At 44.0% G+C, this 142,397-nt stretch overlaps 5 protein-coding genes across 6 annotated transcripts in view; 3 read left to right on the top strand and 2 right to left on the bottom strand.

Moving 5' to 3' along the window:
• ubtd2 (ubiquitin domain containing 2) overlaps positions 1-10,749 on the top strand; it is a 55,712-nt gene extending 44,963 nt beyond the window's left edge. Inside the window, exon 3 of the mRNA XM_084177527.1 lies at positions 8,674-10,749. Coding sequence (XP_084033653.1) covers positions 8,674-9,137 — 464 coding nt within the window. The 3' untranslated portion in view covers positions 9,138-10,749. The remainder of the gene's footprint in view (positions 1-8,673) is intronic.
• Positions 10,750-18,408: 7,659 nt separating this feature from the next.
• On the top strand, positions 18,409-20,595 carry LOC311142602 (interleukin-12 subunit beta-like; the record flags this gene model as incomplete). Its single annotated transcript, XM_084178270.1, has 7 exons — positions 18,409-18,505; positions 18,702-18,986; positions 19,175-19,280; positions 19,533-19,711; positions 19,918-20,069; positions 20,301-20,425; positions 20,559-20,595. The coding sequence occupies 7 exons, from the start codon at positions 18,409-18,411 to the stop codon at positions 20,593-20,595; spliced, it is 981 nt and encodes a 326-aa protein (XP_084034396.1).
• Positions 20,596-21,935: 1,340 nt separating this feature from the next.
• LOC311142248 (ubiquitin-like domain-containing CTD phosphatase 1) lies at positions 21,936-27,449 on the bottom strand. Its single transcript, XM_084177864.1, has 11 exons — positions 27,352-27,449; positions 26,701-26,878; positions 26,413-26,504; positions 26,127-26,212; positions 25,844-25,959; positions 25,539-25,637; positions 25,422-25,459; positions 25,078-25,176; positions 24,853-24,969; positions 23,868-23,995; positions 21,936-23,732 (listed from the first exon to the last, which is right to left on the bottom strand). Exons 2-11 carry the CDS (start codon positions 26,852-26,854, stop codon positions 23,705-23,707), a joined length of 957 nt encoding a protein of 318 aa, XP_084033990.1. The 5' UTR covers positions 26,855-26,878; positions 27,352-27,449; the 3' UTR covers positions 21,936-23,704.
• A 7,318-nt stretch (positions 27,450-34,767) lies between these two features.
• On the top strand, positions 34,768-75,666 carry LOC311142352 (RING finger protein 145-like). 2 transcript variants are annotated; one of them, XM_084177986.1, is made up of 12 exons: positions 34,790-34,934; positions 36,577-36,793; positions 55,721-55,829; positions 56,101-56,192; positions 66,201-66,436; positions 66,662-66,837; positions 67,434-67,574; positions 67,753-67,935; positions 68,056-68,097; positions 68,208-68,355; positions 72,320-72,676; positions 73,015-75,666. In XM_084177986.1, exons 2-12 carry the CDS (start codon positions 36,610-36,612, stop codon positions 73,552-73,554), a joined length of 2,208 nt encoding a protein of 735 aa, XP_084034112.1. In that variant the 5' UTR covers positions 34,790-34,934; positions 36,577-36,609; the 3' UTR covers positions 73,555-75,666. The 2 variants fall into 2 exon arrangements, with proteins under 2 accessions (XP_084034113.1, XP_084034112.1); XM_084177987.1 differs by lacking the exon at positions 68,056-68,097 and having other exon boundaries at positions 34,768-34,934.
• On the bottom strand, positions 73,596-92,483 carry LOC311142603 (uncharacterized protein; the record flags this gene model as incomplete). Its single annotated transcript, XM_084178271.1, has 5 exons — positions 92,035-92,483; positions 91,593-91,749; positions 74,754-74,847; positions 73,910-74,069; positions 73,596-73,609 (listed from the first exon to the last, which is right to left on the bottom strand). The coding sequence occupies exons 1-5, from the start codon at positions 92,438-92,440 to the stop codon at positions 73,596-73,598; spliced, it is 831 nt and encodes a 276-aa protein (XP_084034397.1). The 5' UTR covers positions 92,441-92,483.
• Positions 92,484-142,397: the final 49,914 nt, after the last annotated feature.

Here is a 142,397-nt window from a genome sequence, read left to right on the forward strand (position 1 = left end):
ACAGACAGACACACAGTGTGACAGACGGACTGACAGACAGACAGCTTAGTGGCATGTATGTTCCCAGGTTCAGGCTGTGGCTCAGTATTTTCTGATGACTGCAGTCGGTGTGAACCAGGAAGAGCCCTGCTGTCATGCTCTCTGACGCCCCCTGGAGGAATGGATGAGCAGAACACTACGCTTCATCTCAAGAGAGCTATGGGGGCTCTGGGGCTGGGCCCGAAGCTCTGACTCAGTCAAGTTTCATGTTTTAATGTGATGTGCACTAGTACAGTGAAATGCCTTTCTTGCAAGCTCTAAACCCAACAATGTAGTAATCAAAATCAATGTAGTACTAAAAATAACATGGCCTAAATCCCCTCACCTGTAACATTTAATATCAAATCATTCAGAATACAAATAGTGTTTTTTATTGAGTCATGCAGAGTAGTGGTGGAGGTTGTGAGGTGGTCTGGCGGCTGCTAGAATTTCCCCCTGGTCAGGCAGTCGGTGTGAGATCCGAATGTGAGAGTAGAGCACAGCCCCTGTTGAGGGCAGCCTCGTGGAGGGCAGCCTCTCCTCTTTCATGTGTGTCCCCTGTGGCCGGCGGGTGTGTATGTGTCTGTGTGTGTGTGTGTGTGTGTGTGTGTGTGTGTGTGTGTGTGTGTGTGTATTTATAGCAGCGATACAAACTTCTAGCTGAAAGGTTAAATCTCTCCCGGGTTCCACTTCTAAGTGTCAGCAGCACAGGTGGGTCAAAGATCACCTCGCCACTACCGCTAAATATAGGACCCTGCTGAGAGGCCACAACACTGCCTGATTAGAAACAGTCCTCTACTGCACCCTGTATTCACACTGTAGCAGTCCTCCACTGCACCCTGTAATCACACTGTAGAAGATCTCTACTGCACCCTGTATTCACACTGTAGAAGATCTCTACTGCACCCTGTATTCACACTGTAGAAGATCTCTACTGCACCCTGTATTCACACTGTAGCAGATCTCTACTGCACCCTGTATTCACACTGTAGCAGATTCCTACTGCACCCTGTATTCACACTGTAGCAGATCTCTACTGCACCCTGTATTCACACTGTAGCAGATCTCTACTGCACCCTGTAATCACACTGTAGCAGATCTCTACTGCACCCTGTAATCACACTGTAGAAGATCTCTACTGCACCCTGTAATCACACTGTAGCAGATCTCTACTGCACCCTGTATTCACACTGTAGCAGATCTCTACTGCACCCTGTATTCACACTGTAGCAGATCTCTACTGCACCCTGTATTCACACTGTAGCAGATATCTACTGCACCCTGTATTCACACTGTAGGCCTATATAGCAGTCCCCCACTACACTGAGCATTACACTGCAGTAAACCCTACAGCACCAGAAACAGTCCCCTCACTACAGCACCAGAAACAGTCCCCTCACTACAGCACCAGAAACAGTCCCCTCACTACAGCACCAGAAACAGTCCCCTCACTACAGCACCAGAAACAGTCCCCTCACTACAGCACCAGAAACAGTCCCCTCACTACAGCACCAGAAACAGTCCCCTCACTACAGCACCAGAAACAGTCCCCTCACTACAGCACCAGAAACAGTCCCCTCACTGCAGCACCAGAAACAGTCCCCTCACTACAGCACCATGTCACGCCCTGACTCAAGGGACTTGTATTTGTTGAGTCAGGGTGTGTATTTTCTGTGTTGTGTTTGGCTATGTTGATTGTCTGTTAGATTCTAGTGTGTCTAGATCTATGTTGGCCTGTGTGGTTCCCAATCAGAGGCAGCTGTCGCTCGTTGTCTCTGATTGGGGACCATACTTAGGCAGCCTTTTGGCACCTGTTAGTTGTGGGATCTTGTTCCATAAAGGTATGTTGTTTGTATGCTACCTTGGACTTCACGTTTCGTTTGTTGTTTTGTCGTGTGTTCAGTACGTAAATAAATATGAATGCATATCACGCTGCGCCTTGGTCCTTCTCGTTCATGAACAATCGTGACAGAAGATCCCACCAAAATAGGACCAAGCAGCGTGTCCAGGAGCAGTCAGCCTGGACCTGGGAGGAGATCCTGGACGGGAAGGGGTCCTGGACTTGGGAGGAGATTCAGGCCGGGATGGATCGCCGTCCTTGGGAGGAGACAGTGGAGGCGCGATATAGAGAGGAGCAGCGGCAACACGAACGGCGCCAACAGTGCCGACGACGGAGACCCGAGAGGCAACCCCAAGAAACATTTTGGGGGGGGCACACGGTGTGGACGACGAGGCAGCAGGAGGCAGCGACAGGGCGATTCTGCAGGTTAGGAGAGGAGGCCACCAGGTTACGGGGGCTATTGGTCCAGAGGGAGCAGGAGTTATTTGGTCAGAGGGAGGAGCTACAGGAGGCTATAAGGGAGAAGGAGAGTGTAGAGGCACAGCGAGAGGAGCTGGTTAGGCAGCAGAAGGAGCGGGGGTTTATAAGGGAACCCAGTCACGCTCCTCGCACCAAGCAAGTGGTGCGTGTCGCCAGTCCGGTCCGGCCCGTTCCTGATCCCCGCACTAAGCCAGTGGTGCGTGTTCCCAGTACGGCCCGACCCATTCCTGCTTCCCGCACAAGGCCAGTGGTGTGTGTTCCCAGTACGGTCCGGCCCGTTCCTGCTCCCCGCACTAAGCCAGTGGTGCGTGTTCCCAGTACGGCCCGACCCGTTCCTGCTCCCCGCACTAAGCCAGCGGTGTGTGTTCCCAGTACGGTCCGGCCCGTTCCTGCTCCCCGCACTAAGCCAGTGGTGTGCGTCGCCAGCCCGGTCCGGCCTGTTCCTGTCCCTCGCACCAAGCCAGTGGTGCGCGTCGCCAGCCCGGTCCGGTCTGTTCCTGTCCCTCGCACCAAGCCAGTGGTGCGCGTCGCCAGCCCGGTCCGGCCTGTTCCTGTCCCTCGCACCAAGCCAGTGGTGCGCGTCGCCAGCCCGGTCCGGCCTGTTCCTGCCCCTCGCACCAAGCCAGTGGTGCGCGTCGCCAGCCCGGTCCGGCCTGTTCCTGTCCCTCGCACCAAGCCAGTGGTGCGCGTCGCCAGCCCGGTCCGGCCTGTTCCTGCCCCTCGCACCAAGCCAGTGGTGCGCGTCGCCAGCCCGGTCCGGCCTGTTCCTGTCCCTCGCACCAAACCAGTGGTGCGCGTCGCCAGCCCGGCCCGGCCTGTTCCTGCTCCCCGCACCAGGCCAGTGGTGCGCGTCGCCAGTCCGGTACGGCCCGTTCCTGCTCCCCGCACCAAGCCAGTGGTGCGCGTCGTCAGCCCGGTCCGGCCCGTTCTTGCTCCCCGCACCAAGCCAGTGGTGCGTGTGTCCAGTCCGGCACGGCCCGTGCCTGTTCCACCGGTGCCTGGTCCGGCACCGGTCAGCTGCTCCACTCCGGAGCCAGAGCAATCCGCTCCACCGGGGTCTAGTCCAGCTCCGGTCAGACGCTCCACTCCGGAGCCAGAGCAGTCCGCTCCACCGGTGTCTGATCCAGCTCCGGTCAGCGGTTCCACTCCGGAGCCAGAGCAGTTCGATCCACCGTCGTCGGGTCCAGCTCCAGTCAGCGGTTCCAGTCCAGACCCAGACGTCAGCCCCTCTCCAGGTTCGGGGTCTCCCACACCAGGGTCCAGACAGGGCTTGGTACGTCGTGGGAGGAAGGAGAGGGGAAGCAGCGCGCCGAGGTCCAGACCAGACCAGGATCCGCCTCCGAGGCGGAATGCCCACCCGGCCCGGCAAATGTTGCGATTTGACTTGTGATTTAGAGCAGAACGCTTGGGTGAACTCTTGGAATCATGGAAATAGAATGATTATTCTAATTCTATAGTTAGAAGATAATAGTGGGCACTTTGAATACAGTGTCTGACATGACAACGAATGAAAATGCCAGGGAGGAGTTATTGAATGTTGTCTCTTAGCTACTTCATGTAGCTAACATATTCATGCTTTGCGTATTCCTCTTTGATTTAGAAGATACCGTTGCAAAAACAACATGCTGATTTACAGTTGAAGTCGGATGTTTACCTACGCCTTAGCCAAATACATTTAAACTCAGTTTTTCACAATTCCTGACATTTAATCCTAGTAAAAATTCCCTGTTTTAGGTCAGTTAGGATCACCACTTTATTTTAAGAAGGTGAAATGTCAGAATAATAGTAGAGAGAATTATTTCTTTCAGCTTTTATTTATTTCATCACATTCCCAGTGGGTCAGAAGTTTACATACACTGAATTAGTATTTGGTAGCATTGCCTTTAAATTGTTTATCTTGGGTCAAACGTTTCGGGTAGCCTTCCACAAGCTTCCCACAATAAGTTGGGTGAATTTTGGCCCATTCCTCTTGACAGAGCTGGTGTAACTGAGTCAGGTTTGTAGGCCTCCTTGCTCGCACACGCTTTTTCAGTTCTGCCCACACATTTTCTATAGGATTGAGGTCAGGGCTTTGTGATGGCCACTCCAATACCTTGACTTTGTTGTATTTAAGCCTTTTTGCCACAACTTCGGAAGTATGCTTGGGGTCATTGTCCATTTGGAAGACCCATTTTTGACCAAGCTTTAACTTCCTGACTGATGTCTTGAGATGTTGCTTCAATATATCCACATAATTTTCCTTCCTCATGATGCCATCTATTTTGTGAAGTGCACCAGTCTCTCCTGCAGCAAAGCACCCCCACAGCATGATGCTGCCACCCCCGTGCTTCACGGTTGGGATGGTGTTCTTCGGCTTGCAAGCGACCCCCTTTTTCCTCCAAACATAACGATGTTCATTATGGCCAAACAGTTCTATTTTTGTTTCATCAGACCAGAGGACATTTCTCCAAAAAGTACGATCTTTGTCCCCACGTGCAGTTGCAAACCGTGGTCTGGCTTTTTTATGGCGTTTTGGAGTAGTGGCTTCTTCCTTGCTGAGCGGCCTTTCAGGTTATGTAGATATAGAACTCGTTTTACTGTGGATATAGATACTTTTGTACCTGTTTCCTCCAGCATCTTCACAAGGTCCTTTGCTGTTGTTCTGGGATTGATTTGCACTTTTCGCACCAAAGTACGTTCATCTCTAGGAGACAGAACACGTCTCCTTCCTGAGCAGTATGACGGCTGCGTGGTCCCATGGTGTTTATACTTGCGTACTATTGTTTGTACAGATGAACGTGGTACCTTCAGGCATTTGGAAATTGCTCCCAAGGATGAACCAGACTTGTGGAGGTCTACCATTTTTTTTCTGAGGTCTTGGCTGATTTCTTTTGATTTTCCCATGATGTCAAGCAAAGAGGCAGTGAGTTTGAAGGTAGGCCTTGAAATACATCCACAGGTACACCTCCAATTGACTAAAATGATGTCAATTAGCCTATCAGAAGCTTCTAAAGCCATGACATCATTTTCTGGAATTTTCCAAGCTGTTTAAAGGCACAGTCAACTTAGTGTATGTAAACATCTGACCCACTGGAATTGTGATACAGTGAATTATAAGTGAAATAATCTGTCTGTAAACAATTGTTGGAAAAGTTACTTGTGTCATGCACAAAGTAGATGTCCTAACCGACTTGCCAAAAGTGTATGTAAACTTCCGACTTCAACTGTAGCTCTGTGTTGTTGTTTGTTTAGTGTTTTCCAATTTTCCCAGTAGTGGTTAGAGTCTATGGATTCTTCAATTACATTGAGCTGATTTCTGACATGCTGTTCCTTCTTTTTCCGTAGTGTATTTCTGTATTGTTTTAGTGATTCACCATAGTGAAGGCGTAGGCTCAGGTTTTCTGGGTCTCTATGTTTTTGGTTGGATAGGTTTCTCAATTTCTTTCTTAGGTTTTTGCATTCTTCATCAAACCATTTATCACTGTTATTACTTTTCTTTGGTTTTCTGTTAGAGATTTTTAGATTTGATAGGGAAGCTGAGAGGTCAAATATACTGTTTAGGTTTTCTACTGCCAAGTTTACACCTTCACTGTTACAGTGGAACGTTATGTCCAGGAAGTTGTCTAAAAGGGATTGAATTTGTTATTGCCTAATTGTTTTTTGGTAGGTTTCGACACTACTTTCCTTCCATCTATAGCATTTCTTAATATTATTCAGTTCCTTTGGCTTTGATGCCTCATGATTGAGTATTGCTCTGTTCAAGTAGACTGTGATTTTGCTGTGGTCTGATAGGGGTGTCAGTGGGCTGACTGTGAACGCTCTGAGAGACTCTGGGTTGAGGTCAGTGATAAAGTAGTCTACAGTACTACTGCCAAGAGATGAGCTATAGGTGTATCTACCATAGGAGTCCCCTCGAAGCCTACCATTGGCTATGTACATACCCAGTGTGCAACAGGGCTGCAGAAGTTGTGACCCGTTTTTGTTGGTTATGTTGTCGTAATTGTGCCTAGGAGGGCATATGGGGGAGGGATTGCTGTCACCTCCAGGTAGGTGTTTGTCCCCCTGTGTGCTGAGGGTGTCAGGTTCTTGTCCAGTTCTGGCATTTAGGTCGCCACAGACTAGTACATGTCCCTGGGTCTGGAAATGATTGATTTCCCCCTCCTGGTTGTTGACATTTATGGGCCTGGACACGTACAGGACTGGCCTTTATGACTGGGACACGTACAGGACTGGCCTTTATGACTGGGACACGTACAGGACTGGCCTTTATGACTGGGACACGTACAGGACTGGCCTTTATGACTGGGACACGTACAGTACCAGTCAAAAGTTTGGGCACACCTACTCATTCAAGGATTTGTATTTATTTTTACTATTTTCTACATTGTAGAATAATAGTGAAGACATCAAAACTATGAAATAACACATATGGAATCATGTAGTAACCAAAAAGTGTTAAACAAATCTAAATATATTTTAGATTTTAGATTCTTCAAAGTAGCCACCCTTTGCCTTGATAACAGCTTGGCATTCTCTCAACCAGCTTCACCTGGAATGCTTTTCCATTAGTCTTGAAGGAGTTCCCACATATGCTGAGCACTTGTTGGCTGCTTTTCCTTCACTCTGCGGTCCAACTCATCCCAAACCATCTCAATTGGGTTGAGGTCGGGTGATTGTGGAGGCCAGGTCATTTGATGCAGCACTCCATCGCTCTCCTTCTTGGTCAAATAGCCCTTACACAGCCTGGAGGTGTGTTTTGGGTCATTGTCCTGTTGAAAAACAAATGATAGTCCCACTAAGCGCAAACTAGATGGGATGGTGTATCGCTGCAGAATGCTGTGGTAGCCATGCTGGTTAAGTGTGCCTTGAATTCTAAATAAATCAATGACAGTGTCACCAGCAAAGCACCCCCACACCATAACACCTCCTCCTCCATGCTTTATGGTGGGAAATACACATGGGGAGATCATCCGTTCACCTACTCTGCGTCTCACAAAGACACTGCGGTTGGAACCAAAAATCTCAAATTTGGACTCATCAGACCAAAGGACAGATTTCCACAGGTCTAATGTCCATTGCTCGTGTTTCTTGGCCCAAGCAAGTCTCTTCTTATTATTGGTGTCCTTTAGTAGTGGTTTCTTTGCAGCAATTTGACAATGAAGGCCTGATTCACACAGTCTCCTCTGAACAGTTGATGTTGAGATGTGTCTGTTACTTCAACTCTATAAAGCATTTATTTGGGCTGCAATCTGAGGCTGGTAACGCTAATGAACTTATCCTCTGCAGCAGAGGTAACTCTGGGTCTTCCATTCCTGTGGCGGTCCTCATGAGAGCCAGTTTCATCATAGCGCTTGATGGTTTTTGCGACTGCACTTGAAGAAACTTTCAAAAGTTCCACACATTAACTGTCTGTGTCAACGTCAGACAGACAGTGAAACCACAGAGTCGTTGTGTTGTGGTGAAACAGATGTGTGTGACAAACACACAGTATGAGAGAGAGAGAGAGAGAGAGAGAGAGTGAGAGAGTGAGCTATGCAATCATTCTTCCTGAATTCCACAGAAATAAAAAGTAGAGATGAGTCAATGACAAGTCTGTCATAGGTCAGTGAAACATCCTCCTTCATGTTCTACTATCTCTCTCTCTCTCCTCTCTCTCTCTCTCTCTCTCCTCTCTCTCTCTCTCTCTCTCTCTCTCTCTCTATCTCTCTCCTCTCTATATTCTATCTCTCCTTATCTCTCTCTATTCTATCTCTCATTCTCTCTATATTATATCTCTCCTTCTCTCTCTCTCTATTCTATCTCTCCTTCTCTCTATATATTCTCCCTCTTCTACTCTCTCTCTCCACTGTGGTTTCCCATGACAGGCCATTCACAAGGAGGAGCAGCCCCAGTGTCATTCACTACACCAGCTGACTGAGGGGAGGCTGCCTGTCTGTTTAGACTGTATACTCTTCCACTGGTTCACTCTGTCACATTCATCCACCTGGCCAACGTTCCATCAAGATGAACATATAAAACACCAATATGGCAGGATGTATCTAGAAATAAGAGCAGAGAGAGAGATTGAGAGTCAGAGCAAAGTCATTTCACTAGAAATGCAATCACTAGAAAGTCATCAAGCAGAGTTGATGTGAAGACCTCATTCACAGACCGGAATATTGGGGAATGATTTTGAACTGACTAGAAGGTCAGACTGAGTGAATAACCAGACGTCATTGGTCTGCCTTGTTTAGTGACTGACTTTGCCCCTCTGTTCCTCTGTCCCCCTGTCCGTCCCCCTGTCCGTCCCCCTGTCCGTCCCCCTGTCCGTCCCCCTGTCCATCCCCCTGTCCATCCCTCTGTGTGTGTCCCTGCAGGCGCGCTGACGGAGTGCTATGACGAGCTGGGGAACCGCTACCAGCTGCCAGTCTACTGCCTGTCCCCACCCGTCAACATGATCGAGGAGAAGAGTGACCTGGAGAGCCTGGAGGTCAGCGAGCCGCCCCCCAGCGAGGGTCAGGAGTGTCAGCTGCGCCTACGCCTGTCCACGGGTCGGGACCTGCGCCTGGCGGTGAGGACCACGGACACGGTGCGGCACATGAAGCGGCGGCTGCAGGTGGTGGAGGGCGTGGCGGCGGCCACCCAGCGCTGGTTCTTCTCGGGCCGGCCACTCACAGACAAGATGAAGCTGGAGGAGCTGAAGATCTCCAGGGACTACGTGGTGCAGGTGATCATCAGCCAGCCGCCTGCCCCCCTGCCCACCCAGGCACCACCCGCCCCTACACCAATCACACCCGCGCCCGCCACGCTGCCCCAGGACCCCACGCCCGTAGAGAACTAGCGCCTGGCACTCGGAGAGGGCACGCATGCAGGAGACTAGAGACCACCAAGGGAGGACCAGCTTGTGACAAATGGAGATTTTGGGGGGAGGTGTTGAGGGAGATGGTTTGCGAGGCAGACACGTGTGTGTGAAGCAGATCTGAGCAGATGAAGGAGCAGGTCTGTGGAGCAGGTCTGGAGAACCAAGGCAAGCCGAACTGGATGGTCATTTAAAGTGTTTGTTTAGAGTTGTGTGAGGGTTTGTTAAGCTGTGTGCCTCCATCTTTCTTCCCCTCCCTCCTCGACGGAACAGGGAGGTGTTTCTGCAAGGCATGCTGGGATAGCAGCAGGGGCGTGTCTGTGTCTCAGCCGGAGCAGGAGGGCTCCGCCTCCGCGACTGAAGACAACCAACCAGGAGCAGGAAGAGACTCCACCACAGGACAGGACCACCTGCTAACCTGGCTTTTAACAAATCAACCTTTTACAAAAACTATTTTAAAAAACTTGTCTTGTTTTTAGTGGAAACTGAACCACAAAAAAATAAGATCTGAGGAAACTATAAGAATATACAGTAACGACTTGTTCATTTTGTGATGTTTCTGCTCTTGTTTTGATTTCACTGCTGTTACTTTGAGTCCTTGTCTCTCTTTGTCAAGGAGGATTCTGTTGATTGCGAGGACTGGGCCCATGTTCCAGAACCCCCCTACCTGCCTGCCTGCTCTCCATCTCCTCTGTAGCTTCTAGTCATCCAGCTGTCAGTCCTTCTATTGCTTTGTTTGTTATGCACCCTACCTGTAGCAGACATTCCATGTAGCTCCGCCAGTCAACTCGTCCTAAAGAGAGCAGGTCTGACATGAAGATGAATCCTCTGGACCTTTTAGTTCTGATCTTGGTTTGCGAAGTTAGTAGGCCGTCACTGCGTCGGATTAGTTCCCTTCTCATTCCCCAGTAAACATCCCATCATGTAAACGTGACACTCTCACTCTCCTGTTGTCTGTCCGTACCTGATATTAGCTTGAGATGAAATACAGGAGGTTTCCACTTATTACCGGTGCAGAACTTAAAAAACTACAATGTTGTACAAACTGAATATGCTGGGATGAAGTGTCATTGCAAAGTTTTTAATGGCACTGTGTTTAGAAATTCTGCTTCACTGTACTTTAAGATACTTATCAGAGCAATGTATTTAGCATTGCGTAATCATTTGTGTGTGTGCGCGCTTGTGAGAGAGAGAGCGAGAGAGAGAGAGAGAGAGAGACAGAGAGTGAGAGAGAGACAGAGAGAGAGAGAGAGACAGTGTAATGCATGTTTGAGAGGGTGTAGAGAGAAAGAGTGTTCATGTGTACAATATCTTCTGGTGACAAGAGTCAGACCTTACTTACTTAGAAGGGATTACAACCTTAGCCGGTCTCTAGGGGTTGTACTGTGGACAGACTAAGTCACACCAGACGTCTTGTCCTTTACTCCAGTAGCTGTTCGGACTGAGTTCATTCTTCTGCCTCTCTTTGTGTGTATGAGTGTGTTTTTAAGTCACATCAAGACGTATTCATGAAAAATGAATTTCAGAAACCCAGTTGCATATTTTGATGAAATATAATGTTTTTTAATTAAATTGACCAACATTTGTACTCCGCAATTTCTGTGTCTCTCTCATTTAATTGGATCAGTTCTTGGGAGTAGAAGGGCCGCTGGGGTTTCAATTAGAAGGTAAAAGCAGAACTAAATGGAATGACTGATGTTTGACATACCCAACTAGACTACTTGGGAAACAGAATTCTAGCTTCCCTATGATATGACCTATCCAATACAGAGGTTACTGTACACTTTTCAAAACACGTTGATTACCATAGAAGTTGGGAAGTAGTTTGGTGATGCTGTAAACAAATATTTTTCACGCGCTGGCGCTGTAGACAGATATATCCGCTAATACAGGACTATTAAAGGCCCAGTGCACTGCTTTTGTAAAAAAAAAAAAAATCTATATATCTGTATATTTTTTGAAATAATATACTGTATCTTTTTTTATTGTGATTTTTCAGAGGGTTCTGCAGCACCCCTACTTCCTGTGAATATAGCTATAGATTCTATACCACATAGGTGTGAAGAACAACAGGGTCATGCTCAGAAGGCACCTCCTGTTTTGTACCTACTGATCACGACCCTGATTGAGGTTCAGAGTCAGAGCACACTGGCATTGTGTTGTTGTGGGTTTACAGGATGTTGACCCTAGTCTGCAGCTGTGGAGGAAGACATGTGCTCTCCACTTCCTTCGTGGGGTTTCCACCCTTTGGAAAGACAATGAAAAACAGGGAAGCAGCTTTGTGAGCGTAGTTCCATATTTCCTTTCATCTGCTGACGGAGAGAGTAAATCACTTTATTGCATCACCGTAGAGAGAGATGGACCTTTTGTCCATGTTGGGAAGACTAAATATTCTGCATGTTTACGCATTAGCCTGGACACCCTTGGCACGCAAGCCACCAGCCACTCTCCTGTTCATGAGTCTGCCTGTGGACCTACAGTCCATTCAGAAAGTATTCAAACCCCTTTTTCCACATTTTGTTACGTTACAGCCTTATTCTAAAATGGATTTTTTTTTTAATCCTCATTAATCTACACACAGTGCCCCATAATGACAAAGTGAAAACAGGTTTTTAGAAATGTTTGCAAATGTATAAAAATTAAATAAAAATTCAGACCCTTAGCTATGAGACTCTAAATTGACCTCAGGTCCATCCTGTTTCCATTGATCATCCTTAAGATGTTTCTACAACTTGATTGGTGTCCACCTGTGGTCAATTAAATTGATTGGACATGATTTGGAAAGGCACACACCTGTTTATATAAGGTCCCACAGTCGACAGTGCATGTCAGAGCAAAAACCAAGCCATGAGGTCGAAGGAATTGTCCGTAGAGCTCCGAGACAGGATTCTGTCGAGGGGAAGGGTACCAACATTTTACATTTTAGTGATCCAATTGACATTTTAGTCATTTAGCAGAAGCTCTTATCCAGAGTGACATACAATTAGTGAGTGCATACATTTTTCATACTGGCCCCCCGTGGGAAACAAACCCACAACCCTTGCGTTGCAAGCGCCGTGCTCTACCAAGAACACAGTGGCCTCCATCATTCTTAAACTGAAGAAGTTTGGAACCACCAAGACTCTTCCTAGAGCTGGCCCGGCCAAACTGAGCAATCGGGGGAGAAGGGCCTTGGTCAGGGAGGTGAGCAAGAACCCGATGGTCACTCTGACAGAGCTCCAGAGTTCCTTTGTGGAGATGGGAGAACCTTCCAGAAGGACAACCATCTCTGCAGCACTCCACCAATCAGGCCTTTATGGTAGAGTGGCCAGACGGAAGCCACTCCTCAGTAAAAGGCACATGACAGCCTGCTTGGAGTTTGCCAAAAGGCAGCTAAAGGACTCTCAGACCATGAGAAACAAGATTCTCTGGTCTGATGAAACCAAGATTGAACTCTTTGGCCTGAATGCCAAGCGTCATGTCTGGAGGAAACCTGGCACCATCTCTATGGTGAAGCATGGTGGTGGCAGCATCATGCTGTGGGGATGTTTTTCAGCGGTAGGGACTGGGAGACTAGTCAGGTTTGATGAACAGAGCGAAGTACAGAGAGATCCTTGATGAAAACCTGCTCCAGAGCGCTCAGGACCTCAGACTGGGGTGAAGGTTCACCTTCCAACAGGACAACGACCCTAAGCACACAGCCAAGACAACGTAGGAGTGGCTTTGGAACAAGTCTCTGAATGTCCTTGAGTGGCCCTGCCAGAACCCAGACTTGAACCTGATCTAACATCTCTGGAGAGACCTGAAAATAGCTGTGCAGCGACGCTCCCCATCCAACCTGACAGAGTTTGAGAGGATCTGCAGAGAAGAATGGGAGTAACTCCCCAAATACAGGTGTGCCAAGGTTGTAGCATCATACCCAAGAATACACGAGGCTGTAATCTCTTCCAAAGGTGCTTTAACAAAGTACTGAGTAAAGGGTCTGAATACTTACGTAAATGTGATATTTCCGTTTATTTTTTATTTATTTTTGGCAAAATGTTCACAAAACCTGTTTTTACTTTGTCATTATGGGTTATTATGTGTAGATTGATGAGGGGGGGGGGGGACTATTTAATCAATTTCAGAATAAGGCTGTAGCGTAACAAATTGTGGAAAAAGTCAAGGGGTCTGAATACTTTCCGAATGCACTGTAATCCTGGTTTTAAAAGAGGTTTAAACAGGAGACTACACCAAACTGTTTACAAATCTAACTGGCTTATCTTTGACCATTTACAGTAATAAGGTCAGTAATTTCATGCAAGAGGAACTCTGCTGTGAGCCATAAATGATCAGTTGTTTAACTTGTGAACCCCTGCCCTCTTAATATTTTCATACTTTAAATACATCCTATTATTTATCAGATGAAAAGCATCAGGAATTTCCCCTGCCCATGTGAAAGCCTGGTATGATGTATTGGTGGAGGGAAAACCAGAGAAGATGCTCTGATATTACATTTACATTTTAGTAATTTAACTCTTATCCAGAGCTACTGAGTGCATTCACCTTAAGATAGCTAGGTGGGACATAGTAAGTAAATTTTTCCTCAATAAAGTAGCTATCAGCAAAGTCAGTGCTAGTAGGGGAAAAAGTGTGAGTGTTAGTTCATGAAATGCAAGGATGTTACTTATTAAAATATTTTTAAAGTTATTGTTGGAAGTTTGTTCTCATCAATGATTTTTTTTTTCTCACATTGTACTGGTACGTACCAATGATGTGCTATAAATAAACCCTGGATTGCTGATGCTATGTATTGGCCATTGAGAGGCTTTGAAGCCACTGGTCGGCCATATTGGCAATCCCCAGTAGGAGCAGTCCCCCATAGGAATGAATGTAATTCTACAGTATTTCAATTAAATGTCTCAAGGAAAAAATGACATGTATTTAAGTATTTTTTGTTGTTGTGGTGGGAACAGTAGCATTAGAACTTTCGATTTAAGGAAAAAAATATATACACTTTAAAAAATGCATTTCTATAGCTTCCAGGGGAGTGCCAAGATGGAGGCGTGGTGGCTTCAAAACAGCGCCCCCTGTTAGTCATTTAGTGTATATATAAATTATTGGTACGTACTTACACTGAGTGCACAAAACATTAGGATCACCTGCTCCTTCCATGACATAAACTGACCAGGTGAATCCAGGTTAAATCCACTTCAATCGGTGTAGATGAAGGGGAGGAGACAGGTTAAAGAAGGATTTTTAAGCCTTGAGACAATTGAGACATGGATTGTGTATGTGTGACATTCAGAGGGTGAATGGGCAAGTCAAAAGATGTAAGTGCCGTTGAACAGGATATGGTACACAGGAGGTTGGTGGCACCTTAATTAGGGAGGACGGGCTCATGGTAATGGCTGGAGCGGAATAGGTGGAATGGTATCAGATACAACAAACACATGGTTTCCATGGTTTCCAGGTGTTTGATGTCATTCCATTCGCTCCGTTCCAGCTATTATTATGAGCCGTCCCTCCCCTCAGCAGCCTCCACTGGTATGGTAGTAGGTGCCAGAGGCACCGGGTTGAATGTGTCAAGAACTGCAACACAGCTCAGTTTTTCATGCTCAACAGTTTCCCGTGTGTAATTGGAGTGTATGACATTGAGAGAGGCACTCCGACAGCTACAGCGACACCTCAGAGGAAGTCATTGGGAAAGACTATAATGCTCTCAGCTCGCCTCTCCCTTGCAATTAGTCTGATGGCATAATCCGTTCCTCTGTAAACGGATGCCATATCTAATCAACATGCTAAAACAAGGCTAATTAGTAGGCCATCTCATCTGGGGGAGGATGCTGCTGCTGCTACTGATCTCTACCCTGCATCCGAATGGTTCCTAATGGAGCCAAAATGGAGGAGTCAAAGAAAGCACAGAGTGAGATTAATTCCCCAGCTTGTTTTATAAAACAATCACGATTTGATTTGTCAGGGGTCTTTACTGTAAAAACATAAACTCTGATTATGTTAATTAGACTCTAAATGGGTGACTGAATGTCTCTGGATAAGATATTCAAAAAAATAAATCACACAAAAGAGTGTTTAAATTGAAGAAAACCTTGAATTAACATCTTTTAGATATTATCAGTGTGGATGTGGAATATTTTCTAACCAGTGTCCCGTGCTGAGGTAACCTACAGTGAGGGAAAAAAGTATTTGATCCCCTGCTGATTTTGTACGTTTGTCCACTGACAAAGAAATGATCAGTCTATCATTTGAATGGTAGGTTTATTTGAACAGTGAGCGACAGAATAACAACAAAAAAATCCAGAAAAACGAGTGTCAAAAATGTTATAAATTGATTTACATTTTAATGAGGGAAATAAGTATTTGACACCCTCTCAATCAGAAAGATTTCTGGCTCCCAGGTGTCTTTTATACAGGTAACGAGCTGATATTAGGAGCACACTCTTAAAGGGAGTGCTCCTAATCACTGCTTGTTATATGTATAAAAGACATCTGTCCACAGAAGCAATCAATCAATCAGATTCCAAACTCTCCACCATGGCCAAGACCAAAGAGCTCTCCAAGGATGTCAGGGACAAGATTGTAGACCTACACAAGGCTGGAATGGGCTACAAGACCATCGCCAAGCAGCTTGGTGAGAAGGTGACAACAGTTGGTGCGATCATTCGCAAATGGAAGAAACACAAAAGAACTGTCAATCTCCCTCGGCCTGGGGCTCCATGCAAGATCTCACCTCGTGGAGTTGCAATGATCATGAGAACGGTGAGGAATCAGCCCAGAACTACACGGGAGGATCTTGTCAATGATCTCAAGGCAGCTGTGACCATAGTCACCAAGAAAACAATTGGTAACACACTACGACGTGAAGGACTGAAATCCTGCAAAAGAAAGCACATATACAGGGCCATCTGAAGTTTGCCAATGAACATCTGAATGATTCAGAGGAGAACTGGGTGAAAGTGTTGTGGTCAGATGAGACCAAAATCGAGCTCTTTGGCATCAACTCAACTCGCCGTGTTTGGAGGAGGAGGAATGCTGCCTATGACCCCAAGAACACCATCCCCACCGTCAAACATGGACGTGGAAACATTATGCTTTGGGGGTGTTTTTCTGCTAAGGGGACAGGACGGGGCCATGTACCGTCAAATCTTGGGTGAGAACCTCCTTCCCTCAGCCAGGGCATTGAAAATAGGTCGTAGATGGGTATTCCAGCATGACAATGACCCAAAACAAACGACCAAGGCAACAAAGGAGTGGCTCAAGAAGAAGCACATTAAGGTCCTGGAGTGGCCTAGCCAGTCTCCAGACCTTAATCCCATAGAAAATCTGTGGAGGGAGCTGAAGGTTCGAGTTGCCAAACGTCAGCCTCGAAACCTTAATGACTTGGAGAAGATCTGCAAAGAGGAGTGGAACAAAATCCCTCCTGAGATGTGTGCAAACCTGGTGGCCAACTTCAAGAAACGTCTGACCTCTGTGATTGCCAACAAGGATTTTGTTTTGCAGAGGGGTCAAATACTTATTTCCCTCATTAAAATGCAAATCAATTTATAACATTTTTGAAATGCGTTTTTCTTGATTTTTTTGTTGTTATTCTGTCTCTCACTGTTCAAATAAACCTACCATTAAAATTATAGACTGATCATGTGTTTGTCAGTGGGCAAACGTACAAAATCAGCAGGGGATCAAATACTTTTTTCCCCTCACTGTATGTGAGAGCTGTTTGACTAAAGAGTTTGATAGATGAGGGGGAACTGAAGTGGAACTGTGTGGTAATGTGGATTTGATTCCTGCTCCATCAAGCATGTGGCTAAATATATTAAAGGCCAATTCATTTTGTGGAAATCCCTGAAAATAGTACTGATGGTTTCCACTTGTGGTACAGTAAAACCCCTGAAGGGCAATCTACTTTCACACTCCTTCTCAAACTGGAGTGTTCACTATGCAGCTGATCGACTGTTTAGTCTCTTTACCTCACAATCTATGGATTCTTACCTGTGTGTATACTTACAAATGGACTATGTATAGCTATTAAAAAACACATCTAGGAACCCCCTACACAAAGACAAAGTTCCCTATTGCAGGCGACACGACTCAAGCGTAGGTAGATACTAGGTAGGCACATGACTCTCACCTCAACCCACCCATTTCCAGTTTCCCTTAGTCTCTTTGTCCTCTTTAGTCTCAGTGTTCTACGTCCTGAGTTGCTGTCCTAACCTCAATTCACACAAATGTTCTCTTAAGTCTGGGTGCAAACCTGACTTGTTGTGTGATGTAGCACAGCTAGGATGTAGCCCATGGATGTAGCCCATGGATGTAGCCCATGGATGTAGCCTATGGATGTAGCCCATGGATGTAGCCCATGGATGTAGCCCATGGATGTAGCCCATGGATGTAGCCTATGGATGTAGCCCATGGATGTAGCCCATGGATGTAGCCCATGGATGTAGCCTATGGATGTAGCCCATGGATGTAGCCCACAGTAAGAACCAAGTCATGCCCCTTCAGAAAGAGAAACTTGTGTGGGATCTTGGGATGATTTATTCACACTACAGTACTGTATAGCAGAGCAGAGGTCAATAGAGTTTTGTATGTGCTGACAAAGCACATTTCCCTCAAGAAATATTTTTTTCATCATAAGGAAGGACAGCTCATGCAATCATGCATAAATAAAAAAGCACATGCTTCCTGAATCCTGCTCTAGTGAACTTTATTTAGGGGATTTGAGAGTACACACGCGTTTCCTACTGAAGAACCATATGGAACCCAAACCACACATCACAATGCTCTCCTGTCCAACTTAGACCAAAGTGGGAATGAGTTAACCCATACCGCTGCTGCCACAGGACTTGTGACCAGGTCACTGGCTGATGACTGGATTGCTCTTAGGTAGTGACATCAGTCACCAAACCACAGAAATCCCAAAAATAAGGCCTTCCATTCAGCAGTCTAGTTCTTACCTTAACTGACCACACATTCTCAAACCCTGAATGTCATTTATAAACACTGATAGGTGATCAGTTCCTCTAACCTGGCAGGCTTCACTTCTGTTCCGCTGAGATATAAATACTGGCTGGGTCGACATGACAATACTACAATCCAGCCAGGAGCACACTCCGCTCATATCTCATTATCAAGGTAAGATATGACATACTACTACAGTATGGCCTATTGATTGAAGCATATTTAACTTTGTCTGGTTCAGGAGAACATCATTAACATTTAGATACAATACATATCAATAGACATTAACTTAAAGTACTCTTGTTTTTCTGTCTGCCAGATGAACATGTTACTATACAACGTCCTGTATCTCATCCTTCATGTGGCGTCAAGCAGCCAACATGGGACGGAGACCATTGAGACTCTCATGCCAAATGGTGACTGTTTCAGCCTATTTATCTCTCATCTTTACCCGTCTACTCCTCCTGACATATACACTCTCTACTTCTGATTGAATAACTTACACTGTCATAATATTAATATGTTGGAGACTAATGAAATTCAAACATTTGTATAAAACAAACTTTCATCATGAAGGCTGTACTAAAACATTGGTGGCCATGTGGTTCCCAGTGCTCGTGGTGAAGGTGGATCTGAGGGTCTTCACTGAGACGCAGGTCCCTCTTCTCTGTGGGGACTCCTATCAGGACACAGAGGTGATCTGGAGGAAGGGCAGTGAGCGTGTAGGACAAGGGAACCAGATCAAGGTGAAAGTGGTGGAGATGATTGGAGGGAACTACAGCTGTCACAACGCTGCTGGAGACTACCTCAACCACACCCTGGTGCTGGTGCAGGACATCCAATCACCCAACAGACGGAGACGCGTCCTGGAGAAGTCACATGACACAGATGAGGATGGTGTGTGTTTGTGTGTGTATATGTATGTGTGTGTGTGTGTGTGAGAGAGAGAGAGAGAGAGAGAGAGAGAGAGAGAGAGAGAGAGAGAGAGAGAGAGAGAGAGAGAGAGAGAGAGAGATAGAAAGAAAGAGAGAATAATAATTTCTCCATTTCCCTCCCTCTCTCATTTTGTTTCTCTTTTTACCCAGAGTACATAAGATGTTTGGCAAAAAATTACAATGGAACATTTCATTGCTATTGGAAGAAGACTGAGCATCGGATGTCAGCAGTTGTTGTTCTGGTCCAAGTAGGACAGTAAGTCTTCAAACATACAGTAGATTAATTTTGTATGACCAATGGGCTGCTCTCATGTACTGATGGTTACATCATTTGATCTTGTCACATGAATGATGCTATTCGAAGTGAATACTACAACAGTGCAAACGCTCTCTCCACTGACACTGACTCTCTGTGAAGAGCTTTTGATTTGTTATGTTTGAACATCAGGCTTCTTTCAGAGAGTGAGAAGTCCCAAGGCTAACCAGGAGATTTGTGTCCCTCATTCAGGCTCTCTGGCAGCAACTTCTCCTGCTCTGTACACGGTGATGGTGCAGGTTTGACCTGTGACGATCTGGACAGCTGTTCCTTTGCTGAGGAGGTGTCCCGTATCGACCTGACCGTCTACTTCAGGACCAACTACCTCCTAGAGGACTACACCGTTACACCCTTCTACATACGAGAAATAGGTACAGTAAGGCCAAGGCAAACATGTCCTCCGCACTCATTCACTGGAAATAGCATTGTCACATCATCCAGGTATAACTTAATATACAGTACATCTCATTCCATCCTTGTTTTAGGTAGACATGCTTTCTGTTGTATATCATAAGATTCACATGGCCACCACTTCAGTAATATAGGTTCTGTCTGGTCTCCTTCTCTCCCTCATCAGTGAAGACAGACAAGATCCACATCACCAAGGTGGAGGGGAACACCTTTGAGTGGGGGTACCCTGCGACGTGGAGCCTCCCCCATTCTTACTACCCCCTCACATTCCAGGTCAAAGTGGTCCACCTCGGGGCAAGCTGTGACTCTGAAAAACAGGTAGAAGCCCATTTTTATGCAACAATTTTGTCCTTGAAATTCTCAATATCGTGATGTGTCTTGATTGACACTTTAATCTGGTCTGTGATACTTGGCCAATCTTTACAATCATTACTTTTACAATATGGTACTCTATAATTGAAACTTCATACATTAATTAATGTGTAGAAGAACATTGGCACCAGGGATTAAATTCTAAGGTGAAGGTACATTCTCTCCTCTTCGATATAGGTGTTTCTGATGGAAACCAAAGAAACAAAGTTTACCCTCAATCACAGCCCCAAGAAGTATCGTTTCTGCCTCCGGGCGAAGGATAAACTGGTTGACTGCCCCTGGTGTCAGTGGACCCATCATGAGTGAGTAGAGTCTTTTTCACTGTCCTCTAGCTCCAATACACAACTTCATGAGAAGTTTAGGAATGTCAAACTTTCAACAGTGCTGAACTGTGCCTAGACGAAAGGGTTGTGACTGTCTGTCTTTGTACAACAGGGTGAAGCATAAACACAAGAGAAATCGACAGGTATAGATGGCTCAACCTCTTAACATTTTAATAGTAAGTTATTTCAACATCATATTTCGGTTCATGTGAAGTTTGAAGAAAAATATCTAATTTCTGTCTCTTTACAGTAAAAAGGAAAGCAAACCCAGATGAAGACAGACAACATGACATCACGCAGCTTCAACCATCACAACCAAATATGGAATTGTCTTGGCACTGAACAGATATATATATATTTTTAAACATTATACTTTAGAGAATAAGTTATGCAATGTCGTATACTATGATTGTTGTAATTTGAATGTAAGGCAAGTATATATTTATTAATTTATAATAGTTCTGAAATGTAACCACACCATGATTTATGTTATTTATCTCTTACGTTTTTTCATTACTGTTGCATGAAGATTTGTCTAAATGATGAAATAGACGCAAAAATAAAAGGTCCTACACTCGGATACTGATGTGTATTTTTAATGGACTATGAGATAAAACTGGGGTAATCACAAACATAGTTAGAATTCTTTGTTACTGGGCCAGGAATTTAATTGGGTCATTTCACTGTGTGTGTGGGGGGTAAAGAGGCAATCTGACCTAGGGTCAAATTGCTCGCTCTTACTTAAATCCATGACTGTCTTATCTCACCAGAGACTGAAACTAGCTTGTGGCCTTTTGTTTCTCTCTTCAAACACAGTGAAAGGAGCGGCACCAGGGTTGAATGGAGTTTGGGCTAGACCTTTGTCTCTCCTTGGCTATCTTCTTGATTGATTACAGCATGATGGGGTGGGGTTGGTGTATGTTTCAAGGATTTAGGGACCTGTTATGTCCAACAATCGGTCTTCAGGTTAATCCCGGGAGAGCCGGGGTTGAACAGAGTTTAAACTAAACATGAGTGTTTTTGCAAGACAGGGGAGAGATTGATTGTAGTACTATGTGATTCTGAACATAATGAAAGTCGATTTTAGCCGCCCTCAGAGACAAAGGAAGTGGGCGGAGTGATAAAGAGCGGGAAACTGAAGAGGGAGGGATTTTGAGCTGGAAGAGAGGTGGATGGGCTATATAACTGGGGGAGAGAGAGAAAAAGGGGGGCTACTCTGCAGACTGGCCTGGCTTTGTTGAAACTCTAATAAAGTAATTTTTGTTGCAACAAAAACTCTGGAAGTACTTAGATTTTTTATAAAGTATAGTGATTAATTTCCACAACAATACATGCCCCTGTTCACTTGTTAGCCATGCATCTGAATCAGCAAATCGTAATTTGCATACTTTTTGGGATGATTACTTGTCAAGGCACTATAATTAGTTTTTACAATGCTTACACTAATGAAACTGACTGTGTATAAAAATCGACTGGAAAAGCAGCTTTTGTAAAAAATATTTTATTTACAGTCGGGATATGCTCACAACAGGAATCCGGTGCCCACTTGTTAAAACATGTTCATGTTGTCTGACATGCAACAGTCTGCAAATTAAATATCACAGGATACAACAAATGTGACGGTTTCCTCATCTTTTACAAATCAAGTTATTGTGAAGAAAACTTAACTGAGGTAACAAATATGACAAGCTGACAACTAAACCAATAATAGTTTGAGTCTGCTAGATGACTGAATGTCATGTAAATGTTGAGTGGCTTCACTGCAGGTAGATTGTATGATTTAATATTCAATAATACAAAATAAATATCAATAGATTTTTCATTGTTTGAAAAGTGCTGCTTCAGCGACAGACATGATGTACTATTGTCAGTCATCCAGGTGTGTATTCAGTGCCTGGGATGCGTGGGTAAGGACACACAGCTTGTTAAATGATAGTGCCTTCATTTGACAACTGAAATGCTTATTTACACATTTTCCTTTGACATCCAACATGAAGGTAGCAAAACATTCTTTACTAGAAATCAAAGTAGTAAGGAAGTCTGTGTAAAATAAATATTTGACAATCTAAAACAGAAATAACAAGAGTTGAAAATATTCTGTAAACCCTGACATTGATTAATTTCCTCTGATAGCAGTCACTCTTTAGATTATTGCATAACTTCGCAGGATGACGTGAGAGAATTGACGCTCTAGTGTTACAGCCAATGGATAAAGCAAATGTTAGCAAATATTTCATTACTGTCAAATATTTGCCTTTTAAAGAGAAAACTAGTAACGGATAAAAAAAGGTGTGACTCAATGCTCTGAACCATATCCCTTTTTTCCAACTGAAAATATTAAATACTATTTACAAATAAACCTCATACAAAATCAGAGAAGTCTGATCTGAGTTTAGTGTCTAGTGCTTGGGCTGAGCCTGCCAAACAACACAATGCCTTTAATTGTCCAAAAACAATGTAAGTGCCTTTTTCCCCCAGTTATTTTCAATCATTCTACTACAACAAGTATTGTTTGGTTTAGTGGACCTAACAATTGCCTGAGAATATGAAAAAGAAGGTGTTTCAGTTCAAATCAAAGTTAGGTCAAATGCATATTTTTAAAAAATACTGTCTAACCACGTGCAGAGATATATTTGGTTTCCAGGCAGGCATAGCTGATGTCAGCAGACAATGACAATCTAAAACTGCCTGATGGACAACGTCATCCGTCTCCTTCAGAAACGACCTCTGTGACAAGCAGCAGTATATGGAGGTCACCATCCTAATAGAGGCCTAATCCACCTCAGTGATTAGTTAAGTAACCTGTCACACAACTTTACCTCAGTGTACTCGGTAACACTCAGTTACTGTACCAGCTTTGCTCTATCTACTTGGTATGGTGTTGCCATAGGGGAGAGAGCCAGGGGGAGTGGAGAGAGAGAATACATAACAGTATCAGTACAGAACAAACTCATGTTCGTATAACTGAGTTTAAGTGTCATAGCTACAGATGACAGAGTCACTGCTGTGAAAGAGCGACTGGGTGAAACCTAACAAAATCCATTGCATGTAAACTGAGTACTGAGATTTTGTATAGTATTTACCGTGTCTCCCGGACTGAAGTCAACAGAGAAAGACAGAGATGAGGGGGAAGAACAGAAGTAAATAAAACACGCCATACAATGGGAAACAGCAGCAGTAGTTTGGTGAGGGCTTGAGTGTCCTGCCCTGTTCCTGGTTGAGGAATGATGATCCCTTCACACATCCACAACAACGCTCTCACTGGCTCGGTTTCTTTGCGCGATACCTGCGGACATACACAACACAACAATGATCACAAAGCAATTATCATCTAGTTTAAAACAAAAGTCAGTAATGAAGCAGCAAAAAAAAGGTGTGCTAAGACAGAGTCAGTAGCAGAATCATATTTCCGTAACCTTACCTCTCCCAATGCTTATGGTTGAGACAAGAGAAGTCCTCCAGTTTGGCAATCTCCTTAAGATACTGAGACAGTTTGAAGAGCTCTTTGTCTTTTTCACGGTTTAAGTGCGCTTTCATGAATGGACGAATCTAAAGGAGGGGGAAAAAAACATTGAAAATGTGTTGTATCAAAATTCACACCATAATGACAGCTGACACCTGGAAGACTCAAGGAGGCTTTGGTAGGGTTACTTATTGAAAACGGACATTAAAATGCACAGTCCAAATGCACGCTAGTTTGCTATTGTCCAAACGCACGCTAGTTTGCAATTGACCTGTTAAAGCCGTCGCACTTCTATTTTCAAACCCTAGCGCCAGGATTGGTAATGTACCTCTCTTATATGAGCTCGCTTACGCTGAGGTGGGAGGGGTGGCAATATGTGAGGTGTGTTCTTAAAATCATGCTCCAAAGTGCCAATTTCAGGCAGCACTGGTGGGGATATTTAAGACCAACCAGAAGCTGGTCTTAGCGGTAACGATGGGCGGACCTATAGCGCTGCCATACCATTGCGTTAGATTTGTTCAAATAGAGCCCAGAGTCTCAAACAAACGGTGGTCTCTTATAATGGCCGGCCATCTCATTTTAGTAAATATACCCCAGCCTCTAATTAGTGTCGGGGGTCCAAAGAAGTGTAATTACACGCGCATGCATTTTACTGGTCTGCTCTGGTGGATTTACAGCACCTCTACCTCTGTCAAAACGCAAGTCTGTCCATGTAACCAGTGAGGAGAACTGATTAGTTCACCCCTTTGGTAACACTTGCAACGCGTTATAATGCAATAAGTGCTATAAATATCAAACTGTACTGATGGATGACAATGTCTGTTTTGATCAAACTGTAGAGTTAGAAACCCTAATTATAACGTGGGTGAGCTGGGCTTTCCACACCTCCAATGGTAAGCAAAGAAACGCCCGGTCTAGTAATGGAAGTTCTACCATAACTTACCTTCAGTCCGTTCTGTGGGTTCATAAGGAAATTTCTGCCAATGTCGTCGAACATGATAGTGTTCCTCTTGCTGTAGAACTCACTGTACTTTCCCCATATCACCCCTAGAGGCTTCACCTGAAACACGCCCACCACAACACTGACTTGAGGCAGTTCCATAAGGCGACTGGGACATGAATCAGTGGGATTTATGAGGGTTGTATGCTCCAGTGTAGGCCCACTCACCTCCACTACACCCCTCTTAGGCGTGTGCACGGTGATCATGGCTGCACTGTCCAGCATGAAGGTGATCTTGTAGTTGGGGTTGTCCGTCACTCCCAGCTCCTGAGAAACCAGAGGGCACGGCGAGACGGTCACATACACCACAACAGGAAGGCAACATCTGATCTGACGCTCGACACTACAGGTCAATCCCGCATATTAAATCACTGCTACTCAATATGCATGTGTTTAGCGCTCAATGGAGGTTGTGAAAACTCTTCTGGGGAAACTGCCCCTTTCTGGCCATGAAGAGCCAACAAATGAATTGAGACTGATACAAAATCAACATATCAAAAGGGAATACTTACTTTCATTTTAGCATCAATCCACTTCATACTCGTGGCAGCTAGAACAAATTAAACACAAATTACTGCGAGTTACCTTGAACGTTCCATTTACATCAAAACAAGCAGTTTGGTACTTACACCAGATGACGATGTCATAGTCCTCGTACGCCGAGGTCAGGAACTCATGGAGAAAAGGCCTCATGAGCTCTTGTCCCGTCTCTGCACATGACTTGTGATCTGGAATGAAACAAATCACAGAGAAACATGCTCAAACGTTTGAAAAAAAACAAACAGCATAAGGACAATGGTATAAAATCATTCAATAACATTCTACATTCTTAAAATCTCAAATGTGTTTCATATTTAGAAATGGTGTAATTATGAATGACTTCATCAGGCAAACAGCAGGTGCCCAGGGCAGTTTTGATGTTCTTCCTACTCACCAAACAACGTGTAGTCCACATCTAGTACTAGCAGCCTCTTTCCTGCCCTGGGTGGGTTCATCCCCTCCACTTTGTAGTCTTTGACACGGCGGGCTATCTTGGCCAAGTTCTCCTCTCTAAAGAAAACAAAAGGGCATTAAGTTAAAACAAGACATTGGACTGACTACGCCATCTTAGAAAACATACCGTAGAGTGCCAAGCGAAGTTTGAGCAAAATCAATTCATTACTTGCATGACTGAAGCTACAGTATAAATTAGTTGTATCTGCAAAGTCCTACTGCACCTGTTCTGTACTTCAATCACCTCTTCTTCAATGTCAAAGTCATTGACAACGTCATCATTCTCTGGGGGAGGTGCTAAAACTTCTTCCTTCACAAAACAAAACGAAGCGATTGAGTGTTATGAGGCCTAGGTCTTAGACATGCTAAAGTTAGGAAAATAAACTCTCTACAAGTCAGTCCTTGTCTTGACATTGCTTCTGGTAAACAGCTGGAAGCAGGCTTCACCAATCACAGTCCCGGGTGTGGAATGGTTCACCATACAGTTTAGTGGAAGGAAGAGGAACCCACCAGACTCTCCTCCCTGCTGCCCATCATCATGATCTTGGTATTGGGCTTCAGCTTCAGTGAACCCAGCTTCACTTGGTCCTCTGCTGGTTTACCTGGGAGAGAGACTGAACCATTAAGATGTGATGACTCCAGACAGCTCAGAAAAAAGCAGAAATCCACAATGGTGTGAAGCATGTGAAGGAAAATACTTCCATACGATCTGTGCTGCACATGTCAATTAGCTCTCAAACACAGTAAAACAGTTATTGGTATTGGCCTTTACACCTGCAATCCACAGATGGGTCTTACCTTTTACCTTTAATCCTAGGAGTTTCTGCCTCTCTGGGAGAACTCCTGTCAGGGACTTGATGGACTGCTTGAGGTCCAGCACAGTGTCCTCTTCGGAGAGTGTACTGATGGAGTACTCCTGCCCTCCCCATTTAATGATCACAGATACAGACATGCTGGTGCAAACCTCCTGCAACACCTGTAAGAGATCACAATGGCAACAATCAGATAGCTAGCTACACATCCAGAAACCACGACAGGATAGCAATCTTATTGGAGATTCATGTCTTCCAGTACTTTGCAATGAAAACAAGTTCTAAATTAAGTTTAATCTGGCTACCATATAGTATGTTAGCTAGCTACCTAGGTTAGGGATTGCTTGTAGTATCTTTGTAGATAGATTCAGCCCACGCCATTCAGTAAGTTAGCTAGCTAACGTTAGCTGGATAGCTAGGTAGCTAGTTATTAGCCGCAATTTATCAATCACTCAGATGCAATCTGATCAAATAATGATTGCAAAAATGTACATAATGCCTGGCATTACTAACAAAAAAAACTTGCGTGTCTCTCATTCATCCAACTCGAGCAAGCTAATTCAAGGGCCTGCCAGCCATGCATGGACTGTTATTTTTAGAAGAACAAAGTCAAAGGCAATCAGATGCGCATTCATACCTAAAAATTGCGCTGTGCCACAAATCCTTTCGTGTCTGTGGTGTGCAGGAACGCGTACTACGACGTGTAATAAATGTATAAAGTAAGTGATTTCTTAAAACTCAGTTTCATTCAGTGTTGTTTAATCAGCAGTTATTCCTGTCGCCCGGTTTGTTCCCAAGCGCGCTTCGTTTGCAACTTCCTGTGGGTGGTGTACTACTAGAATACCGACAGATGGAGACAAATAGCAAGGGATAAAAGTTCAATAGGCTGCGCTTGCAAATGCATTGATTTATCCAGTTTTTAACTACAAAATCACAGAATAATATACTTTAAGTTATATTGATTCACCCAAATGTCGGCTTTGTGCTGTAGTATGTAATTTGCTTTTGTCTAAAAAGTTACATTTATTTTCAACTCTATCGAAATATTTTAGAGTGAGTAACGTTATCTGATTGTTTATTAGCCCTTGATCATGATTCTCAGTTCCATTACACTACACATAAAAGTCATTGGACCGAAGGCGTCTTCTCACCGCCGGCCCTCTCATTAGGCAGGATTAAGCGGCCGCCTATGGAGGCAGATTGATGAGGGCAACATTTTCTGAGCTAAACGGACCAAAACGCACCTCCAACAACAACAACACATAAAACCTCACATAATTCTGTCCAAAAACAATGACAGTTTCTCTCAACCAGTGGCATATCGGCTTTTTAGTTTAGCTCTGATGCCGCCCTGTGATAAGCAGTGCCCACTTTGTCAAAGGCGAAAAAATATTTTGTTTGTCAATTCCCAGCGCGCCTCTCAGGTGTGTTGTTGGAGAGACTCATCGCTGCAGCGCTCCACCAACATCCGTCAACAACAACAAAAACTGGACCGGTCAAAGAGAAATGGACAATATGGAATGGACAACTGTTGTCTAGGAGTTTCACCCCATTGTCATGATCAGTGGTTTCAAGTTTGTATCCATACATTTTTGACAAGCTGATCATTGCGAAAAAATAAAATACTTATGCATTTCCCGCTGTGTAAACACATTGCAAAAAGGACCACGATAACTTCTGATAAAGTTGGGTAGCTGATATTCAGAGTTTAAATAGCCAAATTGATTAGTCACAGGAATCAGGACTAATAATGCCAATGCAATGCCTGTTTAACAAATGGTGGGCCTACCACATGGATGGGCATTCATAAAATGTCATTGTGGGCCGACATGTAGGCTACACCCCAGTAAACATGAGCCGACGTATTTTGGACTTCTTTTTTTGGTCCTGTCTAGACCGGAGGTATTTTTTGGTTTGTAGTATCGAGTCAATGCTGGTAATTATTGCTGTGAAACAAAGGAGTCCGCTCATACTGAACCTTGATCATAAGTTTTATTCATATCACAAGATTTCAGCATGAGTTTACAGGTGTCAAGATCACCCGGAGAACGGGGTCCCAGATTGCAATGGCCGCTCTAACCTCTTCTTCCTTTTTACCCAGTATATATAATCTTCCCAAGATATGGGTGGCTCCCTCTACTGTCCAATCCCCTGTCTACAACACACACTTCCTGTATTTTGTATGTGGCGTCACACTAAAACCGGCTCTCTTTCTGCCAAATAAACCTCCTCTCAGATTCCACTTAAAAACATTAACAAAGTCATAATGTTCATATACGACAGGTGTTTTACAAAAGGTAGGCTTACCACATAGAGGCTACACCTCAGTAAGCATGGACCGACGCAAACGCCTTTTGGACGTCTTTTTTTGGTGCAGCATGGACCAGCCTTGATTTCCACATCCATGGACATTGGTTTTTGGTCCGGTGAGGACCAAATCTGAAGCAATCATAGACCTCTAAGTTTGGTTCAGATTTTGTCCAGTCTGAATCAGCCTTGATTTGGCCCAAACATAGACATCTATAAATGATGTATTTTCAAATTTAATTCAGAACCAAAAATTAGCCTGATTTCAACATCTGGAAAATATGTATTTTCACCTTTCATTCAGAATCTAAATTGAACCTAACTTCAATTATATTCTAGGGTGAGCAGCATTTTACATTTACGTCATTTAGCAGACGCTCTTATCCAGAGCGACTTACAGTTAGTGCATACATTATTCTTTTTTTTTTTTTCTTCATACTGGCCCCCCGTGGGAATCGAACCCACAACCCTGGCGTTGCAAACGCCATGCTCTACCAACTGAGCTACCTCCCTGCCGGCCATTCCCTCCCCTACCCTGGACGACGCTGGGCCAATTGTGCGCCGCCCCATTGGTCTCCCGGTTGCGGCCGGCTACAGCAGAGCCTGGATTCGAACCAGGATCTCTAGTGGCACAGCTAGCACTGCGATGCAGTGCCTTAGACCACTGTTTTGTTCTCGTTTATGGTGGCAGAACACGAAGGACCAGCCTGCGTCTTCTGTAAGGGGAGTTTTGTTAAGAGCCTGACGATTAGTCTGCACATTGACACCCATCGCTTGCTGTACCTTATCTTTAATATCAGCAAGAAAAACCCCCACAAAAAAACAAGGTTAAATTGCTACACCTTTATAGGGTTAGTGTTTCCACAAAGCCATATCCACATGTTGTGGAAGACAGAGGGAACACCTGTGCTAATTAGCTATCTATACTGAACAAAAATATAAACGCAACAATTTCAAAGATTTTGCTGAGTTACAGTTCATATAAGGAAATCAGTCAATTGAAATAAATAAATTAGGCCCTAATCTATGGATTTCACATGACTGGGCAGGGGCACAGTCATCGGGGGGCCTGGGAGGGCATAGGCCCTCCCCCTCTGACGATCCCGCAGGTGAAGAAACTGGATGTGGAGGGCTGCCGTGGTTACACGTAGTCTGCGGTTGTGAGGCCGGTTGGACGTACTGCCAAATTCTCTAAAATGATGTTGGAGGCGGCTTATGGTAGAGAAATGAACATTAAATTATCTGACAACAGCTCTGGTGGACATTCCTGCAGTCAGCATGCCAATTGCACGCTCCCTCAAAACTTGAAACATCTGTGGCATTGTGTTGTGTGACAAAACTGGACATCTTAGAGTGGCATTTTATTGTCCCCGGCACAAGGTGCACCTGTGTAATGAGCATGCTGTTTAATCAACTTCTTGATATGACACACCTGTCAGGTGGATGGATTATCTTGACAAAGGATCAAACGCTCACTAACAGGGATGTAAACAAATTTGTGCACAAAATTTGAGAGCAATAAGCTTTTTGTGCATATGGAAAATGTATGGGATCTTTTATTTCAGCACTTTACATGTTGCGTTTATATTTGTGTTCAGTGTAGCATGCTCATAATGGAAGAAGGCCGCCAGAAACGTGTTGTCACTGAAAAAGACTGTTGGCTGCAACTGTGATAAAGCCATTAAAACAGTATAAGGTAAGTGTATATTTTGCATTTGTGAAATTCTGTCAATTATTTTAATGTGATATGAAAGTAAAGGGCTTTATGTTTCTAGAACCTAATTGCAATTGAGAATCAATTCATGTTTACATGGAGTATTTGGCTGACACAGCCAGTCTACCTCTGTAAATGACAAGGTCCTTGAAGTAAAGGTACTAGGGCTAATTGTTTATATACTCACATGTGTACATCAAACAAACAGTGAGGAATATGTGAAATACCATGTTTAAAGCTGCAATAAGTAACTTTTTAGTCGACCCGGACAAAATTCACATAGAAAAATGAGTTATAGATCTGTAATTCTCAATGAAAGCAAGTCTAAGAAGCAGTAGATATGTTCTATGTATGCTATTCCTATTTACATTTTAGTCATTTAGCAGACGCTCTTATCTAGAGCGACTTACAGTTAGTGCATACATTTTCGTACTGGTCCCCCGTGGGAATTGAACCCACAACCCTGGCGTTGCAAGCGCCATGCTCTACCAACTGAGCTACACCGGACTACTTCCCTGTCGTTTTTGCGTCTTTTACTTTCGATTTTGTACACCAGCTTCAAATAGCTGAATATACAATATTTGTGGTTATTGGAAAGATATTCCACAATGATTTAGATCAGGGGTGTCAAACTCATTTTAGCTCAGGGGCCACATGGAGGAAAATCTATTCCCAAGTGGGCCGGACCGGAAAAATCATGGTATATATATAACTTAAAAACAACAACTTCAGATTGTTTTCTTTGTTTTAATACGATCAACATAAAACATAGAGCTGGAGCCTGAGGACAGTGTGTCCAAAATAGTACAAGCACATCACTATTAATCATAAAACACGTCAAGTTTATTTGAAAATTCTAAAGAAAAAGAACACACAAACACACAATGCCTCAGTGATTAACAGAACTGTTTCACAGATCACAGAACTATATCAGGGTGTCACTTCTCAGGCAGAAATGTAGATAAAAATAATGAAATCCTGTTCCCCAAACAAGTGCAAGAACCACAGAGTCAATAATAGGTTAAATATACAAATAAAATAAAAACAATTAAAAACAATAGCACATCAACATAAAAACATATAAACATAAAGCTGGAGCCTGAGGACAGTGTCCAAAAGCACAACATCGCTATTAATCATAAAACACCTCAAGTTATTTGAAAGTTCTGAGGACAAAGAACACACAAACACACAATGCCTCAGTGATTAACAGAACTGTTTCACAGATCACAGAACTATATCAGGGTGTCATTTCTCAGGCAGAAATGTAGATAAAAATAATGAAATCCTGTTCCCCAAACAAGTGCAAGAACCAGAGTCAAGAATAGGTTAAATATACAAATAAAATAAAAACAATTAAAAACAATAGCACATCAACATAAAAACATATAAACATAAAGCTGGAGCCTGAGGACAGTGTCCAAAAGCACAACATCACTATTAATCATAAAACACCTCAAGTTATTTGAAAGTTCTGAGGACAAAGAACACACAAACACACAATGCCTCAGTGATTCACAGAAGTATATCACAGATCACAGAACTATATCAGGGTGTCATTTCTCAGGCAGAAATGTAGATAAAAATAATGAAATCCTGTTCCCCAAACAAGTGCAAGAACCACAGAGTCAAGAATAGGTTAAATATACAAATAAAATAAAATCAATTAAAAACAATAGCACATCAACATAAAAACATATAAACATAAAGCTGGAGCCTGAGGACAGTGTCCAAAAGCACAACATCACTATTAATCATAAAACACCTCAAGTTATTTGAAAGTTCTGAGGACAAAGAACACACAAACACACAATGCCTCAGTGATTCACAGAAGTATATCACAGATCACAGAACTATATCAGGGTGTCATTTCTCAGGCAGAAATGTAGATAAAAATAATGAAATCCTGTTCCCCAAACAAGTGCAAGAACCACAGAGTCAAGAATAGGTTAAATATACAAATAAAATAAAATCAATTAAAAACAATAGCACATCAACATAAAAACATATAAACATAAATCTGAAAGCGTTGCTCAAACTCCCGTAACAGTCCCGTTATTTTATCTTTGAACCGCTTCATGTCTGCCACATGTTGGGTCGCGCACACATTTTTCAGACAGGGGAAGTGAGCTGCATCACCACCGGCAAGTTGCGTCTCCCACAATGACAGCTTCAACTTGAAAGAACGTATGCTGTCATAATATTGCGTGACAACTTTGTTGCGCCCTTGCAGCTGTTTGTTCAAGTTATTCAGGTGCTCTGTAACATCCACCATAAATGCAAGGTCCTGCATCCATTCTGCGGAATGAAATTCTAACACTGGTTTGCCCTTTTCTTCCATGAACTGTTCAATTTCTTCTCGTAAATCAAAGAAACGCCTCAGCACAGCACCTCGGCTTAACCATCTTACCTCAGTGTGGTATGGCAGGCCATAGATGTGGTCTTTCTCTCTGAGAAGGCTGTCAAACTGACGGTGATTCAGGCTTCTGGATCGGATGAAATTAACAGTTTGGATGACCACCTTCATGACGTTATCCATCTTTAATGACTTGCAACACAAAGCCTCCTGGTGCAAAATACAGTAAAAAGTCAAAAAATCACGTCCTCCATTTGCAGATTGCACTTTCTCTCTGAACTTTGTCACAACGCCTGCTTTTTTCCCGATCATTGAGGGCGCACCATCTGTAGCCAGGCTGACAGCGCGGGACCAGTCCACTCCGACCCTGTCCAGCGCGCCGACGAGTGCGGTAAAAATATCAGCTGCTGTCGTTGTATCTGTCATCGGCACCAACTCCACGAACTCCTCGGTGACGGTCAATGTGTCATCAACTCCGCGGATGAAAATGGCCAGTTGTGCAACATCTGTAATGTCCGTGCTTTCATCAATTGCAACCGAAAACGCAATAAATGACTTTACTTTTTGCTTCAACTGGCTGTCCAAATCCACTGAAAGATCGGAAATCCTGTCTGCAACTGTGTTTCTTGTCAGGCTGATATTTGCAAAAGCCTGCCGCTTTTCAGGGCACACAATCTCCGCTGCCTTCATCATGCATGTTTTTACAAATTCACCCTCACTAAATGGTTTTGAAGCCACTGCGATTTCATTAGCAATGAGGTAGCTAGCTTTCACTGCAGCGTCACTGATGTCTCGGCTGTGAGTAAACACAGACTGCTGTTTCTTCAGACCCGCCAACAGTTCATTCACCTTCTCTCATCTCCGCTGTCCTTGAAAGTTGTCATATTTGTCGGCATGAAGACTCACATAGTGGCGACGAAGGTTATATTCTTTCAGCACTGCAACATGCTCTGAACACACCAAACATACAGCTTTCCCATTCAATTCAGTGAATAAATAGGATGACCATTTTTCTTGGAAAACTCTGCACTCTGCGTCCACTTTTCTCTTTTTTGACAGAGACATATTGGGGCAATGAGGGTGCCAAAGCACATAATGTTAAAAGTAGAAGCCGTAATAAATATCGCGGGCAAAACAAAGTAGCTCATTGACTGCACGTGCTTGACCTACTTGCTCTGCCCCGGTATAAACAGTTTGCTTGCTTAACACAATTGCTATTGCGCCATCCAGTGGACGCAATTGGAACAGCAGTTTATTTTATTGAAAAATTGCAGCGCATTTTTATACTTTACAAAATTATTAATATATATATATATATATATATATATTTTTTTTTCAAAACCCGGATTAAACCCGTTTGCGGGCCTGATCCGGCCCGCGGGCCGGACGTTTGACACCCCTGATTTAGATGGTACAATGATTCTCACAAACTGAAATTAGGCGAATTACTAGAATTTTACTAACATTAAATGGCGGAGTGATTTTTGCATATTCCACCTTTGATTACCTGATTCCAGAGGTCTCAAATAGTATTTTCTGTTGTGCATTTCAAACGTAACGAATACATTTGGCAGCTGTTGACAATAAAAATAACCACAAAATACAGCATCTCTCTGACTAGCAAGGAGTTCAGTTCTAATTAAGAGCTGCTGCGCATGCTCAATAGACACTTCTTCATTATGAAGCCGCTACCTAGCTGGGTGAGATGTGTGGAGAGCTGACGATTCGAGCCACGGTGGAAATACCATCATTTGAACCGTTAATTCGGGAGACGCCTAGTTAAAATGGTTGATATTCGACCGGAGAAACATCCTCAAACTGAGTTTAACGTCGTTCTCGCAATGTAGGTTATTTGATTTTCCGTGGGACAACGTTGATAACGCGACAGCAAGCTAAGTTAGCTAGCTACACGTCGTCACATGCAGTGCGTGATAAGGCGTAGCTAGCAATGTTTCTGCTAGCCACAACTGTTACTAACTTAGATTAATTTGAATCGTGAGCAGCTGTTGAGTTACGTTTTTAGTTAGCTAACTAGCTATGCATGGTGGTAGTTTCCATTTCAAACATCTGGTATTGCTAACGTTAACTAGCTAGTTAGGATGTTTAGCAGCTAGCTAACGGTAGCCATTGACGTAACTAGCTGCCATCCAGTACAGTTTTCCTCCTACATCTGACTTTTAGCATCTTGTCTGATTTTACGACCCGCCAAAATCACATAATTGTAGATCGCTACATAACATAATTGAAGATGAGATTACAATAAAGATGTGATTATTCAACACCCTTCTTGCGGGGCACAACTGGTTTCGGTTAACTAGCCGTGGCTAACGTTAGGCGAGGTTACTAAAGTTAATGTCATAACGCTCGGAGCCAAGCCACAGCAAGCCATTCATGTAGCCTAGCTAGCTAGATGCCGAGCTAGATTTGAATAGCTGTAATAACGTCACCCTCATTAGAACGTGATCCGGTAACTGGTGGTGGTATAACCGTATTTCATTTCGGTTATGTAATCATAATGAGAAGTGGTCTTATTAGCTAATGTGACGTTTCCGGACAGTCAATCATGGCTGATAAATGTGAATTCCAAAGTGATGTAGCTAACGTTAGCTAGCCAATTTACTCTTAAGTACGGTGTTAAGCTATTGTTGACTCAGTTCTTTATGTAATTATATGGATGGGATATACCCTCCATCAGTGTCTCTTATTAGCATGTTTTTCACATGATGGGTTAATAACCAACCTGTATTACAGATCATGTGAAAGGGCAAAGGAATCAGCATCATGATCATACGCCTTACTAACTTTCCACTATGGAATGAATGTTTACAGTATTTCAGGCCAGTGTAGGGACCAGTTGGGATGCTTGGCTGTGTTGCAAATGGATAACATTTCATTTTCATTCACATTGATCCTGCTCAACAAAGCATGTAGGATTCTTGGGGAAATAGGCCACAATGTAGACCCATAGTGAGAGGTGACAATAAATGAAATGCATAAATTTGTCAGCAAATTACTTTTACTACGTCTACTCTTTATTTTATTTTTTATTTTATTGTGAAAGCGATATCCAGCCCCTTGTTACCTAATATGGTGTCATTGCCTGTACTTCAGGCTTGACTTGTCGAATTACAACACTTTCTGTGCAGGCATTTTGAGTGTATGTAGTTCCTTCCTGCCTCGTTAGACTTGATTTGTCTGAACATGCAGGCAGAGGTTTGAAGCGTTAACAGTTCTTCTTGGTCAAATACAACTCTGTTTATCTATCCTGTACAGCAACTTGTGCATGCCCACCTGGGAATGGGTTTATGAAACACCACATAACATGGAATTGGAGCTCTGTAAAAACAGAATTTTGCTGCTGTTGAATAAAAACAAGTATTTAGCCTTTAAAAAAAAAAAAGGATGTTTAGCCTACATGTTGTTATAGCACTTAAGACTAATCACCTTTTGCTCTCTTCTCCCTAATCCTTGTCCCCCCCGTCCAGTCTTAGTAGGTTGTAGCGTGCTGTGTCGGGGCCATGGCGGTGAAGGACAAGCTGGAAGCGGTGCTGAACGTGGGTCTGCGGGTCCCCAGCATCATGCTGCTGGAGGTACTCTACCGCTGGGACGTCAGCTCCTTCTTCCAGAAGATCCAGAGGAGCAGCCTCAACAACAACCCTCTCTTCCAGTACAAGTACCTGGCTCTCTACCTGCACTATGTAGGTCAGTACCCCACACACACTCCTCACCTCGTTCAGTGCTACTGCAATTGGTCAGTACCCCACACACACACTCCTCACCTCGTTCAGTGCTACTGCAATTGGTCATGCCACTTCTGCTGCCCTTTTAAGTTCTCATTTATAGCACCCTTGTACATTTTTAAACAGCACATTTTGACAAATGCACCCATACACTTACAATACACTTACAATACATTTCTAGTGGTCCATCTTATGATAAATGTATTTTAAATAGGTTTTCCCCCAAGTAAATTGTAAAGTTACATGCTTACTAATTAATTTAATGAATGTCAGATTAGTTGTGAATTTTCTCAGCCATTACAAAAGTTTGCACTTTCCTTTTTTGAGTGGCAAAGAAAATTTGCATGAACTGTTAAAGGGACAGTGCAGTTAATGTGATTTTTCCTTAAAAATAAATAAATATATATTTCCACAGTGAGGTCGAAATAACACTGAAATTGTGGAAATGATGATAATTCCCATTTTGTGTAAGAGCTATTTGAAGAAGAAAATAAATGCTTGGAATTTCAGCATGTAAAGATGGGATGGAGTTTTTTGCCCAGATCACGATGTCACAATCGGATCTTATTATAATAGACCGATGATCGTTCAGGGGTGGGCTCTAAACCATCCTATCAGCCAATCAGGGCTGTAAATATCTTCACATTTGTTCTTCTAACACCCACACGATCAGACAGCATTTCAAGGGCCAAAGGAGGCTCGGGGAAATGAATGATAGAAAATATATTTTGAAATTATTTTCATTCAATAAACAGTGATTTATTAGACATACAGTGGTGATTTAAAAAGACTGCATGGGGGCTTTAACTTTTGCTTTGCACCTCAGGGTAGATTAACTCTCCAGTGACATTGTGAAGAATAAATAAAAATTCATAACGAACACTGTACACCACGATGATATCCAAATTACCAAATGGGGACAAACAGGCTTGCTGTGTTAGCCAGTAGTTCAGCACTTCAGGCAAAATAATGTATCGCTAATGTTCCCTCACCTGGAAAATTACTGCAGTTGTAGCCTATAACTAGGACCCAGTTTTTCATGCTTGGGCCTCATGCATATTCATGTAATTTATGGGATACATTAGTATGATTTAAGTTCAACTTAGCAGTTTTCAACATACTCAGTCTTGAATTGTCTTGCTTTACGTTTTTTAAATGCTTCTAGGTTATTCAAAGCTAAGACGGGGAAAAAAATCAATGACACAAAGGATAAGGACTGACATTGTTTGTACTCAGCGTTTGCTTCATGACTGTAGATGTCTATGATTCATGTTGTGAGCATCTCCTCTCTGCAATTTATATGGGTGAAATGTTGTATTCATAATGGCACATTAATATGGACACACACAGTACTGCTACTGATCCAGTATGGATATGCTCTGCTTGAGTGGGCCTGGCCTTTACTAAAACCTCAGTGGAGGTAGGGCTCCAAATCTCATATCACTTGTCAGGGGCAAGTAAAATGAAAAATGTTGGACAAGCATAATATAGATTTTTAAATCACAATATCAAACAATTTACTCAGATCATAATTGGATCAGTGTCCTCCAGATGCGATGTGTTGCTCACTTTTCTTCCAATTTCTGCAGCGTGCATTGGAGCAGAATTGTATTGCGTTGATGGGCGGTCTTTCAATCGTGTGTAGCCACGTGTGCACGTGTTGATATTCCTTGCTAGTTAGTAAGTTATTTGACCAGTTATAGGTTATTTTTTGTCAGAAAACTGAGTTCGTACCGTCTTGAAAATCCTGGAAAAGTCATGGTGTGTGTGAATCTGCGTACAGTGCCATCATTTACATTTTAGTCATTTAGCAGACGCTCTTATCCAGAGCGACTTACAGTTAGTGAGTGCATACATTTTGATACTGGCCCCCCGTGGGAAATGAACCCACAACCCTGGCGTTGCAAGCGCCATGCTCTACCAACTGAGCTACAGGGGACATCAGAAAGTTTTCATACCCCTTGACTTATTCCATAATTTGTTACAGCGTGAATTCTAAATGGATCTTCTCACCCATATACACACATTACCCCATGACAGTGAAAACAATATTTTTAGACATTTTTGCAAATGTATTGAAAATGAAATACGGCGATCTCATTTACTTAACTATTCACACCCCTGAGTCAATACATGTTAGAATCACCTTTGGCAGCGACTACTGCCGAGTGTCTTTCTGGGCAAGTCTAAGCTTTGCACACCTGGATTGTACAATACTTGCACATTAGTCTTTTTATTTATTTTCTATTCTTCAAGCTCTGACAAGTTGGTTGTTGATCATTGATAGACAGCCATTTTCAAGTCTTGCCATAGATTTTCAAGTAGATTTAAGTCAACTGTAACTAGGCCACTCAGGAACATTCAATGTCGTCTTGGTAAGCAACTCCAGTGTATATTTGGCCTTGTATATTTGGCCTCCAGTGTATATTCAGCCTTGGTCCTGCTGAAAGGTGAATTTGTCTCCCAGTGTCTGTTAGAAAGCAGACTGACCCAGGTTTTCCTCTAGGATTTTGCCTGTGCTTAGCTCTATTCCGTTAATTTTTATCCTAAATAACTCCCCAGTCCTTGCCGATGACAAGCATACTAATAACATGATGCAGCCACCACCATGCTTGAAAATATGAAGAGTGGTACTCCGTGATGTGTTGTGTTGGATTTGCCCCAAACATAACACTTTGTATTCAGGACATAAAGTTCATTTCTTTGCCACATTTTTTTGCAGGTTTACTTCACTTTGTCATTTAGGTTAGTATTGTGGATTAACTACAATGTTGTTGATCCATCCTCAGTTTTCTCCTATCACATCCATTAAACTCTTTAACTGTTTTAAAGTCACCATTGGCCCCATGGTGAAATCTCTGAGCGGTTTCCTTACACTCCGGCAACTGAGTTAGGAAGGACGCCTGTATCTTTGTAGTGACTGAGTGTGTTGATACAGCATCCAAAGTGTAATTAATAACTTCACCATGCTCAAAGGGATATTCAATGTCTGCTGTTTTATTACGAAACTCAGCATAAAAAGAAACGTCCTCTCACTGTCAGCTACGTTTATTTTCAGCAAACTAAACATGTGTAAATATTTGTTTGAACATAACAAGATTCAACAACTGAGACATAAACTGAACAAGTTCCACAGACGTGACTAACAGAAATTGGATAATGTGTCCCTGAACAAAGGGGGGGTCAAAACCAAAAGTATCAGTCAGTATCTGGTGTGGTCACCAGCTGCATTAAGTACTGCAGTGCATCTCCTCCTCATGGACTGCACCAGATTTGCCTGTTCTTGCTGTGAGATGTTACCCCACTCTTCCACCAAGGCACCTGCAAGTTCCCTGACATTTCTGGGGGGAATGGCCCTAGCCCTCACCCTCCGATCCAACAGGTCCCAGTCTTGCTCAATGGGATTGAGATCCGGGCTCTTCGCTGGCCATGGCAGGACACTGACATTCCTGTCTTGCAGGAAATCACGCACAGAACGAGCAGTATGGCTGGTGGCATTGTCATGCTGGAGGTTCATGTCAGGATGAGCCTGCAGGAAGGGCACAGCATTGAGATTGCCTGCAATGACAACAAGCTCAGTCCGATGATGCTGTGACACACCGCCCCAGACCATGACGGACCCTACACCTCCAAATCGATCCCGCTCCAGAGTACAGGCCTCAGTGTAACGCTCATTCGTTCAATGATAAATGCGAATCCGACCATCACCCCTGGTGAAACAAAACCGCGACTCGTCAATGAAGAGCACTTTTTGCCAGTCCTGTCTGGTCCAGCGACGGTGGGTTTGTGCCCATAGGCGACGTTGTTGCCGGTGATGTCTGGTGAGGACCTGCCTTACAACGGGCTTGAATATGCAAAAAAGCCAATAGGCAGAGGGTAGCCTATATTTTTCGTCTGATTCTCTGTTAATATATGATAATTAATTGTGAAGTGGTTCCTTGCATCAGACAACCCAATTTTCAGTTAACCTTTTGGCCCATGCATAGTGTTAGACTTTAAAAAAAGTATTTTTGTTGTTGAGGCAAGTGACTTGAGCTTTCAGACAAACAAAATCAGTCCTTGGCTGATGCTTGTGTTTCAGACCAGAACAGAAGGGCATGAGGTCAATAGGATGATAATTAAACAATGCCGTAATTAAAGCATGACCTTAGGCAGCTGTCTACAGACGCTTGTCATTTTTTATTTTTTTTACTTTGTCAACATGGTGACACGTTGGCGCGGTCACATTTTCCTCTCCATCATTTGCCTTAGCTTTTCCCCACCATCCAAGACACAAGTATTTTAATGGAACTTTCCGTGATGCTTGGCGGGAAATAAGTCATTCTTGTCACCGCACTTCTGGGCTATTCCAGTCGTTTATATTTTACTTTGAAATGTGCACAGAGGACATAACCAATACAATGGATGCATTTGATAGTGTTTTGTGGTTTGGCACGGTTATGTATACTGTGCTAGGCGTGGAGGGTCCCATTATCAGCTGGTCAGACTGCTGGATAATTGTGTAGTAGACAGACCGTGAGCTATGGGGAAAATTTGGCAGCAGGGTTGGGTATGTGACTCGTTTAGGCAGGCTAAAGGCTGTCGCCTCACTGTGCTGGGAGAGCACAATGTGCTCTGTGTGTGGGCCTAGCCCATGCATGGAGTAGGACCGAGGTGAAGAGAAGAAGCCTTTTCCTTCCCAGGGGAGAGGAGTGGAGGAGGCACAGGCCATGATAACCAACTTACAGGCCATTAACACACCATTTACTACAGTCACTAGAAAGGCTAATCATCAATTGGAATGACTTTTTTTCACTAACTTTGTGTGTTCGTGCACACTTTCTATGAGTTTGGTGTCTTTGCTGAAGATGGGTCTGGTATATGAAAAATAAAAAATGTATGCACTCACTAACTGTATGTCGCTCTGGATAAGAGCGTCTGCTAAATGACAAATGTAAATGTATTTGCTGATGAACACACTTGGCAGCAGAGCACAGTTGACTGAACTGAACCTGCATGTGTGTGTGCTGTTGCCTCTCTTGGAAAGAGACTGAGTGAGAGAGCAGGACTTTCTTCTGTGTTTCTAGGTTTCACCTAATATTTTGAATCTGAGGACTTTTGGCACATGCTGTAGCAGCCTGTCTCTAACTCTTTTGCTTATGGTTCTATCACATCGGTCAACTCTTTGTCCTGTCTGCATGACTTTGCATAGCAAATGGCTCTGAATCCATGGCTGTGGATTAACTGCTCTGTTTTATTGCCGTCTCTGCTGTTAAACAGTTAAACACAGGGATTTTCTGCCATTGATATCCTTGTGCGGGCCACCTAAGCATGCATAAAAGGAAAAATAAAATGTTTATTCAAAAATAAAATACAATCAGGATGGAAAAAGGCTTTGTATAAACCCAAATGCCTAAACCAGATAGTGTGTGTGTGTGTATATACAGTGGGGAAAAAAAGTATTTAGTCAGCCACCAATTGTGCAAGTTCTCCCACTTAAAAAGATGAGGCCTGTAATTTTTATCATAAGTACACGTCAACTATGACAGACAAATTGAGGGAAAAAAATAGCAGAAAATCACATTGTAGGATTTTAAATACATTTATTTGCAAATTATGGTGGAAAATAAGTATTTGGTCAATAACAAAAGTTTCTCAATACTTTGTTATATACCCTTTGTTGGCAATGACACAGGTCAAACGTTTTCTGTAAGTCTTCACAAGGTTTTCACACACTGTTGCTGGTATTTTGGCCCATTCCTCCATGCAGATCTTCTCTAGAGCAGGCATGTTTTGGGGCTGTCGCTGGGCAACACGGACTTTCAACTCCCTCCAAAGATTTTCTATGGGATTGAGATCTGGAGACTGGCTAGGCCACTCCAGGACTTTGAAATGCTTCTTACGAAGCCACTCCTTCGTTGCCCAGGCGGTGTGTTTGGGATCATTGTCATGCTGAAAGACCCAGCCACGGTTCATCTTCAATGCCCTTGCTGATGGAAGGAGGTTTTCACTCAAAATCTCACGATACATGGCCCCATTCATTCTTTCCTTTACACGGATCAGTCGTCCTGGTCCCTTTGCAGAAAAAAAGCCCCAAAGCATGATGTTTCCACCCCCATGCTTCACAGTAGGTATGGTGTTCTTTAGATGCAACTCAGCATTCTTTGTCCTCCAAACATGACGAGTTGAGTTTTTACAAAAAAGTTATATTTTGGTTTCATCTGACCATATGACGTTCTCCCAATCCTTTTCTGGATCATCACATGTACTGGCTTAAGCAGGGGGACACGTCTGGCACTGCAGGATTTGAGTCCCTGGCGGCGTAGTGTGTTACTGATGGTAGGCTTTGTTACTTTGGTCCCAGCTCTCTGCAGGTCATTCACTAGGTCCCCCCGTGTGGTTCTGGGATTTTTGCTCACCGTTCTTGTGATCATTTTGACCCCACGGGGTGAGATCTTGCGTGGAGCCCCAGATCGAGGGAGATTATCAGTGGTCTTGTCTGTCTTCCATTTCCTAATAATTGCTCCCACAGTTGATTTATTCAATCCAAGCTGCTTACCTATTGCAGATTCAGTCTTCCCAGCCTGGTGCAGGTCTACAATTTTGTTTCTGGTGTCCTTTGACAGCTCTTTGGTCTTGGCCATAGTGGAGTTTGGAGTGTGACTGTTTGAGGTTGTGGACAGGTGTCTTTTTTTATACTGATAACAAGTTCAAACAGGTGCCATTAATACAGGTAACGAGTGGAGGACAGAGGAGCCTCTTAAAGAAGAAGTTACAGGTCTGTGAGAGCCAGAAATCTTGCTTGTTTGTAGGTGACCAAATACTTATTTTCCACCATAATTTGCAAATAAATTCATTAAAAATCCTACAATGTGATTTTCTGGATTTTTTTCTTCTCAATTTGTCTGTCATAGTTGACGTGTACCTATGATGAAAATTACAGGCTTCTCTCATCTTTTTAAGTGGGAGAACTTGCACAATTAGTGGCTGACTAAATACTTTTTTTCCCCACTGTATAGATATTATGTTTTTATTTATTTTATTTTTTAACTAACAATCACCCAAATAAAAGCTAGACGGTATAGAAAATACCCCAAACAGTGAATTTAGCAGTATAGATTTGATGGTCGAGCAAAAGAACACCACATTAGCCATGACAGAATGTATATAGTTGCAGGAAGTTTTCTCAGCTCCATGACAGAATGTTGAATCGCAGGATAAAAAATAAAAAGCTATATTTTCTCAAAGCTCCATGGATAATTTTTTTTGAATTGCAGGAAGTTGGCGTAAAATGCAAAATATTCTCTACACCGCAAAGATGGGGAGGGGGCCTCTAGAATTGTCTCTAGAACTTTGCTGCACCTACAGGCAGACTGCCCCCCCCCACCCCCCGAAACAAATTATTCTAGCCCGTGTTGTTGGCTTACCTAATGTAATACAGACTAAAGAACAGGATGTGATCTGTTCATAACATACATGGCTGCTCCTGACCAATGGCTGGAAGGCTTTTCTTCTATGTGCACAATTCAGATACTCAGTCCCATCCCCGCTCCTCATGAGGCTAGTTATATCACGAGGACGGCTATATTAGTTTTATTTGAAATAATGTGAAATATCCCCCTCCCCAAGGCACAGGATAGAAAAATGAGCTTTCTTTTATAGTCCCAGTTTATCATTCCTCTATCTACTCTTCACAGGGTTCTCCCCAAAGAACCTTGTGGACTGGTTGTGCCTTCAGAAAGTATTCATACCCCTCGACTTATTCCACATTTTGTGTTACAGCCTGAATTGTAAATGGATTCAATAGATTTTTTTCCACTCACCCATCTACACACAATACCCCATAATGACGAAGTGAAAACGTTTTTAGACATTTTTGCAAATTTTGTATTGAAAAAAATAAAAACAGGAAAATCTGATTTACATAAGTATTCACACCCCTGAGTCAATACTTTGTAGAAGCACCTTTGGCAGCGATTTACAGCTGTACATATTTCTGGTTAAGTCTTTAAAAGCTTTAAACACCTGAATTGTGCAACATTTGCCCATTTTTATTATTTTTCAAAATTCTTCAAGCTCTGTCAAATTGGTTGTTGATCATTGCTAGACAACCATTTGCAGGTGTTGCCGTAGATTTGTCAAAACTGTAACTCAACTCGTGTGGATTTGGCTTTGTTTTAGATTCTTGTCCTGCTGAAAGTTGAATTTATCTCCCAGTGTCTGGTGGAAAGCAGACTGAACTAGAGGGAAACCTGAGATTTTGCTTGTGCTTAGCTCCATTCAGTTTTTTTATTTTTTATCCTAAATAACTCCCCAGTCCTTAACGATTACAGGCATACCCATAACATGATGCAGTCACCACTATACTTGAAAATATACTCCGTAATGTGTTGTATTGGATTTGCCCCAAACATAACACTTTGTATTCAGAACAAAAAGTTAATTGCTTTGCCACATTTTTTACATATTGGTCTGCTTTCCCTGTAATCAGTCTATGGACAAGGTATGACAGCAATCCATGCATTGGTTTTGTTTACCTGGCCACTGGTTCAAATGCTGACTTTGTAGCATTTGGCACAAATGTAATGCAAGTCAATGGTACCTATATTTAGGGCTGGCACAATCATTGTATATAACTGTGTAACCAAGTATGGACCATTAACAAAAGAGAAATCATAATGCTTTTTTATATTTCAGAGGGTCTAATTTTATATTAATCTATGGATTTCACATGACTGGAAATACAGATATGCATCTGTTGGTCAGATAGGTAGGGGTGTGAATAGATGACTAAGTCGCTTTGGATAAAAGCGTCTGCTAAATGGCTTATTATTATTATTATTATTATTATTATTATTATTATTATTATTAATAAAGTCAGTTTCTGGTGTGACCACCATTTGCCTCATTCAATGCGTCACTTCTCTTTCGCATAGAGTTGATCAGGCGGTTGGTTGTTGCCTATGGAATGTTGTCCCACTCCTCTTCAATGGCTGTGTGAAGTTGCTGAATATTGTCGGAAACTGGAACAAGCCTCATAGCAAAGGGTCTGAATACTTATGTAAAGGTATTTCTAAATTTGCTAAAATGTCTAAACCTGTTGCTTTGTCAGTATAGGGTATTGTGTGTAGATTGATGGGGGGGGGGAACAATTTTAATCCATTTTAGAATAAGGCTGTAACTTAACAAAATGTGGAAAAAGTCAAGGGGTTTGAATACGTTCTGAATTCACTGTGTATGTATGTACAGTGGGGAGAACAAGTATTTGATACACTGCCGATTTTGCAGGTTTTCCTACTTACAAAGCATGTAGAGGTCTGTAATTTTTATCATAGGTACACTTCAACTGTGAGAGACGGAATCTAAAACAAAAATCCAGAAAATCACATTGTATGATATTTAAGTAATTAATTTGCATTTTATTGCATGACATAAGTATTTGATCACCTACCAACCAGTAAAAATTCCGGCTCTCACAGACCTGTTAGTTTTTCTTTAAGAAGACCTCCTGTTCTCCACTCACTACCTGTATTAACTGCACCTGTTTGAACTCGTTACCTGTATAAAAGACACCTGTCCACACACTCCATCAAACAGACTCCAACCTCTCCACAATGGCCAAGACCAGAGAGCTGTGTAAGGACATCAGGGATAAAATTGTAGACCTGCACAAGGCTGGGATGGGCTACAGGACAATAGGCAAGCAGCTTGGTGAGAAGGCAACAACTGTTGGCGCAATTATTAGAAAATGGAAGAAGTTCAAGATGACGGTCAATCACCATCGGTCTGGGGCTCCATCATGGGGCATCAATGATCATGAGGAAGGTGAGGGATCAGCCCAGAACTACACGGCAGGACCTGGTCAATGACCTGAAGAGAGCTGGGACCACAGTCTCAAAGAACCATTAGTAACACACTACGCCATCATGGATTATAATCCTGCAGCGCACGCAAGGTCCCCCTGCTCATGCCAGGGCATGTCCAGGCCCGTCTGAAGTTTGCCAATGACCATCTGGATGATCCAGAGGAGGAATGGGAGAAGGCCATGTGGTCTGATGAGACAAAAATAGAGCTTTTTGGTCTAAACTCCACTCGCCATGTTTGGAGGAAGAAGGAGGTTGAGTACAACCCCAAGAACACCATCCCAACCGTGAAGCATGGAGGTGGAAACATCATTCTTTGGGGATGCTTTTTTGTAAAGGGGACAGGACGACTGCACCGTATTGAGGGGAGGATGGATGGGGCCATGTATCGCAAGAGATCTTGGCCAACAACCTCCTTCCCTCAGTAAGAGCATTAAAGATGGGTCGTGGCTTGGTCTTCCAGCATGACAACGACCCGAAACACACAGCCAGGGCAACTAAGGAGTGGCTCCGTAAGAAGCATCTCAAGGTCCTGGAGTGGCCTAGCCAGTCTCCAGACCTGAACCCAATAGAAAATCTTTGGAGGGAGCTGAAAGTCTGTATTGCCCAGAGACAGCCCTGAAACCTGAAGGATCTGGAGAAGGTCTGTATGGAGGAGTGGGCCAAAATCCCTGCTGCAGTGTGTGCAAACCTGGTCAAGACCTACAGGAAACGTATGATCTCTGTAATTGCAAACAAAGGTTTCTCTACCAAATATTAAGTTCTGCTTTTCTGATGTATCAAATACTTATGTCATGCAATAAAATGCAAATTAATTACTTAAAAATCATACAATGTGATTTTCTGGATTTTTGTTTTAGATTCCGTCTCTCACAGTTGAAGTGTACCTATGATAAAAATTACAGACCTCTACATGCTTTGTAAGTAGGAAAACCTGCTAAATCGGCAGTGTATCAAATACTTGTTCTCCCCACTACATGTGGGTAGAGTTAAAGTGACTATGCATAAATAATTAACAGAGTAGCAGCAGTTTAAAAAGATGGGGTGGGGGGCAGTGCATATATTGTGTGTGTATGTATATTTTACCGATATTGCAATATTGTTTTGGCGCTAGTTGGCTGTAACTCCAGTATTTGTCCTTCATAGCTTGTTCTCCTCTTCTGTTTTAAATAGGGAGCTAATTTGTTTCATGTTCATGACTGATCAAAACTTGTTTTCTCAGCAGACATGTACAGTGAGGGGAAAAAAAGTATTTGATCCCCTGCTGATTTTTTACATTTGCCCACAGACTAAGACATGATCAGTCTATAATTTTAATGGTAGGTTTATTTGAACAGTGAAAGACAGAATAACAACAAAAAAATCCAGAAAAACGCATGTCAAAAATGTTATAAATTGATTTGCATTTTAATGAGGGAAATAAGTGTTTGACCCCCTTTCAATCAGAAAGATTTCTGGCTCCCAGGTGTCTTTTATACAGGTAACGAACTGAGATTAGGAGCACACTCTTAAAGGGAGTGATCCTAATCTCAGCTTGTTACCTGTATAAAAGACACCTGTCCACAGAAGCAATCAATCAATCAGATTCCAAACTCTCCACCATGGCCAAGACCAAAGAGCTCTCCAAGGATGTCAGGGACAAGATTGTAGACCTACACAAGGCTGGAATGGGCTACAAGACCATCGCCAAGCAGCTTGGTGAGAAGGTGACAACAGTTGGTGCGATTATTCGCAAAATGGAAGAAACACGAACTGTCAATCTCCCTCGGCCTGGGGCTCCATGCAAGATCTCACCTCGTGGAGTTGCAATGATCATGAGAACGGTGAGGAATCAGCCCAGAACTACACGGGAGGATCTTGTCAATGATCTCAAGGCAGCTGTGACCATAGTCACCAAGAAAACAATTGGTAACACACTACGCCGTGAAGGACTGAAATCCTGCAGCGCCCGCAAGGTCCCACTGAACAAGAATGCACATATACAGGCCCGTCTGAAGTTTGCCAATGAACATCTGAATGATTCAGAGGAGAACTGGGTGAAAGTGTTGTGGTCAGATGAGACCAAAATGGAGCTCTTTGCCATCAACTCAACTCGCTGTGTTTGGAGGAGGAGGAATGCTGCCTATGACCCAAAGAACACCATCCCCACCGTCAAACATGGAGGTGGAAACATTATGCTTTGGGGGTGTTTTTCTGCTAAGGGGACAGGACAACTTCACCGCATCAAAGGGACGATGGACATGGGCCATGTACCGTCAAATCTTGGGTGAGAACCTCCTTCCCTCAGCCAAGGCATTGAAAATGGGTCCTGGATGGGTATTCCAGCATGACAATGACCAAAAACACACGACCAAGGCAACAAAGGAGTGGCTCAAGAAGAAGCACATTAAAGTCCTGGAGTGGCCTAGCCAGTCTCCAGACCTTAATCCCATAGAAAATCTGTGGAGGGAGCTGAAGGTTCGAGTTGCCAAATGTCACCCTCAAAACCTTAATGACTTGGAGAAGATCTGCAAAGAGGAGTGGGGCAAAATCCCTCCTGAGATGTGTGCAAACCTGGTGGCCAACTACAAGAAACGTCTGACCTCTGTGATTGCCAACAAGGGTTTTGCCACCAAATAGTAAGTCATGTTTTGCAGAGGGGTCAAATACTTATTTCCCTCATTAAAATGCAAATCAATTTATAAATTTTTTTACATGCATTTTTCTGGATTTTGTTGTTGTTATTCTGTCTCTCACTGTTCAAATAAACCTACCATTAAAATGATAGACTGCTCATGTCTTTGTCAGTGGGCAAACGTACAAAATCAGCAGGGGATCAAATACTTTTTTCCCCTCACTGTATATGGTGAGCAAAATGTTTGGATCATCGAAACACAATAAAATTGCAGTACCGAATCGCAATGCGTATCGGCACCTAAGTATCGTGATCATATTGTGAGGTCCCTGGTTATTCATAGCCCTACTGTTCTACTACTGCATATCTGAGCCAAGAGCAGGAGCCTCTCCAACCAAAGCCCCCACACAATGTAAACACTGACTCATATTCATCACTGAAGGAAGGCACCACTAACCAAACACAGGCTCTGTAAAGCAAAAGCTTGTGCTCTTTAAGATACGGTGTGGACTGTCTTCCAATGAAGGTGTTATTTGGTTTATAAGGCATTACGTCAACAGTGCTTACACTCTCCTGTTGTCCCTCCACATGTCTCTGTTTTGTGCTCTGTGACGGTTGTGACTGAGCAGCCAGAGCAGAGGCAGGTAAGCCTATTGACAGCAGTGACTTGACTGGTTGGGCTGGCCGGCAGAATATAACTCTATCTCCTCTCCGGATTATATAAGCGGGATCCGCTCACGGCTACAGTCTGAGGGGGAGAAGGGAGGGAGGGAGGGTTAAGCTGCCCCCCTCTAATCTCCAGTCCCTGTAACCCTGGCTTTCACAGTGAGGCTGGCTCATCCTGACTGACCGGGTCAGTCGCACACTGCTGGCTGGGTTCACCTACAAACATTGACTCCAGTCAGGGCCCTTAGCGCTCCGAGAGAGGATAACAATCATTTTGGTTTTCATGGGAGGTAGAATCATATACAGTGAGCTCAAAGTATTGGATCGGTTTTGTTGTTTTGGCTCTGTACTCCAGCACTTGATACAATTACTGAGGTTAAAGTGCAGACTGTCAGCTTTAATTTAAGGGTATTTTCATCCATATTGTGTGAACTGTTTAGAAATTACATCACTTTTTGTACAGTCACTCCATTTTAGGGGACCACAAATATTTTGACCAATTCACTTGTATTAATTTACATTTTAGTCATTTAGCAGACGCTCTTATCCAGAGCGACTTACAGTTAGGGTGCATATCTTTTTCATACTAATTAATGTAGTGAAAAGTTAAGCTTTTGGTCCCATATTCATACCAGGCAATGACTACATAAAGCTTGTGACTACAAACTTGTTGGATGCATTTGCTGTTTCTTTGGTTTCAGATTTTGTGCACAATAGAAAATATTGGTAAATAATGTATTGTGTCATTTTTCTTCTTGTAAATAAGAATAGAATATGTTTCTAAACACTTCTACATTCATGTGGATGCTACCATGATTATGGATAATCCTGAATGAGTGAGAAAGTTAGAAGCACAAATATCATAGTCCCAAGACATGCTAACTTTTCACCATGACAATAACAGGGGAGGGTCGCATTTATGGGGGGTATGATATTAGTGTGTCTTTCTGTCTAGTTTTTGTCTGGCCAGAATGACTCCCTCCACTGACCATTCTTCAAGCCTCGATGGCTAACTAACTAGCCTCCTATCTTCCCCTGTGTTTGTCATGCTCTCTTTTCTCTAATGAATGTTTGATCAGGTTTAGTTGCACGTTTTGACTCACACACTTACTCAAGCTCTCTCACGCACCGGATGATGGAGAGGGCTGTGGTGGCGTGTTAGCTGTTTGCTAATAGAATCCCCAGGGTGAATTGGCAGATGTATTGCTGGGTCCTGGTCGGCCAGTGAGTCCCTGGTGTATTAGTGCCTGGTGATTTGTCTATGACTGTTCCCGCTGACTCCACTACACCAGGCAGGCTGCGCTCAACCAAGATGGAGGAGGGAGGGCAGGATAATTGGTTTCACTGTCCTCACTACTCCTCTGTCTGTATTTCTGAGAGGATTGGAATAACAGTTGCAGGATTCTATGTGAAGTGAAGGCCATTCAGACCGTAGTGGATGCCTGTGTTAAATCTATCCCTTTAATGTGTTAGACAGCAGTTGACTATCTTTTTGTCCCTTTTTAAAAAATCTGGTATGTATGGGAGGTGGGGAAAAAAAGTATTTAGTCAGCCACCAATTGTGGAAGTTCTCCCACTTAAAAAGATGAGAGAAGCCTGTAATTTTCATCATAGGTACACGTCAACTATGACAGACAAAATGAGATGAAAAAAAATCCAGAATATCACATTGTAGGATTTTTTATGAATGTATTTGCAAATTATGGTGGAAAATAAGTATTTGGTCAATAACAAAAGTTTCTCAATACTTTGTTATATACCCTGTGTTGGCAATGACACAGGTCAAACGTTTTCTGTAAGTCTTCACAAGGTTTTCACACACTGTTGCTGGTATTTTGGCCCATTCCTCCATGCAGATCTTCTCTAGAGCAGTGATGTTTTGGGGCTGTCGCTGGGCAACACGGACTTTCAACTCCCTCCAAAGATTTTCTATGGGGTTGAGATCTGGAGACTGGCTAGGCCACTCCAGGACCTTGAAATGCTTCTTACGAAGCTACTCCTTCGTTGCCCGGGCGGTGTGTTTGGGATCATTGTCATGCTGAAAAACCCAGCCACGTTTCATCTTCAATGCCCTTGCTGATGGAAGGAGGTTTTCACTCAAAATCTCACGATACATGGCCCCATTCATTCTTTCTTTTACACGGATCAGTCGTCCTGGTCCCTTTGCAGAAAAACAGCCCCAAAGCATGATGTTTCCACCCCCATGCTTCACAGTAGGTATGGTGTTCTTTGGATGCAACTCAGCATTCTTTGTCCTCCAAACACGACGAGTTGAGTTTTTACCATCTGACCATATGATATTCTCCCAATCCTCTTCTGGATCATCCAAATGCACTCTAGCAAACTTCAGACGGGCCTGGACATGTACTGGCTTAAGCAGGGGGACACGTCTGGCACTGCAGGATTTGAGTCCCTGGCGGCGTAGTGTGTTACTGATGGTAGGCGTTGTTACTTTGGTCCCAGCTCTCTGCAGGTTATTCACTAGGTGGGGACCTAGTGAATTCTGGGATTTTTGCTCACCGTTCTTGTGATCATTTTGACCCCACGGGGTGAGATCTTGCGTGGAGCCCCAGATTGAGGGAGATTATCAGTGGTCTTGTATGTCTTCCATTTCCTAATAATTGCTCCCACAGTTGATTTCTTCAAACCAAGCTGCTTACCTATTGCAGATTCAGTCTTCCCAGCCTGGTGCAGGTCTACAATTTTGTTTCTGGTGTCCTTTGACAGCTCTTTGGTCTTGGCCATAGTGGAGTTTGGAGTGTGACTGTTTGAGGTTGTGGACAGGTGTCTTTTATACTGATAACAAGTTCAAACAGGTGCCATTAATACAGGTAACGAGTGGAGGACAGAGGAGCCTCTTAAAGAAGAAGTTACAGGTCTGTCAGAGCCAGAAATCTTGCTTGTTTGTAGGTGACCAAATACTTATTTTCCACCATAATTTGCAGATAAATTCATAAAAAATCCTACAATGTGATTTTCTAGATTCCTTTTCCTCAATTTGTCTGTCATAGTTGATGTGTACCTATGATGATAAATTACAGGCCTCTCATCTTTTTAAGTGGGAGAACTTGCACAATTGGTGGCTGACTAAATACTTTTTTTCCCCACTGTGTATGTATGTATGTATGTATGGGAGGTGAAAGTATCTCAATAACAGACGGACCAAACTTTTATGAACAAGTAAACGCCATAAAGTACCAGAGGATGAATTTGGACACACCTACACTGGTGTTGGCTGGGCTTGGTGCTCTGAAACGGGCAAGGGACTTTCTCTCCAAGGACAACCTCCACACCATTTACCAAACAATGAAAACTCACGTGGACTACTGTGCCACAGTATGGCTCCCACCCGACATCAGTGCAATAAGACATGTCTTAACCAGCTCCAGCTTCCCACCCGACATCAGTGCAATAAGACATGTCTTAACCAGCTCCAGCTTCCCACCCTACATCAGTGCAATAAGACATGTCTTAACCAGCTCCAGCTTCCCACCCTACATCAGTGCAATAAAACAGGTTTTAACCAGCTCCAGTGAATCATCAACAAGGCTGCTCGTATCATGAATGGTCATTCACGAAGGGAACACAAAAAGACATTTGAAACACTGGTGGACAGGATCCGATTCAACACCCTGGTGACTGTTTTCAAGGCAACACAACAGAAAATGCCTAATTTATGTCAGACCTGTTCAGCAGTCTCCACCAATCCTCTGAGGACTAGAGCAGCTGCCAAAGCCTATGAACAATGGGACCCCCACCTACTGGCTCATCCACCAACTAAACACATGGCCTTCCAAAGCAGTCTGTGGTTCTTTTGGATCACTGCTGTGGAACAAGCTGGACTGACCCACACGACCGCTAGCTAGCATTTCCGCATTCAAAAGAGCTGTACAAATCAGATAAAAGACTGATGTAATGTGAGTGTGCTCTTGTATGTATGTATGTATGTATGTATGTATGTATGTATGTATGTATGTATTTATTTATTTATGTATGCTACTGTGTGCTGTACTTGCAGCTGTCTTGTTTGTATGCTACAGTGTATGTACAGTACATTCGGAAAGTATTCAGACCCCTTGACTTTTTCCACATTTTGTTACGTTACAGCCTTTTTCTAAAATTGATTGGGGGGGAAAGAACAATTTAATCTACACACAATACTCCATAATGACAAAGCAACAACAGATTTTGTAGAAATTCTAGCTAATTTATTAAAAATAAATGGAAATATGACATTTGCATAAGAATTCAGACCCTTTACTCAGTACTTCGAAGCACGTTTGACAGCGATTACAGCCTCAAGCCTTCTTGGGTATGATGCTGTAAGCTTGGCACACCTGTATTTGGGGAGTTTCTCCCATTCTTCTCTGCAGATCCTCTCAAGCTCTGTCAGGTTGGATGGGGAGCGTTGCTGCACAACTATTTTCAGGTCTCTCCAGAGATGTCCGATCGGGTTCAAGTCCGGGCTCTGGCTGGACCACTCAAGGACATTCAGAGACTTGTCCTGAAGCCACTCCTGCATTGTCTTGGCTGTGTGCTTAGGGTCATTGTCCTGTTGGAAGGTGAACCTTCGCCCCAGTCTGAGGTCCTGAGCGCTCTGGAGCAGGTTTTCATCAAGGATATCTCTGTACTTTGCTCCGTTCATCTTTGCCTCGATCCTGACTAGTCTCCCAGTCCCTGCCACTGAAAAACATCCCCACAGCATAATGCTGCCACATCATGCTTAACCGTATGGATGGTGCCAGGTTTCCTCCAGACGTGATGCTTGGCATTCAGTCCAAAGAGTTCAATCTTGGTTTCATCAGACAAGAGAATCTTGTTTCTCATGGTCTGAGAGTCTTTAGGTGCCTTTTGGCAAACTCCAAGCGGGCTGTCATGTGCCTTTTTTACTGGAGTAACTTCCGTCTGGCCACTCTACCATAAAGGCCTGATTGGTGGAGTGCTGCAGAGATTGTTGTCCTTCTCCCCGACCAAGGCCCTTCTCACCCGATTGCTCCATTTGGCCGTGCGGCCAGCTCTAGGAAGAGTCTTGGTGGTTCCAAACATCTTACATCTAAGAATGATGGAGGCCACTGTTCTTGGGGACCTTCAATGCTGCAGAAATGTTTTGGTACCCTTCCCCAGATCTGTGCCTCGACACAATCCTGTCTTGGAGCTCTACGAATAATTCCTTCGACCTCATGGCTTGGTTTTTGCTCTGACATGCACTGTCAACTGTGGGACCTTATGTAGACAGGTGTGTGTGTGTGTGCCTTTTCCAAATCATGTTCAATCAATTGAGTTGACCACAGGTGGACTCCAATCAAGTTGTAGAAACGTCTCAAGGATGATCAATGGAAATAGGATTCACCTGAGCTCAATTTCGAGTCTCAAAGCAAAGGGTCTGAATACTTATGGAAATAACGTACTTCTGTTTTTATTTTTTAAATGTGCAAAAATGTCTAAACCTGTGTTCGCTTTCTCATTATGGGGTGTTGTGTGTAGATTGCTGAGGAAAAAAATTAATTGAATCCATTTTAAGGCTATAATGTAACAAGGGGTCTGAATACTTTCTGAAGACAGCTTTTGTGTGTTTTTATTGACTATTGAACCCAGGACTCCCTGGAAAACAGTGTTACAGGGCTATCCTGCCTAAATGAATAAATAAATGAAATGAATGTGTGTTTCACGTCTTCATGGTGGTGTGCTGTGCTGTACAGGCACCTCTCCGTCCTCCCTCCATGATTCACTGTGTCCTGACTGCGTCTCCCTTTTCTCTGTGTATCAGGTTACATCCTCAGCCTGGTGCTCCTGACTCTGCCTCGTCAGCACCTGGTGAAGCTCTACCTGTACGTGCTCACTGCCCTACTGCTCTTCGCTGGACACCAGGTCTCCAGGTGAGACGTTCAGTTGTTAGCGAGGAGTGAGCTGTATTCGGAAGGTCATTTTAAAAGCCATTGCGTGCTGTGTTTGTTAACCATTTTCAAATTGCTCCATAAAACAGTTAGGGGTAATAGTATTGAGTGAATCAAGCTTCTACTGGCCCTGTGTGTGTGTGTGTAACTGTTGAATTCTCTGAGGGATGTTTTTGTATCTAACCAGTGAGGACAGAGGACCGCCGGTGTGACTGCAGGAGGTGAACTGAGCTCTGGGTTGTCTTGTTTTTAGGGATTATGTCCGCAGTGAGCTGGACTCTGGGTACGAGGGACCACTCTACCTGGAGCCGCTGTCCATGAACCGCTTCTCCACCGCCCTCCTAGGTAACTAACTAAACACATTGCCGCCTTCACCATAGGTAACTACACTGAACAAAAATATAAACGCAACATGAAAAGTGCTGGTCCCATGTTGCTTGAGCTGAAATAAAACATCCCAGAAATGTTCCATAAGCACAAAAAGCTTATTTCTCTCAAATGTTGTGCACATAGTTGTTTTCATCCCTGTTAGTGAGAATTCCTCCTTTGCCAAAATAATATGGCATATCAAGAAGCTAATAAAACAGCATGATCATTACACAGGTGCACCTTGTGCTGGGGACAATAAATGGCAACTGTAAAATGTGCAGTTTTGTCACACAACACAATGCCACAGTTTTGAGGGAGCCTGCAATAGGCATGCTTACTACAGGAATGTCCACCAGCGCTGTTGCCAGATAATTTCATGTTCATTTCTCTACTGTTAGCCGCCTCCAACGTCGTTTTAGAGAATTTGGCCTCAACCGTAGCCCAGGACCTCTACATCCGACTTCTTCACCTGCGGAATTGTCTGACACCAGCCACCCGGACAGCTGATGAAACTGTGGGTTTGCACAACCGAATAATTTCTGCACAAACTGTCAGAAACCGTCTCAGGGAAGCTCATCTGGGTGCTCATTGTCCTCACCAGGGTCTTGACCTGGCTGCAGTTCGGCGTCGTAATCGACTTCACTGGGCAAATGCTCACCTTCGATGGCCACTGGCACGCTGGAGAAGTGTGCTCTACACAGATGAATCCCGGCGTCGTGTGGGTGAGCGGTTTGCTGATGTCAACGTTGTGAACAGAGTGCCCCATGGTGGGGTTATGGTATGGAAAAGGCATAAGCTATGGACAACAAACACAATTGCATTTTATCGATGGCAATTTGAATGCACAGAGACTGACGAGATCCTGAGGCCCATTGTCGTGCCATTCATCCGCCACCATCACCTCATGTTTCAGCATGATAATGCACAGACCCATGTCGCAAGGATCTGTACACAATTCCTGGAAGCTGAAAATGTCCCAGTTCTTCCATGGCCTGCATACTCACCAGACATGTCACCCATTGACCATGTTTGGGATGCTCTGGATCGACGTGTGCGACAGCGTGTTCCAGTTCCCGCCAATATCCAGCAACTTCGCACAGCCATTGAAGAGGAGTGGGACAACATTCCACAGGCCACAATCAACAGCCTGATCAACTCTATGCAAAGGAGATGTCGTGCTGCATGAGGCAAATGGTGGTCATACCAGATACTGGCTGGTTTTCTGATCCACACCCCCACAAGGTATTGTATCTGTTACCAACAGATGCATATCTGTAATCCCAGTCATGTGAAATCCATAGATGAGGGCCTAATTAATTTATTTCAATGGACTGATTTCCATATGAACTGTAACTCAGTAAAGTCTTTTGAAATTGATGCATGTTGCGTTTTATTTTTGTTCAGAGTAACTAAACACAGTCCCACCCTAATTACATTTGAGTCATTTTAGCAGATGCTCATATCCAGAGAAACTTACAGTAGTAAATTTTTCATACTGGTCCCCTGTGTGAATTGAACCCGCAACCCTGGCGATGCAAGCGCCACGCTCTACCAACTGAGCCATAGGTAACCAACTAAACACAGACCCACCTTCACCACCACTACCACCCTCATAGGTAACCAACTAAACACAGTCCCACCTTCACCACCACCACCCTCATAGGTAACCAACTAAACACAGTCCCACCTTCAGCAATACAAGGTTATAACATTTATGGAAATGCCAATGGTGGTGTTGCTGTTTATATTCAGAACCACATTCCTGTGAAGATTAGACAAGATCTCATGTTAAATACTGTTGAAGTAATATGGCTACAGGTTAATCCTGCCTCCCCTAATGCCAATTCTGGTTGGAAGCTGCAATAGACGACCAAGTGCTAACAGTCAGTTTCTGGATAACATGTGTGAAATGCTTGATAATGTATGTGATATCAATAGAGGTATACTTTCTTGGTGATTTAAATATTTACTGGCTTTCATTAGGCTGCTCACTCAAGAGAAGGCTTCAAACTGTAACCAGTGCCTGCAACCTGGTTCAGGTTATCAGTCAACCTACCAGGGTGGTTACAAACAATACAGGAATTAAATCATCAACATGTATGAATCATATCTTTACTAATGCTGCAGAGATTTGTTTGAAAGCAGTATCCAAATCCATCGGATGTACTGAACACAATATGGTTGCCACATCTAGGAAAACCAAAGTTCCAAAGGCTGGGCCTAATATTGTGTATGATGTCATACAATAAGTTCTGTAGTGATTCCTATGTTATTGATGTGAAGAATATTTGTAGTTCTGTGGTGAGTAATGACGAGTAACCAGACGCTGCACTTGACACATTTATGAAATTGCTTATCCCAGTTACTAATAAGCATGCACCCATCAAGAAAATGACTGTAAAAACTGTTAAATCCCCGTGGATTGATGAGGAATTGAAAAATTGTATGGTTGAGAGGGATGAGGCAAAAGGAAAGCCAAATAAGTCTGGCTGCACAACCGATTGGCAAACATACTGCAAATTGAGAAATCATGTGCCTAAACTGAATAAAAAGAAGAAACAACAACACTATGAAACAAAATTAAATGACATAAAGAATGATAGTAAAAAGCTTTGGAGCACCTTAAATGAAATTTGGGGGAAAAGGGCAAACTCGGCTCCATCAATCAGATGGCTCATTCATCACAAAACCAACTGATAATAGCAACTACTTTTAATAATTTTTTCATTGGCAAGATTGGCAAACTTAGGCATGACATGCCAGCAACAATTGCTGACACTACACATCCAAGTATATCTGACCTAATTATTATTAGCATTGTAATTTTGAATTCTGTAAAGTGAGTGTGGAAGAGGTGAACAAATTGTTGTCTATTACCAATGACAAGCCACCAGGGTCTGACAACTTGGATGAAAAATTGCTGAGGATAATAGCGGACGATATTGCCACTCCTATTTGCCATATTTTCAATTTAAGCCTACTAGAAAGTGTGTGCCCCAGGCTTGGAGGGAAGCTAAAGTCATTCTGCTACTTAAGAATAGCCCCCTTTACTGGCTCAAACAGCCAACCAATCAGCCTGTTACCAACCCTTAGTAAACTATTGGAAAAAATTGTTTGACCAGATACAATGCTATTTTACTGTAAACAAATTGACAACAAACTTTCAGCATGCTTATAGAGAAGGACATTCAACAAGCACAGCACTTACACAAATGACTGATTGGCTGAGAGAAATTGATGATAAAAAGATTGTGGGAGCGGTTTTGTTTGACTTCAGTGCAGCTTTTGACATTATTGATCATAGTCTGCTGCTGGAAAAACTTGTGTCATGGCTTTACACCCCCTGCTATAATATGGATAAAGAGTTACTTGTCTAACAGAACACAGAGGGTGTCCTTTAATAGAAGCCTCTCAAACATAATCCAGGTAGAATCAGGAATTCCCCAGGGCAGCTGTCCATGCCCCTTGCTTTTTTCCATCTTTACTAATGACATGCCACTGGCCTTGAGTAAAGCCAGTGTGTCTATGTATGCGGATGACTCAACATTATACACGTCAGCTACTACAGCAACTGAAATAACTGCAACACTTAAAGAGTTGCAGTTACTTTTGGAATGGGTGGCAAGGAATAAATTAGTCCTGAATATTTCCAAAACTAAAAGCATTGTATTTGGGTCAAATCATTCACTAAACCCTCAACCTCAACTACACCTCGTAATGAATAATGTGGAAATTGAGCAAGTTGAGGTGACTAAACTGCTTGGAGTAACCCTGGATTGTAGACTGTCATGGTCAAAGCATATTGATACAATAGTAGCTAAGATGGGGAGAAGTATGTCCATAATTAAGCACCGCTCTGCCTTTTTAACAACACTATCAACAAGGCAGGTCCTACAGGCCCTAGTTTTGTCGCACCTAGACTACTATTCAGTAGTGTGGTCAGGTGCCACAAAGAGGGACTTGGGAAAATTGCAGTTGGTTCAGAACAGGGCAGCACGGTTAGCCCTTAAAAGTACATAGAGAGCTAACATTGATGACATGCATGTCAGTCTCTCCTGGCTCAGAGTGGAAGAGATTAACTTCATCAGTGCTTGTTTTTGTGAGGTGTCGACACCCATGTATACCCCACAAGACATGCCACCAGAGGTCTCTTCACAGTCCCCAAGTCCAGAACGGACTATGGGAGGCGCACAGTACAACATGAAACTATTCCACCTCAGGTAACTGATCCAAGCAGTAGAATCAGAATTAAAAAACAGTAAAAAATACACCTTGTGGAACAGCGAGGACTGTGAAGAGACATGCACACATACATATAGACACTCACTCTACACACACGTACACATGGATGTTGTATTGTAAATATGTGATAGTGGAGGAGTGGCCTGAGGGAACACACTAAATGTATTGTAAATATAATGTCATGTAATATTTTAAATTGTATATAACTGCCTTAATGTTGCAGGACCCCAGGAAGAGTAGCTGCTGCCTTGGCAACAGCTAATGTGGATCCTTAATAAATACAAATACTAAATACAGTCCTACCTTCACCACCACCCTCATAAGTAGCCAACTAAACACAGACCCACCTTCACCACCACCACTACCACCCTCATAGGTAACTCATCACAACCCTCATAGGTAACCAACTAAACACAGTCCAAACTTCACCACCACCCTCATAAGTAGCCAACTAAACACAGACCCACCTTCACCACCACTACCACCCTCATAGGTAACCAACTAAACACAGTCCCACCTTCACCACTACCACCCTCATAGGTAACCAACTAAACACAGTCCCACCTTCACCACCACCACCACCCTCATAGGTAACCAACTAAACACAGTCCAAACTTCACCACTACCACCCTCATAGGTAGCCAACTAAACACAGTCCCACCTTCACCACCACTACCACCCTCATAGGTAGCCAACTAAACACAGTCCCATCTTCACCACTACCACCCTCATAGGTAGCCAACTAAACACAGTCCCACCTTCACCACCCTCATAGGTAACCAACTAAACACAGTCCCACCTTCACCACCACTACCACCCTCATAGGTAACCAACTAAACACAGTCCCATCTTCACCACTACCACCCTCATAGGTAGCCAACTAAACACAGTCCCACCTTCACCACCACTACCACCCTCATAGGTAACCAACTAAACACAGTCCCATCTTCACCACTACCACCCTCATAGGTAGCCAACTAAACACAGTCCCACCTTCACCACCACTACCACCCTCATAGGTAGCCAACTAAACACAGTCCCATCTTCACCACTACCACCCTCATAGGTAGCCAACTAAACACAGTCCCACCTTCACCACCACCCTCATAGGTAGCCAACTAAACACAGTCCCACCTTCACCACCACCACCACCCTCATAGGTAACCAACTAAACACAGACCCATCTTCACCACCACTACCACCCTCATAGGTAGCCAACTAAACACAGTCCCACCTTCACCACCCTCATAGGTAACCAACTAAACAGTCCCACCTTCACCACCACTACCACCCTCATAGGTAGCCAACTAAACACAGTCCCATCTTCACCACCACTACCACCCTCATAGGTAGCCAACTAAACACAGTCCCACCTTCACCACCACTACCACCCTCATAGGTAGCCAACTAAACACAGTCCCATCTTCACCACCACTACCACCCTCATAGGTAGCCAACTAAACACAGTCCCATCTTCACCACTACCACCCTCATAGGTAGCCAACTAAACACAGTCCCACCTTCACCACCACTACCACCCTCATAGGTAGCCAACTAAACACAGTCCCATCTTCACCACTACCACCCTCATAGGTAGCCAACTAAACACAGTCCCACCTTCACCACCCTCATAGGTAACCAACTAAACACAGTCCCACCTTCACCACCACTACCACCCTCATAGGTAACCAACTAAACACAGTCCCATCTTCACCACTACCACCCTCATAGGTAGCCAACTAAACACAGTCCCACCTTCACCACCACTACCACCCTCATAGGTAACCAACTAAACACTGTCCCAGCTTCACCACTACCACCCTCATAGGTAGCCAACTAAACACAGTCCCACCTTCACCACCACTACCACCCTCATAGGTAGCCAACTAAACACAGTCCCATCTTCACCACTACCACCCTCATAGGTAGCCAACTAAACACAGTCCCACCTTCACCACCACCCTCATAGGTAGCCAACTAAACACAGTCCCACCTTCACCACCACCACCACCACCCTCATAGGTAACCAACTAAACACAGACCCATCTTCACCACCACTACCACCCTCATAGGTAGCCAACTAAACACAGTCCCACCTTCACCACCCTCATAGGTAACCAACCAAACAGTCCCACCTTCACCACCACTACCACCCTCATAGGTAGCCAACTAAACACAGTCCCATCTTCACCACCACTACCACCCTCATAGGTAGCCAACTAAACACAGTCCCACCTTCACCACCACTACCACCCTCATAGGTAGCCAACTAAACACAGTCCCATCTTCACCACCACTACCACCCTCATAGGTAGCCAACTAAACACAGTCCCACCTTCACCACCACCCTCATAGGTAGCCAACTAAACCCAGTCCCACCTTCACCACCACCACCCTCATAGGTAACCAACTAAACACAGACCCACCTTCACCACCACCACCCTCATAGGTAACCAACTAAACACAGTCCCACCTTCACCACCACTACCACCCTCATAGGTAACCAACTAAACACAGACCCACCTTCACCACCACTACCACCCTCATAGGTAACCAACTAAACAGTCCCACCTTCACCACCCTCATAGGTAACCAACTAAACAGTCCCACCTTCACCACCACTACCACCCTCATAGGTAACCAACTAAATACAGTCCCACCTTCACCACCACCACCACCCTCATAGGTAACCAACTAAACAGTCCCACCTTCACCACCCTCATAGGTAACCAACTAAACAGTCCCACCTTCACCACCACTACCACCCTCATAGGTAGCCAACTAAACAGTCCCACCTTCACCACCACTACCACCCTCATAGGTAACCAACTAAACACAGTCCCATCCTCATAGGTAACCAAGTAAACTAGGTTCGCCCTACAACCTTTTTAGACACATGGGAAACGCAGTGTTTCCTTGCTTCATCATTATAGGCAGTAGGTAGAGGGTTCAGGAGGTTGGCGGTGGGTGCTGTTGAATCTGTTGCTCTGAGATGCCGTTTGCCGCAGAGCTCCTCAGCTCTCTGATGGGGTGCACACAACGAGGTAGAGAGCAGCTTAATGCAGCCCCAGTCCTCCAGAAACAGGAAACACCAAAGAGAACGCACACAACTCACAGGTCTCTCAATCTCTCCCTCTCTCTTTTAATCTCTCCCTCTCTCTTTTAATCTCTACGTTACTTTCCCTCACGCTCACTCATTGATGTATTTCTTTGTTGCATTGCTTCTGTCATAAGAGGGAAGCTTGTTGTGGTTCTGCAGTATCTGTAGGGTTTTAGGTTACTGGGGTGTGGGATCCACCTCTTCTAAAAATATGGCTGGCCATAATAGTGTTGTATTCAGAGCTCAGTAAAAGGCTGAAAGCCCGAAAGGGGAACAAACCATTGTCTTGTTTCATCATGAATAGGAGGCCTGCCTATGAAATGTCGTTATGTAATGATCTGATGCTGAGCAGATTCTCCTTCTCTGTTAGGTAACCCTCTGCTACTTTGACTTTTAACAACGGGAACCCTTTCCCTAACATGTTACAAAAGGGAGGGACTGATTTGATGCTTTGGTGAGTTTTGTTGACTTGATTAGGGACAGTCGTTGAACTTTGGCCTTTTTAGATTCAATCACTGAAGTACTCTCTAATTTCTCTAAAAGACTGGTGGGATAGTTCATTTTTTGGAGAATAATTGTAGCCATATTTTAACAATGAGAAAACGGTCAATTCAATTATCCTTGACCATTGTTACATATAAATCAAAGGTTATTTGTCACATGCGCCGAATACAACAGGTGTATGTAGACCTTACAGTGAAATGCTTACTTACAAGCCCTTAACCAACAATGCAGTTAAGAAAAATAGTTAAGAAAATATTTACCAAATAAATTAATACAATAGAATAACAATAGCAAGGTTATATGCAGGGGGTACCGGTACCGAGTCAATGTGTGGGGGTACAGGTTAGTCGAGGAAATGTGTACATGTAGGTAGGGGTAAAGTGACTATGCATAGATAATAAACAGAGAGTAACAGCAGTGTAAAAACAAAGCGGGGGTCAATGTAAATAGTCCAGATGGCCATTTTATTAATTGTTCAGCAGTCTTATGGCTTGGGGTAGAAGCTGTTAAGGAGTCTTTTGGACCTAGACTTGGCGCTCCGGTACCGCTTGCCGTGCAGTAGCAGAGAGAACAGTCTATGACTAGGGTGGCTGGAGTCTTTGACAATTTTGAGGTCCTTCCTCTGACACCGCCTGGTATAGAGGTCCTGGATGGTAGGAAGCTTGGCCCCAATAATGTACTGGACCGTACGCACTACCCTGTGTAGCGCTTTGCGGTCGGATGCCGAGCAGTTGCAATACCAGGCGGTGATGCAACCAGTCAGGATGCTCTCGATGGTGCAGCTGTATAACTTTTTGAGGATCTGAGGACCAGTGCCAAATATTTTCAGTCTCCTGATGGGGAGTAGGCGTTTGGAAATACCATGACATTTGAAATTCTTAATAATATTTTTTTTTTTTTAAAGTTTAAATGTCGTTTTTATGATGGTGCATTGAGCTACTACTGCGCATTTAGCCCTCCAGTCTGCCCTCAGTATGCTGTTTTCCCTACTTCAAATAGTAATTACAGGCATGCACCTAACAGAGTTTCCACAAGTCCTGACACAGATCAATGCAACACACCAGAAAACCTTTTTAGTAACGGAATCAGTTCAATCATGGTGAAAATAGCAGTCTGTCCTCTGTTTACCTCTGCATTTGCGTCATTATGATTTGGTCAAGAGCAGATGTATAAAAAAAGAGTGAAATAGTGAACTAATTTGAAATGCCCATCCCTAATTTAACCCTGAGCTCCTAACGTCTGTACTGTACAGTTGCTCTCCTGTTCTGCCTAGGGTTCTGCGGGTCACACTGAGTTCATGCTATTTAGACGGCAGGCAGCCTAGCTGTTAAGAGTGTTGGGCCAGTAACCGAAAGATCTCTTGTTCAACTCCCCAAGCCGACTAAATGAATCATCTCTGTGCTCTTGAGCAAGGCACTTAACCCTAATTGCTCCTGTAAGTTGCTCTTCATAAGAGCGTCTGCTAAACGACTGAAAAGTAATATTTTCTAGAAACAGAGGAGAGCAGCTGTAGGCAGGGACTTCTTGGCCCAGTCACTAGTGTGTTGTAGAAAATGCAGCCACTATGCTGTCGTCACCAGCCTCGGTGAAGTCACTGGATCTGACACGGTCTTCACTATGTCTCATTCCTTCTCTCTTGTCTCTCATGTGATGAGATTGAGCTTTCTAGTGCAGTACCATGCTAGCACTGTGTCATCCGAGTCAACTTGGGGCACGTAGCAGTAAAGCTACAAGTACTGCCTGCCTCAATGTACTATTTTGAGGTTCATTTTGCCCTTATTTGAACTTGAAGGCATTGCAAATGTGACTTGCAAAATCATCAATGCGTTAATTAATATATTTTCTCAGTTAGCTCTTTACTTTCTCTTCTGGTTCAGCTGTTCAGTGTTCCTATACCGCGGTTGTCCCTATACGCTGTGTATTAACCCCGTCCCTCCTGTGTCCCTGCCTTTCTCTTCAGGTTCAGCTGTTCAGTGTTCCTATACCGCGGTTGTCCCTATACGCTGTGTATTAACCCCGTCCCTCCTGTGTCCCTGCCTCTCTCTTCAGGTTCAGCTGTTCAGTGTTCCTACACAGCGGTTGTCCCTATACGCTGTGTATTAACCCCGTCCCTCCTGTGTCCCTGCCTCTCTCTCCAGGTCAGATGGTGGTGTGCACCCTGTGCTCCTGCGTCATGCAGACCAAGAGGATCTGGCTGTTCTCTGCTCACCTGCTCCCCCTGGTGGCCCGTCTCTGTCTGGTCCCCCTGGAGACCATTGTGTTCATCAACCGCTTCGCCATGATCTTCACAGGCCTCGAGGTCATCTATTTCCTGGCCACCAACCTGCTGGTGCCATACAACCTGGCCAAGACTGCCTACAGGGAGCTGGTGCAGGTAAAACTGTCTACTTGGCACAGAATTATTTTCATGCGTTTGTTTCTCTAACTAGAAGAGATTGTGAATACATTTATTACCTGATCGTCACTGTTCCCCCCCCACACACTCTGGAGACTGTAAATCTACCCGTTTTCTGAGGATCTATGCTGTCTTGAGGTGTTTTTATTTCTAGTAGCTAACCATGTCTGTGATATCCTCTCTTCCCTGTCCTGCTGTGCCCAGGTGGTGGAGGTGTATGGGCTGCTGGCTCTGGGGATGTCCCTGTGGAACCAGCTGGTTCTGCCCGTCCTCTTCATGTGCTTCTGGCTGGTGCTGTTTGCCCTGCAGATCTACAGCTACTTCAGTAGCCGGGACAAGCCCACCTCCAGAGAGAGGCTGCTCTTCCTCTTCCTCACCAGGTGGGACCAGCACTACAAACACTTCCTCTTCCTCACCAGGTGGGACCAGCCATACAAACACTTCCTCTTCCTCACCAGGTGGGACCAGCCATACAAACACTTCCTCTTCCTCACCAGGTGGGACCAGCCATACAAACACTTCCTCTTCCTCACCAGGTGGGACCAGCCATACAAACACTTCCTCTTCCTCACCAGGTGGGACCAGCCATACAAACACTTCCTCTTCCTCACCAGGTGGGACCAGCCATACAAACACTTCCTCTTCCTCACCAGGTGGGACCAGCCATACAAACACTTCCTCTTCCTCACCAGGTGGGACCAGCCATACAAACACTTCCTCTTCCTCACCAGGTGGGACCAGCCATACAAACACTTCCTTGGTATTTGTGTTTCTCTCATGGAATGCTTATCCCTTGTGGAATGCGAGGAGTTTGAAACCCAAGTCGACCTGTTTTGCTGGAACTTTTCCACAACGTTATTGAGTCTCAAGTTCTACAATTTCACTCGTCTGTTTATTTCAATCAAAGAAAATGGGATGTGTGCCGTCTATTCTAAGTTTAGTGAGTTAAGGCCCCCTGTCTCCTTGTCCCCTTCAGTATTGCAGAGTGTTGCAGCACCCCCTACTCCCTGCTGGGCCTGGTCTTTACGGTTTCCTTCGTGGCGCTGGGTGTCCTCACCCTCTGCAAGTTCTACCTGCAGGGCTACCGGGCCTTCATGAATGACAACACCATGCACCGGTCAGTCAGCTTCCTGCCCACCTGCCTTCTCATGTGATGTCTATTTATGTCCGTTAAGTGTGTTATGTGGACTACAGGTTTGAACACTAAGGAAGCTTTTTTCCTTTCTGACTGAAAGCACCACATTTAAAGAGAAGACTGAACATTCCCCCTACTTCTCTACCTCCCTCCATCTCAGGGGGATGACAGAGGGCATCACGTTACTGATCCTGGCTGTACAGACGGGTCTGATCGAGCTGCAGGTCATCCACCGAGCCTTCCTCCTCAGTATCATCCTCTTCGTCGTGGTGGCCTCCATTCTACAGTCCATGCTGGAGATAGCTGACCCCATCGTACTGGCTCTGGGGGCCTCCCGGGACAAGTAAGTCATTCAAGACTGATTTTGAAATGTGACTTTATTTTTGCACTACTTTTGACTTGGGCCCATAGGGTCATCCACACAGAGAGCGAGATAAATGTATTTAACCTTTTATTTATACAGAGAAATGGAGAGCAGAGTAACTTCAAATGCCTCACTTCAAATGTAAACCCATTAAAAATTCCCCAACTATATGGTTAAATTCAACCCAACTTTATTAATCCCCTCCGAGGAGATTCCCTACTAATAGGTCTGTTGGTGTTTGCTCTGTTCAGGAGCCTGTGGAAGCACTTCCGGGCCGTGAGCCTGTGCCTGTTCCTGCTGGTGTTCCCAGCCTACATGGCCTACATGATCTGCCAGTTCTTCCACATGGACTTCTGGCTACTCATTATCATCTCCTCCAGCATCCTCACCTCACTGCAGGTACACACACCTGCGGCTCTGTTGCTGTGGACACACACACACACACACACACACACACACACACACACACACACACACCTCATGCTCTGTTGCTGTGGGGACACACACACCTCAGGCTCTGTTGCTGTGGGGACACACACACCTCATGCTCTGTTGCTGTGGGGACACACACACCTCATGCTCTGTTGCTGTGGACACACACACCTCAGGCTCTGTTGCTGTGGGGACACACACACCTCAGGCTCTGTTGCTGTGGGGACACACACACCTCAGGCTCTGTTGCTGTGGGGACACACACACCTCATGCTCTGTTGCTGTGGGGGGACACACACCTCAGGCTCTGTTGCTGTGGGGGGACACACTTCAGGCTCTGTTGCTGTGGGGACACACACACCTCATGCTCTGTTGCTGTGGACACACACACCTCAGGCTCTGTTGCTGTGGGGACACACACCTCAGGCTCTGTTGCTGTGGGGACACACACACCTCAGGCTCTGTTGCTGTGGACACACACGGTGATGTGACGGGCACGGTAAGGACTGTAAGCTCCCATAGATGTGCCTGCTATTCCCTGCCCACCTGTGAGTATACGTTACCTCTGAAATATGGAAAGCCCTGTGGCCCTATGGTGTTTAGGATCTCCCTGAAATTAAATCAATAGAAAGGTCCTTTGGGTAAAGGATGTTTGGTATACCTTTTCTGAAGTCTGTATCCAAAATGATTACTTCAGTAGCAGAGAGCCCACTCTGGAAATGTCATGTACTTGTAGAGTATGTTTTAAACAGTATGAACAAAATCAAAATGGTACTTAAAAATAAGAAATAAATGCAGTATTTGTAACTATCCCATAAAATAAATTGTATTCATAATCTAAACTCCTGTTTCAGATGACACTAATACTGGCTTTGTTGCTTCTATACATTAAAACCATTCATGTCTTAAAACCTGTTGAACATTTAATGTTAACTGGATGGCTGTGTAAAACGTATCTACATGAGAAAGCCATGAACATTACCTAGTAATGCCTGATACTATTAGAAAGCTCAGAAGCTTCCGCCACAAATTGACGGACAGTCTGATCGGCAAATGAGCGTTAAGGTGGGACTCCAGAGCCTCCAATGGCTGTGGATATTTAACCCGATACCCCAGAGTCATTCGAGGCCAACTGAATTGAAGCAGGGAAGCGGGGCTGTCAGACAGAACTATCGCGGCGCGATTTGGCCTAACAGAAGTTGATTTATAAGCAAATTTTAACTAATGTTTAAGATTAGGCCTGGGTAAGGCCAAAATGTCACAAGTTTCCCAACTTTAATTAGTTACTTCTCAATTATTTTGGATACAGATTTCGAAGGTATGCCAAACATCCTTCCCCCAAATGACCTTTCTATGGATTTCATTTCAGGAAGATCCAAAACAACATAAATATGTTTGGAATCGCCTTGGTGATAGTTTTTAGAAGATTCTGGTACATCGAGCTGAAGTGAACTGTAATAGAAAGGAATAGTGCAGATCTTACTGATTTTTAGTTTGTTCTAACTCTTAACCCTCCACGGCTTGCCTTAACGTGAGCGTGACCTCTAGTGTCAAAACAACTGAAACACCCTGAGACAGACAAAGCAGCAGAAATGCTCCTACACCCACCCTCACTGTCCCTGTCTCCTACACCCACCCTCACTGTCCCTGTCTCCTACACCCACCCTCACTGTCCCTGTCTCCTACACCCACCCTCACTGTCCCTGTCTCCTACACCCACCCTCACTGTCCCTGTCTCCTACACCCACCCTCACTGTCCCTGTCTCCTACACCCACCCTCACTGTCCCTGTCTCCTACACCTACCCTCACTGTCCCTGTCTCCTACACCCACCCTCACTGTCCCTGTCTCCTACACCCACCCTCACTGTCTCCGTCTCCTACACCCACCCTCACTGTCTCCGTCTCCTACACCCACCCTCACTGTCCCTGTCTCCTACACCCTCTCTGTCTCCTAACCCTCTCTGTCTCCTACACCCTCTCTGTCTCCTACACCCTCTCTGTCTCCTACACCCTCTCTGTCTCCTACACCCTCTCTGTCTCCTACACCCTCTCTGTCTCCTACACCCTCTCTGTCTCCTACACCCTCTCTGTCTCCTACACCCTCTCTGTCTCCTAACCCTCTCTGTCTCCTAACCCTCTCTGTCTCCTACACCCTCTGTCTCCTACACCCTCTGTCTCCTACACCCTCTGTCTCCTACACCCTCTCCTAACCCTCTCTGTCTCCTAACCCTAACCCTCTCTGTCTCCTACACCCTCTCTGTCTCCTACACCCTCTCTGTCTCCTACACCCTCTCTGTCTCCTACACCCTCTCTGTCTCCTACACCCTCTCTGTCTCCTACACCCTCTCTGTCTCCTAACCCTCTCTGTCTCCTAACCCTCTCTGTCTCCTAACCCTCTCTGTCTCCTAACCCTCTCTGTCTCCTAACCCTCTCTGTCTCCTACACCCTCTCTGTCTCCTACACCCTCTCTGTCTCCTACACCCTCTCTGTCTCCTACACCCTCTCTGTCTCCTACACCCTCTCTGTCTCCTACACCCTCTCTGTCTCCTACACCCTCTCTGTCTCCTACACCCTCTCTGTCTCCTACACCCTCTCTGTCTCCTAACCCTCTCTGTCTCCTAACCCTCTCTGTCTCCTAACCCTAACCCTCTCTGTCTCCTAACCCTCTCTGTCTCCTAACCCTAACCCTCTCTGTCTCCTAACCCTAACCCTCTCTGTCTCCTACACCCTCTCTGTCTCCTACACCCTCTCTGTCTCCTAACCCTCTCTGTCTCCTAACCCTCTCTGTCTCCTAACCCTCTCTGTCTCCTAACCCTCTCTGTCTCCTAACCCTCTCTGTCTCCTAACCCTAACCCTCTCTGTCTCCTAACCCTCTCTGTCTCCTAACCCTCTCTGTCTCCTAACCCTCTCTGTCTCCTAACCCTCTCTGTCTCCTAACCCTCTCTGTCTCCTAACCCTCTCTGTCTCCTAACCCTAACCCTCTCTGTCTCCTAACCCTCTCTGTCTCCTAACCCTAACCCTCTCTGTCTCCTAACCCTCTCTGTCTCCTAACCCTCTCTGTCTCCTAACCCTAACCCTCTCTGTCTCCTAACCCTAACCCTCTCTGTCTCCTAACCCTAACCCTCTCTGTCTCCTAACCCTAACCCTCTCTGTCTCCTAACCCTAACCCTCTCTGTCTCCTACACCCTCTCTGTCTCCTACACCCTCTCTGTCTCCTAACCCTCTCTGTCTCCTAACCCTAACCCTCTCTGTCTCCTAACCCTAACCCTCTCTGTCTCCTAACCCTCTCTGTCTCCTAACCCTCTCTGTCTCCTAACCCTAACCCTCTCTGTCTCCTAACCCTCTCTGTCTCCTAACCCTCTCTGTCTCCTAACCCTAACCCTCTCTGTCTCCTAACCCTAACCCTCTCTGTCTCCTAACCCTAACCCTCTCTGTCTCCTACACCCTCTCTGTCTCCTACACCCTCTCTGTCTCCTACACCCTCTCTGTCTCCTACACCCTCTCTGTCTCCTACACCCTCTCTGTCTCCTACACCCTCTCTGTCTCCTAACCCTCTCTGTCTCCTAACCCTCTCTGTCTCCTAACCCTCTCTGTCTCCTAACCCTCTCTGTCTCCTAACCCTCTCTGTCTCCTAACCCTCTCTGTCTCCTAACCCTAACCCTCTCTGTCTCCTAACCCTAACCCTCTCTGTCTCCTACACCCTCTCTGTCTCCTACACCCTCTCTGTCTCCTACACCCTCTCTGTCTCCTACACCCTCTCTGTCTCCTACACCCTCTCTGTCTCCTACACCCTCTCTGTCTCCTACACCCTCTCTGTCTCTGTCTCCTACACCCTCTCTGTCTCTGTCTCCTACACCCTCTCTGTCTCCTAACCCTCTCTGTCTCCTAACCCTCTCTGTCCCTGTCTCCTACTCTGTCTCTGTCCCCAAGGTGCTGGGCACCCTGCTCATCTACATCATCTTCATGGTGGAGGAGGTCCGTAAGGAGCCCGTGGAGAACATGGACGACGTAATCTACTACGTGAACGGGACCTACCGGCTGCTGGAGTTCCTGGTGGCGCTGGTGGTGGTGGCCTACGGCGTGTCGGAGACGGTGTTCGGGGAGTGGACGGTGATGGGCTCCACCATCATCTTCATCCACTCCTACTACAACGTGTGGCTGCGCGCCCAGCTGGGCTGGCAGAGCTTCCTGCTGCGGCGAGACGCCGTCAACAAGATCAAGAGCCTGCCCACCGCCTCTGACCTGCAGCTGGAGCAGTACAACGACATCTGCGCCATCTGCTACCAGGTTTGTGTGTGCGCGCACGTGCATGGGGAAAAGTGTGCATGCTTGCAGAGAAAAGTGAGTGATTGAGGCCAACATTATTGGTCTGATAAATGTGTTTAATAGCCCTCTTCTGGTTTAAATGGGACAATACAGCTAGAGGGGATATGAAATAGGTTCTGCTTCAACATAAAAAAAAATATATTATTAATAGAGAATGAAAGTTTAGTGTGAATAAGGATGTGGAACTTTGATACTTCCACTCATCAGAAAAGGGTCGATGTTGAATTTGGCGTTGTAGCAGACTTTTCTGTTCCAGTTGTTCAGTAGTTAACCATTCATTGTCTTGTCCCTTCCTGTAGGACATGAAGTCTGCCGTCATCACCCCCTGCAGCCACTTCTTCCATGCTGGCTGTCTCAAGAAGTGGCTCTATGTACAGGAGACCTGCCCCCTTTGTCACAAACCGCTGAAGAGCCAATCACAGCCCGCCAATGCCACTGCTGCACCCGCCCAGGACATTCTACCAGCCAATCCCAACCCAGCAGAGGCTGGGCAAGGAGAGCCAGTGGCCGGTGCGGCTGAGGGGGACAAAACCGTTACTCATAACGGTGTTCCTGTTGAAGGGAGCCAAGCCAGCCCCTCTTCCTCCCCTGCTAACCCTGACCTAGAGCTTGAGGGCCAGGCAGAGGAAAGGGCCCTGGGCCCCCAGCAGACTGACACAGTGGACATTGCGTGTTTGGAGGGCCAGGTTGCTGGTCTGTCACAGGGCTCAGGGGAGTCATGTCTCCGGCATCGCCAGCGCCAGCAGTCTGCCCCCTCCCCTGCTGCAACAGCGTCCACAGCATGTGCAGCTGAACTCCAGTCACAACTACAACAGTCTGCCAGCCCCTGCTGCCCCTGAACCTTAGTCTTCTGAGCCTCACTCCTGTACACCGCTAAAGACTATTCATCCTCAACTGGCCAATACGTATAACCAAGATGGAGGTTGCTGGTTAACTGTTGGACTGACTCCATGTTGCCACTATCCCCCTTAATGAACTCCCATCTATTTGTTGGCCTGTTTCTTAAGTTTGGTTTTAAACTCATTAACAATTCATGGTTACTTCATTTAATTCCAGTACATTTCATGGTAATTAATCCTATAGGATTGTATGAAATGAAATCTGATGCAGACTTCAGTGATGTTTGATTCTGAGACGCCATACTACACATCCATTTCATTTCACTGTTGAGAAATATGCATCGATTTCTCTCACTTGTGCTAGCCGGAACGACTCCCAGGAGCAGATCTCCTGTTTCTGTAGCATAGGGCAGGTTGATGTACAAGTACAGCCCCTGGACAGGACCCTGGTCCTGGGGCAGGCGACCCTGGTCCTGGGGCAGGCGACCCTGGTCCTGGGGCAGGCGACCCTGGTCCTGGAGGGCCGCAGGTACTTCATGTTTTTGGTTTAACCGACCTGGAAGACCAGGTGTGTTGAATTTAGTCAATCACTGAAGTGATCAATTATCTCCAGTTGGTCAGGCCTAGTTGGAACAAAACCATGCAGTACCTGCTGCACTCCAGGAAGAGGGTTGCCTACCCCTGCTCTAGTCTATCGCAGGGCCTTACCCCCAATCTATCTCTTTAACGCAGAGTCCCAAGTAGATACCAGTTGGGTCCCATTTATTTGGTATGACTGGGCTGGGATTGAACTCACAACCTTCCAATTTCTGGGTGGAAACGCTAAACACAAGGCCACTGAGTTTGTTTAACAACAAAATGCAGCTTTGAACTTGACAGTTGCAGGGGTCATTATACAGTACATCTATTAAGCAGAAGACAAACACAGCCACAACATTTTGTAGTTTCATTAACGCTCATTCAGCTTCCCAATATATTCCAATTGGGCTGTATTTCACTTGTCTTGAATCAAGTGCTAATTATATTAAGGAATTTTTACTCAACTTTTACCCTCTTTAGATCACTAACGTTAGCTCAGTTATTCGCCACTCCCAAGTGTTTCCCCTCCTTCTCACCTACCTGGTTGGGCCTTGCCCTGTGGCCCACTCCCACACACCTTGTTTGCCTGATGATCTGTTACACATCAACCGGACTGTTACCAAGTCCAGGCACAGGGTAGGGTGGGTGGGGCAGGGTGTATAGGTGGGGGAGACCACAGTGCTGACCGGGTGTGTTAGATTAAATGAATTCATACTGAAGAGAAGACATGGCACTTGATTTAGAAGCTTTACACACGCTTAGGCTTGCACGCCGTCACCGTCTGGTAGCTGTAGAAACTTTATTTTAATGATATGTAATGTAGCCATTTGCACTGTCGTTTTTATAGCGACGCTCCAAAGTTGTCTTTGTCAAGTATGAAATATTTTTGGTATGTATGAGGAAAAACCCTATATAAATGTGTGTGTATATAAACATTCATATTATATGTGAATAGGAATTTTTATATGCCTGCCATTCAGTGTTAAAGCTGCACCACCCAATATGAAGTGATCTGAGGCTTGTGTGAACACTTTAGTGCCCTCTCGGTAGAAGTGTGAAGAGAGCTGATCACAGATTGAGAGAGTTGCCAACACTGAATTTACCTAAAACAGTATTATTTGGACATTTGTTTAGTTTTTTTGAGAATGAATACATAGTATTATGTATGATCAAACTTGTCAAATGCTCCTTAAATTAATTTGTAGGGAGTTGGACATGTTCTTGAAGGGATATTGGGAAGCGGCTAAGAGTGTATAGTATTTTACATACATCATGACATTGACATTTGAAGAGGACTTCTTTTTTAGCATTTGAAATAAATTCCTATTTGGAATGTAATGTTTTTTTTTGAGAAGCCCTACAAATTCATTATTTTTCAGTTCTTTTTATGTTTTCTTTTTTTAATACAAAAAAGAATGACATGCTCTGTGAATGCTGATTTCCAATCAAATTGTTTGGTGAGAAATTTGCCTGGTGTTGCCTTTATTTTACAAAACTGCTGAATGTCAAATAAATTCAACCATCCAATTTTAACCTGCAGTCTGAACAAAGTCTTGGTGATTTTATTGTTGAAGATGGGGATGGATCGGCCACAACTTCCAACATCACCATGCAAGCTCTATCCTGGAACCCACAAGCTCTATCCTGGAACCCACAAGCTCTATCCTGGAACCCACAAGCTCTATCCTGGAACCCACAAGCTCTATCCTGGAACCCACAAGCTCTATCCTGGAACCCACAAGCTTCTATCCTGGAATGATCACAAAGGATCAATGGCAAAGATTGGTGGTATACACTCTATACCATCTCTATGATATAAACCCACACATCCAGGAGATGGTGCAAAAAGAGTGTGATTTCTGCACTGGGAGAAGGCAGAAAGCCCTCATGTCCTGCCTGGCCTCTTACTGTGAGACTCACCTCCAGCCTCACTATGAAGTAGCTCCATTAAAGAAGCACAAACTGGTCAAAGCCTCCACAGAACTACAGGAGAAGATCTGCTCTCATCATGACAAACTGCTGTAGGTTTACTGTCGCAGCGATCAGCAGTGTATCTGTTATCAGTGTGGTTTGGATGAACACAAAGGCCATGATACAGTCTCAGCTACAGCAGACAGGACTGAGAACCAGACCTACTCATAATGTTCAACTTAAGCAAAGTTTTAAAAGCAAGTAAAAATTCTCTGAAGGTGGGAATAGTATGTGTCAAGGGTTTCTGAAATTTTTTGTAGTAGAATTGATTTAATTTAAGATCTACAATGGATACACTTCTCTGTCCACCCGGCACAGCCAGAAGAGGACTGGCCCACCCCTCAGAGCCTGGTTCCTCTCTAGGTTTCTTCCTAGGTTCCCACCTTTCTAGGAAGTTTTTCCTAGCCACGTGCTTCTACATCTGCATTGTTTGGGGTTTTAGGCTGGGTTTCTGTATAGCACTTTGTGACATACATTTGATTTGATGTGAAATAGGTAATCGTGGTTAATTTGTAAATCGGGATGTGCCGGAACAAAAATTCAGCGCAAGAGGGTGGGTGACCTGGGGAGTTCTGAGGTACCGGAACGCATGAGAAAAAAAAAGTAACCTTAATAATAAAGCATTGCATGCATATCATCGCATTTGGGTAGTGGCATAGAGCAGTAGAGTAGAGGCACATAGCCTAGGGTCCGGGGGGGAAAAAATTCTGAAGAAAACAGTCCAAAACTGAGAGGAGCCGGATCCTGTTCATCCGGCAGTATCCGGCTCAAATTAAGCACTGGGTAATCATGGCAGTTACGTTTCTGTGATCTGAAACATTCAGGAAAGGCACACCTTCCACCTAGAGACAGCATTGCTGCAAATCAACACAATCGACTGATCAAATTACATTTACATTTTAGTCATTTAGCAGACGCTCTTACCCAGAGCGACTTACAGTTAGTGAGTGCATACATATTAAATTTTTTATACTGGCCCCCCGTGGGAATCGAACCCACAACCCTGGCGTTGCAAACGCCATGCTCTACCAACTGAGCTACATCCCTGCCGGCCATTCCCTCCCCTACCCTGGACGACGCTGGTCCAATTGTGCGCCGCCCCATGGGTCTTTGAAATTGAACTCAATGTGGATCGATACGATCTGCTGGACAGAGCAACAAAACTCAAATGTCGTAATTTGGTTAGGCCGTGGGTAGAATGGATGACTCCACGAGTACTGTTCAGAATGTTTAACTTGCAAAAGGAGACATTGATTGGACGGACCAGCTCCTAACATAGAACAAACCAGGGTTCCGTGCCAGGACCATATGCACAGCATAGTTAGATGGAGGACTCTAGATGGATAACAATCAGGTTTAGAATGGACATTGTCTTTGAGCGCTTCCACCAGTTTTAAAGTAGCCAACTGGGTGGGGATTCCTATAGGTTGGGAGCTATCAGCCAATGATCAGAGCATTGTCGTCTTCAAATTGGGTTGCCTATGGTTAGAAAATGGGTCATTCCACGAGGGCCTCCCGAGTGGCGCAGCGGTCTAAGGCACTGCATCGCAGTGCTAGAGGTGTCACTACAGACCCGGGTTCGATCCCGGGCTGTGTCACAACTGGCCGTGATCGGGAGTCCCATAGGGCGGCGCACAATTGGCTCAGCGTCGTCCAGGTTAGGGGAGGGTTTGGCCGTGGGGGCTTTACTCATCGCGCTCTAGCGACTCCTTGTGGCGGGCTGGGTGCCTGCAGGCTGACCTCGGTCGTCAGTTGAACAGTGTTTCCTCTGACACATTGGTGTGGCTGGCTTCCGGGTTAAGCGGGCGGATGTTAAGAAGCACGGTTTGGCGGGTCATGTTTCGGAGGATGCATGACTCAACCTTCACCTCCCGAGCCCGTTGGGGAGTTGCAGTGATGAGACAAGGTTGAAATTGGGGAGAAAAAGAGGGTAAAGATCATGATGATGATGATAATGAATAAAATATGAATACCTTATTTACGTAAGTATTCAGACCCTTTGCTATGCTCAGGTGGATCCTGTTTCCATTGATCATCCTTGAGATGTTTCTACAACTTGATTGGACTCCATCTATGGTAAATACAATTGATCGGACATGATTTGGAAAGGCACACACCTGTCTATATAAGGTCCCACAGTTGACAGTGCATGTCAGAGCAAAAACCAAGCCATGAGGTTAAAGGAATTATCCGTAGAACTCCGAGACAGGATTGTGTCGAGGCACAGATCTGGGGAAGGGTACCAAAACATTTCTGCAGCATTGAAGGTTCCCAAGAACACAGTGGCCTCCATCATTTTTAAATGGAGTTTGGAACCACCAAGACTCTTCCTAGAGCTGGCCGCCCGTCAATATTGAGCAATCGGGGGAGAAGGGCCTTGGTCAGGGAAGTGACCAAGAACCCGATGGTCATTGACAGAGCTCCAGAGTTCCTCTGTGGAGATGGGAGAACCTTCCAGAAGGACAACCATCTCTGCAGCACTCCACCAATCAGGCTTTATTGGTAGAGTGGCCAGACGGAAGCCACTCCTCAGTAAAAGGCACATGACAGCCCGCTTGGAGTTTGCCAAAAGGCACCTAAAGGACTCTGACCATGTGAAACAAGATTCTCTGGTCTGATGAAACCAAGATTGACCTCTTTGGCCTGAATGCCAAGCGTCATGTCAGGAGGAAACCAGGCACCACTCATCACCTGGTCAATACCATCCCTACGGTGAAGCATGGTGGTGGCAGCATAATGCTGTGGGGATATTTTTCAGCGGCAGGGACAGGGACACTAGTCAGAATCAAGGGAAAGATGAACGGAGCAAAGTACAGAGATCCTTGAGGAAAACCTGCTCCAGAGCACTCAGGACCTCAGACTGGGGCGAAGGTTCACCTTCCAACAGGACAACGCAGGAGTGGCTTCGGGACAAGTTTCTGAATGTCCTTGAGTGGCCCAGCCAGAGCCTGGACTTGAACCCGAACATCTCTGGAGAGATGTGCAGCGACGCTCCCCATCCAACCAGACCGAGCTTGAGAGGATCTGCAGAAAGAATGGGAGAAACTCCCCAAATACAGGTGTTCCAAGCTTGTAGCGTCATACCCAAGAAAGGTGCTTCAAAGTACTGAGTAAAAGGGTCTGAATACTTATGTAAATGTGATATTTCCGTTTTTTATAAATTTGCAAGAAATTGTGTAGATGGATGAGGGGGGAAAACTATTTTAATCCATTTTAGAATGAGGCTGTAACGTAAGAATGTGGAAAAAGTGAAGTGGTCAGAATACTTTCCGACTGCACTGTGAATTTATGCTCTAAACCACGTGTTAAACCCATTCCACGGAGGGCTGAGTGTCTGGGTTTTCGCTCCTCCCTTGGACTTGATTGATAATTAAGGTCACTAATTAGTAAGGAACTCCCCTCACCTGGTTGTACGTGTCTTAATTGAAAGGCAAAACCAAAAACCAGCTGACACTAGGCCCTCCATGGAATGAGTTTGACACCCCTGCTCTAAACTACACCATATTCAAAATTCCAATGGTATTGTACAAAACTCCTCTCCTACCTGGAGGGGAGCCCTCCCCTCATTGGTCGCCACACACCTCCATCAAAGCTCATTTAGAACAATCACATCCACCTGAAAGTGGTGGAGCTACCCTTTAAATGCCCCCACCTGCAGTCATTAGCCCTCTTTCAACCAAACCAGCATTTAACCTCAGAGATGTGTTATTGACTGCGAGGAATGGGTTGGGATGGCGGAAGCAGAAGTGTTTGAAGCTGAAAGCGCGTCGAGTACGGTTAGTTAGAAAGATGGGTGGACAACAGTGAACAAAAAGGGCTAAAATTGTTGTGGAAAATAAGTCTGATGAATTGTTGCAATATGTCACAACAGGTGTAAATATGAGTCATGACAGTGTTATGACCATATTATGACAAGTTATGTCAGCTGTTATGACATGGTTATGACCGTGTCATAATGTGTTATGACACTGGGTGTCAAGTAAAGTGTTACCGTGTTTTCTCAATCCCCATTTTGGCATTCACGTCATGTTTGTCTGAGTTATAGGAAGATTTCAACCCACTTAACCTCTGCTCAAAACCAACGGTAAGGTCTGCTACGAGGGAGTCTAAAACAAAACAACAAAATGCACGTGGTAGAGACAAACTAACTTCTGATCATTTGCATCGGAGGCAAATGGAGCAGTGTCATGGTGTCGTCTGTCATTAGTTATAGAAACGATTCCTGCTGTTTTTATCTGTCTGAAATGTCTCCCTTATCTGTCGCGTTATAGTTGACAACATTTGCCGCTCCCGGTATTCGATTACAACGGCAAACTCCGCCTTCGCTGCTTAAATAGTACGGAATCCTCCAGCTGTGCAAAACAAACTCACCCACTACGTTTCTCCACCACTAACCTCCTGGGGAGGAGTCACCAGGAAGTCAAGCAGAGAAAAAGAAAAAGGAACTGAAGGATCTCAAACAAGCTATAGCGTCTCTCATTGTGAGTATTGATCTACTCTCGCTACGTCTAACAGCCTTTTAATAGAACATGGGATAGTGTGTGCCTGCTACAACCAGAAGCAGCAGTCAACCCCTTGTCTTTTTTTGGGGGGGGAGCCTTCGCTTTAATTCCGGTGTCCTAACAGCGCCCTGCACAAGCATCAGTAGAGGACAGTGATAGGATCTTTACTGAGCCGATCAACTACATTGAGAGAAGGCGCTCTGAGGTGAAGGAATTGATCAGAGCCCAGGAAAAGGCTCAAGTGAGTTTGGCTGAAGGACTCGTGAAGCAACTGGAGCAGGAGATAGCTGAGCTGAGGAGGAAAGATGCTGAGTTGGAGCAGCTCTCATACATAGATGATCACATCCATTTCCTCCAGGTAACTACACTGCACCTGCATTTGTAATAAAAAAAAAAGGAATATCAACAGTGTTATAATGATTTGTGATACAAGATTCATTAATGTATGTAAAACTCATAAGCTGCATGTGGGACAGAGGACAAGGACACGCCATGTGATATTGGTGTCACGGGTTAGTGACAGAGTGTCGGTGTGCCAAGATAGATTGGTGGCCACTGTTGCTAATCTTAGGAGGGGTACGTAAGGGACTGGCCTGGCTAGGTGATACACGATACCAAGTATGTGGATGCTATTGTAGTAAGATGAGTGACAGTCAATAATGGTTGGCAACTGTGTGGGACAGAAGTAGATCGGAAGGGCATTCTATAAACAGAGATTTTCTATAGAAGTCATTCAGATGGCAGGAGGCTACGTCCGTACCACCTGTCATTGAATCCAGTACTGAATTAAATAATGACTGAATCAACTCCCCATATGAGTGTCGACTACTCTCTTACCTCATGAACTTCTCGATGCCAGAAACTCATCATAACAAACAGGAAACTGCACTAACCAATTCATTAACAAATCAATACATTACCTCAATCCTTTGTTCACCCTGTCTCTCTGTATTTCTCTCCGTCCAGGAATATCCGTCTCGCTCCAGTCTCAACATACCTTCAGACCAGTGGAGGCTGGTGAATTGAAAAATTGTGGAGGATGGGAGACCCACGTTATAGGCGTGGAACGCACGGAGACGTCAAAGTGTGTTTCAAAAATTGTCAGAGTAATTATTTAACCTAAACCATTTAATAAAAACATTTATAGTACAATACATTTTACATTTACATTTTAGTCATTTAGCAGACGCTCTTTTTCAGAGCGACTTACAGTTAGTGAGTGCATACATTTTTCATACAATATTATGGGGAATGGGAATGAGAGGGCTACTTACACTGTTTTTGGAAGGGATCACAGCAGTGATTGAATGAGGGTATGAGGCATGACTTGAGGTGTTCAGAGGCTTGACTTCAGTGCAGACCATGATTTGACTGGGAAGACACAAAACAATAACGCTACACAGTTAGACAAAAGACCTAAGAATGAGTTAGTCCAAGCAAGGAGTAAAATCATTGATGTGTAATAATGTGAAAACCCTGTCAAACTGCAGCAACCTTATACTTATTCATATGAATTGTATTTAGACTAGATTAGTAGGGGGATTTCCTCTACCCAGACACAGAGACAACAACTAGACAATAGAACTCACAGGGCTGAGCTTGCTTTATGCATGTTTGCGTCATGCAGGCCTATGCAACTGTACGCCTTATAAAACATTTACTCACATCTGTCATCACTATTATGTTGATTGATTAATTCCAGTTAATAATTTTTGATTGCAAACGTATAGGCAGCCTAGACCAGCCCAATTTGGAATATAAACCAAATTGTATCACATTCACATTTTCTCCTGACACACAAATGGACTATAAATACATAACGTTACCAATGAGTTACCCTGACCAAATGGACAGCGCATATAGGCTGTATGTCAGATCTCTAATGTTTAGGTGTAGCCTAGGCTGCTGCAACATGTATGTCATGAGTTTTTGCTTGTGTCTGTCCTGGGTGATTGTGTTATCATCTCTGCTAAATAAATACCGTAGTAAATTGGAAAGCCTACTTGAGCGTGCGAAAAAATGCGCTGCACCAACCTCTCTCTTTAATCTAACTTTTAATGGATGATGCGATGGAAGCTATAAAATCATTCGGAATTAATTTCGACATCCCAGAAAAGACAGTAGAAAGTTCCATATGTTCAGCAAGTAAAGCATCGTAACGTGCAATTAACGCTGCAAGCTCCTTGTAGTTGCACTTGTTAGCGGAACTTTCCCTCTCGTCGTGCCCTCTAAAAGTCAATTATTGCATGCCCAAAAACACAGTGGTGTTGATAAGCCGCTTGAGAACATCCCTGTTTCTTCTTACTTCCTCGTTGTGTTGCGCAGTTTGAGTAAGCAGACCTTCGTCATGATCGATGCGGCTTTTTCCCAGAAGCTTGAATCTGATGTGGGCTTTTATATGCTCCCTGCTTTTGTTGGCCATTTACAGTTGAAGTCGGAAGTTTACATACACTTAGGTTGGAGTCATTCAAACTTGTTTTTCAACCACTGCACAAATTTCCTGTTAACAAACTATAGTTTTGGCAAGTCGGTTAGGACATCTACTTTGTGCATGACACAAGTAACTTTTCCAACAATTGTTTACAGACAGATTATTTCACTTATAATTCACTGTATCACAATTCCAGTGGGTCAGAAGTTACACTAAGTTGACTGTGCCTTTAAACAGCTTGGGAAATTCCAGAAATGATGTCATGGCTTTAGAAGCTTCTGATAGGCTAATTGACATCATTTGAGTCAATTGGAAGTGTACCTGTGGATGTATTTCAAGGCCTACCTTCAAACTCTGCCTCTTTGCTTGACATCATGGGAAAATCAAAATAAATCAGCCAAGACCTCAGAAATAAAATGGTAGACCTCCACAAGCCTGGTTCATCCTTGGGAGCAATTTCCAAATGCCTGAAGGTACCACGTTCATCTGTACAAACAATAGTACGCAAGTATAAACACCATGGGACCACGCAGCCATCATACCGCTCAGGAAGGAGACGCGTTCTGTCTCCTAGAGATGAACGTACTTTGGTGCGAAAAGTGCAAATCAATCCCAGAACAACAGCAAATGACCTTGTGAAGATGCTGGAGGAAACAGGTACAAAAGTATCTATATCCACAGTAAAACAAGTCCTATATCGACATAACCTGAAAGGCCGCTCAGCAAGGAAGAAGCCACTGCTCCAAAACCGCCATAAAAAAGCCAGACTACGGTTTGCAACTGCACATGGGGACAAAGATCGTACTTTTTGGAGAAATGTCCTCTGGTCTGATGAAACAAAAATAGAACTGTTTGGCCATAATGACCATCGTTATGTTTAGAGGAAAAGGGGGACGCTTGCAAGCCAAAGAACACCATCCCAACCATGAAGCACAGGGGTGGCAGCATGCTGTGGAGGTGCTTTGCTGCAGGAGGGATTGGTGCACTTCACAGAATAGATGGCATCATGAGGAAGGAAAATTATGTGGATATATTGAAGCAACATCTCAGGAAGTTAAAGCTTGGTCGCAAATGGGTCTTCAAATGGACAATGACCCCAAGCATACTTCCAAAGTTGTGGAAAAATGGCTTAAGGACAACAAAGTCAAGATATTGGAGTGGCCATCACAAAGCCCTGACCTCAATCCTATAGAAAACGTGTGGGCAGAACTGAAAAAGTGTGTGCAAGCAAGGAGGCCTACAAACCTGACTCAGTTACACCAGCTCTGTCAGGAGGAATGGGCCAAATGTCACCCAACCTATTGTGGGAAGCTTGTGGAAGGCTACCCGAAACGTTTGACCCAAGTTAAACAATTTAAAGGCAATGCTACCAAATACTAATGGAGTGTATGTGAACCTCTGACCCACTGGGAATGTGATGAAAGAAATAAAAGTTTAAATAAATCATTCTCTCTACTATTATTCTGACATTTCACATTCTTAAAATAAAGTGGTGATCCTAACTGACCTAAGACAGGGATTTAAACTTCCGACTTCAACTGTAGCTTAACGATCGATGTTCTTCAGGTCACTGTACCCCTCTTTCGCCCAAGGCTCAGACTTTCCAAAAAAGTACCCCACCCCCTCCCCCATAATGCTCTGCTGCACAACCCCAATACAACATGCTAGGTTCGTTCTCTGATCCTAATCCTATGATTGGATGGACAACATGTCAGTTCATACTGCAAAAGCTTTGATTGGTTGCAGGTCATCCTCCGGAAGTGGTCATAGTTACCATGTAGGTCTATGGAAGGGGAAGACGCCTACGAGCCTCCTAGGTTTTGTTTTGAAGTCAATGTACCCAGAGGAAGACAGAAGCTAGCTGTCCTCCGCTACACCATGGTGCTACCCCAGAGAGTGCTGTCGAAGTTACTATAGACCTTCATTGCAAAACAGTGTGTTTTAATCAATTATTTGGTGACATATATATTTAGTATTGTTTTATCTAAAAAGGATAACCTTTTTTGTATTTCACTATTTAAATCTTTATGAAATTTCACTGAGGAGGATGGTCCTCCCCTTCCTCCTCTGAGGAGCCTCCACTGTTTCAGATTTACCCAGCATCCATGTATATCCTGCTCTCTACTTTAGAGATGTGAGTAGGGCTATGTCTGAGTTGACAGAGGCACTGGAATACTTTCTTGAGGGGGAATGGTCCAAGATCTCCACCACAGGTCAGTAAAATACTGTACCAATAGTGGTCTCTAATTTTAGACGGATAAAAAATATATTTGCTTTGACAAAGACTGATTTGAATTTGAAACGCGTCAGTAGAGGTGGGACCAAGTCATTATTATTCGAGTCACAATCAAGTCTCAAGTCACAAGGTCCGAGTCTCAAGTCAAGTCCCAAGTAAAAACGGGTTGAGTCTCAAGTCAAGTCCCAAGTAGAACGGGTTGAGTCTCAAGTCAAGTCCCAAGTAGAACGGGTTGAGTCTTGAGTCAAGTCCCAAGTAGAACGGGTTGAGTCTCAAGTCAAGTCCCAAGTAGAACGGGTTGAGTCTTGAGTCAAGTCCCAAGTAGAACGGGTTGAGTCTCAAGTCAAGTCCCAAGTAGAACTGGTTGAGTCTTGAGTCAAGTCCCAAGTAGAACGGGTTGAGTCTTGAGTCAAGTCCCAAGTAGAACGGGTTGAGTCTAGAGTCAAGTCCCAAGTAGAACGGGTTGAGTCTTGAGTCAAGTCCCAAGTAGAACGGGTTGAGTCTCGAGTCAAGTCCCAAGTAGAATGGGTTGAGTCTTGAGTCAAGTCCCAAGTAGAACGGGTTGAGTCTCGAGTCAAGTCCCAAGTAGAACGGGTTGAGTCTCGAGTCAAGTCCCAAGTAGAACGGGTTGAGTCTTGAGTCAAGTCCCAAGTAGAACGGGTTGAGTCTTGAGTCAAGTCCCAAGTAGAACGGGTTGAGTCTTGAGTCAAGTCCCAAGTAGAACGGGTTGAGTCTTGAGTCAAGTCCCAAGTAGAACGGGTTGAGTCTTGAGTCAAGTCCAAATCATGCATAATAAGAGCAAGAGGAGTAGAGTCAAGTTTTTTCAAGTCACGTCTCTGTACATGCAATGACTTGTGTCTGTACATGCAATGACTTGTGTCTGTACATGCAATGGCTTGTGTCTGTACATGCAATGGCTTGTGTCTGTACATGCAATGGCTTGTGTCTGTACATGCAATGGCTTGTGTCTGTACATGCAATGGCTTGTGTCTGTACATGCAATGACTTGTGTCTGTACATGCAATGACTTGTGTCTGTACATGCAATGACTTGTGTCTGTACATGCAATGACTTGTGTCTGTACATGCAATGACTTGTGTCTGTACATGCAATGACTTGTGTCTGTACATGCAATGGCTTGTGTCTGTACATGCAATGGCTTGTGTCTGTACATGCAATGGCTTGTGTCTGTACATGCAATGACTTGTGTCTGTACATGCAATGACTTGTGTCTGTACATGCAATGACTTGTGTCTGTACATGCAATGACTTGTGTCTGTACATGCAATGACTTGTGTCTGTACATGCAATGACTTGTTCAACAACAAATCTTTGTCTATTTATTGAGGCTAACAGACGGTCCTTTTCATCATTTAGTCTACAACACATAATTATGCAATAATTTTTTTGAACAACGAATTCCAAAATGCAAGCTTCATAACTAAATTATCAATTTCAAGCAATTTGTACATACCAAAAGACCAGTAGGCATATGCTAATAATTGCTGGTTGTTGCCCCATTGCTGGTGAGCTTGCAAAGTAAACAGTTCATATTATTTTGGAGATGCATACGCGCACACAATCGCTGCGCAAATGTAGCCTTTCATTACAGCCATGAATGGTGATGCATTTTCAGAACGCAAGATACAGAAATAAACTGAGTTTTACACCTGCATTTTGAGCTGAACGTTATTCCTATTAGCAGTCAATATCAACTAGGGATATCGTGTCACTTCTCTAGAGTCCTGAGCAAGCATGATCGATCATTTTTTCCTCACAAAAATCGTAATAAATTCGCCAGAATATGTTAGTGACCAACTCGAATAGGCAAAGGTAGAAATATAAGTTACAAATGGTAGGCTATACCTATGTACCCTATTAAAATATGTATGAAAAAAAACATATTTTTCCCATTCAGTTTCACACTCGCGACCCCCCAAAAAGTATCGTCACGGACTCCTACTGAGAACCACTAGCTCACCCGACCTGTGTTGATTGACCGTTTGCTGGTCCAATCAGAGGGTCGAGTGTGCCTTTCACTAGTCAATCTTTTGCACGTTTTTTGCAAACGACTGTCTCTGGCTGCATGGAGATTAATGCACGGAGATTCGGTGCCACAAAATAAGTGACAAACCCTTACAAAACCTGACCAGATTATTTCAAGTCATCAGTCTCAAGTCCAAGTCAAGTCTCAAGTTATTTTATTTTCTATCAAGTCCAGTCTCAAGTCATCAAATTTGTGACTGGAGTCATTGTCGAGGTCAAGTCATATGACTGGAGTCCACACCGCTGCTAGTCAGCTTTTTAATAAATAAGAGCACCTGTGCACTGAGAACTATTGTTGTGGTCTTTTTGGGAGATGCCAACACTTTTTCTATAAAAAATATATTTGTGTTTGTCTGTAGTGAATCGGGTGGATGTTTTGCTCCCACCAGAGCCTGAGACAAGAGCTGAATTCTTACAATGTACCTTTCTTTATCCTAAAGTAGTTAACATTTTCTCTCTACTAATACTCCCCTAAAACCCTAAGTAGAGACATTTGAGACTGATCTGATTTGAGACTCGGCCCTACTCTTCCAGATTCCTGTCGCCTTTGGACCCAAGCACAGCACAAATGAACCTCTCTCTGTCTGAAGATGACAGAAAGGCGATGGCTACATCAGAAAAGCAGCCATATCCTGAGCATCTAGAGAGATTTAATTATAGCTGGCAGGTGCTGTGTAGAGAGGCTCTGTGTGGAAGTTGTTATTGGGAGGATTTGGTGATAATGATCAATCCTGGAGTTTAGATTGCATTACTCAGGGTTACTGGTTCAGGCACAATAATGTAAAGATTGTAGCGTTAGCCCCACAGTCCTCCAGAGTTGGGGTATACCTGGACTACAAGCAGGGGCGGTGTGTTCAATAGGGCGATATGGGCGACCAGTGGCGGCTCCTGAAAAAATTCTCAGGGGGGGCAATTTTTCTGATGATTTAGGTGACCTACACACATTTTTAAAAAGATATGTCCAGCAACAACATGAAGACAGGGGCAGCATTTAAGTCAATACCAGAAGCATTTATTGACTGATCTCAAAAGTGTTGGCTTACAAAAGCAAAATAAGTTATCACAGTAAAAATAATCAAGGGTGTTCTTTCACATTCCTCAACACTGCATAAACAATATGTATGGCTTTGTAAAAATGAACAACCATATTCTGGCCAATTGTATAGATTTGTAAAAATGAACATGAACAGATTTTTTATTTTTTTGAATGGCAGTACCTTTGCAGTAAGGTAGCACTCACAAGGTGGCCAGAGAAAGAGAACCTTTCTTTGGTGTGATCCAGGATGGTGTTGCAGACCTCTTAAGACAGCCTCTGCTTCTCCTCTTCTCTCAAAGCTGTTCTGGGTCTTTTGGCTCCTGTTGCTTCTTGCAGCTGCTGTTGAGAGGAGTCCCTGAAGGCAAACAGACCAATGTGTTTGTTGGCTTTGTACAGTATTGTTGTCTATGTGATGCACAGGTATATGCAATGTATCCATGTATAGTACAAATACTTCAGTTCCACTTAAAATGGGCAGGGATGCATAAAGTTTTTAGTGTTTAAGTTAGCCTTTGTGTCTCACATAGCCTGGATGTTCAGCACAGTATACAGTGGTGCTCATAAGCGTATGATCCCATGCTAAAGTTGACTAAAAAGAGGAATAAAAAAGAAAAGAAAATTGGTGTCCTTAAAGGTTGGATTTTCCAACTTTTTTAATTAAGTCATTAAGATCAATTTCCAAAAGATGATTTTTTAATTTTTTTATTCCTCTTTTTAGTCAGCTTTAGAATGTGTTCATACACGTATGAGCACCACTGTACAGTACACATAGTATATAAAATAAGATAGATTACACCACTGGCCATATATAATGAGAATAATGTAATTTCAAACACAAATGCAGTCTCCTTTCATGCATACATTTTCAAATAAAGCTCTGCTTTGAGAAAGATCGAATGATATTGTTTAATCTTTATCTTACCTTATGGCCTGCACACTGCTTGCGAAGCTGTCGAGGGCACGTTTGATAAAGACAGCATCGATGTCCTTCTTCTGTAGCTTCTGGTACGGTGGGCTGGTCAAATGAACCCAATGAACCCGTCCGGATGGCTTCAAAACATTCTATGAGGTCGTCTCGATTCTCGTAGACAGTGTTCACGACTCTGCTGTTGCTAACCTCATCGTTGTGGCGGCGGACAGCTAGCCTGTATCCCTCATCCAGTTGAGTGGCAATATTCACTCTCTCCAAAGCAGACAATCTCAAACAGCTATTAATGTGGGTCTTTGACAGCTCATTTTTCTTAATCTTTTCTGAAAGATGGTGCATGTCGGTTACACCAGTCGCTGTCCAAGCGGTGCTGTCTGCCGTGCCGCCTTCAGGGTGAAAGAGTAGTTTCTTAGTTACGTTCATGGTTACGTTACGTTACGTATGACGAAAGCGCGTAAGTGCAAGCCCTCAGAAACCCACAGAGATTGTATTGAAAGCTCTGAAATTAAAAAAAAATTTTTTTACATTAGAGGCTATGAGAGACTTCTGGGCGATTTTCAACCTGACTGAAATCGCCCCAAAACGGGCGGGGACATTTGAAGCACGACTTTAGCCTGATTGGACATTTAGTGGCTGGCAGATCAGACGTCTAGATTAGAACACTGAACTACTGTTGCCGTGATATAATTGATTAGAAAAAAAATCCCTTCCTTTTCCCGTTTGGCAGTGCGTCGCCCATATCGCCCTATTGAACACACCGCCCCTGTATGTGTTTATAACTGCACTTAACTTAACACTTAACTCAATTAAGTCATTATGAGTGTATGACAGTATGAAAAAAAAATGTATGCACTCACTAACTGTAAGTCACTCTGGATAAGAGCTTCTGCTAAATGACTAAAATGTCAAATGTAAATGACTTGAGTGTATGCATTATAGATATAGGCTTCATAGAAAGTGTTACAAATGTTCTCCTGTCATCTTATAGGAGATCCATTCATGGATTTAGTTATGGCTTGAGAATGTGACTGGTCTACAGAGTTTTCTCCTTTATGTCTGTCTTTATATATATATATGGCACCCTTTTTTATATGTGACAACAACTTTTCTGTATTATGTGTATTTCCACAATCAATAATAATAAACGGTACTTCACTATGAATACTTTTGACTATGTGGTTTGAAGTACTTTACCGTTATCGTGCACAAACATTAAGACTGTTATAGACAGAAATCAATGCAGTAATGTTTTATTGAATAAAGGCTCTGATTAAAATATAATATTAATGAAATCAGGCATTTAGCTAATTCTTCTTCCCAGAAGCTCCTCTGGATGGTTTGGAGATGGCTCTGGAGAGAGCGTGTAACACCCTGACTATGAGTGGGCGTTTACGGGACTGGGACTCCTGGGGAGCAGGGGCCGGTGTGGTTGTCAGGTCCTCCTTGGGAGGGGAAGTGGATGGAACCTCTGGAACCTCACACTCAGCATCTGTCATAAGAACATTTCATAATCAGAAAATGAATGTGTGTGTTTGTGTCTGTCCGTCTGTCTACCTGTCTGTCTGCCTGCCTGTCCGTCTGCATGTCTGTCTGTCTGCCTGTCCGTCTGTCTGTCTGCCTGTCCATCTGCCTGCCTGTCTGTCCATCTGCCTGTCTGTCTGTCTGCATGTCTGTCCGTCCGTCTGCCTGTATCTGTTGTCACTGTTTTAACAAGCTTGTCATAGGGTGATATATCAATATAACATCGATGCTTATCACTTACCCTGTGAAATATGAGTCTCTCTGAGACGTTTGGTAGGCAGCCAATCCAGTTCAGGGTGTCTCTTCGGTTCCCCTTTTGTCTTGAACAGCTGTTGACAAAACACATCAGGACAACTGAGCCTGTGTAAAATACAGAGTGTGCATCCCAAAAGGCACCCTATTCGCTATGTAAGGCACTACTTTTGACAAGGGCCCATAGAGCGCTGGTCAAAAGTAGTGCACTATATAGGGAATAGGGTGCCATTGCACGCATGACTGTAAGTCGCTTTGGATAAAAGCGTCTGCTAAATGGCATATTATTATTATTATTATTTGGGACATAGCCATTGACTCTCTCCCATGTGTATTAGGATTGTATTACAGCGTCCTCACTCAACCTCCTCAAGACAATGACAACAGTATTGTTCTAATGCTGAGAGACAATAGGTGTGTAGTGAATCTGTAGGGTAAATTTCAGCCCTGCCTTACAGAGGTAATCTCAAAACACAGAGCACCCTACCTTAATCATGATCTTTGGAAACGTATGCATTTTCGGTAGGAAATGCCACTTGTTCTTCTTAGTCTCTTCCCCTCTGGCAGAGGGAAGGCGGGCCATGCCGTCAGCCTTTACATCAGCCGGGCTAAGGCTCCTGGCAGGGAATTCCTCAGTAGCATTAAGGTCAGCTACAACACCATGAATGATGTCACTTGCGGCATTGCTGGTGTCTGAGTGAGAAGAGCACGCTAGTGTGACCGACCTGTGTACAATAACTGGGAGAAGAGGACGCAGCCATTGAAGTCAGTCACTGCGTCCCAAATGGCATTCTCTTCACTTTATAGTGCACTACTTTTGACCAGGGCCCATAGGGTCTGGTCAAAAGTAGTGCACTAAATATGGAATAAGGTGCCATTCTGGACACAACCAGTGAATTTTACATCATAAAACGCAATGTATTGAGCATCATGTTACAATTAAGTCCTGTGCAGATGAAAATAGATACTTTCACTTACCATCCTCCATTGCAGACTTGGACCCATAAGTCAGGCTGTCCATCACCACGTCTGTCATCAACTTGATGACCTGATCCAAAACCATTTCAGCCGAGGGTGGCATAGGCCTTCCCATACACTGCCCCAGGAGTCTCCTAACAGAAGTCTGGGCAAAGTTGTAAATGAGCTCTGAGGCATCGTCCTTTGACAGCTTCCTCAGGGCTGGCTTAGGCAGCGCTGGTTGAGAGAGGCTTCTGTGGCCAGCCATGGATTGAAGCTGGCGGCTTATGGTTATCTCCAGAATGAGACCGTGGACCTTTGCGATCAGGTTGTCAGACGCACCTTGAAGGGCTTCAACTGACAGGAGCCTATCCAGATTTTCTTCTGCTGAAGTCATCTCTGGGTCGTCCGTCTTCAATGTGTCCATTATAGTTTTCACTATGATATTGGTGTCAGATATGTTTATTTCTTGTTGGCTCACAAGTGTTGACCGTGAACCTGTCTTGTCCATTGCGATAGAGGTATGGGATTCTGTCCTTGTGATCTCATCGGCAGCGCTCATGTCAGGCAACTGGTCAAGGCTCTCCAGTAAAGAGTCTAACATGTTAGTGGCTATCAGACACTCCTGCCCAACAGATGAACTCTCAGAGTTGGCCACTCTACACTTGATCTCATTTAGGATCAAGCTGAGCATCTTCTTTGCAGTTTTGCTAAACCCTTCTTGGCTGACTGCCACTGTTACGTCTTTTAGAGCCACAAGAGGTTTGCAACTTTCACTCAATCCACTGCCGTGGAGAGGAGAGGCTCTCTTCAAACTGTTGTTGCTCACAACTGACATACTCCTGGTGGGCAGAGTGACATCCTCACTGCATGTGTCAATTACATGGTGGTCTGTTGAAGAGCCACTTGAAGACACAAGGGCTTTAGACCTTTTAGCCAAACAGACTTTTGACAAAGGCTTCTCACTTCTCACAGACGGATGGCGGCTCCTGTCCTCAACAAGAGCAGTGTCAGGGGACTTAATGCGTCTGAGTGTCTCCACAGGGGTGGAGTCCAGCACATCTTTGGCTGTGGTGACTGACACTGGTGGAAAAGAGAAAAAGATGTTCAGTCTATCCTTTACTCTGTGGTACATGGTTTGAGCAGCATCCAATAAGTTGTCAAAGACAACTCTGGGTTTGAGCTGGGACTCCAGCTTTTTCTCTCCTAGTGGGAAGGAGTCTGCGTCGTCCACAGTGTACTGGGATACACTTTCAAGGTCTTGCATGATAATATTTACTATATCTTCGGCTGTAGAAACCACATGGTGTGAGAAGGTGGTGCTAGGCATGCCCTGTAGCAAAGAATGGTTGGCTTTGCTAGCAGCTCTGAGAATGGTCTCACTCACAATGTGTTTGGCCTTAGCTCGGAACTCAGTACTGTAAAAGCTCTGGATGGAAATGTTAGAGGTTCTGCTGGCTGCACTAAGAGATCGCATGAGTGTGGCAATCTCGGCTGACGTCACATCACTCAAAATGGTGAGGTCCTCCAATTTCGAAATTATCGAGTCCAACTTCTGGTTGAAGTCGAAGGATGAATTTGTCTTGCTCTCCCCAACGGAAGCGGAGCAGTCTTCCTTTGAAGTGTCCACCCTCAGCACCGAGATCACCTGTTTGATTACACCTTTAGTGCAGGTGTCGAGGGTGAGCTGTTGGGCTGAGGACTTAGAAGGGGTCTTACTGTCTGTCTTCTGTACAGGAGATTCCTCCACAGTGGCCTCAGTTACAGGAGATACCTCCACAGTGGCCTCAGTTACAAGTAGTCCAGTTGCAGAGAGCTCGATTTGCAAAGGAATATATTTTCCCACAGTGAGATGGTTGGAGGTGAACAGCTTCCTTAGTTTGTCCAGGGTTTTGGTGTAAATCTTCTGGGAACCTGAACTCACTTCCACCCAGAATATTTTGCGACCTGGTTTCGTACGCTTGGAGGCCTTATTGGCCTCATATACCTCATGCAGGTCGGAAATAATTCCACCAAAGAGATCAGAGGATGCCTCCTCAATATTCTCTGAGGAAACATGGACAGATAGGATTTCCGACAGTTTCCCACAAGTGTCGGTTTTATCCAGCGCAGCAGTATATGTCACAGCTGACCTGCAAAAAGAGGAGGGGATAGAGCTAGGTATCTGTGAGAGGCGTGGATAGGGCTAGGTACCTGTGAGAGGAGGGGATAGGGCTAGGTACCTGTGAGAGGAGTGGATAGGGCTAGGTACCTGTGAGAGGAGGGGATAGGGCTAGGTACCTGTGAGAGGAGGGGATAGGGGTAGGTACCTGTGAGAGGAGGGGATAGGGCTAGGTACCTGTGAGAGGAGGGGAAAGGCGTGGGAGTGCGTGTGCTGCAGGCGGTTCTGGCGCTGGTGCACTTGCTGGGTCCTCCACTACAGCTGAATCTGACGCTGCGGCCAAGAGAGGTCACCTCTCCTGCCTCATTACTTCCTGATCCAGAAGAGCTTGGCGAATCAGAGAGCTCTATCTGCATGGTGAGGTCAAGGGCGGGAACAACCACAGTGGATGTAGACTCCATCACCCATGCTACAATATCAATGCACTTGGCACTAAACTCATGTCTGCTCATCTGCAATGTTAAAAGACCATACAGAGTTAGTTTGTTAAAGGGGCTGCACTGATATAAAACTTAGAACCATTTACTCAAACTTGTCAATTAAAGCAGTGGTTCAGGATTAAAGGTCCTGCAGGATTTCCACAAATGAATATTTGGTCCATTTTACCAACATTAACTACTTTAGAGGTGACTATAACTCACCCCGACACGCATATTCTCACTCAGCAGATTCCAATGGCTGAAAAGTAAATAAATGCAAGTACACAATGAATTATATTACCTCTATTCTCTTAGACTACGTTATGGATGGACATTACCTCTATTATCTTAGATTACGTTATGGATGGACCTCTATGGAACTAGGCCACACCCAGACATCCCTGATTGGTTATTTGGTCCGTTGAGTCCTTTGTATTTGCCTGAGACTATAGGAGACTCTCAATCTCCTCACCTCCTTCTCAAAACCATTGGATGAGAAGGTCAGAAGGGCGGGACCTCTGGCTTTCTCATCCAATGGGTTTTGAGGAGGCGAGAAGAGAGGACACGAGGAGTATGCAATTGAGACAGGGAACATATCTAGGGGATGCATGGGGAAGCCAAAGAGCAACTTACTCGTCCTTCATGTCCTGCACAAAGGTGTGTAGGTCTGGGTAGCTTCTCTTTCCCCTGCTGAGGGTGAGGCTGGTCTGGGAGGTTGCATCCTTGTGGGTCACGGTAGTGAAGGTCACCACTGCAGCCTGATGGCGACAACAGAAAGCAGAGTTAGGCTGGAATTCAATTTTGCGTCATTAAAACACAAAATATCTAAATGAAATGTCATACATGTAATAGAAAAATACATCATACCTCCTGTGACTGAGATGGGATGGCAACAGCCTCGTCCATCTCACTCTCTCCTTCGACCTCCTGCGACTGAGATGGGATGGCAACAGCCTCGTCCATCTCAATCTCTCCTTCAACCTCCTGCGACTGAGATGGGATGGCAACAGCCTCGTCCATCTCACTCTCTCCTTCAACCTCCTGCGACTGAGATGGGATGGCAACAGCCTCGTCCAACTCAATCTCTCCTTCAACCTCCTGCGACTGAGATGGGATGGCAACAGCCTCGTCCAACTCACTCTCTCCTTCAACCTCCTGCGACTGAGATGGGATGGCAACAGCCTCGTCCAACTCACTCTCTCCTTCAACCTCCTGCGACTGAGATGGGATGGCAACAGCCTCGTCCAACTCACTCTCTCCTTCAACCTCCTGCGACTGAGATGGGATGGCAACAGCCTCGTCCAACTCACTCTCTCCTTCAACCTCCTGTGACTGAGTTGGGGTATCTGTCTCTAGAACAGCCTCGTCCAACTTGGTCAGTCTCTCAGCCTCTCTGTGATCTTTATGGGATCTAGATAGAGAAAAAGGAATCTCTCTTAGGTCACTGCTATAATGTGAGTGTGAGGATGTGTTCCCATTATAGAATTAGAATCATAGAATTAGAATGAATCATTCTAGAATTAGAATAGATATATAGAATAGGCTCCAATACTCTTGAGATGACTCGGCCTATCCAGAGCCAAATATTTAGAGAATTCTGCCAACTTTTAAAAGGACTCCATGTTAGCGCCTTGGAGCCTTTCATTTATCCTTTCATTATAAGTACATTCTAATTATAGATGTTCAGTTACATAGCATTGTTTAAAATGTCAATATTGCCCATGGGGAGCCAGCTGTCATATGGATATCTACTGTGTCATGTAATGTTTACATAAACTCAGCAAAAAAAGAAACGTCCCTTTTTCAGGATCTTTCAAAGATAATTCCTAAAAATCCAAATAACTTCACAGATCTTCATTGTAAAGGGTTTAAACACTGTTTCCCATGCTAGTCCCCTGTAGCTCAGTTGGTAGAGCAAGGCGCTTGCAACGCCAGGGTTGTGGGTTCGTTTCCCACGGGGGGCCAGTATGAAAATGTATGCACTCACTAACTGTAAGTCGCTCTGGATAAGAGCGTCTGCTAAATGACTAAAATGTAAAATGTTGTTCAATGAACCATAAACAATTGATGAACATGCACCTGTGGAACGGTCATTAAGACACAAACAGCTTACAGACGGTAGTTATGAAAACTTAGGACACTAAAGAGGCCTTTCTACTGACTCTGAAAAACACCAAAAGAAAGATGCCCAGGGTCTGCCACTGCGAAGATGCCCGTACGTGGTCTGCCACCGTCATGTCTCCCTGTAGCGCTGTCTTAGGCGTCTCACAGTACGGACATTGCAATTTATTGCCCTGGCCACATCTGCAGTCCTCATGCCTCCTTGCAGCATGCCTAAGGCATGTTCACGCAGATGAGGCCAGGGCAATAAATTGCAATGTCCGTACTGTGAGATGCCTAAGACAGCGCTACAGGGAGACAGGACGGACAGCTGATCGTCCTCGCAGTGGCAGACCACGTGTAACAACACCTGCACAGGATCGGCACATCCGAACATCAAACCTGCGGGACAGGTACAGGATGGCAACAACAACTGCCTGAGTTACACCAGGAATGCACAATCCCTCCATCAGTGCTCAGACTGTCCGCAATGGGCTGAGAGAGGCTGGACTGAGGGGTTGTAGGCCTGTTGTAAGGCAAGTCCTCACCAGACATCACTGGCAACAACGTCGCCTATGGGCACAAACCCACCGTCGCTGGACCAGACAGGACTGGCAAAAAGTGCTCTTCACTGATGAGTCGCGGTTTTGTCTCACCAGGGGTGATGGTCGGATTCGCGTTTATCGTCAAAGGAATGAGCGTTACACCGAGGCCTGTACTCTGGAGCGGGATCGATTTGGAGGTGGAGGGTCCATCATGGTCTGGGGCGGTGTGTCACAGCATCATCAGACTGAGCTTGTTGTCATTGCAGGAAATCTCAACGCTGTGCGTTACAGGGAAGACATCCTCCTCCCTCATGTGGTACCCTTCCTGCAGGCTCATCTTGACATGACCCTCCAGCATGACAATGCCACCAGCCATACTGCTCGTTCTGTGCATGATTTCCTGCAAGACAGGAATGTCAGTGTTCTGCCATGGTCAGCGAAGAGCCTGTATCTGTTGGATTGGAGGGTGAGGGCTAGGGCCATTCCCCCCAGAAATGTCTGGGAACTTGCAGGTGCCTTGGTGGAAGAGTGGGGTAACATCTCACAGCAAGAACTGGCAAATCTGGTGCAGTCCATGAGGAGTAGATGCACTGCAGTACTTATTGCAGCTGGTGGCCACACCAGATACTGTTACTTTTGATTTTGACCCCCCCTTTGTTCTGTTAGTCACATGTCTGTGGAACTTGTTCAGTTTATGTCTCAGTTGTTGAATCTTGTTATGTTCATACAAATATTTACACGTTAAGTTTGCTGAAAATAAACGCAGTTGACAGTGAGAGGACGTTTCTTTTTTTGTTGCTGAGTTTATATCTCAATGTCCCAACTCTATAAATACATAGCTCTGGGCCTACCTCTCCATAGGCGGTGACCTTTGACCTACTACTGAATCTGTAGGCCTATGTGATCCTGTAACCAATCACAAATGTGTCATTAGTGTAAATCACTTACCTGACTTCCTTCATAACATCAGCACCATTGATGGGGTCATCCAGGTCTATGAGGGTGAGGTCATTCCCACTGACCTCGGACCTCTGAAAGACAGCACAAAGTCATGTTTAGATGTCACCTACTGTGTCGCCTTTTGCCGTGTTCAAAACAACTGGGAAATCTCTGACTTCCGACTTCAGTGCGTTCAAGACAACTGGGAAATCGGGAAAAAAAACAAGCTCCGACTGGGAAAAATCTTTTTGAACAGTCATCCAACTCGGAATTCCAAGTCGGAAGCAGCGCGGCTTGGCGGGTCATGTTTTGGAGGACGCCTGACTCGACCTTCGCCTCTCCCGAGCCCGCTGGGGAGTTGCAGCGATGAGACAAGATCGTAACAAGATCGTAACTACCAATTGGATATCACGAAAAATTGGGGAGGAAAAGGGGGTAAAATGACCACCACAAAATGTAAAAAGGAATTCCAAGTCGGAAACTCTGGCATCTTTCTAGAGCTCCGACTTTCCGACCTGAAGATCACAGACGTCATGATTTGACCTAGTTTTTTTTCTTCGAGTTCCCGGTTGCCTTGAGAGCACCATTAACCCAACTCTCATTGTCACATCATAATGCATCATATTCATAGAAATAGAATCACCAGAACATCATATCAGGTGTACAGTTCAGTTTACCAGTCAAATTGCCATGGTCAGAGGCTCTATCCTTTCTAGTGATCACATCATAATGCATCATATCTATGCTTGTGTCCGAAATAGCACCCTATTTCCAATATAGTGCACTTATTTTGGCTGGAGCCCTATAGAGTCCCACAGTATGAGTCATAATACCCATAAAACCTAGTGGTCAAACAGGGAAATGGTTCCAATCGTTTTAATAATAATAATAATAATAATAATAATAATATGCCATTTAGCAGACGCTTTTATCCAAAGCCACTTACAGTCATGCGTGCATACATTTTTACGTATGGGTGGTCCCGGGGATCGAACCCACTACCCTGGCATTACAAGCGCCATGCTCTACCAATTGAGTTTTTCCACCATTCATTTTTCCCATTGGGGATTTTAGAAACACTTAAAATAAGGTCTGTGTTTCGTGTAGGCTTACCCTGGTGTGACGTTTTGATAACCGTGTAAATCTCTCTAGGACAAGGTGACTTATCAATATATTCTCTTGTATTTACCTCCCAAAAATGTAATGCTTATTAGCTGCTAATGTGGCTATCATAAAGAACTACAAATGCCATGATGATCATGCTGATCGAGGCAAAGGTAAGAATCTCTGGATTAACTATCTAATGTTGGCTAAATGTAGTATATGAATAAATTGGCTGCATTTCTTTAAATTGACAATTCTGTGAACTGTATGTGCAAGTTTTAAATTGACACAATACCTGTTAGCAAAGGTGTCAGCTAGAGATGACATGCAGGAGCTTGCAGGGATTTGTAGTTTTGCATGATGTCTACTTTGATGCTAATTAGCATTTTCGAATCTGAGAGTAAATGGAGCCGAATATACTGATAAAAGTCACCTTGTCCGAGAGAGATTTACATGGTTACAAAAACGTCACGCCAGGGTAAGCCTACACGAAATACAGCCCTTATTTTATGTGTTTCTAAAATCGCCTATGGGAAAAATGAATGGTGGAAAAACGATTGGAACCATTTCCCTGTTTGACCGCTAGGTTTTATGGGTATTATGACACCTCCACTGTGGGACTCTATAGAGGGGTTGGTTGTTTAGCAACAAAACTGGCATGCAACTATGGGGCAAAATAGACAGGGTTTGCTTAGACTGTTGACAACATGTAAACTATATTTAGTCTCTAAATGTTTATTGCAACCATAAATACATTTGAACAATGAACTCGTCTCAAATACATTGTTACAGTTGTTGTTGGTTAGCTAGGTAGCGAATTTTAGCCATTGCATAGACATGATATCAGTCAAAACACCTCAAAACAAGACATGGTATCAATAACACCATACAACGAGCTGAAACATGCCACAGAGCTACGATTCCCCACATGGCAGCTTGTTGTTAGCTGAGGTTCAGAATCATAACAAGATACACGACTTCCGGCCATCGATGCGCGAGCATCATTTTCGTGACGTCAGCCAACCCTTCTATGGCTCTTGGTCAAAAGTAGTGCACTAGCCTACATAGGGAATGGGTGCCATTTAGGACGTATTTATGAAGGTGATGCCATAACCTTTGACCCACAGCAGATTCTACTGTACCTTTAGCCAACTCTCATGACTCCCTGGCCATAGGCTTTCTAGTTTGATATTACAGCATGAATAGCACATTATTTCATTTGTTAAACAATATTTAATCCACAGTAATTACTATAATTGAAGATTTTAAAAAATAAATAACATGCCTACCTTGCACTCTTTATTCTCCATCTCCTTGCAAAATCAGCACATTTCCTTGCCAAAATGAACGCATTCCTCCAGCACTAGGGAGGATTAGACTGAACCGCTCCAGCGGTTTCTGATCCGTTTCAACGTTTATCAGTGATGACGTAACAATGCTGTAAAGATTTGACGCACTTCCGAACTGGTGCTGATGCAACGTTCTGTGCTGTTGAAAGCTCACGTATGGAAATCCTGCGAGTTGGAAACAAATGTAGGCTATTGTTGCCCTTAAAACTGTAATGTTGAGGACGCCATGAAAAATAAAATACATAACCCACACCGTTAGGCCAAAGTAAATGCAATTTTCATCACTTTGCCAATAGACTTCTTGTTCCTCGTTGTAGCCTTTCTTTTGGGATTAGCACCACTGTCACTGCCTGACACCTAGAAATTGATACTGCGGTTGTCACATAAAACAGATAACCCATAGTTCATTATTAAATAACATAACTCATTTCTTTATTTTATTACTCATAAAATATACAGTAATCGGCTATTTAAGATTTCGGCTGTTCTGTTATAATCTCCACCCGGCACAGCCAGAAGAGGACTGGCCACCCCTCATAGCCTGGTTCCTCTCTAGGTTTCTTCCTAGGTTTTCGCCTTTCTAGGGAGTTTTTCCTAGCCACCGTGCTTCTACACCTGCATTACTAGCTGTTTGGGGTTTTAGGCTGGGTTTCTGTACAGCACTTCGAGATATTAGCTGATGTAAGAAGGGCTATATAAAATAAAATTGATTGATTGATTGATTGATTATATCAAGTCATAGATTCATCATATAATGTGATTTCGAAACAAAATCTGATACCTTTCTTATAATTTTTGTCATTAATCATTTGATAAGATGGAAAAATTGAATGCTTTCATTATGGTAAACAATCATATTCATTATTATCTGCTGTACATCAGATAAGATTAGCTAGCTATTAAATGAAGTATTTTAAGAGTACTGGGATGCCGGACCAAAGGGTTGTCACTAGTTAGCCTACCACAGCCACAAAGCCAAAATAGGCTATATAGTCAAATTTCATGAATTTAGATGTGAGGTTGTCATTTGGGGGGCCAATTTAAGTTTAGGGTTAGGCATAAGGTCTTAATTTAAGTTTAGGGTTAGGCATAAGGTTAGCAGTGAGGTTAAGCTTAGGGTTAAGGTTAGGGATAGGTTTAAAATCTGATTTTAAGAAGCTAGGGTAACATGGGGGAAGACAACCCCCAATATCAATGTCTAATAGCTGACACAAAAAATCAAAGTTTGGAGAAACATTTTTCAGGTGGATGATGGCCATGCTTAGGGTAGCAAACTATAAAGGAAAATAAATGGTTACAGTTGAAATGTTAAAATGTATTTTTTAGGAAAGGGGCATTTTGCCCAGCTAATAGTAGATGATGCCATGGGGTTTAACAGAATGGTCCCTATTTTATATCTCACCTGCACATACATGATCTTTCTTCTTTTACCTTTACCTTACACTCCATTATGTACAGTTAAACTAAACTCCTTATAATTTGAATAAGGCACGATTTTAAATCCCTGCAGTCTTTAAAATGAAATTCAAGAGCAAACGGTTTTCAGTAGTTTGTAATGTATCTTTTTTTTTTCTTTCTTTTTTACAAATTCATTGGAATATAACTGATTCAATATTGATTAAACACACACACATTAAACATTTCATAACAATAATTTAACACAATGGTATTTTCCCAGATTTTTTCAATGAAATAGAGGTTGCAAAATAATCCCACCCCAGTTAAATTTGAGCATAGCTCGTGAGCCCAACTCTGACACTGTATCCAGTCGCCACCGGTAACAGAGAAGAGCTCATTTAGGGTGTTTGTTATGGTTTTGGAACCTGGAACAACTTTATTCAGTGGCGCCACAGCTTTTTTCCCGTGTCACTGGTTTCTTTCCCCTTTTGCTTTCTTCCTTCTTTCTTGTTATTTTTTTTGCCTTATCCTCCAGGAACCTCTTGTGGGGTGAGGCTGTCAGGACTGTAGCCGACTCAGCCTTTCTTTTCCTAGGCCTCACCTCCTGTATCCTTGGCCTGGGGGAAAACTGCAATATGACATCTGCCTCTGTTTGATGTTGTAGAACTGGTACTTTAAACAAAAGCAAACAACAACAACAACAACAACAACTCATGAGTATTGGTTCAATAAACATTTGTTTCTAATCACTCTACATGCTACTTTTTATATGTTAGGGTTGGACCTCATCGGACCCTTCACGAAATCCAGGAATGGCAACAGCTGGTGTCTGACGGCGAACTATTATTTTACCAAGTGGGTGGAGGCAATACCCATTAAGGTCTGTAAAGGAAGAGAACGTGCTTAACTCTAAATTCCCTTCTGTAACCCATTTAAAAAGGGTGCTTGGAACCAAAAATGTATTTTATTTTGTATGATACCCATCAAGGACAAGACTGGCGAGGCCACTTCCAAGGCGATGATGGACATCTTCAACACCCACGTTTCTCCTGAGGTCATCTTGAGTGACCAAGGTCGTGAACTCTGGAACAAGGTACGGATGTTATAGGTTATATTCTGTCACCAATGGTTTGTTTTAGTTTTTTTTACAATTAGTTTTTGTTTTTCCATGGTACATAATCAGACATTTCAATATCTTCCATTGTCAATAGATATCCCTTTCCTACCCCCTCCTCCAGGTTTGGATGAACGGACCAACCACACCCTCAAGACTGCCATGGGCAAGTCCCTTGACGGATTCCAGGAATGGTAGGAGGACAACCTGAAGGTCATTCTCTTTGCACACAACAGCAGCGTCCAGGCCTCCAGAGTACTCACCCTATCGCCTGCTGTATGGACGGGAGCTGCAGCTGTTGACTGAGGTAAACAACGCAATTGTATATACAATTATTGGATATACTGTAGTATTTCAAATTTGTGATTGACTTAGTGTTGTTTGTCTATTGCAAATTTTTTATAACATATTTTCAGATCACTGAAACTCCACCTGATGTGGTGGAAGTTGTCGAACCAGATCAAAACACCTTAAAGGGACAGCTTTAGGCACAGCCTGAGAAGGATGTGGAGGTTTTTGACCAGGTAAAAATGATTGTCCGCTGTTAATTTATTTTCTGGCCCTCCAAGAGATAGGTAAGTGATGTATTTGTAATAATATGAAATATAAATTGCATTTATTTATGTTATCAATCAAGGTGAGATTGAACATGGACAAGCACAGGAGAAACAGAAGGAGAGCTACCAGAGGAGAATCAAGGAGGGGACCAAGAGCTTCAACATTCGGGCGAATGACTTGGTTTGGAAGAAGGACGAAAGGAAGGCGAGACCTGGGAAACCTTGCTGCTCTTGAGCTCCTAGCTGGGGTCACCATCCGTTAAGGTCAATATAAACATCTCAGATGATAACTGTTTGCATTTGCCTCCTCGCTGTAGGCGGCATCGCCATGTCAGCAGTACCAACACTGGCTGTCTCCTCGTGGTGGGCGACATCGCCATGCTGTCAGCACCAACATTGTTCTGTTCTTACGCATAACAGTCTAGACTGTTATGCGTAAGAACGCAACTGCACTGCAATGAATAGCCTGAAACAATGCGATTCTCCTGAATAATAAAGTGTGTATCTGTTAAGCTGTTTGGTCTATGGATAGACCCATACCGATTCTATCTTTTTGGTCTTTTGCTATAGCCATAGTTTACCACTAATATTCTAAATTGCAGAGCATTTAATAAAACAAACATATTTTCCTGTGATAGTAACACTTGCTTTTCATTTAAAAGTGAATGTTTTCATAAGCCTATAGGTCTACCAAGAAACCATGTTGAGGCTGAGCAAGACCTTCGATAGGCTAGTAGACTATGCGGAAGTAATCATGGAGTTAATCATTGTTATAGCCTAGATCGCTTTACATAATCTGGACCGTTGTTTTTTCTATGGCTAAGCAAACAAGGGATAATGTATGCTTTTTACCTGTCTCTATAACAAGGGTTAGGCCTATATCCTCACATACCCCCTCAATTCAAGCCCTGCTTTTAACCATAAGACATCTCCACAGAAATGTATAGCCTATGCATTGCATGGTGACAGTGATTGCGTCTGTTAAACTGGGAACTCTGGTGAAAAAACGAGGTCAAATCATGACATCAGTGATTTTCAGGTCAGAGAAAGATGCCCGAGTTTCTGAATTGGAATTCCGAGTTGGATGACTAATTTTTTTCAGAGTTCCCAGTTGTCTTGAACGCACTGAAGTCGGAAGTCAGAGATTGCCGAGTTCTGAGTTGTTTTGAATGCGCCAATAGAGACCTAGGCTACCTCTTATTTCTGAATAGGGCTACCTCGAACAAAGAAGCCCTTGTGTCTGTATTGATGTGAGAAAAAAGCATATCTACACAGCCTAATAATGTTTGTATTGAGGTGATATGCCTATTTTAGCTAAATCAACAAATTAAATTGATTAGATTACTCTGGCAATGTACATGATTTTTACAAAATCATGTACATGTAGACGTTTGTAAGGCATTCATGGTGAGCAGTGGCGGCTCCTGAAAAAATTCTCAGGAGGGGCAATTTTTCTGATGATTTAGGTGACCTACACACATTTTAAAAAAGATATGTCCAGCAACAACATGAAGACAGGGGTAGCATATAAGTCAATACCAGAAGCATTTATTGACTGATCTCAAAAGTGTTGGCTTACAAAATCAAAATAAGTTATCACAGTAAAAATAATCAAGGGTGTTCTTTCACATTCCTCAACACTGCATAAACAATATGCATTTCCATAAACAAATGAAATAAGAATGAAAACAGAATTTGAAAGTAATTTCTAGAAAAGGTAAACACAGCTATCTGTATGGCTTTGTAAAAATGAACAACCATATTCTGGCCAATTGTATAGATTTGTAAATATGAACAACCATATTCTGGCCAATTGTATAGATTTGTAAAAATGAACATGAACAGATTTTTATTTTTATTACTTTTTTTAAAATGAAAAAAAACTATTTTAAACAACATCAACTGTGAACTGATTTGGGCGTGTGTGTGTTAAAGAGACAGACAGGGAGGGACAAAGAGAGAGAGAGGCTACATTACTTGTACTGAAACTGTTCTCTTCTCTGTTTCAATACAGCAAAGCGTTCAATGACTTTCTCATTGAAATCAGGCATGCTGAGGACTAGTTCCCTCTCCATGGAAAGCATGGCCAGTGCATTCAGACGTTCCTGGCCCATTGAATTTCGCAGGAATGTCTTAACTCGTGTCAAAGTTGAGAAACATCTCTCAGCTTCAGCTGTTGTCATGGGAGTAGTTATGAGGATGTTCAACAGAGTCACAGTCTCAGAGAACGTCTCCTGGAGGTTGTAGCTCATGAGAACCTGGTACAGTGCCAGTGCACCACAGTCTCCCTTGAATTCAGGATTCTCATAGATCAGAGATAGTTCTGTCTTGAGCTTTGCCTTGCTCAGCATGGGGTATGCATTCACAGTGGCATTCAGAGCCTCATCAGGAAATGAATGGCAGTACCTTTCAAACATGTCTGCTTGCAGTAAGGTAGCACTCACAAGGTGGCCAGAGAAAGAGAACCTTTCTTTGGTGTGATCCAGGATGGTGTTGCAGACCTCTTCAGACAGCCTCTGCTTCTCCTCTTCTCTCAAAGCTGTTCTGGGTCTTTTGGCTCCTGTTGCTTCTTGCAGCTGCTGTTGAGAGGAGTCCCTGAAGGCAAACAGACCAATGTGTTTGTTGGCTTTGTACAGTATTGTTGTCTATGTGATGCACAGGTATATGCAATGTATCCATGTATAGTACAAATACTTAAGTTCCACTTAAAATGGGCAGGGATGCATAAAGTCTTTAGTGTTTAAGTTAGCCTTTGTGTCTCACATAGCCTGGATGTTCAGCACAGTATACAGTGGTGCTCATAAGCTTATGCTAAAGTTGACTAAAAAGAGGAATAAAAAAGAAAAGAAAATTGGTGTCCTTAAAGGTTGGATTTTCCAACTTTTTTAATTAAGTCATTAAGATCAATTTCCAAAAGATGATTTTTTTATTTTTTTATTCCTCTTTTTAGTCAACTTTAGCATGGGATCATAAGCTTATGAGCACCACTGCACAGTACACATAGTATATAAAATAAGATAGATTACACCACTGGCCATATATAATGAGAATAATGTGATTTCAAACACAAATGCAGTCTCCTTTCATGCATACATTTTCAAATAAAGCTCTGCTTTGAGAAAGATCGAATGATATTGTTTAATCTTACCTTATGGCCTGCACACTGCTTGTGAAGCTGTCGAGGGCACGTTTGATAAAGACAGCATCGATGTCCTTCTTCTGTAGCTTCTGGTACAGAATGTCGACGTGGGGCATGATTTTGTGAAAAAGCCGCAGGAAAAAAATAAAATCTTCATCATGTAGCATCCTCACGTAACCAGATGCCTCTCTCACAGTAAGCTGGTCAAATGAACCCAATGAACCCGTCCGGATGGCTTCAAAACATTCTATGAGGTCGTCTCGATTCTCGTAGACAGTGTTCACGACTCTGCTGTTGAAGTTCCACCGTGTGGATGAAGGTCTGGGCAGTCTTCGTGCAACAGTCTGGTCAAGAATGCTGGTGCGTTTGGGTGACCGGGAAAAAAACGTTGTAATCCCGCTCAGATCGGAAAAGAAAATGTTCACTTTTTTGATGCGAGAAGTAGCTTGATGCATGATCAAATTCAGCTGATGCGCATAGCAATGCACGTAATGGGCATTCTTGAAATGCTCATGCACCTTCTGCTGCACACCTGCCTTCTCTCCCCTCATCACACTGGCTCCATCGTAAGCTTGCGCAATGAGTTTGACTTTCTCGTCATCGGCAAAAAGACCGTTCAGTCTCTCCAAAAGTACACTGGCGATTGAGGCTGAGGTTGATTCCGAGATGGGAAGGAACTCAAAAAAGCGCTCCTGCACTTTGTGCTTGCTATCTATGTACCTCAGCACAAGCACCAACTGTGTCTGCGTAGAAACATCCGTGGTCTCGTCAGCTTGGATAGCTACGAAGTTCGCAGACTTCACCTCCTCCACAATATGTTCCCTCGTGACCGCTAGCATACACTCCAGTAGCTCGTTTTGAATGGTCTTTGATGTGCCCTTGAAAACTTTAGCATTTTTAAGATGGTCATCAAACACCTCATCTAATTGTGCCACAAAGTTGACAAGTCCAAGAAAAATACCAGGGTTGGTGGAGCCCTCAGTTTCATCTTTGCCTCGCAAAGCTAACTCAAACACTCCGCAAAACTTAACACACTGGATTAGCCGGCTGAGGATATGGCGGTTCTTGCTAACCTCATCGTTGTGGCGGCGGACAGCTAGCCTGTATCCCTCATCCAGTTGAGTGGCAATATTCACTCTTCCCAAAGATGACAATCTCAAACAGCTATCCATGTGGGTCTTTGACAGCTCATGTTTCTTTATCTTTTCTGAAAGATGGTGCATGTCGGTTACACCAGTCGCTGTCCAAGCGGTGCTGTCTGCTGTGCCGCCTTCAGGGTGGAAGAGTAAGCAGGGGTAGCAAAAAACTGCATTAGCTACATTGCAGCCTGCTAGCCAGGTTTTCCGTTCATACCAATTTTTGGAAAATCCTCGGGTGTAGGACTTCCCCCCTTTAGTAGACACCTGTTGAATTATTAAATTTGGTCTGGGAGGTCCTAATTGTTTCGTTGCCAATTTATCTTCATTTGTTCGCCGACAAAAAGGAACTTCTTTCAAAGACACAATCGAGTTGGACTGAAGCCTAGCCATTTTGATAGTAGTAGTGAATTGATTGAGGCTGCTACCTGGTCTTTTCTTAGTTACGTTCATTCGTGGTTACGTTATGTATGACGAAAGCGCGTAAGTGCAAGCCCACAGACACCCATAGAGAATGTATTGAAAGCTTTGAAATGTGAAACAAATAGATTTTACATGACAGGCTATGAGAGACTTCTGGGCGATTTTCAACCTGACTGAAATCGCCCAAAAAACGGGCGGGGCCATTTGAAGCACGACTTTAGCCTGATTTGACATTTAGTGGCTGGCAGATCAGACGTGAACACTGATAACTGCTGTTGCCGTGATATAATTTTTTATAAATTTATTTTAAAAAATTATAATTTTTTTTATTTTATTTTTTATAATTGATTAGAAAAAAAATCCCTTCCTTTTCCCGTTTGGCAGTGCGTCGCCCATATCGCCCTATTGAACAAGCCGTCCCTGTGGGCGACGCACTGCCAAACGGGAAAAGGAAGGGATTTTTTTTCTAATCAATTATATCACGGCAACAGTAGTTATCAGTGTTGTAATCTAGACGTCTGGTCTGATCTGCCACTAAATGTCCAATCAGGCTAAAGTCGTGCTTCAAATGGCCCCCCCCCCCCTTTTGGGGCGATTTCAGTCAGGTTGAAAATCGCCCAGAAGTCTGTCATAGACTCCCATGTAAAATCTATTTTTTTCAAATATCAGAGCTTTCAATACAATCTCTATGGGTTTCTGAGGGCTTGCACTTACGCGCTTTCGTCATACGTAACGTAACCATGAACGTAACTAAGAAAAGAGCGGGTAGCAGCGTCAATCAATTCACGTACTACTGGTAAGATTGCTATAGCGTTCAGTGCAACTCGATTGTCTCTTTGAAATAAGTTACTTTTTGTCGGCGAACAAATCAAGATAAATTGGCAACGAAACAATTAGGACCTCCCAGACCAAATTTAATAATTCAACAGGTTTCTACTAAAGGCGGAAAGTCCTACACCCGAGGATTTTCCAAAAATTAGTACGAACGAAAAACCTGGCTAGCAGGCTGCGATGTAGGTAATGCAGTCTTCTGCTACCCCCTGCTTACTCTTTCACCCTGAAGGCGGCACGGCAGACAGCACCGCTTGGACAGCGACTGGTGTGTAACGGACATGCACCATCTTTCAGGAAAGATTAAGAAACATGAGCTGTCAAAGACCCACATGGATAGCTGTTTGAGATGGTCTGCTTTGGGGAGTGAACATTGCCACTCAACTGGATGAGGGATACAGGCTAGCTGTCCGCCGCCACAACGATGAGGTTAGTGTTGATAATCACAAGTTTACTGGAGAACTGAGACCAAGTAGAGACTTTGGACAGGGTGGATATGGTATAATAAAGGCAGTTTATTCAGAGGTAAAGATATCTGGAATCGCGTGCACGGACCCGTTCGTTATCTGAAGACAATGTTTCATTGTGTGCAGACATTTTATGCAATAAATGAAGTAGGTTGAATCTAGTAGTTCTGATCTTCTGATTGGTCCTGATGAGTTGGGCGAGGTCACCTCCAGGCTAGTGTCACTGTTGCATTGGCTCTGAGTCGGGTTCTCTGTCTTCAAATGTTCAGCCTAAGAGAGGGGATTTTTGTGTGTGTGTGTGTTTAACAGTGATGATGTGTGTGTGTGTGTGTGTGTGTGTGTGTTTAACAGTGATGATGTGTGTTTGTGTGTGTGTGTGTGTGTGTCCTCAGAGCAAGAACTCGTGAGTTGGAAGAACTGAGAGGCCTATGGCGTGGGTGTTGTCCTTGGCCACCTGCTGACAAGGCTGACAAGATAGGACCCTTTTGTCCATTGTTATTGGATAGGAACAGAACTTATAACCAGCTCCTGACCTAAATAGATCTTAGCACAACATTTTACTCAACATATCATATTCCATATTCACTATAACAAATATATTTACTACGACATTAGCAAGAACCGCCACATCCTCAGCCGGCTAATCCAGTGTGTGAAGTTTTGCGGAGTGTTTGAGTTAGCTTTGCGAGGCAAAGATGAAACTGAGGGCTCCACCAACCCTGGTAAGCCAACACTTTTGAGATCAGTCAATAAATGCTTCTGGTATTGACTTATATGCTGCCCCTGTCTTCATGTTGTTGCTGGACATATCTTTTTTAAAATGTGTGTAGGTCACCTAAATCATCAGAAAAATTGCCCCCCCTGAGAATTTTTTCAGGAGCCGCCACTGACTACAAGGCAGGAATTCTGTCCTTCTACAGCTTCTCTGACACAATGACCCTCCTCCACAGAATCCAGACCACATTCAATGAGCCTCTTTATCCTGGGCTTTCGTTTTATGATGGAACCACTGCTAAGATGTGTGATTTGGAGTAGAAATCCAAGCTCCCATGAGGACAATATTTGGTTATGCACTATTACTCTGTAGAGATCTTTCTCTGCACTTTGATCTCTAGGTAGATGTCATGATTTCCTTGTAATATGAACCTCAGGGCCCAGTTTTTCAAAACATTGAATCTGTATCAGAATGATCTCGATTCTGTAATCCTCTTTTTTTGCGATTCAGGGTCAGATCAGTGTGGCCAATTTTGAGCCAGTTTTTCAGTACATTTTGGAATTGGAGGTTCTCCAGTTAGTCCTTTTTGTCTCAATCTCAAAGTTATTCTGGATGTAGTTATTACATTTAGCGATTTGATATTTTCATATATATGAAACTGTTTTTTTTTTACTAATAAAGAAATCCAGAAAACGTTAAATGTCTTTGGTCTTCCTTTCTCATTTTCAATGACGACAAACCTTTGGCTAGTCTACATGCATGGTTACAACAGGCTGTGAAGCTATCCGAGATGGTGATGTTAAGACCATAGAATAGATAAGTGTATATAACCAAGTTACATTTGTTATCATTTTTCTAATCTTTCTATTTATTATTTGAACTCTACATTGTTGGGCAGGGCCCATATGTAAGCATTTCACTGTTGTTTACAAAGCATGTGACAAATACAATTTGATTTGATTTTAGGTGCACTTGGCTACAAAAGCCTGTTATGGCATGGGCAGCAGCGTGGAGGAAATTCACCATTTTAAAGTTTTCAACTGATGGACTTCGTATGGGATCACAGGTATGCAGGACTGATCAACCAATAATTTATACTCCTGCAGCAAACATGTTCCAGCACTGCAGGTGGCAGTAGGCCTAAATCACCAACTTTGGCTTTATGCCTGTAGGGGGTACACTCCAACACTGTTCGTGACAGTGTGCACTTTTCAGTTTGTACTGCCAATAAACTCGATGAAATTTAAACCAACTATTTTAAATGGCGATGGGGCTAAATAGCGCTGCCCAAACCCCTATGCGGTCACATCAGCTATCAATGGCAAAGATAGGTGCCCTCGACCCAAAATAAATAAATACATAACCCCACCAAACAAAAATGACTAACTGGTATTTTGTGTTTAAATGTATGACCTCTATACGCTTAGTTTGCATCTTGTGCTCAAATTAAACTTTTATCTAGAATACATCGACTTTTGATGCATTGATTGTGCCTCCCGAGGAGACATCTTGGACACACGGTGGCGAGGTTTCATCACTTTTGAAGGTGTAAAATCCTTGCACTCCAAGACCATCTGCAGACGGTGAAATAGTAGGCCAGTCTGTGGTAAACGTTCTACAAGTATTCGTCTAAATTCAGTATATTATCCTGTTTTAATGTTTAGCCAGTGTCCTATGCCAACTCCACACTATCAGACAGAATGTTACAATTAAACACAGCAACTCAATGCAGCCTACTACGACGTAGGCCTATACAAGAGAATGGCAGTTGATAAATGGCAGTTGGCTAGGAGTAGCACGAAATAATTGATATAGAAACTATTAGCAGCAGGACAGTGTGCCAGGTGCCTAAAATGTGCCTCAGCTGCGTTTACACAGGCAGCCCAATACTTATATTTTTTCTCTCACTAATTGGTCTTTTGACCAATCAGATCATGTTTGAAAAAGAGCTGATGTGTAAAGATCTGATGTGATTGGTCAAAATACCAATTAGTGGGGAAACATATCAGAATTGGGCTGCCTGTGTAAACGCAGCCTTATTTTCCTCCGTTGCCTTTTATCCATCCAAGACATGATGCCTATTGACCACGGGAGGGAGCCGCAGTTGCATCTCAACTTTATGACGCCACCAACGTATGATGATGGAATCACCAATTTACCGAGGAAAGACAGTGGGGAGGGAGTATAGTATAGCCTACCTCCGCACAAGCATTATCAACCCGTGTAGCCTATCATCAGCACCCACAAAACCAACTTGTATTAATTGGCAATAGGTAGCCTAGTGGTTAAGAGCGTTGGGCCAGTATCCAAGCAGTAGCTGGTTCGAATCCCCAAGCCTACTAGTTAAAAAATCAGTTGATGTGCTCTTGAGCTTCAGTCGCTCTGGATTCGAGCGACTAGATGTAGTCTAATTGAATGGGACTTTGCTCCATTCTAGTAGGCTATAGTATAGTGTGTTGTTGGCTAGTTTATTGTGAAATGTATCTGATTTTAAAACAAAAAAACTGAAAAAAATGTAAACATTGAGTTGACAATGCATTCTGATACATTGTATGCAATTTTTTTTCTCCATTGGTTTAGGCCTTTATTCAAATGAGAGACTCAAATAATATGTATTCATCTTACTAATATACCTAATATATTATGATACTGTTAGGCTAAGAAACATATGCTTGTTTTATCTGTATTGTGCACTGGGCCATTTAGATGTGTGGGTTGGAAGTCTGTGAAGGAATTAGATTAAGCCTTATGTGAAAACTTTGGAGGATAGTGGGGGTAAAATATATCCATGGCTCAGGTGTGTCAGTCATTCACAGAGAAGAGGAAAACGGTTTGACATTTTCTCTTGTCTCTGTAGCTATAAAATAACTCAGCCCAATAAGGTCAAAAGGTGTCATGTATAGCGACAGGAAGAATGTAACGGGGAAAATGTAGACCTCTTTCAATAGTCCACGTTATTCGTTTTTTTATTTTGTATTATGTGCCTAAACCATGATTCATTCAATTATTAATCAAGAGTTTTTCTCTCTCTCTCTGCAAAGTAGTCATAGCTTATTTCAGCCTATTTATTTATCGCCGATAAATAGCAGACTCAGAAAGGCAAAGACGAGGAATCTGGTAACAATTATGCCTCATTGTTATTCCGAGCTAATTATTGTTATTGTCACTGTTTGTCTCAGCGCTTCTTGTGGCGTTAGCATAAACAGTTACATTTAAATTGGAACCGTGAATATGTTTTGTTTCATACCATATGGGTTTCATAAATGAGGTGAAACAATTGTATACAACTAAGTGGAAAGACGGAGGATAGTCTCTGCTTTGTGGAACAACTCTGCCTGTCTGCCGCATTTCTCCACCACATGAAAGCAGAGCTTGGTCCTGAGACCAAAACTGCAATCCAATTTTCTCATAACAAAAAATACAGTATGTTCAACACCATGTCTTGATATTAGCCCTGCTTATCACATTTTCTGAACTCATCTCACGACTGTAACCTTGATATATTTGCCTATCACATAGCCTGAAATGCAGTCACACATTTGAAAGGCACGAGCTTTTTTCGCCTGCATGATAAGGGTTCTGAAAGTCAGCATTAGTTTGTTTAAATAAAATATGTATTGCATGAGTTGGACGCAAGCACATAGGTCTACACATAAGGATAAATATTGTTTCTAAATTAAAGAAACAGTTAGGCTACATGTTCTGTATTCCTATATTGCAGTCGGGTATATTAAAGTGTGTAAAATAGTGTAAACTTCACTAGTGCATCTGCATGCGTGAAGTATGGACATCTATGCAAAGTCTTACAATTGTGTTAGAATGTTTTCACATACTTGGACCTTGGGTTGACATCTATGGTTTAATACTATTACACTAGCCTAGCTAAGCCTACATTAATCGTTTCATCGAGACAAAGATTCCGGTGTGCTCAAACGCGTCTCCTCTCCCCTCTCTACTGCGGCCACACAATGAGAGCCTAATAGCGGATATATTGAACAAAGTTGTACAAAAAAATGTTTTTCCCCATAATAAGAAACGTATCCGTGCTTTATCCAAAACTGATGCAGAAATCTCTCACTGGGGGCTACACAGTCAGACACGTTTTCAAGACATATCCGAACTAATCAGAATTTCCTCTCTATACGCTTCAATTCATGCAACCAATTTTTCGATATGGAGTAATCTTTGGCAACATTCTCCGAGAGCTCCTTTAGAGTGATCTCTGACTTCAGCTGCGAGAGTGCGACCGTGGTGCGGTGGAGGTAAGGGAAGTGGGCGGCCTTAAATATATCGCCTAATGAGGCGAGCCGTGGTTGGGCGTATCTGACACTTGGCTCGTCTTTGTTTGGGGGCAGCCCGCCTCTTACAGTCTCTCCCTCTTCCCTCTGGGGCTGGTGTGCTTGTGTTTAGTTCTCAGAGATAGTCAAATAGGATTCCTTTGGGAAGGGACACAAATCACTCCCATTTTAACAAGAGGAACAACACGGGATCTGCCGCCACAAGGGTCCTCCTCTTCTTGATTTCCAATTTCTTATTCATTTCCATTTGACAGAGATCACTGGAAAAAGGAAACAGAGAGAGAAAAGGGATGATGATATTTGATCTAGCACAATCTGAAAGCTCTAGTTGATCCCACTGACACCAGAGCTCATAGAGCACGTATCCTCAATACAGGAGCGACATCGTCAAAACCTCGAGTGAGATTTTGTTCATTTGCGCTGTCTTGCGTTTCGCTCGTTTGTCTTTTTTATCACTGTTTGAAGTGATTTTGGTGCCTGAGACACCTGGATTTCGATAACTCGTATTTGGACTATTTTCGTCTTTTTCTCTTGGTTTAAAGTAAACAGACACGCTGTCACTGGCTTCAACACGGACCCAGCACTATCTCACGTCCACGCCCGCCTTTTACCTGTGTGATTAGAGAAAACTAATTTTGGGACACTTGGTAAACAGAGAGAGGGAGCGCGATTTGTTAATGTTTGGGATTCAGGAGAGCATCCAGAGGAGTGGGAGTAGTTTGAAAGAGGAACCCATCGGATCCGGGATGAACGCAGTTCGGACATGGATGCAGGGAGCGGGGGTGTTGGATGCGAACACGGCCGCTCAAAGGTAAGAAGCCGGAGACAGCATCTTCCTCCCGGCGCGAAGGCTCAACCAGCGCACGGATGGTCCACGGTCCACACTGTTTTGGGAAACTATATTTTCAATGTACCAAATTATTTGTGTCGCTACACTTGCAGTTTAGCGTACATGCTTTGTGCTCGAATAATTGTTTAAGTTTTCTTTGCCCCCGCCGTGTCGATGCTCCCCTCACCAATGGGAGTTCAGCATATAGCCTAATGGATGACTTCTATACTCTACTGGTTAATTGGACATAGTCTACAGTTTAGTTAGACAGAACAGTTAAAATAGTGGTCATAATAGTTAGAATATAATAACTATAAAATCATGATAATAAAAACATGTTAATAAATTGGCCATGGAAATATGTGTCTTATATAGGCTTGCGTAGGTCTATCAATGCCAAGAGCCTAGAATATTGACAGGCATATCAACTAAACCTCATCATAAAAAGAGCCCACTTCAATACATTAATTTTCCAAATTAGGCTATTTGTCGCACTGTTTAAAATGAGGCAAGTATCAAAAGGTTCGCTTCGCAAATATGAACAGGACTTACACGATTCGCTTCGCAAATATGAACAGGACTTACACGATTCGCTTCGCAAATATGAACAGGACTTATACGATTCGCTTCGCAAATATGAACAGGACTTACACAAGTTTTACTCTAAAGAGGCTAAGAACTTATTTCATACGTTTAAGTCTGGTAATGCTCTAACAACGAATACCCCTTGCATGTCTATCCACAGTGGAGTGGGTCTTGCCCGGGCGCACTTTGAGAAGCAACCGCCATCAAATCTAAGGAAATCCAACTTCTTTCACTTCGTTTTGGCTCTATATGACAGACAAGGACAGCCAGTGGAAATCGAAAGGACGTCTTTCCTCGGTTTTATCGAGAAGGAAAAGGTGAGTGATTTAAAAATAAAAAAAATTATCAGCTTCTGCATGCACACTAAATTGTCCCACATCCACATTTTGACAATTATATAATAAGCATAGCTGTATCAGACGAATCTCATTTTAAATTAAAAACCCATTCAACCTATGTAAAGACCTGTGTATTTATTTAGCGAAGATTTATAAATATTTCCACATGTTTATGGCAATTAGACTACATGCTCGTAATAGGCTAATAGTAATAAAAGTGTATCCAAATAAAAATGGACCTAATTATACTAATAATGTAAAGAATAATACTAATAATACTAATAATTTATATATTTGTAAAATAATATTTGTAGAATAATATTTGTCTTTTGAAGTTTACAAGTTATTTCCTTATTGTCGTTATATCTCTAAATATGTATACTTGTTTAAAATAATATAAAATATTTGACATAATACAAATAAACTCAATGTGTTTTTCTCATTACAAAATACCAATATTTAGCCTACTGCTATGGAAATAATTTGGGCAATGATTTTGTGCATTTCAGTACATAAAAAATAGGCTTAATAAAAATAATACAACCACTTGTTCCATAAATTCTCCTAATTTCCAATAAACCAGTTTATATGTATTTTTCTAGTAGCACTACATTAAGTAGCATAATTACTGCAATGTCTTTTTGAGATGGTTCTTTTTGAGATGGTTCTCACCTTCAGCCATGAAAACAGAGCCTAATTTCTATACTGTTCTAAATAAGTGGTTGTTGAATGATACAAAATGTATGTGTACAATAATTATGCTACATTTCGCCAATCCCAAATTATTATCGAGTTATAATCAATGCACTAGCTTATTTCTGAGAGTTCCGTCTAATTTGAACACAAGCGCACCAATTTCCATCTTATCAGATCTGAATGAAATGAGTTGAACTCCACTTTTTAAATCTGCTCATTTACAGGAATCCACTGGAGAAAAGACCAACAATGGGATACATTACAGACTGCAACTTCTCTACAGTAATGGTAAGTGTACAACATTGGTCAACTCTCCTGTCGACAATGTTGTGCTTATGTTCTGAGTCGCAGGAAGCGGATACATATACCACAAACAAGATTTGCATTACATTCTACATAAATAACAACCCCAGGTGCCATTTAGTTGAGCCTTTTCCCTAATGTAATCTTTAAGTTAATTTGAGATCAAGTAATTGTTACATTTGATCAGGCTAAGTTTAATTTTGGATAAAAAAAAATAATCAACAGTAGGCTGTTGCTATAGAAGTCCATACTGTGAGTGAAAGAAAATAAAACAATTTATATCATTAATAATAGCCTGGTGTAGAAGTAATGCAACTTTACGGCTTTCTGAATCTCATTACCTGAATTGTCTTTTCATAATTAACAATTATCATAGCTAAATATTTCCGCATATAAGCAGTCTCGCGCTTGTTATTTCTCATGCCTGCGAGCATGTGTAGTGTACCTTGACCACAATGGCCTTGCTTGGTTCATCTTTTGGCCCCGTCAGCAGCTATTTGTCTCACAGCAAAAAAAGAGAACTGTTTTTAGGTCCCTGTATCGTGTGTTTGTGTATTATTGTTTTTATGGGCTATGCTGTTTATTTTATAAGCTTCAATTGGTGTCGTTTTCATTGTTCCCATCACATTGCGAAGCTTCACAGTCTGTCTAGCAAACTATTGATATTTGACCGTGTTAAGCTTATTAATGAATAGGCTATAAACCATTGCGCAACAATATATTGTGACATTATTTATGCCTATTCAGTTGTCACTACAGCCTTGGAAGTATAGGCCTAAGTTTACTTTTGTTTTTGATTTGTCTCACATATGTGTTTGGCAATAACTATTGCTTAATCCATCACAAATTGTGCAAATATTGTTTAAAGACTAACTATATTCACTAACATTGCTAATATCCATGGGAAATATTGAAACTAAATTGTGACTGTAATCTCAAGCATTATTGAAATATATTTTTCAATAATGACTGATACTCCTGAAGTTTGGAGGATGAAGTTCTGTAATTGATTTAGTTTTAATCCCACCTATGGTGAAAAATATATATTTATTGACACAAGTGAATTGCTTAGATTAAGAATACAGGTTGTAAATTACATCCCCAAAATAAATGTAATTAGCCTATAGAGTATCCTTAATATTTTCAATGAGGTCAACTTTGTTGCCTCAATGCATAGTTTGGCACTTACATAGTCATTGTCAGCATCTATGTTTGTGTGTGTGACTCATGTATTTTTTCCTGTTCTCTCTCTCTCTCTCTCTCTCTCTCTCTCTCTCGCTCTCTCTCTCTCTCTCTCTCTCTCTCTCTCTCTCTCTCTCTCTCTCTCTCTCTCTCTCTCTCTCTCTCTCTCTCTCTCTCTCTCTCTCTCTCTCTCTCTCTCTCTCTCTCTCTCTCTCTCTCTCTCTCTCTCTCTCTCTCTCTCTCTCTCTCTCTCTCTCTCTCTCTCTCTCTCTCTCTCTCTCTCTCTCTCTCTCTCTCTCTCTCTCTCTCTCTCTCTCTCTCTCTCTCTCTCTCTATCTCTCTGTGTGTTAGGCATCAGGACAGAGCAGGACTTTTATGTACGACTCATTGACTCCATGACTAAACAGGTAAGGTTCCATTCCTGTGTCCCTCTGCCTAACAATGACAAGTAATACAGAACAACACTAAATGGACCAGACATGTTGAAGAAGTGAAGGGAAGAGAAACAGTAATGTTTCTCAGGCGGACCTAGTGCAGGAGACAACAGCCCACGGCAGACTGTTGTACACGGAACCCTCGGGCCTGTGTTACATGTGGGCAGGTCCGCCGCTCACTTGGTTAACACTGACAGCCAGAGTGTCTCCTTGTATTATGCCCCTAACAATGAAGCGGGGGACCCATTGAGGTGTGTTTGCTGAGCCGCTGTTCTCTCACAGAAATAATCATGCTGTTGGTTTGGGTGTGGAATGGATGGACGGTTGCCTTACTTATTATTTCGATTTTTATTCATAAGAAAGTAGAGTTATTATATTGACATTCAAGTGCAGAGTTGATTATTTGGAAAGCATTTTTTTTTGTGATGTTTTTTTTTAAGACAGACGTTGTATTCTGACACCCCCAAGAAAGTTAAAATGTCATACACTGAATTATAATGTTCAGAAATATTATTTACAGGTAGGCCTTTAGCCAACTCTGTTTCCACCGTTTCTGTTTTCTCTCCTGGATTTGACCCCTATGGATAGTGTGACATGTTTGGTGTTTGGCTAATGTGCTCGTTAGCGGGCTCAGGGTAATGGCAGGTTGCTGAGAGGAGAAACATGCTACGCTCTCTTAACGCGCACTAGCGTACGGCGTCACACTGCACGGGCGTCACAGCCAATATCAAATGGCATTAAACCCTGAGCTGCCACTCAGACGCTGTCAGTCTGGCAGTCTTGTTGTCTCTTAATAAACTGTTTTAACCTTCTTGGCAAGGGGAGAGAGAGGCAGAGGTTTGCTGTTGGTTGAGAGGACTCGCACATTTTTTTCTTTCCGTCCGCACTTAGAATTCCTATTGTTGCGTTTGTTTAACTCTGTCGACGAGAGGATTCGAGAGTTTTAGGAATAGTCCTAGACTAACAAGTAGTGATTCTTGCTGCTGTTGATGGACTACAACAACTATTTTAAATAGGAAGCTGATTATTTTGTTTTCATATTATCAGTGTAGAAGCCTCCTCTAATTTGTATGCAATATTTTTTTGTATTAGTGAGTGATTGCTAGATTTATGACTAGTATGGCCAGGCACATTACATGGTGCATATGTGTATTTCACACCCAGATGAGTCAGATGACTTACCGATCAGTTTGTTTTAGTTCTGGGTGTCTCTGTAGTGTTCTGTCAGGAATGTGAGCAGAGCCGGAGCACAGGTCTCTCTCTCTCTCTCTCTCTCTCTCTCTCTCTCTCTCTCTCTCTCTCTCTCTCTCTCCCCCTCTCTCTCTCTCTCTCTCTCTCTCTCTCTCTCTCTCTCTCTCTCTCTCTCTCTCTCTCTCTCTCTCTCTCTCTCTCTCGTTGACAGAGCTGTCGCTGGGGGCCTCACAGCTAGTAACTACCAGAGGTGGAGCTGCTAATGCTGGAGCCCAGAGCGTGGAGACATACATTCCAGCCTCTGTCAAATTGTTTGTTGATCATTGCTTGACAACCTTTTTCAGGTCTTGCCAGAGATTTTGAAGCAGATTTATGTCAAAACTGTAACTCGGCCACTCAGGAACATTCACTGTCTTCTTGGTAAGCAACTCCAGTGTAGATTTAGCCTTGTGTTTTAGGTTATTGTCCTGCTGAAAGGTGAATTCATCTCCCAGAGTCTGGTGGAAAGCAGACTGAACCAGGTTTTCCTCTAGGATTTTACCTGTGCTTAGCTCCATTCAATTTATATTTTATCCTGAAAAACTCCCCAGTCCTTAACGATTACAAGCATACACATAACATGATGCATCCACCACTATGCTTGAAAATATGGAGAGTGGTACTCAGTAATGTGTTGTATTGGATTTGGCCCAAACATAACACTTTGTATTCAGGACAAAAATAGAATTGCTTTGCCACATTTTTTGCAGTATTTTAGTGCCTTGTTGCAAACAGGATGCATGTTTTTGAATATTTTTATTCTGTACAGGCTTCCTTCTTTTCACTCTGTGATTTAGGTTAGTATTGTGGAGTAACTACAATGTTGTTGATCCATCCTCAGTTTTCACCTATCACAGCCTTAAAACTCTGTAACTATTTTAAAGTCACCATTGGCCTCATTGTGAAATCTCTGAGCGGTTTCCTTCCTCTCCGGCAACTGAGTTAGGAAGGACCCTGTATCTTTGTAGTGACTGGGTGTATTGATATACCATCCAAAGTGTAATTAGTAACTTCACCATGCTCAAAGGGACATTAAACGTCTGATTTTTTAAATTTGACCCATCTACCAATAGGTGGCCTTTTTGCGAGGCATTGGAAAACCTACCTGATCTTTGTGGTTGAATCTGTGTTTTTAAATGCACTGCTCGACTGGGGACCTTACAGATAATTGTATGTGTGGGGTACAGAAATTAGGTAGTCATTCAAAAATCATGTTAAACACTATTATCGCACACAGAGTGAGTCCATTAAACTTATTATATGACTTGTTAAGCAAATATGTACTCCTGAACTTATTTAGGCTATATCTACAGTCGTGGTCAAACGTTTTGAGAATGACACAAGTATTGGTCTTCACAAAGTTCCCTGCTTCAGTGTTATGAGATATTTTTGTCAGATGTTACTATGGTATACTGAAGTATAATTACAAGCATTCCATAAGTGTCAAAGGCTTTTATTGACCATTACATTAAGTTTATGCAAAGAGTCAATATTTGCAGTGTTGACCCTTCTTTTTCAAGACCTCTGCAATCCGCCCTGGCATGCTGTCAATTAACTTCTGGGCCACATCCTGACTGATGGCAGCCCATTCTTGCATAATCAATGCTTGGAGTTTGTCAGAATTTGTGGGTTTTTGTTTGTCCACCCGCCTCTTGAGGATCGACCACAATTTCTCAATGGGATTAAGGTCTGGGGAGTTTCCTGGCCATGGACCCAAAATGTCGATGTTTTGTTCCCCGAGCCACTTAGTTATCACTTTTGCCTTATGGCAAGGTGCTCCATCATGCTGGAAAAGGTATTGGTCGTCACCAAACTGTTCTTGGATGGTTGGGAGAAGTTCTTTATTCATGGCTGTGTTCTTAGGCAAAATTGTGAGCGAGCCCACTCCCTTGGCTGAGAAGCAACCCCACACATGAATGGTCTCAGGATGCTTTACTGTTGGCATGACACAGGACTGATGGTAGCGCTCACCTTGTCTTCTCCGGACAAGGTGTTTTCCGGATGCCCCAAACAATCGGAAAGGGGATTCATCAGAGAAAATGACTTTACCCCAGTCCTCAGCAGTCCAATCCCTGTACCTTTTGCAGAATATCAGTCTGTCCCTGATGTTTTTCCTGGAGAGAAGTGGCTTCTTTGCTGCCCTTCTTGACACAAGGCCATCCTCCAAAAGTATTCGCCTCACTGTGCGTGCAGATGCACTCACACCTGCCTGCTGCCATTCCTGAGCAAGCTCTGCACTGGTGGTGCCCCGATCCCGCAGCTGAATCAACTTTAGGAGACGGTCCTGGCGCTTACTGGACTTTCTTGGGCGCCCTGACGCCTTCTTCACAACAATTGAACCTCTCTCCTTGAAGTTCTTGATGATCCGATAAATGGTTGATTTATGTGCAATCTTACTAGCAGCAATATCCTTGCCTGTGAAGCCCTTTTTGTGCAAAGCAATGATGACAGCACGTGTTTCCTTGCAGGTAACCATGGTTAACAGAGGAAGAACAATGATTTCAAGCACCACCCTCCTTTTAAAGCTTCCAGTCTGTTATTCTAACTCAATCAGCATGACAGAGTGATCTCCAGCCTTGTCCTCGTCAACACTCTCACCTGTGTTAACGAGAGAATCACTAACATGATGACAGCTGGTCCTTTTGTGACAGGACTGAAATGCAGTGGAAATGTTTTTTGGGGATTAAGTTCATTTTCTTGGCAAAGAGGGACTTTGCAATTAATTGCAATTCATCTGATCACTCTTCATGACATTCTGGAGTATATGCAAATTGCCATCATCAAAACTGAGGCAGCAGACTTTGTGAAAATTAGTATTAGTGTCATTCTCAAAACTTTTGACAACGACTGTACAGTACCAGTCAAAAGTTTGGACACACCTACTCATTCAAGGGTTTTTCTTAATTTTTACTAGTTTCTACTTTGTAGAATAATAGTGAAGACATCAAAACTATGAAATAACACCTATGGAATCATGTAGTAACCAAAAAAGTGTTACACAAATCAAAATATAGCCACCCTTTGACAGCTGTGCACACTCTTGGCATTCTCTCAACCAGCTTCACGGGGTAGTCACCTGGAATGCATTTCAATTAACAGGTGTGCCTTCTTAAAAGTTAATTTGTGGAATTTCTTTCCTTCTTAATGCGTTTGAGCCAATCAGTTGTGTTGTAACAAGGTAGGGTTGGGATACAGAAGATAGCCCTATTTGGTAAAAGACCAAGTCCATATTATGGTAAGAATAGCTCAAATAATCAAAGAGAAATGACAGTCCATCATTACTTTAAGACATGAAGGTCAGTCAATACTGAACATTTCAAGAACTTTGAACGTTTCTTCAAGTGCAGTCGCAAAAACCATCAAGCGCTATGATGAAACTGGCTCTCATGAGGACAGCCACAGGAAAGGAAGATCCAGAGTTACCTCTGCTGCAGAGGATAAGTTCATTAGAGTTACCAGCCTCAGAAATTGCAGCCCAAATAAATGCTTCACAGATTTCAAGTAACAGACACATCTCAACATCAACTGTTCAGAGGAGACTGCGTGAATCAGTCCTTCATGGTCGACTTGCTGCAAAGAAACCACTACTAAAGGACTCCAATAATAAGAAGAGACTTGCTTGGGCCAAGAAACATGAGCAATGGACATTAGACTGGTGGAAATCTGTCCTTTAGTCTGATGAGTCCAAATTTGAGATTTTTGGTTCCAACCGCTGTGTCTTTGTGAGAAAATGTTATTTGTCACATGCGCCGAATACAACCTTACAGTGAAAATGCTTACTTACAAGCCCTTAACCAACAATGCAGTTCAAGAAAAGAGTTAAGAAAATATTTACTAAATTAACTAAAGTAAAAAATCAAATAAAAAGTTACACAATAAAATAACAAGAACGAGGCTATATACCGGTATCGAGTCAATGTGCGGGGGTACAGGTTAGTCGAGGTAATTCGCAGTGGGAAAAAATAAAGTACCCAATTGTCATACTTGAGTAAAATTAAATATACCTTAATAGAAAATGACTCAAGTAAAAGTGAAAGTCACCCAGTAAAATACTACTTGACAAAAAATCTAAAAGTATTTGGTTTGAAATATACTAGTAAATGTAATTGCTAAAATATACTTAAGTATCAAAAGTCAAAGTAAAAGTATGAATAATTTTAAATTCCTTATATTAAGCAAACCAGACAGCACAATGTTATTTTGTATTTTTTATTTACGGATAGCCAGGGGCCCCTCCAACACTCAGACATCATTTACAAACGAAGCATTTGTGTTTAGTGAGTCCGCCAGATCAGAGGCAGTAGGGATGACCAGGCATGTTCTCTTGATAAGTGTGTGAATTGGACCATTTTCTGTCCAACTAAGAGTACTTTTGGGTGTCAGGGAACATGTATGGAGTAAAAAGTACATTATTTTCTTTAGGAATGTAGTCAAGTAAAAGTAAAAGTTGTCAAAAATATAAATATTAAAGTAAAGTACTTACTGAAGTACTTTACACCACTGGTAATTTGTACATTTAGGTAGGGGTAAAGTGACTATGCATAGATAATAAACAGTGAGTAGCATCAGTGTAAAAGCAAAGGTGGGGGGGGGGGGGGGGGTGGCATTTGTAAATAGTCCGGGTGGCCATTTCATTAATTGTTCAGCAGTCTTATGGCTTGGGGGTAGAAGATGTTAAGGAGCCTTTTGGTCCTAGACTTGGCGCTCCGGTACCACTTGCCGTGCGGTAGCAGAGAGAACAGTTTATGACTTGGTTGACTGGAGCCTTTGACAATTTTTTGGGCCTTCCTCTGACACCGCTTGGTATATAGGTCCTGGATGGCAGGAAGCTTGGCCCCAGTGATGTACTGGGCCGTACGCACTACCCTGTGTAGCGCCTTATGGTCAGATGCCGAGCAGTTGCCATACCAGGCGGTGATGCAACCGGTCAGGATGCTCTCGATGGTGCAGCTGTAGTGTTTTTATTAATGGGGGCCTGTTCGGCCCTCCTTATCCTGTAGTCCACGATCAGCTCCTTTGTCTTGCTCACATTGAGGGAGAGGTTGTTGTCCTGGCACCACACTGCCAGGTCTCTGACCTTCTCCCTATAGGCTGTCTCATCATTGTCATTGATCAGGCCTACCACTGTTGGAGTCGTGCTTGGCCATGCAGTCGTGGGTGAACAGGGAGTACAGGAGGGGACTAAGCACGCACCCCTGAGGTGCCCCAGTGTTGAAGATCAGTGTGGTAGATGTGTTGTTGCCTACCCTTACCACCTGGGGGCGGCCCGTCAGGAAGTCCAGGATCCAGTTGCAGAGGGAAGTGTTTAGTCCCAGGGTCCTTAGCTTAGTGATGAGCTTTGTGGGCACTATGGTGTTGAACGCTGAGCTGTAGTCAATGAACAGCATTCTCACATAGGTGTTCCTTTTGTCCAGGTGAGAAAGGGCAGTGTGGAGTGCGATTGAGATTGCGTCATCTGTGGATCTGTTGGGGCGGTATGCGAATTGGAGTGGGTCTAGGGTTTCCGGGATGATGGTGTTGATGTGAATCATGACCAGCCTTTCAAAGCACTTCATGGCTACCGACGTGAGTGCTACGGGCCGGTAGTCATTTAGGCAGGTTACCTTCGCTTTCTTGGGCACAGGGACTATGGTGGTCTGCTTGAAACATGTAGGTATTACAGACTCAGTCAGGGAGAGGTTGAAAATGTCAGTGAAGACACTTGACAGTTGGTCCGCACCTGCTCTGAGTACACATCCTGGTAATCCGTCTGTCCCTGCGGGCTTGTGAATGTTGACCTGTTTAAAGGTCTTGTTCACATCGGCTACCGAGAGCGTGATCACACAGTCATCCGGAACAGCTGGTGCTCTCATGCATGCTTCAGTGTTGCTTGCCTCGAAGTGAGCATAAAAGGCATTTTACTCGTCTGGTAGGCTGGCGTCACTGGGCAGCTCGCGGCTGGGTTTCCCTTTGTAGTCCGTAATACTTTGCCAGACCTGCCACATCCGACGAGTGTCAGAGCCGGTGTAGTAGGATTCAATCTTAGTGCTGTATTGACGCTTTGCCTGTTTGATGGTTTGTCTGACGGCATAGCGGGATTTCTTATAAGCGTCCGGATTAGTGTCCTGCTCCTTGAAAGCGGCAGCTCTAGCCTTTAGCTCGGTGCGGATGTTGCCTGTAATCCATGGCTTCTGGTCGGGATATGTACGTACGGTCACTGTGGGGACGACGTTGTCGATGCACTTATTGATGAAGTCTGTGCTAGCAAAACAGTCCTGTAGCGTAGCATCCGCGTCATCTGACCACTTCCGTATTGAGCGAGTCACTGGTACTTCCTGCTTTAGTTTTTGCTTGTAAGCAGGAATCAGGAGGATATAATTATGGTCAGATTTGCCAAATGGAGGGCGAGGGAAAGCTTTGTATGTGTCGCTGTGTGTGGAGTAAAGGTGATCTAGAGTTTCTTTCCCTCTGGTTGCACACGTGACATGCTGGTAGAAATTAGGTCAAACTGATTTTAGTTTACCTGCATCATATGATCAGGAAAAACCTGGTAACCCTAATAATAAGGTGTAACAGTAGAAAGACTGCTGTAGTCTGTGTGATGACATGGGGGCTGTGGGAAAGGAACACTAATTAACAGGTGGTCCAGCCAAACCATTGTTGTGCTTGGTTAGGAAGGATAAGGTCAACATGATCGGATCCATAGCCCCATGCATGTTCTTTCCAGTGAGGAGCCTGTCTGTCTGTCTGTCACAGCTGTGAGTCCCAGTGTCTGATCAAAGTGCTGCCTGCGTGCTGCTGTTCCAGCCTGCATGGAAATCAAGGATAATCACACTAACGCTATAAACCTAACCACAGAGTTTAAGACTCACTGTGTTGTTGTTACTGTGGCCACAACCACCACCGCTGCACTGTACTGTGGCTCCAATGGAACAACCACTAATGTGTCACTGTGGCTTCATACCCTACTAGAGATAACCTAACAGGGAAAATAGAGAAGGAGTTCATGGTGAGTGGATAACGGTATTGACATCTACTATGCATATTGTAATCACACTTGTTAGTAGGACATTCATTTTCATCACAACCATAAAATTGTAGTAATAAACATAGAAATTATTGTTATAACCAACTATAAAATCAGCACTACTATCACACAGAATAGAGAGCGAGAGAGAGAGCAAGAGAGAGGGGCGCCCTGGGGTGTCAGTGACAGTTGTATCTGCGATCATGTTCTCCACCGGTGACAGATCTGATGAAGACAGCGCCCAGGCAGGAGGGCCTCTCCTTCTCACTCTCCCTCTCTCTCTCTCTCTCTCTCTCTCTCTCTCTCTCTCTCTCTCTCCTCTCTCTCTCTCTCTCTCTCTCCTCTCTCTCTCTCTCTCTCTCTCTCTCTCTACCTCTCTCTCTCTCTCTACCTCTCTCTCTCTACCTTTCTCTCTCTCTCTCTCTCTCTCTCTCTCTCTCTCTCTCTCTCTCTCCCTCTCTCTCTCTCTCTCTCTCTCTCTCTCTCTCTCCCTCTCTCTCTACCTCTCTCTCTCTCTCTACCTCTCTCTCTCTACCTTTCTCTCTCTCTCTCTCTCTCTCTCTCTCTCTCTCTCTCTCTCTCTCTCTCTCTCTCTCTCTCCCTCTCTCTCTCTCTCTCTCTCTCTCTCTCTCTCTCTCTACCTCTCTTTCTCCCCTACCCTGAAGTTTGGCGCCAGAACAGCTGAGCTGGGGGTGGGGTGGGATGGGGTGAGGTAGTTGCTAGTTTGAGGGGGGAACAAAGACGGAGACAGGCAGACTGATCGCGGCAACTCTTTAAAAGTATCTGTGTTGCTATGGCGGCGGCCTGGGAAGAAAGGCTGCCATGCTCCTGGTGGCACGCTAACAGATGACGCTAACAGAGTGGGAAGTGCGTTTCCACATATTTATAGCAACTTGTTTACACGCCTTAGATTTCAGCCGTCACATCAAAGCCAATGAGAAAAATGAAAAATGAAAAGTGTGCGGCGCGAGATTAAATATGTATTAAAAGGCACATGAAGGCAACATGTTTGTTAATGCACCGGGTGCATCACATTGTTGTTAGCACAGGATGGGTGTGAATGTCATGTACGTGCTACATCGACGGTAGAGGTGAAGGGAGCATATTTCGTTTTTATGGACTGTGGACTTGAAAGATTGAAAGACATGGTTGAATCACACCTACAGTCAAATGTCATGATGCAGTAGGTCGACTTTATAAAATAACCTACCTGATACAAACTGCACTTCTCCAGACAGATTCTCTCCTAATTAGAATTCCGGATGTGTCAGAAGCTGTATAAAATATTAAGACACCAAACACTTCAACGACACTAACAAACCAGACAAAGGGCTATTCATCTCTTCTATGAGACATTTCCTGCTGTTGGGAGGCTATACGATAGAGTTGGATATTCAGCCTTGTTCAGGATTATATTGTGGTAGTAGTAGTGACTAGTGGGGGAATGTTCCTAAGGCTGAGGCCCAGGTCTGGAGGTCTGGACGATATGGGGCTGATTGCCTGGACACAGTCCCTCAGCACCCTCTCTTGGTGGGGATAATTGAAGTTGTCACTTAGCAACTCCTGTTTTTAAAACCGAACTGAAAGACAAGCCAAAAATACCACTGTGTTATTTATGTTTTGTGTTAATGAGTTTGCGTCCTCACCGCTGCTCTGTGTACTTCCTGTTTTTTTCTGCTTGTGACAGAGAAAAAATGCAGCCATGTTTTTCAGCACTATTAACTTAGCATTTTCACATATTTACTGAACATGGTGAAAAACATAAACTCAGAGTGAGAGGTTTTCAATGATTTTGACAAACTCTTGGCATCCCCCAGCGAAGGACTCTGGATCTTTAATCTTTATTTTTCTATTTGCAGAGGATACACATTATTTCATGACTGTATATTTCTATAAGTTCGTCTGTCATGATAGAGCTAATGTTTTTTCTGCTGGAGGACAGGACATTGAACAAGGCCTAGTTGTGCTCAGTAAAGATATGACCTGGAAGTTGAGAGCAGTGTATTGCTAGCCTGCAGACATTGATGCATGCGGTGATGTTTTAGAAGACCTCGGCCCTTATTCTCTCAAAGTGAAACCTAAAGGAACAAGTCATTTTCATAGTCACCCTGACTGCAGAGTAGCTGTGGAGCAGGCTTGTTTTTCACTAGGTGTTACGAGGGAATGGATCATTTTAACACAATATCTACACCTGCACATGAGGCTGCTGATGGGAGTGTCGTGTGGCTGCCGTGCCGACTCCATGCGGCGACTGCTTTGCCGTCAAAGAGAGCTTTGCCGGCACTGGGACAACGTGTTGTCGGGTTATGGGAGGGTGAAAACAAAGCTGAGGCATTTTGGAAGAGGTGTAGGCTGGACCAGATGGTGTGCCACTCTCCAGTCTGGCATCCCAACTGCTCGCCCACACCTCCCCTCCCCTCTTCTCTCCTCCCTCTTACCGCCCCCACCGCCACCGCCATGGGCATGGGGTTTACACGCTAGAGTAGATCGACTGAGACCATTACACTCCTCCTACAAGGCAGACAGTGGCAGAAATCCGCGAGCAGCTAGCACCCTCCTCACTGTTAACAACAGAGAGAGGTGAAAGCAAAGCAGGCAGAGAGACACAGCCCTTTCCAGTATATGTCAAGCGCTCTGCACGATGAGTCATGAATATTCAAGCCCAGAGAGAAAATAATTTTCCGGAAAAGAACACAACATTCCCAGTTCCCACTGCACTCATAAAGCACCAAGCATCTCAGTCCACTTTCCTTAAAACATGGCCAGGAGTAGCTTATTCAAAATTACGTCTTATGCATCCCTGTGGTTTTAACGAGTCACAGTGTGAATCAAACACTACATGACCAAAAGTATGTGGACACCTGCTCGTCGAACATCTCATTCCATAATCATGGGCATTAATATGGAGTTTGTCCCCCCTTTGCTGCTATAACAGCCTCCACTCTTTCCACTAAATGTTGGAACATTGCTGCACGGACTTGCTTCCATTCAGCCACAAGATCATTAGTGAGGTCGGGCACTGATGTTGGGCGATTAGGCCTGGCTCAAAGTTGGCGTTCCAATTCATCCCAAAGGTGTTTGATGGGGTTGAGGTCAGGGCTCTGTGCAGGCCAGTGAAGTTCTTCCACACCGATCTCGACAAACCATTTCTGTATGGACCTCGCTTTGTGCACGGGAACATTGTCATGCTGAAACAGGAAAGGGCCTTCCCAAACTGTTGCCACAAAGTTGGAAGCACAGAATCGTCTAGAATGTCATCGTATGCTGTAAGATTTCCCTTCACTGGAACTAAGGGGCCTAGCCCAAACCATGAAAAACAGCCCCAAACCATGATTCCTTCTCCACCAAACTTTACAGTTGGCACTATGCATTGGGGCAGGTAGTGTTCTCCTGGCATCCGCCAAAAGCAGATTCGTTGGTTGGATTGCCAGATGGTGAAGCGTGTTTCATCACTCCAGAGAACGCGTTTCCATTGCTCCAGAGTCCAATGGCGGCGAGCTTTACACAACTCCAGCCAACGCTTGGCATTGTGCATGGTGATCTTAGGCTTGTGTGTGGCTACTCGGCCATGGAAACCCATTTCATGAAGTCCCAGGCGAACAGTTATTGTGCTGACGTTGCTTCCAGAGGCAGTTTGGAACTCTGTAGTGAGTGTTGCAACCGAGAACAGACGATTTCTACGCGCTGCGTGCTTCAGCACTCGGCGGTCCCATTCTGTGAGCTTGTGTGGCCTACCACTTCGCAGCTGAGTCGTCTTTGCTCCTACACGTTTCCACTTCACAATAACAGCATTTAGTTGACCGGGGCAGCTCTAGCAGGGCAGAAATGTGACTTGTTGGAAAGGTGGCATCCTATGACAGTGCCACGTTAAAAGTCACTGAGCTTTTCAGTAAGGCCATTCTACTGCCAATGTTTGTCTATGGAGATTGCATGGCGGTGTGGTCAAGTTTATACACTTGTTAGCAACGGGTGTGGCTGAAATAACCGAATCAACTAATTTGAAGGGGTGTCCACATACTTTTGTGTATATAGTATAGAGTCACAGTGTGAGCACTGACAGTGTGAGCTCTTCTCCTCTCTCTTCTCAGCTCCTCTCCTCTCTCTTCTCAGCTCCTCTCTGCTCTCTTCTCAGCTCCTCTCCACTCTCTTCTCAGCTCCTCTCCGCTCTCTTCTTAGCTCTTCTCCTCTCTTTTCTCAGCTCCTCTCCTCTCTCTACTCAGCTCCTCTCCTCTCTCTTCTCAGCTCCTCTCTCTTCTCAGCTCTTCTCCTCTCTCCGCTCCTCTCTCTTCTCAGCGCCTCTCCTCTCTCTTCTCAGCTCCTCTCCTCTCTCTTCTCAGCTCCTCTCCGCTCTCTTCTCAGCTCCTCTCCTCTCTCTTCTCAGCTCCTCTCCTCTCTCTTCTCAGCTCCTCTCCGCTCTCTTCTCAGCTCCTCTCCTCTCTCTTCTCAGCTCCTCTCCTCTCTCTTCTCAGCTCCTCTCCGCTCTCTTCTCAGCTCCTCTCCGCTCTCTACTCAGCTCCTCTCCGCTCTCTTCTCAGCTCCTCTCCGCTCTCTTCTCAGCTCCTCTCCTCTCTCTTCTCAGCTCCTCTCTCTTCTCAGCTCTTCTCCTCTCTCCGCTCCTCTCTCTTCTCAGCTCTTCTCCTCTCTCTTCTCAGCTCTTCTCCTCTCTTTTCTCAGCTCTTCTCCTCTCTCTTATCAGCTCTTCTCCTCTCTTTTCTCAGCTATTCTCCTCTCTTTTCTCAGCTCCTCTCCTCTCTCTTCTCAGCTCCTCTCCACTCTCTTCTCAGCTCCTCTCCTCTCTTTTCTCAGCTCCTCTGCTCTCGTTACATAATGTTCCAGTCTGCAGCACTGTGGGAAGCCAGGACCCTGGATGGCCCCTTCCTTCCCTCCCACCCGGACAGAAATATCGGACAGGTCCCGCAGATTTCCCACGACACACGCTGCTATTCATTAAACATCCCCCGGCCAGAGGCAGTAAATACTACATTAAGCTCTTAGGGCCGCTCTGTGTGTTTTTGTGTTGTTCAAGTGGAATCTGTTCTTTTAAATTCCAGGGAGGGAGGTAGCGAGAGAGAGAGGGTGTTGGTAGTGGTGGTGGGGCAGGGAGGAGAGGGCATGATGTTCTTTGACTGGAAAAGGAGATTTAGCATTCCAACAGTCCTTTTACATTTGTGGACTGTTTATAATCTGTATGGAGTAATGGGTAGCACAATAGCTAAGGATAATGTCCATCAGTGTAGTGTTCTGTGTTGAATCCAAGTCTTACGTGGGAAATGAAAAGCCACATTTGTTTCCAATGATCAGCTGAGTGTCATGTATATGTTTCAGACAGACAGAGCAGTGGGCTCCAGCCCCCAATCAAGTCTGCATTCCAAATTTCACCCTATTCCCTAGATAGTGTATTAATTTTGAGCAGAGTCCTTTAGGCCCTGGTCAAATGCAATGCGCTATGTTATGGAATAGGGTGCCATTTGGGACACAACCCATGTTACAGAGAGACAGGAAGTCATATTTCCATCAGCACTAACAGCCCTGTTTGGCTGGACCACAGCACGCTCTAAAACGCCCTGGAACGGCAGTGAGAATACATACTTGGTTATTACAAATGTGGTGATACGTTGTCACACAAGGAAAATAAATGTTAACCAAAATCAGGCAACATGCTGATGTGGAGTCTTTGGACCAGAAACGGAACAGAACCGAGCAGGCTAGAAGTTAAAGCCCAATGCTTTAAGAGCATCATACGTTCATCTTGGTAGCTTCTCAGGATTTTATTTTCTTAGCATGCAGAAAGTGACGTTGGATAAATATTACAGGGCTCGTCTGTAAAAGAGACCTAGATCTCAGCATGACTCTCTGACAAAATAAAGGTGAAATAAATAAATCAATGCTCCTATTCTAATATGTCTGATGAGTGACTAAGTCAAGTGAGAGCCAGGTCCCATAATGTTTCAATAGAGACTGATGTGATGTCTGTGTGGAGGGAGATGTTACCAGACGTGATCCAGACCACAGTTGGAACTACCTCTCTCTCCAGGGCAGATCTAGTGGGCCTCTGTGATGACCAGTACCAACCCAACCTCGCTACAAAAAACTAATCCTCAACCTGTTTCTAATATCATATTTTCCCCCCTCCTTCTGCAGGCCATTGTTTATGAAGGGCAAGACAAGAACCCTGAGATGTGCCGAGTGTTACTGACACACGAGATAATGTGCAGGTAAGAAGAGGAAGCTCTGATGCTCTGCTTCTCCTCCTGTCTGCTCCTACAATATACTACACTATACTACACTATACTACACTATACTACACTACACTACACTACACTACACTATACTACACTATACTACACTATACTACAATATACTACACTATACTACACTATACTACACTATACTACACTATACTACACTATACTACACTATACTACACTCAGGGGTGGATTGGCCATCTGACAGTTCTGGCAAATGCCAGATGGGCTGGACCATTTATTTGTTGGGTGGGCTGGTCAAAATTGACACACCAAAATATGTGTTTTTTTATATAAAAAAATACAATGAAAAAGGTGACATGGGCCTATTAAGATTTATTTTTAAAGTTTCTCTGTTATACTAATCAATAATGAGCCTTTGGCGGATCAGTGGGCCTTTGGCGGATCGGCCCCCCTACCAAGATGGGACGGCCCTGTTTTCTGTTAGGCTGAGCTGAGGTCACGCAAACTCACATTCAAAGTCAAACACGGCATCAGCAAAGACACCTGCTCCAACTCTGTCATAAGTTAGACAGCCAAGATCATGGATGGTAAAAAACAGAAAGGGTGCTACAAATGTAGAACGAGCACATTCTACATTGTCACTTCACTCAAAACGTCCTATTTTTTGGGCTGCTAAAACCATGATTTGGTCAAACAGTAAAGTGCATTATCCTCATGATTCCTGTAATGAAAGTGTCTGTCCCTGTGCCCTCGCTGGGGCCTGCTGCTGTGACAAGTGCGCCACTCCCCTCTACCCCCATTTGCTCGAGAGAACATTTCAAATGCAATTGTGGGTAAAACAAAAAGCTTTTGAAGTTTTGTCCTTTTGTCCCCAGTTTTCTGGAGGTATCATTTGTATTTCTCAACTAAATATTCAACTCAATAGCAGCTATTTTACAACTAAGGTATTTGATATGGCTTTGAGTTATGGAGTGGCCCGCACGCGAAATGCGCACCGGCCATTGCCAGTGCATAGGCCTATAGGTCTCATGGGTAGGAGGCTACAACTGTAAAGTGTTTTTAGGACATAAAATGTACTGTTGGATGAATATATGGCTACTAGCAGTGGGTATTATATTTAGAGTTAGCAATCTAGTTAATATGTTTTGAGTTTCCACTTCCTCAGGTGTTGAACCCCAAATGAATTAGCCTATGATATTAGTTAGTGCACATAAAGATGTTATTCATCTCGATTGAACAAAAAAGGCTGGTGTGGATAAAATGCCAGGGCCGAATTCTTGTCCCAGTCCGCCCCTGACTACACTATACTACACTACGCTATGCTCCGCTACACTTCTCAACCATAGATGTACAGTACGTTCATAGTGTTGTCTACACTGATAGCAAGGCCTCACCGTGCAGTGTACATGGCAGTTGTCTCATCCAGGCTCAACCTCACTGCAGCTAAGCAGGTCACCCCCTCCCTGCAGAAGAGGGGGAATGAGAAAGAGGGAAAGAATAGGAAGATGAGTTTTGCTATCAAATGTTGTACCTTTAATTAAAATCAAAAGATGAATTTGCTTGGAACTGGGTTGTGAGGATAGACTCTTCTCTCTCCCCCTAAAAATACCTCTCTGATGCCTGCTTAATTAGGACATGCAGAAACTCATTACTCAATTTGAATTCTCCTGTTGTTCAGCTGCTAACAAATGGGCATTCCCTATCATTGTGACTGTGAAATATATGCAGGACGTATATATATATATATATATATATACATACACACACACACACACACACACACACACACACACACAGAAAGACACACACCCACAAAAACAAAGACACACTCCTCTCGTACTCATATTTAAAACAGAAGTTAAGTTATTCTCTGACATTTCTTCAGAACAAGGTTAACTTTTACTCTTTAATTTGGGATAGTCACATGATTAATAGTAGTATTAGAAATTTACAATTATTATACAATATGCTTTTTAGTACGGGGTTTTGAGCCTAAATTTGACCCATCATTACATGCCACCACCACAGTCGTACAGTATAACCATTTCCCATAACTCTACAGTGTTGGGTTGAGGCCCATAGCTCTACAGTGTTGGGTTGAGGCCCATAGCTCTAAAGTGTTGGGTTGAGGCCCATAGCTCTACAGTGTTGGGTTGAGGCCCATAACTCTAAAGTGTTGGGTTGAAGCCCATAGCTCTACAGTGTTGGGTTGAGGCCCATAGCTCTAAAGTGTTGGGTTGAGGCCCATAGCTCTACAGTGTTGGGTTGAGGCCCATAGCTCTACAGTGTTGGGTTGAGGCCCATAGCTCTAAAGTGTTGGGTTGAGGCCCATAGCTCTACAGTGTTGGGTTGAGGCCCATAGCTCTAAAGTGTTGGGTTGAGGCCCATAGCTCTACAGTGTTGGGTTGAGGCCCATAGCTCTACAGTGTTGGGTTGAGGCCCATAGCTCTAAAGTGTTGGGTTGAGGCCCATAGCTCTACAGTGTTGGGTTGAGGCCCATAGCTCTACAGTGTTGGGTTGAGGCCCATAGCTCTAGAGTGTTGGGTTGAGGCCCATAGCTCTACAGTGTTGGGTTGAGGCCCATAGCTCTACAGTGTTGGGTTGAGGCCCATAGCTCTACAGTGTTGGGTTGAGGCCCATAGCTCTAAAGTGTTGGGTTGAGGCCCATAGCTCTACAGTGTTGGGTTGAGGCCCATAGCTCTACAGTGTTGGGTTGAGGCCCATAGCTCTAAAGTGTTGGGTTGAGGCCCATAGCTCTACAGTGTTGGGTTGAGGCCCATAGCTCTACAGTGTTGGGTTGAGGCCCATAGCTCTAAAGTGTTGGGTTGAGGCCCATAGCTCTACAGTGTTGGGTTGAGGCCCATAGCTCTACAGTGTTGGGTTGAGGCCCATAGCTCTACAGTGTTGGGTTGAGGCCCATAGCTCTAAAGTGTTGGGTTGAGGCCCATAGCTCTAAAGTGTTGGGTTGAGGCCCATAGCTCTAAAGTGTTGGGTTGAGGCCCATAGCTCTACAGTGTTGGGTTGAGGCCCATAGCTCTACAGTGTTGGGTTGAGGCCCATAGCTCTACAGTGTTGGGTTGAGGCCCATAGCTCTAAAGTGTTGGGTTGAGGCCCATAGCTCTAAAGTGTTGGGTTGAGGCCCATAGCTCTACAGTGTTGGGTTGAGGCCCATAGCTCTACAGTGTTGGGTTGAGGCCCAGTCTGAGAGACCCAACCATGGAGATGTTGATGCATCAGACAGTGATTTTTGGGATGCCAGTCCAATGTGTCCTGAACCACTCCTCAAGTCTCTCCCCCAGTCCCTCCCCTCCCCCAACCCCTTCCCCAGTCCCTCTCCTCCCCCAGCCCCTCCCCCAGTACCTCCCCCACTCTCATTCCCTCCCCTAATCCCACTCTCAGTCCCACTCTCAGTCCCACTCCCAGTCCCACTCTCAGTCCCACTCTCAGTCCCACTCTCAGTCCCACTCTCCGTCTCACTCCCACTCCCACTCTCTGTCTCACTCTCTGTCTCAGTCTCTGTCTCAGTCTCAGTCTCTGTCTCTGTCTCTGTCTCTGTCTCTGTCTCAGTCTCTGTCTCTGTCTCAGTCTCTGTCTCTGTCTCAGTCTCAGTCTCAGTCTCAGTCTCAGTCTCAGTCTCAGTCTCTGTCTCTGTCTCTGTCTCTGTCTCTGTCTCTGTCTCTGTCTCTGTCTCTGTCTCTGTCTCTGTCTCTGTGTCTCTGTCTCTGTCTCTGTCTCTGTCTCTGTCTCTGTCTCTGTCTCTGTCTCTGTCTCTGTCTCTGTCTCTGTCTCTGTCTCTGTGTCTCTGTCTCTGTCTCTGTCTCTGTCTCTGTCTCTGTCTCTGTCTCTGTCTCTGTCTCTGTCTCTGTCTCTGTGTCTCTGTCTCATGGATGGAGATGTGCTGATTCTGCACTGGGGTTTCAAACAGTCTCAATTATAAGCAGAACATTTGTCTGGTCACCATTAATCAGTACTGCTAATTGCCCGTTCACCACCATTAGCCATATGGTGCCAAGCCAGCTTGCAACCATGGGACATACACTAAGAGCTTAGTCCTTTCATTTTACAAACTCATTAACGGGCTAGAATGAGCTTTCCAACGCTTTTATAAAAGAGACACATACATGTATTTAAGGTCATATTACATTTTATGTGGACCAACAAAAAAGTTATTTCCAAATGAGATTCACTAATTAAACAAATTGGGATTTAGTGTTTTGGTTTTAGGCGAGAGCCGGTGAGCTGAAATAACTTGTCATGGTGTTGAGTAAATACATAGGGTTAGAGGGCCTGGTGTGGTAGCAGTGTCCTCACAGCGACAGCCATCACTACATCCTGTTAATTACATGAGGCGATTTAGATTTAATTTCTTCAAAAGCTGCGGCAGGAAGGAAGCATTGAGATTAAAGATGTGATTTCCTTTGGATGTCCTGCGGGAGCGAATGGAAGTTAACAGGAAAATAAAATATCCCCCTCAACAAAGCTGGTGAAGGCATGTACTAATTAGCATAATTTTTGTTGGAGGAAGGGGAGAGGGTAATGGGTGACAGTAGTGGTGGTGGGGGAGGGGGGGGGGGAATAAAATCCTGTCTCCCATGGGTGCTGCCTGATGATTGGATTGCAGGGACACCACTAATCAGTGCTAAAGTCACTCCCCCCCCCCCTCCCCCCTCCCCCTCCCCAAGCCTCACTCTATTCTGATCTAATGGGACCACACTGTGACCCAGTTCAGAGAGTCGCACAGAAATGAGAGCAAGGGAGAGACAGAGGAGGGAGGCCAAAGGAGCGACAGAAAAGCGAGAGGGGAAAAAAGAAAGAAAGAAAGAAAGAAAGAAAGAAAGAAAGAAAGAAAGAAAGAAAGAAAGAAAGAAAGAAAGAAAGAAAGAAAGAAAGAAAGAAAGAAAGAAGAAAGAAAGAACAAGATGTTATTTACATTTACATTTACGTCATTTAGCAGACGCTCTTATCCAGAGCGACTTACAAATAGGTGCATTCACCTTATAGCCAGTGGGATAACCACTTTACAATGTTTTTTTTGTTGTTGTTTTTTTTTGGGGGGGGGGTTGGAGTAAATGGGGGGGGGGGGGGGGTAGAAGGATTACTTTATCCTATCCCAGGTATTCCTTAAAGAGGTGGGGTTTCAAATGTCTCCGGAAGGGAAATTATTTGACTTGCTCTCATTTGTTCACTACACCAGCAGTGTATTTTCACATGCAGTAGCTCTACCCACAGGCCTTAGTCAGTCACAATGTACTCCTGCTGACTACATAGATGTTTCTGCACCCAGCAGGCCTGTCTTTCTGTTGTGCACTGCACTCCCCACATGTGATTCAGATACGCTGACTTACCCTCCTGCTGTACAATACCTCTGAGCCACAATATGAGTGATTGATGGAACTGATCGATCCGTCCAGCCAAACGGATGTGGCAGAAGGCTGAGAGGGGAAGAGGGAGAGAGGGTTGGAGAGGGGGATGAGGTAAGAGAGAGGATGGAGAGATAGAGAGTTGGAGAGGGGGATGAGGTAAGAGAGAGGATAGAGAGATAGAGGGATGGAGAGGGGGATGACGTAAGAGAGAGGATGGAGAGATAGAGGGATGGAGAGGGGGATGAGGTAAGAGAGAGGATAGAGAGATAGATGGTTGGAGAGGGGGATTAGGTAAGAGAGAGGATGGAGAGATAGAGGGATGGAGGGGGGGATAGGCTGACCCAGTGCACAGGGGAGCCCTGTAGAAGGGAGACAATGCCTTGGGTTTTATGTGACAGGCCTGTCCCCAGCCCCATTCAACACCCCACTGCCATCTGTGCACTGGAAACATGAGCTGGGAGTCTCTCCAATCTGCTCCTCTTCCCCCTGCAGCCCCCCTCCCTCCCTGCCTGTCTCCAGCTCCCAACCACCTCACCCGGGGGGGGTTGACCACCTCGCAGGCAAAACATTTTAGTGGTCCCCCTTTTGACGGCAGAGAGAGTTTTAAAGGGGCAGTGCAATTAAGAACGTGATTTTCCAGTAAAAAAAAAAAAAGATATTTCCACACTATGGGGTCGAAATAACAATCTGAAATTGTGAAAATTATGGTTACACCTTTTTTTGTGTAAGAGCTGTTTTTGAAAAATGCCTGGAATTTCATGTTGTTCAGCTGGGAAGGAGTTTTTGGCCCAGATCATGATGTCATAATCTGATCGTATTAATCATAATAGACCAATTACAGTTTATTTGGGTAAGGGGGTGAGCTCTATGAGCCAATCAGGGCTGTGTATGTAAATATCTTGAAATTTGTGTCCTAACTTCACACGATCAGACTGAGCATTTCATTGGCCCAAAGAGGCTCAGGGAATAAATTATTTTATTTTCATAAATAAACACAAACAGTGATTTATTAGACATATACTGATGATTAAAAACATTTAATTAAAAAGACTGCATGGTGGCTTTAAAGTACATTTCCTGCAATTTTGCCATGGGGCTTAGATGAAATGTTTCAATTATATTACTATTTTGATGCAATTCTAGTCATTTTGCCATGAGGCGGAGAGACAAATGTGCAGTTTTACAGCTAATTTCCTGCAATTCTATACATTTTGCAATGGGGTGGAGGGAGATTTTTTAGTTGTAAAGTTATTTTCCTGAAATTCTAAAAAATCTGCCGTGAGGTATGCCATGTTAATATGATATCTGAGTGAGAGTGGCTAACAAAATGAATGGGGCCCCTGGAGGTCAGGGCCCCTGGAGGTCAGGGCCCCTGGAGGTCAGGGCCCCTGGAGGTCAGGCCCCCTGGAGGTCAGGGCCCCTGGAGGTCAGGGCCCCCTGGAGGTCAGGGCCCTGGAGGTCAGGGCCCCTGGAGGTCAGGCCCCCTGGAGGTCAGGCCCCTGGAGGTCAGGCCCCTGGAGGTCAGGGCCCCTGGAGGTCAGGCCCCCTGGAGGTCAGGGCCCCTGGAGGTCAGGGCCCCTGGGCACGTGGCCTTCATGCCCAGTCGGTTATTGGGCCATGATTAGATGTTTAGAAAGCTGGCTAGACTAATTTACCAATGTAAAACATGTTAGCTGACATGGGTTAATTGAGTGACTGTCAGTGACTGACATAACAAGAGAAAAACTGCTGATGCATAACCAAATTTCGAAATTGCACCTAATGTATTCTACTATTCTAACTCTCAACAGTAAGTTGAGACCCTGACTGAGTTCCTAAAAAATATATTATAAGAAAATAATTTATAGATTGACCTCAACCCTACTCCCTACCCTCTACCCCATTGGTCCCCCCTTCCAGCTCATGATGGACACCTTTGTCAGAGCGAGGCAGGGGAGAGGGTGTCAGGTTAGAAGTGAACAGACAATGTTTGACCCAAGATGGTGAAGTGAAAGGGAGAGTGTGAGGGAGGGGGGTGATTACCTGCTACCTGCCTCAGGTGACACTAGGGGTGCTCTCACCCCCCCCCCCAGACACACAGACAGGTATTCTACAGGTGACAAAGGGCTGGGTGGGCCTGGGAAAGTCTTAGTTCAGTCTTCAGAACAGGACCCACCTTTCCCTTTATCCTGTGGAGGTCTGGGCATGGGCCTAGCTGAAGCAGCTCTCCCTGAAACATGGGTGTGTTTCTCTTTCTAACACCCCCCCCCCCCCCCCCCCCCCCCTCTCCCGCTCCCCTCTCTCCGTCTCCTCTCTCCCTCTCTCGCTCTCCCCTCTCTCCCTCTCTCTCTCTCTCCCCTCTCTCCCTCTCCCTCTCTCCTTCTCTCCTTCTCTCCTTCTCTCCCTCTCCCCTCTCTCCCTCTCTACACTCTCTCCTTCTCTCCTTCTCTCCCTCTCTCCCTCTCTCCCTCTCTCCTTCTCTCCCTCTCCCCTCTCTCCCTCTCCCCTCTCCCTCTCTCCTCTCTCCTCTCTCCTCTCTCCCCTCTCTCCCTCTCTCCTCTTTCCCTCTCCCCCTCTCTCCTCTCTCTCTCCCCTCTCTGCCCTCTCTCCTTCTCTCCCTCTCTCCCCTCTCTCCTTATCTCCTTCTCTCCCTCTCTCCCCTCTCCCTCTCTCCCCCTCTCCCTCTCTCCCCTCTCTGTTGCCCCTCAGCCGCTGCTGTGACAAGAAGAGCTGTGGCAACCGCAACGAGACCCCTTCTGACCCCGTCATCATCGACAGGTACCGTCACACACTCCTCCACATGCTCAACTACTCCTACTGTGACCGCATTGTGTGTGTTTGTGTGTGTTTGTGTGTGTGTGTGTGTATTACCTCCTATGAGGCTGCTGATGCAGTGAGGGAACAGTATGAGGTTTAGGGTTGGAACAGTCAGCATTTGTATCTGGTGTGGTTTGGCTCAGAGTCTATCCATCCTATGGTTCTATTTGTACAGTTTACTGTGAGTACTACAGTGCATGTGGAGTGATCAGGGTCCACAGTGTGTGCTCCTCCCAGTGAGGGAGGACGAGGGGAGGCTGTCCTCTCCTCACCGCTCCCCTTAATAAAACCCACATGGATAATGGACTGTGAAACAATAGCTGCCAAAGTGCCTGGAGCCCCCTCCCTCCCTCCCTCACTCCCTCCCTCTCCCCCCCTCCCTCCCTCCCTCCCTCTCCTTCCCTCATGCCTCCAGGGCACCTAAACACAGGCCTTCTCTCTTCTACTCTGTGTATGTATCTGTCTCAGCTGGCTGGACAGGAGTCTTCAGACCTGGGCGTCCCATATAGCCTTACTGAGCTAATGTTATTGGACCATTACCAGGCCTGCTGGTAGTGGTGTTAGTCCCGGAGTACTGGAGATCAAATGGTTGTTGTTGTGTTGTCTGTGTTATGACGTCTATCTAACACAATAACCCTGGTTGTATTTACTCTGTTGATCTCCCAAACGACTGTATCTCAATGGCTGTGTGAGCTAATGTTGGCTGGATAGAGAGTAG

Source organism: Coregonus lavaretus (assembly GCF_964263955.1).
Source record: "Coregonus lavaretus genome assembly, chromosome: 15".
Lineage (NCBI taxonomy): Eukaryota > Metazoa > Chordata > Actinopteri > Salmoniformes > Salmonidae > Coregonus > Coregonus lavaretus.

Excerpts from the sequence above, each read along its gene's own strand:
- LOC311142352 (XM_084177986.1), top strand. The coding sequence starts at position 36,610 with ATGGCGGTGAAGGACAAGCTGGAAGCGGTGCTGAACGTGGGTCTGCGG. Across the intron at positions 66,838-67,433 it reads CTCTTCCTCTTCCTCACCAG|TATTGCAGAGTGTTGCAGCA; the intron begins GTGGGACCAGCA and ends TGTCCCCTTCAG. Across the intron at positions 68,098-68,207 it reads TCAAATGCCTCACTTCAAAT|GAGCCTGTGGAAGCACTTCC; the intron begins GTAAACCCATTA and ends TGCTCTGTTCAG.
- LOC311142248 (XM_084177864.1), bottom strand. The coding sequence starts at position 26,854 with ATGTCTGTATCTGTGATCATTAAATGGGGAGGGCAGGAGTACTCCATC. Across the intron at positions 25,960-26,126 it reads GTGATTGAAGTACAGAACAG|AGAGGAGAACTTGGCCAAGA; the intron begins GTGCAGTAGGAC and ends TGTTTTCTTTAG. Across the intron at positions 23,733-23,867 it reads AACCATAAGCATTGGGAGAG|GTATCGCGCAAAGAAACCGA; the intron begins GTAAGGTTACGG and ends GTATGTCCGCAG.